Source organism: Melanerpes formicivorus, unplaced genomic scaffold (assembly GCF_026170545.1).
Source record: "Melanerpes formicivorus ecotype bairdi unplaced genomic scaffold, bMelFor1.0.p_v2 SCAF_65, whole genome shotgun sequence".
NCBI classification, from domain to species: Eukaryota; Metazoa; Chordata; class Aves; order Piciformes; family Picidae; genus Melanerpes; species Melanerpes formicivorus.
In genome coordinates, this window is record NW_027142417.1 from 269704 (window position 1) to 411612 (window position 141909).

General features: G+C 46.0%; 4 protein-coding genes across 9 annotated transcripts in view; 1 reads left to right on the forward strand and 3 right to left on the reverse strand.

Annotated features, from left to right (window-relative positions):
* Nucleotides 1-6588: 6588 nt before the first annotated feature.
* On the reverse strand, nucleotides 6589-19620 carry CYP7A1 (cytochrome P450 family 7 subfamily A member 1). Of its 2 annotated transcripts, XM_068162566.1 has the most exons (7): nucleotides 19479-19559; nucleotides 13237-13381; nucleotides 11894-12134; nucleotides 10646-11259; nucleotides 9256-9386; nucleotides 8189-8364; nucleotides 6589-7542 (listed from the first exon to the last, which is right to left on the reverse strand). In XM_068162566.1, the coding sequence occupies exons 2-7, from the start codon at nucleotides 13314-13316 to the stop codon at nucleotides 7243-7245; spliced, it is 1542 nt and encodes a 513-aa protein (XP_068018667.1). In that variant the 5' UTR covers nucleotides 13317-13381; nucleotides 19479-19559; the 3' UTR covers nucleotides 6589-7242. The 2 variants fall into 2 exon arrangements, with proteins under 2 accessions (XP_068018667.1, XP_068018669.1); XM_068162568.1 differs by lacking the exon at nucleotides 13237-13381 and having other exon boundaries at nucleotides 19479-19620.
* A 3233-nt stretch (nucleotides 19621-22853) lies between these two features.
* Nucleotides 22854-41097, forward strand: SDCBP (syndecan binding protein). The gene is made up of 9 exons (XM_068162443.1): nucleotides 22854-22961; nucleotides 28963-29032; nucleotides 32552-32630; nucleotides 34924-35033; nucleotides 35701-35859; nucleotides 38277-38452; nucleotides 38641-38812; nucleotides 39478-39569; nucleotides 40355-41097. The coding sequence occupies exons 2-9, from the start codon at nucleotides 28982-28984 to the stop codon at nucleotides 40407-40409; spliced, it is 894 nt and encodes a 297-aa protein (XP_068018544.1). The 5' UTR covers nucleotides 22854-22961; nucleotides 28963-28981; the 3' UTR covers nucleotides 40410-41097.
* Nucleotides 41098-41937: 840 nt separating this feature from the next.
* On the reverse strand, nucleotides 41938-73795 carry NSMAF (neutral sphingomyelinase activation associated factor). Of its 2 annotated transcripts, XM_068162444.1 has the most exons (31): nucleotides 73690-73794; nucleotides 66649-66738; nucleotides 66474-66552; nucleotides 66313-66380; nucleotides 66189-66225; nucleotides 65006-65056; nucleotides 62350-62421; nucleotides 61926-61973; nucleotides 61773-61825; nucleotides 61166-61295; nucleotides 60178-60249; nucleotides 59247-59355; nucleotides 57924-58100; nucleotides 57045-57124; nucleotides 55126-55216; nucleotides 54973-55036; nucleotides 54803-54854; nucleotides 53300-53420; nucleotides 52919-53050; nucleotides 51908-51950; nucleotides 51259-51422; nucleotides 49522-49630; nucleotides 48163-48221; nucleotides 47396-47463; nucleotides 46203-46270; nucleotides 45866-45989; nucleotides 44647-44730; nucleotides 43631-43781; nucleotides 43210-43312; nucleotides 42450-42559; nucleotides 41938-42305 (listed from the first exon to the last, which is right to left on the reverse strand). In XM_068162444.1, the coding sequence occupies exons 1-31, from the start codon at nucleotides 73740-73742 to the stop codon at nucleotides 42211-42213; spliced, it is 2757 nt and encodes a 918-aa protein (XP_068018545.1). In that variant the 5' UTR covers nucleotides 73743-73794; the 3' UTR covers nucleotides 41938-42210. The 2 variants fall into 2 exon arrangements, with proteins under 2 accessions (XP_068018545.1, XP_068018546.1); XM_068162445.1 differs by having other exon boundaries at nucleotides 66474-66738; nucleotides 73690-73795.
* Nucleotides 73796-113703: 39908 nt separating this feature from the next.
* The window catches only part of TOX (thymocyte selection associated high mobility group box), a 206518-nt gene continuing 178312 nt past the window's right edge, over nucleotides 113704-141909 (reverse strand). For all 4 annotated transcript variants that reach the window (XM_068162447.1, XM_068162450.1, XM_068162446.1 and 1 more), the window contains 4 exons: nucleotides 132333-132413; nucleotides 122178-122564; nucleotides 116189-116340; nucleotides 113704-115155 (listed from right to left, as the gene is read on the reverse strand). In XM_068162447.1, the coding sequence (XP_068018548.1) occupies nucleotides 115119-115155; nucleotides 116189-116340; nucleotides 122178-122564; nucleotides 132333-132413 (657 nt within the window). In that variant the 3' untranslated portion in view covers nucleotides 113704-115118. The remainder of the gene's footprint in view (nucleotides 115156-116188; nucleotides 116341-122177; nucleotides 122565-132332; nucleotides 132414-141909) is intronic.

Below are 141909 nucleotides of genomic sequence, written 5' to 3' on the forward strand. Positions count from 1 at the left end.
CAGAGAAGCATAACAGGCTGTGAAAATGTTGCATTCCCTTAGTCACTTCTCGCTGCCCAGCATGACTTTGACAATGCCTCAATTCTCAGAAGGGCTCTGTGGTGCTGGGGATAGCTCTGTGTCTGTGTGTGGTGGTTTTGGCAGGTTCCAGTTACACCATTTTCTGCATTTGTTTTCTTTTTTGGTAGTCCTCTGCACTAAGGTTCAAGGCCAACTGGTGGTGCAGATTGATGTACTGATCTTTAGTGATATCTGCAGTGGTAGAACACCTTAAATGCTGTTCAAGGCCAGTTTCCAAGGCTGAACATTATCACCTAATAACTTTGATCAGAGTGGCAGCAAATATTTGCATAAGTAGCTGCAGGTGGATTCAGATCTGCTGTGTTTCATTTACAGCAGTGACTGGTGACTCTGTCTGAGGTCTGCTCTGGAAATCTGAGGTTCATGGTTTCCACTAAATCTGTGTTCTTACTGGGCTCTCCTCCTCTTGTTCTGACTCCATCCTACCATACCCCCTCAGTGTGGCCCTGTCTGTCACTCCCTCCCTTAACCTTTTGCTCTCTCTTGTTTTTTGTCACCTAATGCAAGCTTACTTAAGTGGTGATGGTGCCATTAGGGTTCCCTTCTCGCTTCATAGCTTGCTGAACACCATTTTAAATCCCATTCTGCAGTACTGCTTTCAAGTGCAGTTCTGGCTTCCCAGCAGTTGAATTTATACCTGCTTCACTCAAGTGACACTGCTTCCTGATGTCTCTAGACAGGTCAAGCCTCCAAAGAAGTTCCTCATCCTCACCCTTGGTCACCCATCAGCAATCTCTGTCACAGCCAGGTGTTGGCTTCTGCACAACAAGATGTCAAGGTGTAGCCTGTCCTAGCCATTCTCCTCACAACACATCCAGCCAGGTGCTCCAGTGCTCTCCTGTCCTGCTGCACCCCATTTGTATCCATGCTGTGATCCCTTCTACCTTGCCACCTTCTCCTGCCTCCTTTAGAGCACCAAAGATACACTGCTTGTTTTTCACTTTCGAGGAGCTTCGTCACATAATCCTCACCTGCCTGTCACCAGCTATGAACCATCCACTTCTCATCTTTTACATCTGAGCAGATCAAGATGCTTTGGTCTCAGTGATAAGGTTGACATTAACCAAGCTGTTGATCTCTTCAGACCACTACCAGGCATTAGTGCTTCATTCTTTTCTTGCCCTCCTTTAGATGGATGGGTTTCACCTTGTCTTTTCCTCAGGTGGTGACACCACTGGGAGAAGCTTTGTTCTATGCTTGTCTTATTCTTATAGCAAAGTCCTGATCTGTGTGGAAATAGTTTTTACTAGTATTTGTTGGTTTCTAGTTCATTACTAGGTTTGCCATCATTTAGCTTCAGAACCCACACATGGGGTGAGGCAGAGCTGGTCCTCAGCCCTTGCCTGCACAAGGAGCTTCAGCAGTTAGCTTGGGTCTGCTGAGTTGCAACCAGATGTTTACCTTGCTACTAATAAGATTATTCCTTGTTCCAGGCTCTTGCACCTAGGAAATAAAATAGCCATGAAGTGAGTCAGTTCAGTGTGGGGAATATTTTGGGGGGTTTGGGGTTTGCTTTAGAAAGCCCTTCCTTGACTGTTTGCCTTTCCTGAGGCTTCCCCAGACAGAGCAATCGAGCTGAAATGTCACCTAAAGCAGAGAAGAAGTCTTTCCCTCAGCATAAGGAGCAGTTATCATTAAAGGAGGGAGCAGAGCTGAGGTTACTGTAGGTCAACAAGGCCCAGATCTCCTCTTGCCCACTGATGCAACTCTGGGCAACGTTCCTCGCCCTGTGCTTCAAACCAGCCATGCCGGTGCTGGTGAGCGATAAAGCTTTCGCAAGCACCAGATGTCCACATGCCTCCTGCAGGCCCTGCTTTGCCTTTGAGACACTGTGCCACACAGGCCAGGCATCCACGGGGGGCATGGGCTGGGGAGGGACAGGAGAGCTGGCACTGATCCCTGTGTAAACCAAGTGAAAGGTGAAACTGGTCACGGCACAGCTGGCACAGGCACATCACAGGGCTGGCAGGGACTGGGCCCTGTGCTCCCACCAGCAAGCACGTTCCATGAGGCATCCACCAGCAGCTGACACGGGGATGGAGACCTCACATGGTGCTCCAGAACCTGGCAGAAGACCAGTTGTTTTGAGAAGTGCTGAACACTTCTGAGAGCAAGTTCATCAGTCAGGAGCTTTTTACAGGTCCCAAGGAAGCTCTGTTTGTGCTTGCCATACTTCTGGACCATACCTAATGGTCCAGAAACCATACCTCTAACCTGATCTTTTCTAGTCTGTGGTCTTTATGGTTGTAGGCAAGGTGGAGGTTGGTCTCTTCTTCCTAGAAACAAGTGATGGGACAAGAGGAAATAGCCTCAAGGTGTATCAGGGGATGTCTAGGTTGGGTATTAGAAACTTCACTGAAAGGATTCTCAAAGACTGGCACAGGCTCCCCAGGGAGGTGGTTGAATCCTCATCCCTGGAGGTGTTTCCAAGACACAGAGATGTGGTGATGAGACATGGTTTAGCACCAGACTTGGTAGAGTCAGGTAATGGTTGGACTTGATGATCTTAAAAGTCTTTTCCAACCAAAATGATTCTGTGATGTTCTTAGCTTGCAGTCGGTGGATACTGAGAGACATCTAATCCCTTCCCAGTCAGCCACTCTACAAATGTTACTGAGAAATAATTCCAGGTCTCTTCACACTGAAGAGCTCTCAGAGCATTTTTCATTTGAAATGCCTGTGGCTCTTTAGCAAAGTGCTCTGATGTAACCTTTCTCTCCTTTCATGGCACGTGGACATGAGTCATAAAATCACAGAACCATTCAGGTTGGGAAAGACCTTTAAGATCCTTGAGTCCAGCTCTTAATGCAGCACTGCCAAGTCCCCCACTAAACCATGTCCCTCAGTGCCACAAGACTATTTGATTTGAAGTGTGTCCCAAAGAGTTGTCTGTCTTGGCAGAAAGCAAATTAAAGTCAACACCAGTTAGCAAGCTTGGTATTTACTCTGGGAGCAGTCCATTTAATAGTATGTAACCTTTTTATTGTTGAACTCTAAGGTTATTACAAGGCAATAACTGCTCTCACCACCAAACCTCCTGTATGCAGGCAGCCATAGAAGGACAGGCTGCAGGTGTAATTATGAGCAAGCCCCCTCTGTGATGTTTAGCTGTGTTGACCTTACTGAGATGTAAATCTGAGCAGATCTTGGCCTTATCTTCAGGCTGCTGCTATGTGACTGGAGCACTCTGGGCAGTTCCTAAGTGGTGGTACTTATTTACACTGCTGCAGCTTGCCATTTACACCAAGACTGTGAAGAGCATCTTTTGAAGCACCCTATTGACAACTAAACTCTAGTTATCACTAACATTTATTCCATGCTGTCAGGAAATTGGAGCTTGAGAAGGGTAGATTTAGACTGGAGATTAGGAAGAAATTACAGTGAGGGAGGGGAGGCACTGGAACAGCTTGCCCATGGAGGTTGTGGATGCCCCCTCCCTGGAGGCGTTCAAGGCCAGGTTGGATGAGGCCTTGAGCAGCCTGCTGCTACTTCATGCTCCTACCAGAGGAGTTGGTTTGGCCTCCTGGAGACAGATGACTCTGCCCTGGGTAGTTCTACCTGACCCTTAACTTCCAGAAAGAGTTTACCTGGGGTAGCTTCTCTGTGGATGAATCTCAGCTGGTGAACAGCAGCTATGGCCAGCACGGTTTCAGAAGGTAAAACCCTTTGGTTTGGGATAAGGTGTCTTGTTTTATTGGTAAGGTCATCATGTCACCTCCAAGAACTCCATGATGTGGTAGAGATTTCTTATAGCCTGAAAACTTTAAAGCATTTTTCACAGCTAAAATGCCTCCTTCTGCTGGGTTCTGAGTCACCTGCTCTCACTCACCTGCCTATGTCTTGCTGCTAATCTCATGATTGTTGCACAGCTAATCCAACCCAGAGGTCATCTGGATCCAAAAAGGCTTGAGCACTTGGTGTGCCTAATCCATAAGGTGCTTGTGTGTCCCTTAGGAGGTACCCCTTGCTCTTACTCACCCTTTACAGGACAACCACAAGGTTAGTGTCATCTCCTGAGGTGTGGCAGAGAACAGACTCAGTACCCTCCTCTACCTCAGGGACTTCAATCCCATGCTGAAAATGAATCTTTTCTCAGCTAGGAGAGCACTGTAGCTGTAAGGGCGTGGTCAGGCAGCCATGCAAATCATCCTGGTGGATCTGTTCCATTTAGGCTGGATGTTAGGAAGAAGTTCTTCATAGAAAGAGTGATTGGCTATTGGAATGGGCTGACCTGGGAGGTGGTGGAGTCACCATCACTGGAGGCATTTAGGAAGAGACTGGATGGGGTGCTTGGTGCCATGGTTTAGTTGGGTGATAGGTTGGACTTGATGATCTGCAAGGTTTCTTCCAGGCTGGTCTGGTCAATTCTAGTCTAGTCTATTCTCTAGCCCCTGGTCTAGTCTAGTCTATTCTCTAGCCCCTGGTCTAGTCTAGTCTATTCTCTAGCCCCTGGTCTAGTCTAGTCTATTCTCTAGCCCCTGGTCTAGTCTAGTCTATTCTCTAGCCCCTGGTCTAGTCTAGTCTATTCTCTAGCCCCTGGTCTAGTCTATTCTCTAGTCTATTCTTCAGAGAAAACAGGCTACAGATTCCCTGAGGGAAGGAGTGAGTGTCTGAGTAAACCTCATGGTTAGGGCTCTCACCTGCAGGTGAGGTCTAAGCCCCTTTTTGCCAATTCTAGGAAATATGTGCTGTGAAATACCCCCCATGTCAGAGGCTGCCTCCTTACCAGCAGCCTGGATCTACCCAGTATTTCCCTAATTGCTCTGAAGGTCTTTTCATCTTTACTCTTTTTTTTTGTTGTTGCTGGTCTCCTGCCTTAAGAAAGTGCTGCTGCTGGGAGAGGCAGCAGAGGATTGTCCTGCTGTAATCTGGCTGTGTCCATGACCCTGGCAAGGCTGATGGCTATTGATTGCTGAAGGATTTGATGACATTAGCTGAGGGTGGCAGCCACAGACTTTGTACTCTTTTTGTGCCCTCACTTGCAGCCATGTGATCCCAGTAACTGAGGTTTAACTGAGGATAGAAAAGCAGCAGCCACAGCAGCAAGCCAAAACTTCTGTATATAGCCTACTATAAAAAAAAAGGAGCTCTCTGTCCCAAACTCTTCATCTGAATGTCTTCTGTCACCAGGTGGAAGTGTGCTCAGGGGGTTAAACTGCATCTTTTCACCTGCATAACACTAGGTCAGCATTAAAAATGGGCTTTGCTCTGCAGAGTGCCCTGAAGATGTGCTGATGTACTCCTTGTCTTACAAGGACTCAGAACTGGGCAGAAAGAGCTGATCACCTCTGTGGTTTCATACCCTGAGTGTGAATCCATAGCTCATGGGGCTGGCCATCCATGCAGAATTGCTACCCCAGCCACAGAGGAGGCTGAGTGGTGAGGACCACACTCCCACAGGATTTTTTGCAGGAGCACCTGACCAGGACCCTGTAAATGGTTTGGCCACGGTGCTGTCTTCTGCTAGCACTCTGCCGCTACTGTGCCCTAGAACGGCCACATCTGGAATGTTGTGCCTGGTTCCGGGCTCCCTATTTCAAGAGAGACAGGAAAATACTGCAGAGAGTCCAGCAAGAGGCTACAAAGATCCTGAGGGGCCTGGAGCATCTCTGTGAGGAGGAGGTGTTCGAGAGGGGATTGGATGTGGTGCTTGGTGCCATGGTTTAGTCAGGAGGTCTGTGGTGACAGGTTGGACTTGATGATCTTTGAGGTCTCTTCCAATCTTGGTGATTCTGTGAAAGGCTGAGAGCCCTGGGGTTGTTTAGCCCAGAGAAGAGCAGCCTGAGAGGGGATCTGATCAATGCTCAGCAAGAGGGAACAGGTGGGTGTTAAGAAGATGGGACCAGACTCTTTTCAGTCATGTCCAGCGATAGGACAAGGGGTAGCAGTTCACTGAGCATTGTGATCCTGGGCAAGCTGCTGTGGTGACCCTACTGTTGGGGTTGCTTAGCCTGGAGAAGAGGAGGCTCAGGACAGACCTTACTGCTCTCCACAACTACCTGAAGGGAGGTTGTAGACAGGTGGGGGCTGGTCTCTTCTCCCAGGCAACCAGCACCAGAACAAGAGGACACAGTCTCAAGCTGCACCAGGGGAGGTTTAGACTGGATGTTAGGAATTCTTCACAGAGAGAGAGATTGCCCATTGGAATGGGCTGCCTGGGGAGGTGGTGGAGTCGCCATCATTGGAGGTGTTTAGGAGGAGACTTCATAGGGTGCTTGGTTGCATGGTTTAGTTGATTAGGTGGTGTTGGATGATAGGTTGGACTCAATGATCTTGAAGGTCTCTTCCAACCTGGTCTATTCTATTCTACTTTAGCAGAAGGGTTGTACTGGATGATCTCTAGAGGTCTCTTCCAACCCTCACCGAGCTGGGATTCTGTGGTGCTGTCTATTTATGTCTGCACTCAAGACATTGACCTTGGGTGATCAGATCTGTGATACTGTGAGGGCATTAAACCAGCAAGGAGCCTGGAGAGACATTTCTTTCAGGCAGTATCATTTATTTCAAACGATACAGCTCGAACTTTCTGAACAGCCATATTACAGCCAACGTCATACAGGTGCTGCAGCTTCACTAGAACGTGAACAGTTGTGGAGGTTTCCTTCAAGCTCTTTGTCCAGTTTTTCATAAAACCATAAAGGTATTTCCCCAGGAAACTCTCTCCTCCCCACTGCCCAATCTGCCCTTTACACAACAATCATTTTGTTCCACCTGAGGAGAGAACCAAACCCCCCCCCCAACATTTCCACCATAAAAGAAAATTAACAGTGCAGTTTCACTGGAGCTGAATTTCAACAATTGATTAGAATTAGCTCTGGGGAAATATTTGCTGACAGGGAAGGAGGAAAAAAAAAAAGAACCAAGAAGAGCTGCTGTACACACACAGTTCAGAAACTGAACTGGAATGGGTGGTAAAAGGGGAGATATTTTGCATCAACCACAGTGCATTAACCCCCTGCATACTGGTCCCATAATGGTACGCCTGGTGCATTTTCCCATTAGACTGATGATCTGACATCTTCACCTGCATCTTCCCCTGAGACTTGCAACATTTCACTTGCATATATACATAAAATATATATATATATATATAGAAAGGATGTGTTAGATAAGTGTCTTTATGTAGTCCATAGTTTGAAGTGTGTAATATAAACCAGCTGCTCACGGGCATCTCCGTCTGTACCTGAAATCGATGTCGTTGGCTGGCTGCAAAATGCCCAGTCCTGCACGAGACTGATCTAAAGAAGGACACTGCACGTTGGTGTCCACCAGCTCTAGCTCAAAATATGAAAAAACCACAGTCAGAAACTGTTTGATTTCATGGACAGCAAATAACCTGCCAGGGCACTTGGCTATGCCTGTCCCAAAGGGCATGTAGTAGTACTTGAGCTTGCGGCCGCCGTGGTAGAAGTCAGTCTTCTCTTCCCCCTTCTCGTTGAGAAAGCGATCGTATTTGAATGTCTGCAAGCAAAACCAAGAGTTACTTCATGTTGTCGTGGTTTTCTCGAGGTTTTGGAGGCATCAATGCCATTAGGACACCAAGTGCAGGCTGGGGAAGAAGAGCCTCTAGCTCTAAGTGCTGTACTGTAGCGCCAGCCCCCATAGTGCTGTTTTGGAGATTCAGTATTCAGTATTCCTAAGGTTGGAAGAGACCTCAAAGATGGTAAGCCCAGGGAAGCTCTGCTATGTGGGACATGATCGTTGTGATAGTTTTCTGACCTCTTAAAGGAAGGATTGTGAGCTGCATCCTTGCTCATACAGCAGAGCAGGAAGATTTCTTCTTCTGTGCTTTTGGGAAAACATTATCCTTATCCTCCCTCAGCCCCTCCATAGTGGTGGTCGTTCCTCACTGAGGAAGGCAGCAAGCAGGAGGCTGTCATGGGCTGGCAGCACGCATTTTAGTTACACTAAAACATGTTCTGCAGGTAATGCTTGCCCTGACTTTGTTCTTTTTATTGCCTATTGTTGCATTTCTAGGTGTAGGAACAGACTGTCTGGAGTACAACAGAAAACCAGCCATGGGAGGCACCCTGATCAATGCTCTGTTTCAAGGCATGTTAGCTCCTGCTGGAGCTCAAGAGTTTAATGCCCTTTGATAAACACTTACCAAGGGATCAGCATAGATTTCTGGATCAAAATGCAGGAGCTGAGGATAAAGAGCTACAAGATCATCCCTGCGGATGTTGTAAAACTCGTTTTCCAAGTGCAAGGTGAAATCTTCCTTGGCCACTCGGAAAGTCATGGATGCACTCGACAGCCTCATTGCCTCCTTGATGATGCTGTCTGTAGGGAGAGGAGAAGCCATGATTACCATGGAAATGGTATGTATGTCCTTGGGGGAGGCCATGCCTTTTGAACTATTTCAGACCCTGCATTTACTGGGAGAAACACTTAAAAATATCTTTCCAAATGCCTACCAAAGTATCTCTCATTTCCTTTTAGCATTGTTATCCCTTCTGCAGATAACACCCAGAGCATAATCGGCTTTCCCCTAGCAAAAAATACTTAGACTAGAGGCAACAGAATATTTGAGACACATTTTCACTCGGAGATAAAGAGCAAACCAGTCAAAACTGGAACTATAACAAGCAGCAGTGCAGTGGTCAGGGTTTTCTGACACTTCAGGAGGTGGTGCATAAGAACTAGTTCTCAGAAAACTTGTTTTGGTTCAGTATAAGCTGCTTTTTTGTTTTTAAATCAACAGTAGCTAAAGGGTGACACTTTCAAACCTCTCTGTGACTTGGACATTTGATCTAAAGTCACTGCTAAACAAAGTATTGCTCTGAATTAGCCATGGGTCTCCATCTGCGTTGTGTAGCTGCACTGAGATGTGATTACCCATGAGATAATGCTATTTGTGTCAGTTTTGATACTCAGCACCACCTGGGCCATTGGGAGGATGATTGTGTTGGTTACTGCTAAGAAACAGACAGGATTTTGTTCTGGTCTTTGGCAGCTGAATCATAGAATGGTTTGGGGTTAGAAGGGACCTTTCAAACTCAGCCAGTCCAACACCCCCATTGCAGTCAGCAGGGACATCTGCAAATAGAGCAGGTTGCTCAGAGCCCTGCCTCATTCCATAGTGATTCCACAGCAAGCATTAATATAGTAACAAATGGAAAGCTGTGGAAATTGTGGGGTGACTTCTGGTGCTTCTGCATGGAATAACCATACCTAGTACTGGCATATTATCCAGCTGCTTTCGGGTCAAGGAAATGTGTCTGCCCTCTGGGCTGATCCTCTCTCCAGCACTTTCCAAAACACTTTGTACTTCTTTGGTAGCAGCTCTCATTGCTTCTGGGTTCCTAAGACCAAAAGAGCAGAAGCAGAACAGCATTTTACACTTCAGAATGCTTTAAAAAGGCACTTCACCAGCAGCTTTCTTCCTGAGTAAGATTTAGCTTGTTGGCTGACAAATGCAACCTCCTAAAATGAAAATGCTGCAGCAAAATGGTGCAGTTACACTTTGTCATGTCTTGGCACAGGTATGAGAGCTTCAAAAAAAATGAAGAGAACCTCAAGGAGTTGCTTCTTGGGACAGAACTGAAGTGCATAACTCAGGTAAGAAGTAGTGCTGTCACTACCAAGCAATGGCAAGAACAAGAAACAAACCAATCGATTGTAGGTTAGGCAGTAGCCCCTGGAAGGAATCTGATGGACAGCATTATAGATCAGTTTTGTAATGTCACTTATTTTGGATGATGTCCTATTCTGTGGCAACATTCTGAGTCCACACAGTATCCTTCACTGTCCAGACTTTCTAACAGCTGTGGAATACATGAGCTATGGTGAAATGCTCCTAGATTAAAATAGAGGATGCAAGAGTGCCTTGATGAAGGCACAATCAGTCAGGGTGCTAAAAGACTCCAAGGCCAGAAGACCTAAAGCCAAAACATTCTTGGAGTGAAATGTAGTCAAGAACCTCAGATACCAGCACTGGCAGGTAGAAATGAGGATGCAAGCCACTGGCTAAGTAAAACCATCAGCAATTTGGATGCATACTGAAGAGTTAGTCAAGCTAAGGTAGATTACACTCCACAGAGGCCCCCTCTAAAATGGGCATTAAATATTATCTGAGCTGTGCACTCCTCTCATGAGTAACAAGCTCAGCAGCTGCAGTCTCCTCTGCAATCTCAGCAGAATCTATTGATGTACAAACTATTTCCTATTGAATATCTATGAAGCCCATAATGAAATTAAAGCTCATTTTGCCTGCTCTTGTGAGGTGGTCTAAAAATGCCTGATTATATTGGGAGCCTGCTACACAGTTCCTGTTCTGACTGCAACCAGCACTTTTAATGCCATATCATACAGATTTACTCCAAAGCCTTCTTGACAAAGTGTTTTTTCCCTAAAACCTCTAGAGGATTGCTCTGTGGCACCACTACTTGGTCTCAGACAAGCAAAGTGGGGTTCTGTGGGAGCCCACAAGAACGTGGCACTTCAGTTGCAATCGGTAAGCTTTTGGAGGTGTCAGGCAGGGAATTTGCCTGTGTTGTTGAGCTGCTTTCTGGAAGACAACAAACACTTTTCTTATCAGGAAACAAGAAGCATAGGGACTTACTTAAGAAGGTAGAACAAGCTCCAAAAGGTGGCAGGAATGGTGTTGGCTTGGGAGGCCCAGAGCACCGCCACGTGGGTCTTTGCTTTCTCCATGTCGTCGAAGGTTGACAGAGTGTCGTTGAGGAACATGCGGAGGGTGACAAGCTCAGAGAGGTTGTCCCTCTTCTGCAGGTTCTTGTGGAGGAGAGCTTCTCCCAGCTTCTCCCGTGCGCTGTGGGCACTCTTGAAGAGGTGGATAGGCAGCCCTGCCACCAGGGCTGGGAAGATCCTGTCAAATTCCTTGAAGTTCTCCATGGCGTTTAGGATGTGAGCTCTCTCAGCGTCCTGCTTTGGTGACAGAGTTTTGTCATTATTTGTATTTAACTCTTTACCAAAAAGTGTTAAAAAGCCAGACTCAAACATCACTTGGCAGCAGAATGTGTAAAGTCCTTCTGTCACCCAGGCCTTGGGCTGAGGTTTAGAGGTTCTTGACTGCAGCATGACGTACTGTAGGTTCTCCATCATCGCATCGATGAGGGCATCTAGGGCGTTACCTTGCAGGGTCCGAATGAAAGTCTGATGGAAATTTTCAGTGGTGTTTCCCTCTGCTGGGTCAATGCTGCCATGCCCAAAAGCCTGTCAAAAATTGATTACATACATGATAAACAGCTGTCATAACTTTGGTGAAGTCTAACAGGAGTTAGAGCCGAGGACTAACTTCATAGCTTGCTGGAGCTAGAAGCAGACTAAGGACTGTTAACAGCAAAAGTGATACTTTCTCAGGGAACAGGTAGGTAGGCAAATGGAAATAGAGTCAAACAGATGCTTACAAATCAATGGGCATGGTCACCTAGACCTTCATCCAGCTCCCACTGACATCAACAAGAGCTTTTTTGCTTACTTCTGGAGGAGTTTGACTGAGCTCCTACTGTGCTGCACCATTTTAAAAGGCATTAGGAGGAAATCATCCATAGCAGTGAGAACCTCCTGAAGAAGGGCTCAGCTTCAGCAAGCTGTAGTGTCATTTGGCAGATGGTGCTAATTGTAGTTCTGCTTCAGCAATCTACTACATGGCTAAATAATGTTGTTCTTGGACAGTCCTAATCAGTGCAGACTTCCCTTCCATTAAGGAAAAGACAAGACCCAGTAAAAGCAAAGGAATAGGAAACTGGTTCTGTTTCAAAGGCACAGTTCTGCTATAGGGACTAACATCTTTCCTGCCAGCAGACACTTTGCATGTTAGACATTAAAAGCATTTTAAAAGTGGTACCTTGGCAGAAGTAGCAAAATGGAACTTCTTCCAGTCCAGGTGTTTGCCCTGGCGTGTCAGAGCGTTGTATGAAAAGGGGTCAGTCAGGAAGTGAATGTATTTCCCTGCTACTCTGCAGGTGAAAATGTGCCCATGCTTCTTCTGCTTTTCTCTGAGGAACTCCAGGGGGTTGGCACCAAACTGCAAGGCACAGCCCAGGTATGGAAGGAATCCATTTTCAAGTGGTGGCTCACCTTGTCGCCTGCGAAACACAAACAGATGCTGGAAGTGTGCATGTGTATAAAGATCTCTTCTCCAGGATGCCAGGTAAGAAAGATACTGGTGCTGTTGTAATGTGAAAACATGCAATAAAAACCCCCCAAACCCAAACAAATAGATTGATAAAAGGTTTTCTACTTTCTACAGGTCTGGTATGTAAGAACAACCCCAGTAATTGAAGGGGGTTACAGGAGAGCTGGGGAGGCACTTCCTGCAAAGGCATGGAGTGACAGGACAAGGGGTAATGGCTTCAGACTGGAAGATGAATTTAGATTAGACATTAGGAAGATATTCTGCCCCATGAGGGTGATGTGACACTGGAACCCCTTGCCCAGAGATGTTGTGGAGGCTCCAAGCCTGGCACTGTTCAAATCCAGGTTGGATGAGGCTTTGAGCAACCTGGCCTAGAGGGAGATGTCCCTGCCTATAGCAGGCAGGATCTTTAAGGTCCCTTCCAACCTAAATCATTCCATGAATCTATCAATCTATTGGCCAATTGGATTCACAATTCAGTTTGAATACCAAGGGGATTTTAATAACCCTTTTAAGGTAAACCTAGAAAACAACAGCTGAAAACCACAACCTTACAGGAGGTCACTAAATGTCTTGCTCCTGCTGTAAATGTGCCAGCAGGATAGATGCTTTGTAAGCTATATGCATTTGACATAGCAAGGGACATAAATATTGTGTTAAACTGTGTTGCTAGAGATGCTAGACTGATAATATGGAAATGTTTGTAAGTAGGTATGGAACTATAATTAGACACAAGTAGGTATTAGCTGAGATTACAATGCAGGTAAACCTACAGCCCAGCACTTTAGGAAATCAGAACATGCATATTCAGAGTTTAATTCCCTCATTTGCACATAGATTTGTAACTGCAGCTGTGTCTAGGCACCACCTCACTGTTATTAAAGAGCCCAGAGACAAAAATTCTGCTCTAACATCACTCTCAGAGCCTTGCCCTTGCTGCCATGCATCTCCCATCAGACACTCTTCAGTTTGCACTCCTTCTACTTATGTAGACAGGATATTTGACATAAAGGCTAGGTACATGGAGATGCATTTTAAAATAGATTCCTTACCTTCTCCTCCTCCCTAGAAAAAGCCAAAATGCACAACAGAGTATGGCAACTGCTCCCCAGATCCAGGATGTTATGATCATTTCTGGTGGTGTCTCAAAACTTCCAAGTGGAGAGCTGGTAACTACCAGTATGGCAGCAGAGGTGACTGAGGATGATACAGAAGACAGGTGAGGATTTATATACTGTAGGTGCACCCCTGTGTCTAATTGCATTCAGTCAGTCTAGCAAGCTATTGATTAACCATTTCTGGAGACAGCCTCTGGTGTCTCTGCTCTGACATCTTTCTGCAGGGAGATCCACTGGATTGATGTAGCCAGTTGCAGGCATGGCCTTGAGCTCATGTCACAGATCAGTAGTGGTGCCAAAGTAATCAAAGAGCTGTAATAGTTGATAATTTGAAGGTCTGTCAGGTGTGTTTCAATCTATCCTCCAAATTTACCAATTGCAGTTTATAGTTCAAGTTTAGCAATAAATGAGGGGTACTGGAAGGTGCCCAGAGGTTTCAGACTGGCCAGACTGGTGGCTGCAGTTTGAGCTGCTGTCCTTCAGCTGCCAGCCTGCTCATCTCCTCCCTTCTCATTCTCATGGAGTGCCCTGGCTGTGGTGTGCAAGAGCAAATGGCTGGGTGAAGGGATGGCTGCACAGATGGACTCACTTCCTCTAGCAATGTTTTGGGGTCTCTATATTGCAGAGTGAGAGAGAAGAAAGCAGAACTAGACAACCATACTGCTTTAATTTGGTGTTTTCATTGTCCTTGATCACCTTTCATTCTCCCATTAAACCTTTCTCCCGTGATGTTGGTGACTAGTGAGAGTTCAGACTTTGGCTTGCTCCCAGCAGCTAGCATTGAGCCATTGGGGGGGCAGCTCAAGTAGCTTATTGCAGCGTCTCATTAGTCATTGAGGACCTCATGTGTTTCTAAAAGAGGCACTGATGGGTTTTAGTCACTTTTTCAAGCTCAGTTGTGTACCTTGCAGCTCTGTGATGAAACAGTAAAGAGTTGGACCTTTTGCTGTTCCAATTGCACAGAGCACTGAAGGCATTGAGCTGCAAACCTGGCAGATGATATTCATAGAACGGTTTGGGTTGACAGAGGCCTTGAAGATCACCTAGTTTCAAGTCCCCTGGCATTGGCAGGGACAGCCTCCACTAGACCAGATTGCTCAAGGCCTCATCCAGCCTGTCCTTGAAAATCTCCAGGGAAGGAGACCTCCATGACCTCCCTGGGCAACCTGTTCCAACATTGCCCTGGCTTCAAACCAAGGCCAGCAGCGAGGCACAGAGTAAACTCTGTGCACATGCCACTACATTTGAGGCCCTTTCAAAGTTGATCAAATAAAGAAACCAACTCTTCTCACAGCATTGAGATTGCCCTCAGTTAAGCTAAAAGCCAAGTTCTTTTGCATGTCAGCTCAAAATCCAGTCTCCCCCCCCCACACACACTTCCATTTAAGCACAGCTGTTTCTTTGATGTTTCTAGAAAAACTACTTTTTTCACTAGCTGAACCTAGCCTGTTGTAACAGAATTGCTTTACAAGAGCCAGGCTTTCCCATTTCCTGTTTGTTTCCAGTAGGGGAAATTTCAGTTCTGGGTGTCATCTTTGACTACATCCCATCACCACTTCCTCATCCTAAACAAGTACAACCATTTTATTCTGTTTGTGTCTGATCCTTATTGCCTCTGCAGGTCTCAGCCTTTTTATGTCCAAACAACACTGGAGAAGAAAGCTGGAAGCTTCTGTCAGTTTAGTGTCTAACACACAGGAATAATTAACCAGCAACAGGGACCCGTGGCTCCTCACACTACCATGTTTGGCAACAGGTAGAGCTCCCAGTCCCACTTGAATTTCTTTTTACATGCTTTAAGTATTTGTGCTGCAGTGTGATGATAATAGACAGCCTCTCACTGCCACAACAGGAGTGACATCTCATAGAATCTTAGAGTGGTTTGGGTTGGAAGGGGTCTCAGAGATCATCTAGTGCCATGGGCAGGGATACCTCCCACCAGCCCAGGTTGCTCAAGGCCTCATCCAACCTGGCCTTGAACACCTTCAGAGAGGAGGCATCCACAACCTATCTGGGCAGCCTGCTCCAGTGTCTCACCACCCTCACTGTAAAGAATTTCTTCCTAATCTCCAGTCTAAATCTGCCCTCTTCCAGCTTCAATCCATCCCCCCCCACATCCTACCTCTACAAGCCGTTGTAAAAAGTCCCTCCCCATCTGTAGAGCTGCCCAACAGCTTTGTCTTTGTGACCGCAGAATCCAGCCAGGGGGGTTGGACTAAATGAGCTTGAATGATCCTTTCCAACCCAAACTAGGCTATGAATCTTTTGCAGCCAGAAAACTGTTAACAAGTAATTGTGTGTCCCCACCTACTGGCAAACCTCTTTGAATGACACTTCTGTTCTCCAGCAGTTGTGGAACTGTGCTGGTCAGTGTTGGTTTCTTGTTTCTATACAACAACTATGGTCTTTATTCTACATGCCTATGTATTTTTCTTTGGATTTGCATATAAATATAGCTGTTATGAAAGCTATCATATATATATAGAGACTTTTAGTCATGCTATGGCCACCCTAGATCTAAGAAGAAATAAAGGCCATCAGGGACTCAGTAGTTGGAAACGGTCTGTAAGTTCCCCTTAATCATGATTGCAGTGGCTGTTGTGGCCACTTTGGGGTTGAAGTCTCCAGAAGTTTGTGGAAAATGAAGAATCTGGATGAACAATGTTAGCTGGAAAGGATTCACAGCCTGGGAATACCGGGATCTGCCTGGTGGTCAGGGAGAAGGCATCTTCACAGCTCTCCTTGGACAGTTTCTCTAGTGATTCAGGATGCTTTATCATTTTCCCCTTGGATCTGTAGATTAACACAAGGATCATTCTGTGGGAGATCCTTGCTAGGTTGTTGTTTAGGGATGGGAAATTTTGCCTAGAACAGTTGTACATCAATGTGTCTTTTACTGAAGCTCTGAGCTTCACTGGGCTGTGCACAATGCAAAGAACTAAACAAAGCATGAGGCACACAGCTCTGTGACTGAGCCACACTTCACTCTTCTAAGGGAAAATACACCTGTCCTGCTGGAATTACTTCAGTGCTCCATCTTCCCCATCTTTGTGTGCCACAGTATTTATTGGGGGGTGCAAGTGAAGAACTGAAAAGCTCTTCTGTATTGCAGCAGAAATCTGCCAGTCATGGCTTCAATCCTTTTCTGGGTCATATTCCCTCTCATGATGGTACTTCCATGCAGCCAAAGCTTTTTACTGTTGTGGCTAAAGGGGCTGTGGCAGTGAACAGTGTCTTCACTGTGCAGAAGGAAGGCAAAATAAAGCATGGTGTTGTCATGACCATCAGATGACAGCAAATTCAAAGTGTGAAGCTGCCCCACTGTCCATATGAGGTTAAAAAGAGATGAATCTGGGAGCTGCACAAATGAGCTGTCCAAAGCAGGGCCCCTAGATTTACACCTGAATCAGCCTTCTGGCCAGAGGACACTGAACTGCAGCTGAATGCAGATGGCTAGTCTGAAAAGAACTCTCTCTGTGTGCTGATGTTAACAAGTGACTCTGGTTTTTCCACTACCAGAATTGCTGTAATATTGCAATAATTTCATTGTAATTTGCAGGATTATTGTCACTTCATCCATTGATTTCTATATAATAGAGATCCCTTCCTGCTCTGGCAGGTGGGTTGGCCTAGATGAGCTTTTGGAGGTCCCTTTCAACCCCTAACATTCTTTGATTCTGTGGTTATTTGGGTGTTGGGGTTGGTTTTTTATAGTTTAAATAGGTAAACCCCAGAGATTCTCCTCTTACAGATTTGTAGATGGAAGGACTTCAACCACAAGTGGAAGTCATAAAAGCCAAAAGCAGAAAGAAAACAAAGAAATATATCCACAGAAGGAAGATGGTAACTCAGGAAGAAGGAAGTGATGGATGAAAGATGACAGGTAGATGTTGCAGAGAACAGGAGCTGAGGAAGATGAAGCCAAAGCATCAGGTAACAGCCAGAAGCACTGAAAGAGCTGGAAGGTTTACAAATGGGAGCAAATTACTGCTGTTCTTAACAAATGGATGAACATCAGTGCTTCAGTAGCCATATGGCTCAAGACTGATCTCATAACTTAAACAGTTTTGGTGTGGTCAGAAGTCAGTGGCAGACTTCCAAAAAACAGCCACTCCTGAGCTACAGAAAGCACTTGACTTGCTGAGTCAGTGCAGAGACAGCTCTCCAGAGGAGGGAGGGCGTTGGGCCAACACCAACACATGCCTTGGGATGGGATGAGCATGTGATTGCTCATGGCAATTCATGTTCCCACAGCAGACTCCCCCAGAATTTTCAGCTTGGTCTAAAGACTTCCAGTGGTGACAGATGTGAAAGGGAAATTATAACTTCAGCTGTGGTGTTTTGTGATCGAGGAACTGCCTGGCATGGAGGGCAAGGAGGCTTAACTGCACAGAACCCCAGCGTGGTAGGGGTGGAAGGCACCTCTGGAGGTCATCTATTACAAAGCCCTCTGCTAAAACAGGGTCACACACAGCAGGTTGCCCAGGATCACAATGTCCAGGTGGGTTTGGAATCTCTCCAGGGAAAGACTCCACAACTTCTGTGGGCAACCTCATCCAGTGCCCTGTCTTCCTCACAGCAAAGAAGTGTCTTCTCCTGTTCAAGATGGAACCTTCTGTGTTCCAGCAGGACAACATGTGCCCATTGGCTTATCAGCAAAGAAGTTTCTCCTCCTGTTCAAGATGGAACCTTCTGTGTTTCAGTAGGACATGTGCCCATTGGCTTATCAGCAAAGAAGTTTCTCCTCCAGTTCAAGATGGAACCTTGTGTGTTCCAGTGTGTGCCTGTAGGACAACATGTGCCCATTGGCTTATCACTGAGCACCACTGAAAAAATGGCTCCATCCTCTTGACCCCCACCCTTTAGATACTGACCAGCATAGAGAAGATTCCTGCTGCATTTTCACGTTCAGCTGACTGCAGTAAAGGCAGAACACAGAGCTATGCTCCACCAGGCTACTTCAGCTACATATTTTGAGGGCAGGGATCTGCCTGTAGTCCTCCAGTCTGGCTTCATGCTTTGTCTAGACCACAAAATATCACCTAAATCAGAGACTGTAACCTCAGCCTGAACCAGAGCACTTCTGATGTGAGTGTACAAAATGTTGACTTAGAGACACTGGGAGAAAGGCAATAACCCTGAGTCCCTGGGGATGCAGTTAAACAGCAAAAATAACTGGTGATGGGAAATTTACATCTTATTCCCACTATGCCTACGTAGTCTTTACAAAGAGTACAGCTCTGACAAGTACGTCAGAACCAGGACAGAGCTCTGCAGGCTGTTTAAGTCCTTGCCAGTGAAGTCTCACTTGTGGATCAGGCACAGGAAGAGAACAGTCACCCCCCCGCCTGCCCGTGTAGAGCTCAAATCCTCCCCTTCCCCAGCTCACTTTCCTGCCTCCTCTCACCTAGGACTGACTCAGGGTGGTGCATGGAGGATGTTGTTGCCTCTGCTTCATCTGTAGTAAAGGTTGGAAGGTGCCTAAATGAATGAGGAGGAGAGAGGAACATCTTACTGCTCATTCCCTCGGCTGGCAGAGTTTGTTGCTGTTCCCCCCTCTGCCTCAGAGCTCTCCTGGGGTGACAAACAAGCCCTCTTGCCAGGCTCTCCACACACACAGTTCCTCTATTTTCCTCATTTTCCAGTTGCCCCACAGAGGACCTAGAATCTCACTTTCAGAAGTGTTGGTCATCCACAACCATCAGTGAAGTCAGGTAGGTGGTGGCTTAACAAAGTGTCTTCTGTATTCTCACAAACAGGAGACACAAGCTTGTAGAGCTGAGAGCTCAGAATAACACATTATGAGCATATTCCATTTAAGTGCCCCAGTTCCCTGTTCTTTATCCTGGGAATTAGGGTAGAAAATAAACCAGCAATTGTTTGCACAGCACTGGGACACTAGAGTGTTACTTAGAAAAGATGGTGACAACATCAGTATTTCCATCTTTAGAGCAGAGTTTGAATAGCAGGACAGGAAATCAGGCATGAAACTGCCAAGTGAACAGTGGAAAATTGTGCAGTCGCTGAGCCCCAGCCACCCTGTGGGCTGAGGAGGGGACAGTGGAAGTAATAAATTAGGGTGCCCTTAAAAGTCAGGATCAAACCTACACAAAGAGGGAGTCAGAAACACAGTGACCCAGGTAGCTTTCATTCCAGCAGTTTCTAATGTTAAATACCTGACTGCAGCGAGGCTCCTGTGATGTGATTCCTTCTGTATCCCAGGGGCTGAGGCTGAGATCCTTGTTTCCATAAACAAACTCCCCAAATCCTTCTTTCTGTAAGAAAGCTCCCCCAATCCTTGTTTACCAAGTCTAATTGGGTCTGAGCACAGCTCAGTGCAGTGCAGCTCAGGTACTTAAGCTGGTTTGGTGTGGGTTTGGCCTAGAAACACTACGTCAGGACACTCATGGCACCTGGCTCAGAGCAGGACCCGTTCACGCCCCCACAAACACCTCAGGTACAGCAACACTTCAGTACAATTGCTCCCCACCCAGCACTGGCAGGGTGCCCTCCTGAAGAGTGTGTGCATGTTTTGAGTGACCATCAGTAACGTCTCATTGTTGAGTGGGTGAAGAGTTTCCTAGAGACCAAGAGCACCACCTCTTTCCAGCTTCAAAGGAGAAATGTGATTTTCTGGGAAACAACCAAGTATTATGTTGTTAAGATTTCTGCAGCAGCTGAGACTGATACTGATCAGTAGATGGTTTCTGTTATGCTCTGAAAGTTGGCAAAGGACCAGTGTGGGGGGGGGAAAAATCCCACAAACAGAACAATGGAAAATTACCACACTGTTGCCCATAGGTGTTCTAATTCCAACAAGCTACAGCTGATAACTTGGCCATTTGTTCCACCTCTCTCAAACAAGAGATGCTCTTTTTGCTAAGACCTCAGGAGCTAATCAAGAGCCATTTGTCTGGGTGATGCACCTCTGACTCCTTTGGTTTTTTGTTTGCTCTCCAGTCTAGGTGAAGTTCCTGGAAAGATACAGCCAGGCCTTTCTGCTGGCCTTCTCCCAACTCTGGAGCAGAGACCCTTGTCCCAGGCCCTCAGATCATGTCACAGAGTGGCTGAGGTGTGTGAGGTGTGAGCTCTTCCAAGCTTTGGTTTCCCAGGGAAGGAAACAAGACTAGAATGGGAGCTGGAATGGCCTTTGGTCTGTGTGATAGAAGGACCCTGAGACATGCCACCCTGCGCTGGTTGCACAGGTGAGACATGACCATTTCCCATGTTTTGTTCCTATATTTAAATGAACAATAATTCTGAGAAGGCTTCCCATTGCAACAAGGTTAATCTTTCCTTGTCCAAAAGCTGTTCTTAGGCAAGAAGAAAGAGCCTCAGATTGTTCTTTGAAATCTTTATTGAAATTGTGTTTCATGATATGTTTAGAGATGAGGATGCTAAGATTCATTTTTGTTACCAAGGTAGATCATAGATTCATGGAATGGTTTATGTTGGAAGGAACCTTAGAGATCATCTAGTTCCAACTCCCCTGCCATGGGCAGGGACACCTTTCACTAGCCCAGGTTGCTCAAGGCCTCTCCTGACCTGGTCTTGAACACCTCCAGGGAGGAGGCATCCATGATCTCTCTGGGCAACCTCTTCTAGTGTCTCATCACCCTCACTGTAAAGAATTCTTTCTAATATCTGCTCTAAATCTGCCTGCCTCAGTCTGTCCTCCAGAAGGACATGGGGCCAGAGCTACTGCCTGTAAGCTGGACTTTGTTGTTCTTAGATCACTTACTGGTGTGCCCAACCAGGAACAGACTCTATGGAGCCAAGTGTTTGGGCTAGGCCATTATCATAAAGGAAGTGAACATACTAAGTTCTAAACACTTCATTTGCACTTACATTAAAAATCACTTTTGGCTACACAGAAAGTTTAGCATTCAGAAGCTGCAATCAGCTGTTGTTGTTAAACCAGAGCTAGATTCCCTCCATCCCTCCTGGCCCAGAAGGCACCTAACCCAGGATTTTTGTGAACTCATACCTTAAGTCCAAATTTGCACATCCCACAGATTTAATGATGTGTAGTGTGACTCAGATGGTTCAGCTGATGGTTCAGGCGCTGGCACGCAGGAGTGTGTGACTGATTATGGATACAGAAACAGGAGCCTTGTGAGCAACCAGAGAGAAGCTGTTCCTGTGCTCAGCACTGCTGTGGCTGCTTCCCCGGTCCTGCATACTCCTGTGGTGCTCACCAGTGATGCTGGGACTGGGGAGGATGAAGAAAAGGTCTGGAAAATAAGCACTGCAACACAATCTCTGTTTAGCTTAACTGAGGTTATAATTGTACAGGCAGCTCAAATGATGCAACAGCCTGTAAATGCCAGGAGGAAGGGAATCGCCCTTCCCTCTCATTCCCATTTCTTCTCCCTCCTCCTCCTTTCCCCAGCTTCCAGCTACACTCTCCCTTCCCTTCCTCTGGGCTGGTGCTGGTGAGATCCTTTCCTTGCTGGTTTGGCTCACTAACCCAGCACAAAAACAGTCATGGCTGTTGGTGAATGTGATTTCTGCTGGAGCGGTTTGCAGCAGAGCCTGACAGCTCCTGGGACTGGCTGAGGACAAGGAGAAGGAGACTGGAGATGGAAGCAGGTCTCCTTCCTCATTGCTGGTAAACTGATCAAGTCCTTTACTGAGTGCTCTGGTTTCTTAGCTGAAGAGAAGCTTCAGGGCACTCAGCACATTCAATCACAGAATCAGAGGTTGGAAGCGTCCTTAGAGATCACCTCCTCCAACCCCCCTGCCATGGGCAGGGACACCTCTCAACTAGACTTGGTTGTCCAATGTGATGAAGGTTTGACAACCAGCAAAAAGGCAGCAAAGAATCTTGGTGAAGGAAGACTTGAAAGACTGAAAATTGATGCTAGCAAAGCTCAGGCTATATAAATATGGCAAATGGGGAATAATTATGGTAATTGAGTATGAAAGCCTCTTCCTCAGCTTGTTCTGGGATCTCCCTGTCCCTGGTATGCTTTATAGTCTGGTTTCTACTGTGTCCAGTTCTGGTCTCCTCAGTTTAAGGACATTGAGACACTTGAAGGTGTCCAGAGAAGGGCAAGGAGGCTGGGGAGGGCTTTGGAGCACAGCCCTGCGAGGAGAGGCTGAGGGAGCTGGGGTTGCTTAGCCTGGAGAAGAGGAGGCTCAGGGGAGACCTCATTGCTCTCTACAACTACCTGAAGGGAGGTTGTAGCCAGGTGGGGGTTGGTCTCTTCTCCCCGGCAACCACCAACAGAACAAGTGGACAGAGTCTCAAGCTGTGCCAGGGGAAGTTTAGGCTTGAGGTGGGGAGAAAGTTCTTCACTGTGAGAGTCGTTCGCCTTTGGCATGGTGGAAACGACAGCCGGGAACCGATGCCGGGAAACGGGCGACGCCGAGGCGGTACAGGGTACAGGAGGGCAGAGCCCTCGGATAAGGAAAGCAAGCGGCCAAAGGGGAGCGTCGCCGCCACCATTCGCTCTCCTGCCCCCTGGGTCCGGCAGCGGCAGCCCGGTCCCGCCCGCGGGGCGCGAGTCCGTCCCACCGTCGGCGCTGCCGGCGCATGCGCAGGGCCGGGCCAGCGCCAGCGCCTCGCCCGCTGCCCTCATAGCGGCGCTGCCGGGACTTCGGGGGTGCCGTTGCCGACTGTCCGCGCTGAGGGCCCCGACCAACGGCACACCGAGGTAAAGGAGCGGCCGGGCCCGGCTGGAGGGGCGTCTTGCCCCGCGGCCCTTTGTGTGTGCCTGGGCGGCCGGAGGGAAGGGCTGGGGGAGTGGAAGCGCGGCGGCGGCCGGGCATGGCGCAGCGCAGCGGGGAGGGGGCTCGGCGCGGGGCGCCGCCGCCGGTTGGCCGAGGGCGGTGTCGCGTTCCGGCGGGACGGTGCTTACCGGGGCCGCGGCGGCTGGCGGCCGACGGGACCGGGCTCTCGGCCTTGCCGAGGGGCTTCTCTCCGCCGCCAGGGAAAACAGGGAGCAGACACACGCCCGTTTCTGTTCCCGCATCTTCCCACGGCCGTGGGTGTGTGCGGGGCTGCTCCTGCCCTCTGGTTCAGGCCCCGGGGTGGTTGCGTAAGGAACTTCTCGGCTCGGACATGGTCTCCCCGGGCGGCTCGGACCTTGTCTCTCCTGGGGGCGAGCAGGGCATTGCAGCAGGGATGCGGTGGGTGCGACCTGCCGTTTGGGTTAGGGAAGTCCTGCCTCGGGTCTGAAATGGAGGCAGCAGATCCCGGAGCTAACTGCATAATGGGAGCGATTGCTCAGAGGCTAATGAGGTCGGTATCGGAAGGGAAATGCCGGCTTATGTCTTGCAAAACACTTGCTCAGTACCTGGTGTGTCGGCCTGGGCTCAAGGAGGGTTTGTCCTGCGTCTGCTATAGAGGTTGTTTTGGGAAGTTGGTAAGCCCCTAACAGCTGTAAGCGGAAGGCAGTGTTTTGGTCTGGGTGCTGGCTTGGTGTCCTGCCTTGGTGTCCTGCCCTCTTCTCCCCTCGGGTCACAGGCAGGAGCCGCTTCTCGGTGACGTCCTTGGTGTGGTTTGGTTTTTCCTCCCTCGCTCAGTGTTGGCCGTGGGTGCTTTCACCACAGGAAGGCTGCAGCTGGGGTTCAGCTGGCTCCATGTTTCCCAACCTGGAGAGTGTCTGGGGTTGTCCATCTCCCCCCAGCCAGAGCAGTTGGGCATCCCTGCCACCCGCAGGACTTCCTGCTGGCCGCCCCAGGCTGTCACGAGTGCTGACTCTCCACGGGTCACCGGCACTTCCCCTTGGCAAACAGGATCTGCTGACGGGCAGGGCTCAGCCAAGGGTGCCGAGAAATGGGGAGAGGTCTGTGCTGCCAGCTTCTGTGGCTTGCTGCCTGAGCTTCTGCCTCTCTCTCCTGCCCCACGCTCTGTACTTGGTTTTGCCTCGCTTTCATGAGCACTTGTGTTCCCCACAAGGTGTGGGGATGTGGAAACTGCAGAATCATAGCGTGGTGAGGCTTGGAAAGGACTTCTGAAGATCATCTAGAATCATAGAATTGTCAGGGTTGGAAGGGACCTCAAGGATCATCCAGTTCCAACCCCCCTGCCATGGCCAGGGACACCTCGCACTAGAGCAGGTTGCCCAGAGCCACATCCAGCCTGGCCTTAAAAACCTCCAGGGATGAGGCTTCCACCACCTCTCTGGGCAACCTGTGCCAGTGTCTCACCACCCTTATGGGGAAGAATTTCTTCCTAACATCCAGTCTGAATCTAGTCTAATCCTCCTGCTAGAGCAGGGTCACCTGATGATCTAGGAAAGTGGTTCTGGTGTCAGTGGGTTCAGAGAGAAAAGGAGCTTATAGTGACTCTCAGCTTTTGGTAGCCACTTTTCAGTGTGTAAAGCTGCTGCAGCTCCTGCTGAGACTCTTGTTTCTGCTAGAAGCAGCATTGCACAGAAGCAGCATTGTGGACAGGTTCTTCCTGCAGTTACTGGTGGTCCCTGACAGTGGCAGTTGTTATTAAAAGGTCATATTTTGAACTAGATGCAGTATCTTTTGCAGATCCTGCTCTAGCCAGTGAGGATTACTTGCTGCAGCTGCCTGTGCATAGACTGAAGATGGTGTATGCAAAGTGAGGGGCTCAGTGCTGTTAGAGTGGTGACAGTTATTCTGGCTGTTCAACTGGAAAACCTAAAGTGGTAACTGGTGAGATGATGGCAAAGGAGCTAACCAAGCAGCTCCTTGGGAGTGGTGACAAATACTTGGGTCATTGGCTTATGAGCCCTTGGTGGGGGTTTGTAAAGTGGCAGGATAAGCTGCTGGAGTGGCATCTTGTGTGATCTGAGAGCTAATGTCTGTTTAGCTTTGCTAATGCTCTTCTGAGGAAAGCATCATGCTCCTCTTTATGAACTGGAGACAGGCTGAGGTTGCCTGCCTCTGAGAAACCTCACCAGTAATCAAATGCAGAGGGGGACTGGTTTGTGGAGGTCAACTGAAGCTGGACAAGGTGTCAACAGGCTGGAGTTTGTGGTGTGGAGGTTGGTCACTTGGACATGGGATCCAGCAGCCCCTCTGCTGAGCAAGTGTCAGAGATGACTCTCTGCAAAGTGCTGCTCCTGTGCCTCTCATTGCCCTGAAACAGAAAAGTTGCCCAAGAGCATTCTGGCCTGGTTGAAAAACAGTGTGGCCAGCAGGACTAGGACAGCATCCCCCTGGGCTTGACACTGGTGAGGCTGCACCTTGAATGTGGGGTTTGGTTTTGGGCTACTCACTCCAGGAAGGGCATTGAGGCCCTGGTCTGTGTCCAGAGGAGGGTAGTGAAGGTGGTGAAGGGTCTGGAGAACAGTCTGGTGAGGAGCAGCTTAAGAAACCCTGGTGGTTTAGTCTGGAGAAAAGGAGGCTGAGGGAAGATCTTCTGGCTCTGAAAGGTGGCTGGAGCCCAGGTGAGAATTGGTTTCTTCTCCCAAGAAACAAGAAACAGCACAAAAAGAAGTAGCTTTAACTTGTACCAGGGGAGGTTAGGTTGGATACTAGGAAAAATTTCTCCCCCCAAAGGGTTGTCAAAGCCTGGAGCAGGCTGCCCAGGGCAGCAGTGGTCACTATCTCCAGAGGGGTTTCAAAGCCATGTAGATTTGGTGCTCAGGGACATGGTTTAGCAGTGAGCTGCCAGGGCTGAGTTAATGGTTGGACTCGATGGTCTGAAAGCTCCCTTTCAGCTGAAGTGATTCTGTGATCCTATGAAACAAGGTGACTCCTTTGGGAACACACCATCCTTGGCCTGCCCTCTTTTCCTGCCTGTGGGTGTGCTGGCTTTGAAGCTGTGCCAGTGCTGGGACCGGCAGCTGGATGTGCTGGGGCAGCTGTAACCTAGAGGCAGGCAGTGAGTCTGATGCTGTGACTTGTCTGGTGTCAGGAGCAGAGTGCAGCTTACCTGAGCGAGGGGTTTGCTGGTTTGCATCTGTCATTACCCATTTGGGATGAGCAAAAGCACTTGATTGTTTCAGGGCAGTGTGGATTTTTGAGTTGCTTTTAAATGTCTGTGTTGAGTTTGACTGATGGAGCGAGCTCAGAGGAGGCCACAAAGATGACCCAAGGGCTGGAGCACCTCTGCTGTGAGGACAGGCTGAGGGAGCTGGGGGTGTTCAGCTGGGAGAAGAGAAGGCTCCAGGGGGGACCTTAGAGCTGCCTTCCAGTACCTGAAGGGATCCTACAGGAAGGCTGGAGAGGGACTTTTCATCAGGGTGTCTAGCAATAGGAGAAGAGGGAATGGTTTGAAGCTGAGGGAGAGTAGATTTAGACTGCATCTTGGGAAGAAGTTCTTCAGTGTGAGGGTGGTGAGACTCTGGAGTAAGCTGCCCAGGGAGGTTGTGGCTGCCTCCTGCCTGGAGGTGGTCAAGGCCAACCTGGATGAGATACTGAGCAACCAAGTCTAGCTGAGAGGGTGGTTGGAGCAGAGGATCTCTGAGGTCTCTTCCACCCTACGCCATTCTCTGATTCTGTGAGTTTAGAAAGCTTCCAGGCTTCAGCTGTGTTTGGTTTAGATGAAGCAATTAGTCCCAAAATGCCAGTGGCAATTAATTACTGCAGCTGAAGTGGCCATGCATTCACGGTGTGGAGCTCTGTGACACTGAGGGCACGCTCTTCTGACGTTCTCCTTGTAGCCTGACATGATACTGGAGCTGTTGGGCACTCTGCTGAGCAAGTAGAAAAGCTGTGGATGAGCTGGGGGTGATGTGAAGAGACAGCTATTGTGCCCCTGCAGTATCACATTAGGCATCTGGGGGGGAGTGTGTGAAAAAATCAACCTAATATCTGCACCTAGAGGAGCAACAGCTCGAGGGTTTCTGCAGGGGTCACTTTCAGTCTGGAATTCTTGCTAAATTGCTACATAAATAAGGGCCTCTTGTTCTTTGGAGGGAAAAAAATGAATGCCCAAGCCAGAACCTTTTAATGGAGCTGCCTCATTAACTCTGCTCCCAGGGCCCTCTAGAGCCTGGAAAAGCACAGCTCGTTTTGTGGCTGCCTCTTTCTGTCCCTCTTCCCCCCCTGAATTAAACATTCCCAGATGTTGGTGTGCAGTGTTTTGTTATGGTTTTGGGAAGCTCAGCTGACCCCCGTGAGAAGGTGAGTGAAGGAGCTGTGGGTAAGGAGGCTCCCCAAGGCTCATGTGCCTGGCTGTGAGCAGAGCTGGCTGGCAGCACGCTGCCCAAGCAGTCACATGAAGTACATGCTTTTTTTTCCTTTGGTTTGGCTTGAGTTTTTTTTTGTTTCCCCCCCTTTGGTTTTCTTTCGTTGCATTACTTCCTGCTCAGTTGTCACAGGGCTTTCCCAGCATCACATGAGTGCCAGTATGAGGCTGCTGAGTATTTTGACACTGACCACTGCCCCAAGCTTGCTTGCTGCAATCACCGCGTTGGGAGTGGACTCTGGAAGCCACATCTCTTGCCAGCCTCTTGAGAGGCTTCTTACTGGGACATCAGACCTGCTGCAAGTGTTTAGAGTGGACTCTGGAAGCCACATCTCTTGCCAGCCTCTTGAGAGGCTTCTTACTGGGACATCAGACCTGCTGCAAGTGTTCAGAGTGGACTCTGGAAGCCACATCTCTTGCCAGCCTCTTGAGAGGCTTCTTACTGGAACATCAGACCTGCTGCAAGTGTTTAGAGTCTTTGGATGACACAGTAAAAGCATCCACAGTTGTATATGAGCCACTGGCCCAGTTGGGAGCAGGAGTAGGAGGGAAGTGGTTAGATTTTTTTTTCTCCTAATCCTCCTCATGATTGCATCCTGGCCTCCTGAAGGCTGTCTTTGCAGTGCTTCATATGAAATGGCAGCCTGGAGCAGTGTGGCCAGCAGGAGCAGGGAGGTCATTCTGCCCTGCACTCAGCACTGGTTAGGCCACACCTTGAGTCCTGTGTCCAGTTCTGGGCTCCTCCATTTAGGAAAGATGTTGAGATGCTGGAAGGTGTCCAGAGAAGGGCAGCAAAGCTCTGGGGAGGGGTTTGGAGCACAGCCCTGTGAGGAGAGGCTGAGAGAGCTGGGGTTGCTTAGCCTGGAGAAGAGGAGGCTCAGGGGAGACCTCATTGCTCTCTCCAACTCCCTGAAGGGAGGTTGTAGGCAGGTGGGGATTGGTCTCTTCTCCCGGGCAACCACCAACAGAACAAGCGGACAGAGTCTCAAGCTGGGCCAAGGAAGGTTTGGGTTGGATGTTAGGAAGAAGTTCTTCCCAGAAAGAGAGATTGGCCCTTGGAATGTGCTGCCCAGGGAGGTGGTGGAGGCACCATCCCTGGAGGTGTTTAGGAAGAGATTGGAGGGGTGCTTGGTGCCATGGTTTAGTTGATCAGATGGTGTTGGGTGATAGGTTGGACCCAATGATCTCAAAGGTCTCTTCCAACCTGGTTAATTCTATTCTATTGTAAATGTTTTTCTCTGGGCAGGTCTTCTCATCCCTGAGGCCTAAACTTTGACAACACTGAGTGTATTACCCAAAGCCTATTCTACAAAGGCTATTGCTGATAATGGATTAAGTGGATGGTCTTAATGGAATTTATCTGCAGTGCCAGGTGTCTGTGGTGCTAAGACTTTGCTGAGCAGTGGCTTGCAGGCCATGGGTCACTTACTGAACACTTGCTCTGCTTGCTTCTGGTTTTAAGTTGTAATGCTAAGTAAGCATCTCTGAGTTTACTTAGGAATTTGTTTGCTTTCTCCAGTAATAATTTTCTATCTTCCCTCTAGCCAGTGAAACTGCATCAAAATGTCTCTCTACCCTTCCCTGGAAGATCTGAAGGTGGACAAAGTGATTCAGGTATGCTGGGCTTTAAGAAGATGAGTTTTGAGGGTAGTGGAGGTGGTGATTTTTAATCTAGGGGAGGGGAAACTTCTGTTGCAGGTGGGAGTTGTTGTTATGCCCTCATGCTCTTAGAGAGGAAAGACAGTCTTTGGAGCTTGCCATGTTTAATGCTTGTTTTACCCCTTTGGGGTATATTTACATTCTATATTCATGTACAGTAATTTGTCTTTAATGTGTTGGTATGTTTGGGGGTTTGAGGTGTGGATGCTTGGCCTTAAGTAGGCAAATGTAGCCTGGCTCTGGTCATACTTCAATCTGATGTGATGAATGGGGATTGACTGAACTGATAAGCCTGCTGTGCCTCATGCCTGCTGTCCAAACCTGTGACAGAAAGCTCTCATGGATCAGCTGGGCACAGGAGGAAATAAGAGCACTGCCTCCTTTAATGTCATCTGGAGTCCCAGGCTTGTCCTCTGGCTAATTCATGGTAGTGACCAGCTCTCCCAGGACTTGCAAGATGATCATCTTTGTGTAAAGCCCTCTCTGTAGGAATTCATGTCTTTGGTAGTCAGGATGAAGGAATCAGTGAGACAAGATAACCAACCTGCATGAAGTCTGAGATGAATGTGCTGCCATGCATGCACTGTGAGGAATTCCCTTCCAGCCCTCTGCATTTTGCCTTGCGTTTTTCCTTCCTGAGATGAGTGGATTCCCCTCCAGGGCAGACAACAGCAGGGAGCTGTACTGTTAAGGTGGCTGCAGCTCCTGTCCTTATCCTTCTCACTGGGGATCAGCCTAATCAGTGTGGTTTGCTTGATTGCTACCTCTCCTGTGCAGTCCCAGAGTGCAGCACCTCAGCCTCAGCTGTGTTTGCATTTGCAGGGTGAGGCTCTTGGAAGCTGTGGACGCTGTGTTGGGATTGCTCCTTGTCCCCTCCCCACCCCATTCTCCTTATCTTACCAAAGTCTTTTATCTACAGTTAGGTAATGCTGAAATGGGGGAAAAAATACCTAGCCTGAAGTCAGGAATGTGCTGCTGCTTCAGCCTGTGAGCAACCAGCTGCTGGAGTTCATGTACTGCAGTTAAAAATATTGATGGATGAAGCAGGGAGGAGAGGGAAGCAGAGTCCCTCTGTGCTGAACCCTGTAGCTACTGAACCACAGCTACATCTTGTGTCATTTTGGAGCACAGACTCTTCTTGTGCACTGTGTTGCCCACACGTTCAGGAGGCTTCATGAACCTGGGCAGAAGTGCCTTGTCCATGCAGTGAGTTGTGGTGTTCCAGATAAGAGTGAGCTCTGTTGTGTTAGGCTGGCTTAATTCCCAAGGTCAGGTTTCCTGCAGTTGGTTCATGCAGGACAGATGCCTGCTCTCACAGAATCAAAGAATGGTTTGGGTTGGAAGGGACCTTAATGATCATCTAGTTCCAACCCCCCTGCCGTAGGCAGGAGCACCTCCTACTAGCCCAGCCTGCTAAAGGCCCTGTCCAGCCTGGCTTTGAACACTTGCAGGCTTGGAGCCTCCAGGGCAGCCTGTGCCTGAAAGATAGCTGTGCAGTGCCATACCTGCAGATGGCTGTCCATTCAGAGTTTAAACTGGGATTTCACAAAGTTCTCCTGCTTGATGAGCTAGGATGTCCAGCCAGACAGCCGGTGACAGCCATGTGGGGCTGAGAGAGAAGGGAGGGAGATCCAAGTGCCTTTGGTTACAGATCCCTGGGGGAGATGCTTGGGTGTTCTGTTGCCATCACTAGTGGGGAAGATCATCCTCCAGCGGTTTCATGCCAGCCTCTTGCTCCTACCAGCTGCAGGAGGAGCTAGGAGCTAGGCCTGAGTACAGTTGTGAGGGGAAGCAAACCCTGTGGTTGCTAGAGCAGCAAGATTTCAAGAGCAGGCCATTCCATTTTTCACTGATCCTTTTGGTAGCAGAGGCTCAATTGCTGCTTGCCTCTCCCCAGAAGTGCACTCTAGAAGTGCTGCCTTCTTCACCACCTCTGAGAGCAGCCTTGGAAAGGGGCAGAGTGCTGAAAGCCAAATCTGTGTCCTCAGCAAGCGAGGGAGACCACAGCGCCTGCGGCCTGCTACGCAGAGTACGCTAACCTGCTTTTTGTCCAGCATGGGAGTTGGAGGCTGTTCTATAAATACCTCTGATACTGAAAAATAATGAGTCATCCTTACTCTGAAACTGTTTTTTCTAAGACCAGCTTCCTGGAGAGTAGAGGACTCTGAAATCCTCTATTTTTGAGCATGGTTTCCTTACAACACACGAAGGAATGTGGCTGGCGTGTCGTGGCACCCTGGATGGTTTGTGTCCTGTTCAGCACGATGTTTCCCTATGCACTTACTAATTTCCTCCCTGCCTTTGACACTCAGTCCCAGGGATGGTTATTTCCATCATAACAGGCAGCATTTTTCACTGCTCAGGATTACACAAGGCCAAAAAAGTAGTAGCTGAGGTAATGAGAAGGAAGGGAAGTGGCTTATTTTTATGTGCTCTTACGAATTTCCTCCTGTACTCAGCAGTGGTGAGGCCACACCTGGAGTGCTGGTGCAGTTTTGGGCCCCTCAAGGAGGAGATTGAGGTGCTGGAGTGTGTCTAGAGAAGGGCAACTAAGCTGGTGAAGGGTGTAGAGCACAAGTCTCATGAGGAGCAGCTGAGGGAAATGGGGCTGTTCAGTCTGGGGAGAGCAGGCTGGAGCCATCAGTCTCTCAACTGACTGTTGGTCAGTCTCTTCTGCCTAGTAACAAGTGATAGGAGAAGAGGAAGTGGCCTCAAGTTGCCCCAGGAGAGGGTTAGATTGGATATTAGAAAAAGGCTGCTTCACTTGAAAGGGTTCTCAAAGGCTGGGATAGGTTGCTCAGGAGGAGATTGAGTCACCAGCCCTGGAGGTGTTTAAAAGATGTGGTGCTGAGGGACGTGGGTTAGCAGCAGACTTGGTTAGCTAATGGTTGGATTTGATCTTGAAGGCCTCTTCTAACCCCAGTGATTCTATGTTGTGAAGCAACAAGCATTGTAGAAATGAAGCAGTAGTGGCAGCTTGTGTAGAAGAATCATCTTTGAAGGTCCTTTGCTTTCAGAAGGCCAGTGGCACTGGATTGTGTGGAGCTTGCAGCCTGTGAGGGGCTGTGGTAGGACTCATAAATAACATCTGTAAATGCTGAAGATATTAAACTGCTGCTACCTAGCTGAGAACAGGAATGGTCAAACACTCTGCCAAAGGTCATACCTTTAAAACCTAGGTACAGACTTTGTCAGCCAGGCTTCATGTGTCTCTAACTTGATGACAAAAGCAGAGCAGGTTAGCAGTAAAGCCTTTCTGCATCCTGGCTGGGGCTGTGGCTCTGGGGAAGGTACAGCTTGTTCTGCCAGAGTAGTTTGGTGCTACTGTGTTGAGGTAATTGATGTCAGAGAAGCAGACTGACTTCAGAACTTGCATGCATGAGGAAAAAGAAAACATTTAGCCTCCTGCCTGCATCATAAAGATTCCAGAGATGATTTTCTTGTACAAGATGACCTGTGTGTCTTTGCTTTCAGGCTCAGACTGCCTTTTCTGCAAATCCAGCTAATCCAGCAATCCTGTCTGAAGCTTCTGCTCCTGTTCCTCAGGATGGAGGTAAGCTCATGAGCTGCAGAGTTGTGAAATCCTGAGGCTAACAGCAGAGCAGGCAGCAATAGCCACAGTGTGTAACCCTGTTTACAAAGGGTGAGCCCCTGCCTTCTTGGAAATGCCAACACCCACCTGGGAAGGTGCTAGGGGGGGCAAAGCCCAGGGTTTGCTCAGAAAAGGAAGTTGTGGCAAGCACTATCCCTTGGCTTTTTGAAGCCCTTCCCAAGTCAGCCTAAAATACCAAGACTTGCTGACCACTTGAACTCTCTTACCTCAAACACTTGAGTGTCTTTGTTTATCACCTGTGTATTTGCCTCAGAGGGCAGCATGACTCTGAGTGCCTTGCCATATGAGCTTGCTTAGGAACAGACAGACACAAATCTGTCCACAGAGAAGTGCCCAGAAAGGAGAAACTTAGTCTAATCTTGCTGTCAGCATAAAGCCTCCAGCAGGTTTTGAGACCAGAAGTCTGGTGGGGAATCAGACACAAGCCTCAATGGCTTGTACCCATTGCTTGTCCTCTTCTCCCATGCGCATGGGCCTCCATGAAGGTGCACAGGCATGTTTGAGGTCAGAGCTCTGGGTTTGCAAGTTCTGCTTGGCCTGAAAGGCCTAAAAAGCCCAAAGCCTCTAAGCAAGAGACCCTTTCTGGAGCACTTCACTGGCCTAACTTCACCAGGCCAGATGAGAGTTTGTTTCAGCAGTCCCTTCCTGGCAGTGTTCTCTCTGCTGTCCAGAGCTTGAATTTCTGCAGTTTTTGTGTCTGCTGGCCATGTGTCAGAATTCTTCCATCAGCTTGTGTGTGAATGCTCAGGAGTTGTGTGTGGCTGAAGAGGGATTGATCACTAAATATATCACAGGCCAAGGCAGGCCTGCACCATCTATAGGGTGTGCCAAACTCCCTGGCAGAGGCAGGAGAACATACACCACCAGGAGCTTTCAGATGTGGTCTGCTGTTTGGAGAGCTCTGTTCTGAATGAGAATGTAATGCAGCCAGCAAAGATGCATCCTGTGGTGTGGTCTTCAGTGGAGAACAAAAGGGGAACATGGACCAGCAGCAGCAGCCTTGTGCAGTACTATTTGTGTATAGTCCTAGGGGGCTTGAAAATGCAAAGACAGAAGAGCTACTCATGCAAAGCCTCCTGATCAATGTTGGTGAAGCTACAAGCTGATAGATCAGTGTGGAAATGAGAGCAGCCAGCTGCCATGTGAAGCAGCTTGCAAAGCTGGCCACCAAAAGCACCAGGAGCAAAAGGTCTCTCACTGATACTGGAGTTCATCTCTCAATGACCTTTGGTCCTTCCCTTTCCATTTGTGGTGAGCTGTGGCTGTGTAGCAGCTGGTGTCACACCTTGCCCCCACGGCTGGCTCTGCGAACCGGGGAGCCTGCTGGCTTCCAGAGCTGTGCCCTGCAGCACCTCGCTCTCTGAGCAGCCTTCTCTGTCCCCCCTGGCTTGGTGGGAAGAGTGGATGGACTCTGAAGAGTTCTCATACCTTCACAACTGCCACTTGTTAAATGGCTCCAGTTATCTCTCTGTGGAATGTCAAGAGCAGTATCAAGCCTGTTTCCAGAGTGATTCAATCCAGCCCTGACAAGTGTCATAACTCTCTTTCCTCCCACTCCCTGCTCCTCTGCAGTAGAGGAATCCTCTGCTGGCTATTTAAAGGCTCTGTGTGCTGTGTCTTGTTGAGCACTTCTGAAGCCACTTCCTTGTGCAGCTGTGGGGGAATGCCAGCTCCTTTCTTAGGAAGGCTCTTCAGCAGACTGCCCTGTGGGCCTCCTAGCCAGGAGGCTGCCTGCTGCAGGAACTCTGCCATGCCTGGGATCTGGAAAGCCCTTGGCATGGATGCCTCCTGCAAGTGCTGCCCTGCCCTAGTGGAAGGGCACTGTGTGTGTTCCCCAGCATAGCTGCCTTGGAGGGGGGAGGCAGAGTAGTTCCCCAGGAAGTGCCCAGAAGCTTTGGAGCACGAGCAGGTCTTCATGGACTGCAGCACAGTGTTCATTTGGGATCAGCACCCTGGCTCTGGTGTTTGTGCTGAAAAGGATGGATGGGGTAAGTGAAAGTGAAAGTTCTCTCTGAGCTCTGCAGAGCAGGAATGCTGCTGGTCTGGTTGTGTCTCTGAGCTGAGCTCGAGTCACAGTGCTGATGCCAGGGGCTGCTCTGGGGTAACTTCCACATGAAATGCACTGCAGTAGCAGAAGGGTTGTGGCAGTAACTGTCCCTGTCAGTGATTGCTCCTTCTGTTAACCCAGACATTGTATTGATGGAAGGCTTTCTGTTCTGTTTTTCTCCTGCAGGCTTGTACCCCAGATTGTATCCAGAGCTTACTCAGTACATGGGCCTGAGCCTCAGCGAGGAGGAGGTGCAGAGAAACATGCCAGTGGCAGCAGCTGCTCAGCCACAGGGTGTAGGTACCAGTCAAATGTTTGGGGAAGCAAAGATACACAGCCTAACTGTGGCTGGCAGTCTAGAGAGTAGGCTGTTGGCTAATTAATGATTTACAGTGGCAGTGTCTGCTGTAAGCTGGTCTTAAACTGAGCAATGAGGAGGCCGTGAAGGCGATCAGAGGGCTGGAGCACCTCTTCTGTGAGACAGTTGGGATTGTTCAGCCTGGAGAAGAGAAGGCTCTGGGGAGACCTTAGAGCAGCCATCCAGTGTTTGAAGGGGCCTTCAGGAGAGCTGGAAAGGGACTTTCTCAAAGGCATGGAGTAACAGCACAAAGAGCAATGGCTTCAGTGTGGAAGAAGCCATGTGAGGGGGTGAGGTGCTGCAACAGGTTGTCCAGAGATACGATGAAGGCTCCAACCTTGGGTGTGTTCACAGCCAGGTTGGATGGGGCCCTGAGCAGCCTGGTTCAGTAGGAAGTGTCCTTGCTTGTGGCAGGGGGTTGGAACTAGATGATCTTTAAGGTCCCTTCCAACCCAACCCGTTCCATGCCCGATTCCCAGTGGCGGGGCTGGGGCGGTTGGTGGTGGGGTGGCTTGGCTTTTGCTTGAGTGCCATGTCATATGAACTGACCTCTAGCCATTTCAAAAAGCTGAAACTAAGTTGTCTGGTTGTTTTGTTTTAATCAGCAACTGGTAACACGACCTTCTACTAATTACATGGTAGCTCCAGTGACCGGGCACGACGCTGGGCTGCGCAGGGCGGAGATCAAGCAGGGCATCCGCGAGACCATCCTCTGCAAGGACCAGGACGGCAAGATCGGCCTGCGCCTCAAGGCTGTGGACAACGTGAGTACCAAAGCCTGCTTTGGCCTGCAGGGGCACCACACACCTCAAAGAGCACCCAGTCCAGACCTCCACCCAGCACTCAAGGGTCAGCACTAAACCATGTCCCTGAGTACCAGGTCCACACGCTGCTTGTACAGCCCCAGGCCTGGTGACTCCACCGCCGCCCTGGGGAGACCGTTCCAACGTCTGAGAACCCTTCCTAATACCCAGCCTGAGCCTCCCCTGGTGCAGCTTGAAACCATTTCCTCTGGTCCTGTTGCTTGAGAACAAGGAAAACAACCATGTCCTAAAGCACCAGGTCCATGCACTGCTTGTACAGCCCCAGGGCTGGTGACTCCACCACCTCTCTGGGCAGACCGCTCCAATGTTTGAGAACCCTTCCTAATACCCAGCCTGAGCCTCCCCTGGTGCAGCTTGAAACTATTTCCTCTGGTCCTGTTGCTTGAGGGCAGGGAGAAGAGGCTGCCCTCTCCTCACTCCAGCCTTCCTTCAGGTTAACCCAGACCTTGCTGCTGGGTTAGATGAGCAGACCACACCAGACTACACCTTCAAGATCATTGTGTCCAGCCCATCATCCAACACCACCTAATCAACTAACCCATGCAACCAAGCACCCTATCAAGTCTCCTGAGCACCTAAAGTAGTAAATGGTCACAGCCTTTTCTTTGTAGTGCTTACTTATCCATCATCTGAATTTGAAACCCCTTTGTTAGAGCAGTAATTGGATTTCCAGCTGGCTGGACCAGGGTCTAAATTTACAGGAGCAGTTTACCTCCATGTGTTTTATAACACCTGAGAAATGTTTGGTGTTTTGGCTGTTTTTTTCCACTTCAGAGCATGAAATTATCCTTGCAGAGCTGCTGTGATGCTCATTAGCAGTTTAAGATGACTTGACTCTATCTTTGTGGCAACACTGGGCAGTAAAGTGCAGTGTGCAGAGACCTGGCTTAGAAGTAGCTCCTCTGTAGCTTGTTGCTGGTGTGAAAAGTAAGGGCAGTGAGAGTGTCCTCTTGCCTGGCTGTGAAGAGTAATCCCAGGGTTGGCTTTTTTGAGTTCCTGTTAAGGTGAACAGAGCTGCAAGAAGGTCCTTAACCTGCTCTGGAGCTTCCATTTCAGTAGCTTTTGATTCTCAGCAGGGAAAAGGATATTTTGGTTTGATTTGGTTTGGTTAGCTTAATCTGAACACTTAAAAAAGGAGGTTTCAGAGAGTCAAAAGTGCTTTTTGTAGTTCTCCAAACCCCATCATTTCCTGGGTTAGCTCTGAGTAGTATGATTGATTGATTGATTGATTGTTAGTGTGTTGTTTTGTTTTAAAACCCCACACTCCCCACAAAGTAGAATAGAATAAACCAGGTTGGAAGAGACCTTTAGATCACTGAGTTCAACCTATCATCCAGCACCATCTAATCAGCTAAACCATGGCACCAAGTGCCTCATCCAGGCTCTTCATAAACACCTCCAGTGATGGTGACTCCACCACCTCCCTGAGCAGCACATTCCCACGGCCAATCTCGCTTTCTGGGAAGAATTTTCTCCTCACCTCCAGCCTAAACCTCCCCTGGCACAGCTTGAGACTGTGTCCTCTTGTTCTGGTGCTGCTTGCCTGGCAGAAGAGACCAACCCCCACCTGGCTACAGCCTCCCTTCAGGGAGTTGCAGAGAGCAAGAAGGTCTCCCCTGAGCCTCCTCTTCTCCAGGCTAAGCAACCCCAGCTCCCTCAGCCTCTCCTCACAGGGCTGTGCTCCAGACCCTCCCCAGCTTTGTTGCCCCTCTCTGCACACCTCCCAGCAACTCAACATCTTTCCTAAGCTGAGTGGCCCAGAACTATAATCTGTGGAAAGTTTTTTCTTGATATACTTTGCTTTAATTTTTTTGAGTACTAGAAAAGGGGGTGTGGGGGGAGAGGGTTACACCTTGTTTTGTTGTGCTTTGTTTTGAAGCAGAGCTTTGTAATTGACTAAAAAGTTGGAAGCTCCTGGGGCTGTGAAAGGAGCAAGCTGCCAAAGAGTTCCCAGTGCTGCTGCTTCCTCCAGCTGCAGGCAGGCTGGTGTCTGGCAGAGGAGGGACTGGGTCCATGCACAAGGAGGCACACAGTCACCACTGGCTGTCTCGAGCCAGTTGCTCAGATCTCCTGTTGAAACAGGAGTTAGGCTTTAGTGTTCTGCTTCTGTCTCCTTTCTTTGTGGTCTGGAGATGGAGGCAGCACATTGCCAACTGTATGCCAGCATCCAGCACCTGTCAGGCTCCTGAAGACAGCTGACACTTCAGTCTGTTTCCAGAAGTGCCTCTTGGAGGGGGATAATGGCCATTTGGTTGGTGCTCCATGGAGAGTGGGAGTCTTTAACAGACTCTGCTCTGTCTTCAGCTTGAAGGTAGAACTTCCTCTCTTCACTCTTTTGCCTTTTCTCTTCCTTGCAGGGTATCTTTGTCCAGTTAGTCCAGGCTAACTCCCCAGCATCCCTCGCTGGCCTGAGGTTTGGGGACCAGGTTCTGCAGATCAATGGTGACAACTGTGCAGGCTGGAGCTCTGACAAAGCACACAAAGTTCTGAAGCAGGCTTCAGGAGAGAGGATTTCCATGATCATCCGGGACAGGTAAAGCCCCTGCAGGTAGGGATTCTGACTCAGGAGCAGGTCAGGGGGGGTTGGCTCTCCCCTGCTTGAGCAGGGCTGCTGGCACAACAAAACCTGTTGGGGGCAGGTGCTCCTGGGCTGTCCAGGCTGCTGAGTGGTTCTCCCTGGGGCTCAGCAGGCTGGGAAGGTGCATTGGCAATGTCTTGCAGGCCCTTTGAGCGGATCATCACCATGCACAAGGACAGCACCGGGCACGTGGGCTTCATATTCAAGAATGGGAAAATCACCTCCATAGTGAAGGACAGCTCAGCTGCCAGAAATGGCCTTCTGACAGAGCACAACATCTGTGAAATCAATGGGCAGAATGTCATTGGACTGAAGGTAAAAGTAGTGTTGTGGGGTGGGTGTGGGTAGCTGTGAGCTTTCTGTGCAGACAGGAGCAAGGGTTGTGGGGTGTGTGTAACGATCATAAAGTTACCTCCCGTGGTTTACTTTCTTGGCTGGAGAGACAGGGATGGTTTGAGGCTTCCTTGCAGTTCTCCAGCTGCAGACAGGGCAGCTGATTGTCTTCCTCTGCCTCTACCTGCCTGGGCTGACCATCAGTGTTTATCTTTAGTCTGACTTGGCTGGCAAAACAAAAAGAGAAAGTTTCCTCCTGCCAGCCTGTGTCCAATTCCAGGAGGAATTCAGTGTAGCACATCCCTTCTCTAGTCAGTTTGTGCAAGGTGCTGCATCTGTGTAGAATCCCAGCAGGGTGGAGATTGGAGATCATCCAGTCCAACCCCCCTTCTAAAGCAGGGCACCCACAGCAGCTTGCCCTGGAACAGTGGCCAGGTGGGTTTGGAATCTCCCCAGAGAAGGAGACTCCACCACCTCTCTGAGCAGCCTGCTCCAGGCCTCCAGCACCCTCACACCAAAGGAATTTCTCCTGTTGTGATGCAGCCTCCTGGGTTCCAGTGTGGTCAAGGGGCTGGAAAAGCTGTTGAGCTGCTGTGTTATGGGCAGCTGGAGGTCTGTTGCTCACATTGCTTCTGCCTTACTTACAGGACCCCCAGATTGCAGACATCTTGGCAACAGCTGGCAGTGTGGTGACCATTACCATCATGCCTTCCAGCATCTATGAGTACATAATCAAGAGGTGGGTACTGAACAGAGCAGCTTGGCTTTGGTCACCAAGCTGACAGTGACCCTTTCCTGTAGGTGACATGATGTCCCCATGGGCAGACCCCACGACAAGCTGGACATGAAGACAGGCCAGGGGTGTGGGGAGGCTGACATTTGCTTCAGGTGATATTTTAGTCAAAGCAGTGTGGTTTGAAGGTTGTGCCTGTAAGCTGTTCCTATGCTGGTGGTGCTCCCTGCTCTCCTCTTCTCCTGAAGAATCTTTTTCCAAACAGCCTTTGAGAGAGTTGAGTTTCTCCATGGAGAACCACCAGCACTGGGTCATCTTGCACTGCAAACAGCATTTTGGTTACAGCTAAGCCTGGAGACACAAACATGGTTCTTGGCAGGGTGGAGTTGTTTGCTGAGCCTTTGGCAGCAGTGGCTTTCTGCAGCTCACTCTCTCCTGTTCAAGATGGTTTTGAGGTTGCCAGAAATTAGTAATGCCTCAGGTAGCCCTGAGCCTGTGCTCCATGTGCTGTGCTCAGTCACAAACCACTTCTGAGTCTGACAGCACTTTGCCCTCCCAGCTGTGCCCCCACACTGCTTGTGCCCTGAGATGCTGGTAGCACAGCTCAGTGACTAATGGCTAAGCACATGGAGGGTCCTGGGCTCCCCTCTGTGTGGTTTGCTGCAGCAAGCACATCTGCTGCTGTTCCCCAGGGTGGGTGCCTATTATCAAAGGAGTGAGGCAAGGATCAGGAGCTGTAGTGGTCTCCTGGAGCTGGCTCCCCCAGCTGAATGATTTTTCCTTTCCTGTAGGATGGCAACCAGCATCATGAAAAGCCTGATGGATCACTCTGTTCCTGAAGTCTAAGCTTGCCTCCTGCCTCTGTGTACCTGTACATAACCATGATGATTCCACTCAGCTCGGGCTGCTCTACTCAGTGATTTCTTTCTTCTGCGCCTGAGCCTCGCTGGAGGCTGGGAGAAGATTATGCTGCATCAAGCACTTGCATCTCTACTGGCTGGGAATGTCACAGTTCAACATATCTCCTTGATCCACAAACTGTAAAACTTGTAGCCTTCTATGCTTGAGAAATGTGAAATTCCAGTTGTGTTACAACTGCTTTCCCTAGGCTTCTGTTTCAGTCACTCCTCTAAGCCATTGCAGCTGAAGGAACCAGGTATCACTGGCAGAGTTCCCTGCTGTTGCCTAGGACAATGCTGTGCTTTCTGTTTAAGACAGATGAGTCTTTTTACTGCTTTCTGTTTGCAAGAGTAGATTAGAGATACCCTTAGGAGTATGACCAGTACTAGTTAGTTAGTGGGGTTTTTGTTCTAGTTACTACTGTTTACAGCAGAGTGCCAGCTGAGCTGCAGCGAGCTGTGCCAGCTGAGCTGCGCAGCGCTGAGGCCTTGTTCAGCGAGTAGGACATACAAGTAGTGTCCAGCTACTCAGATCTTTTTATTACTTGTTATACAAACTGTACCTAATGCTTCTCTCTCGCCTTAATCATGTTCTTAAGGAGTCAGAACTAACCAAATAAAGGACTGACACTTTAGCTCCTGTGTGGGCTGCAGAGATGAGCCAAGACAGGCCGGGGTTGCTCAGCAATGGTTTCAAACAGCTTTCTCCATCAGCCTGCTGCCTGCAGTGCTGAAGAGTTCTAAAGGGTAGAGCCAGCACACTCTAGACAAGATCTGATTAACTCTTCATACTTTCAGCCTAGCTGCTCAGCAAGATCTTCTGCTCACAGAGGTGAGAAATGCACTGCACCACCTCAGGCTGATCAAATTCATCCTGGGAGCCATCCTAATGGAGTCTGTGGTTGCTGTGGCAAGCAGTAACTGGCAGTAAGTGGTGACCGGAGTGGTTTAGGATTCAGCCCTGTGGGCACAGGAGCTGTGGCCTGTAGCAGTCCTCTCAAGTTCCTTGGCAAGCTGGTTTGCTCAGCTAGGAAATCCCTGGAGCCCCAAACAAGATGGCAGTGAAGTGCTGAGCTCTGCAGCCAACCAGATTGAGCAGGAGCCAGTTCTGCACCTGCTCAAGGGTGAGAAGTCCCTGGTTATGCAAACTGCTTACCCAGGTACAGCTTGACCACCTGAACCTTCTGCTGCCCTGCCCTGCAAAAAACCAATCCAGAATGTTCTTCCTCTGTGCCTTTTCATCAGCCACCCTGGGAGCAGAGACGGCACAGAGTGCCCACAGCTGCTGCCTTGCTGCTCAAAGGAGTCTTTAGCTTTGTGTTTGTCTTCACTAGGGAGAAGGCTTGAGCCCCCAGGAGCCACAAACATTCTGTCCTGAGACAGCCTGCAGGGCTGGAGAATGCAAATGCTGCTTCTGTGGCAGCAGTGCAAGCAGCAAGCTGTGATGCATTCTATGCAAATCAAAGAGTGACTGCAAGCTCTTTAATTAGAGAAAAATAGCTCTTTAATTTCATTTCAGATCTCCTTGTGGAGAAGCATTCTCAGTAGGACAGTCCATGAAAAACCAATGCATACACCCTGGCAGTAAAGAGCCCTCCCTGGAGTTACCATACCAGGGAAAGCTGCACTTGAACAGAGCTTCCTGGCCTGGGTGAACTTCAGCAGCTAGCACTGCACAGAGTTCAGTTCCTTTAAAAGGTTTGGTTTAAAAGAAGGAGTTCAAGTAAAGGGCTGGAGGCAAAGGCACTTCAGTACTGCAGCTTCCAGAAGATGAGTTGCCTGTCTTCCCCTCCTGTGATAACACTGCTGCACTGCTCACTCATCCACATGGACACCACTGCTCCTGGGCAAGACAAAGCCAAGCAGTCAATGCCAAGGCAGACAGCAGAGGGACCCCAGAGTCCCAGAAGGCAAAGGTGGAAGGGAACTGACAGCCAGAGCCAGCTGGGAAGGGAAGGGAAAGGGGAAAGGACCTGGCAGCACATACCTGCATGGGCCTTGATCCTTTCAGTCACTTTGCCTAGCACAAGGTCCCACACCAGCAAGTCTCCTGAATGGCTTCCTGAGAGGATGATGTTGCCATCCCACTTCAAGCACCTGCAGGACACTCACAGTCACTTCACATCCTCTGTGTCCTCACACCTCTGCCTTTCCCAACAGCCTCACACCACTGACAATAAGCTGCTTGCACCCCCAGCCACCATTGCTGCCTTTCCTATTCCAACATCACACTTCTCCACTCTCACCTTCCTTTGCAGCACACCTTCACCCTCTCCCTGCTACAATCACTGATTATTTGTATGCTGCAAGAGCCCTTTCACATCAAGTCCAACCATCACCCCAACACTGCCAGGTCCCCCCTAAAACATGGCCCTCACCCTCACACCTACAGTGCTCACAACCCCTCCAGGGATGGGGACTCCAGCACTGCCCTGGGGAGCCTGGCCCACACCTTTGTGACCCTTTACCTACATAAATTCTTCCTAAGCCCAACCTCCCATCTCCCCTCTTGAAACTTCCTCTTCTCCTCTGCCTTGCTACTCTGGAGAACACACCAACCCACACCTCCCTCCAGCCTCATTTTGGTCACTTTTACAGAGCAACGTGGTCTCCCCTCACTGCCCTCCACACTTAACACTCCTAATTCCCTGAGCTCCTCCTCATGAGCCGTGTTCTCCATTCCCTTCAATACCTTTACTGCCCTTCCCCAGCACTTCACTGTCCTTGCAGCAAGATCTCACAATTACCTCTGTGGCTCATCAGTGCTTACAGAAGATATGAGCATCCCGGTCTGCACATCGATCACTTTAAAACAAGAGTCCTCTCCTGTGCTGAGTAGATGTCTGCTGTCTGGCCACAAGGAACATAAAAGGCAAAAGAAATGAGACAAAGGCACAGGCATAGCTCCAGTTCTACTTCCCAAAGCTCTCTGTGCTATCAGCATGTTGGATGTCACACAGCATGACCTACTTCCCTGTACATTAACTCTGTAAACAAGCTATGCTCACATCACGTCCACCTCACTGGCCTGTGGCCTTGGGTACACTTCCTTATAACAGAGACCCAAGCCAATGCAAATGATCCCCTTGAAGCAGTAACTTCAAGCACAAGGCTGTATGCCACCAGAGCTGGAGTGAGCCCCATATTAATAACTGAATTCCAACCTACCAGGGCTAAAAGCAGCATCGAACACAGTCCCGGAATGGCAGGGCACCTGGTGCAGCAGTGTTGCTGTAGCTACATCCCACACACTCATGGTGCCCTCTTTGGTTCCAGAAGCCAGCAAAGTATTTGCAGCATTCAAGTCCATTGTGTTCACCTAGGAAGTTCAACATCCCCATGTGAGACATCTTGAGACAGGCTTTAAACACACACACAGCAAGGCCATTAGCTCCCAGGTGACATTTCATTTCACAGCTAGCTCTGCAACACCCCTGATCAAGTCTAACTATTACAAGCCCTGCCTCTGGCCAAGAAAAGGTCCCTTTGGTATTTCAGACTGCTTGTGCTTTGCAGAAATGACCATCAACATCTCACTACTTTTACTACCACCTCAATGTAAGACTTTATCCCTTAAGGGCAGGACTCTTCTTTAAAGAGCTTCTGAGTCATCAGCTCTTGCCTGGGTACAGTTCTTCAATGGTAGCAGAACTTTTGCAGTAAGCAACCTGTTCAAAGCCTAACTGCTAAGAAGGTTTACAACACCTGTTGGGCTGTGCCCAGAGGTGTGCAGTTCCACAGAGCTCACACTCTGGTGATGTATTTACAGTGAAATTCATGAAGCTGGTTTCCAGTATGGCAAGCAGCTTACACTGTGTTGTAGTTGCTTGCCTTGGCCCAGATGCCAATAGTAGGAAGCTGTAACAATGAAAATACCTGAGCAACATTCTCTGCTTTCCAAGACAAAGCAGCTCACAGAACACCCCCACAGCCCCCTGCAACTGTAAGCACACAAGCTGAGCCAGCTAAATGAAGGCACCTCTGTTTCTGCTGGTGCCCCAGTCCCAGGAGGGGACCTTTCACCCAGGGATGCAGGGGGCAAACCTCACAAACACTGCCCCCAAATGAAACCAACTTCCCATTCCCAGCACACTTTCCCCTTCAACCCAATCCTTGTGCTTCACCACCACACCTTCCCAAGCAGCTGATCTTCCCATTCTGAGCTGCTCTGTCCACGTACTCACACTGACATCGTGCTCCAGCTCTGCCAGCAGCTCAAACTGGTGTTTCTTATTGCTCAAGGTCTCCCCAGGGGCACAGTGCCACACCTACAACACAGACACTTCAGTTAGCTCAAGGAAGGGTTGGTACAGCCTGGGATGAGTTCCTTCTGCACTGATGTCTCACATTACAGGGCAGGCTGCTTGTGTCAGCTGTGGGCCTTGTCTACGTGGCACAACACAGCAACGACAGCTGGCACCTGAACTCCTTCGCCCTAAGCAGAGGCACACGCTGAGCAGCACTCTGCTGGCTCCTGACAGCTCGCTGAAGCCTTCCTACCTATGGCTGTAGGACTGCACTGGATGGATGCTCACCACAAATCCAGGCACAGGCAGCTTTGGGGGATTCTTTCCTGTCTCTAACTTCCAAACTATCTTTCCACTCCACAGCAGCAGACATGCAACAGCAGGAGGCATGCTCTTCACATGATGAAGTTCCTGATCCACTTAGAAGACACAAGCTACAAAACCATTACACTGAAACATTTTAGAAGCCTATTTCCACTCTGCAAACAGAACCACCAGTCAAGGTCACAAACATCCCAGTTCCTCCAGCAAATAGTCTGCCTCCAAACCCCCACACTGACAGACATTTCAGTAAGCCAAACACTCTAAAGCAGGACCTCAGCTTTGAGATAATCCCACAATGGCTTAGGTCAGAAGGGACCTCAGAGGTGATCTACTCTAACCTCCCCACCATGGGCAGGGACACCTCCCACCAGCCCAGGTTGCTCAAGGCCTCATCCAACCTGGCCTTGAACCCCCCCAGGGAGGAGGCATCCACAGCCTCCTTGGGCAGCCTGTTCCACACTTCCCTCATACTGCAGAACATCTTCCTGAGATCCAGTCTAAGCCTACTCTCCCCCAGCTTCAAACCATTCCCTCTCAGCTTTAGCTAATTCTCATTTAGCTAAGATATTCTAGAACCAAGCACACTGTCAGCCAAGCCAAGTTCTTACTCTAGCACAAGAGGTGCAGCCAGCCAGGCTGGATGAGGCCTTGAGCAGCCTAGGCTGGTAGGAGGTGACCCTGCCCATGGCAGGGCGGGGTTGGGACTAGATGACCTTTAAGGTCTTTCCAACCCAAACCATTCCATGATCCACTCCAAAGCTTTTGACTGGCTGAGTATTACCAAGTGCCAGCCATGAAGAGTTGCTGAGGTGTAACAAAGCCACACACAAACCTTCACAGTGGAATCCCAAGAGGCAGAATAGAGGCGGCCGTCCCGCCAGCAGATCTTGCTGACCGCATCGTCGTGCCCCATCAAGGTGTCCTGCTGTCTTCCAAATGCAACTGAGTAAAAATATCTGTCAGGGAAAGGTTATAAAAGCATTATGCCTGCAGAGAACTTGAAAGGGGGTTTGCTACACACATGAGGAAGCTTTGCTCCTACAGTTTCTAACAGAAAGCTGCTGAATAAAAGAGGAGAAACGCAGACAGCGCTTCAACAGCCAATTGCTGTATCAGCAAGAAAGGCAATCCATGCCACTCAATTAAGTCACCAGGCAGTAAATACACACATATGATTGTCCCATGAAGAACTGATGACAGTGGTATCTCCAGGTAAGATTAGACAAGATGACAAAGCCTGTAAGAGAAAGAAGAAAGCCAACTAGTGCTCCATTTCTTAGCCCCAAAGGAAACAGCAGCACGTCGGCACGGGCTTGGAGAGCAAGCAGCCTTTCATTCGTCCCCATGCACAACACAGAGGTGATCTATGGACACCACTCAAGAAGAAACTGACAGGTCAGACACTGAACAGCAAATATAAACAGTACATATTAGATCTATCACAGAATGTCAGGGGTTGGAAGGGACCTCCAGAGATCATCGGGTCCAAGGCCCCTGCCAGAGCAGGGTCACCTAAGGCAGGCCACACAGGAGCATGGCCAGCTTGGCTTTGAAAGTCTCCACAGGAGGAGACTCCACAACCTCTCTGTCACCCTCACAGTGAAAAAGTTTCTCCTCATGTTGAGGTGGAACTTCCTGTGTTCTAGTTTATATCCATTATCCCTTGCCCTGTTACCAGGAGCCTGTCTGAGCAGCCCATTTGCCTTGTTTTGTCCCTCTGAGGTAAGAGTACAGAGAGGCTGATAGATCCTTGCCTCAAAGGACTCCAAACATGGCAACTAGGAAAGAATCTCTATGACCACAGTGGTCAGGCACAGAAAAGCAAATATCAAATCTCACTTCAGGTCCTGTTTCAGAAGCAGGGGAAAAACTTTGTCAGAGGTTGCTGAGGTCACTGCTCATTAAGGAAGGATGACTCCAGTTCACTCTGCATGGATTCCACTCCCTGTGCTTGATTTTCCTCTGCTGGATGACTCACAGAGTTCAAACTCTTGGGAGCAGTAAGGCAATATGGATGTGAGCAAGGGGTGGAACTTAAGCTTTGTGATTCCTAGCCTGGTATGAGCAGAGGAGTCTTCCTGGACATCCCTGAACTATCTATCTTTGTCTGCCACAAGCCCTTCCCTGGGTAGCGGAGCAATTCAGAACAAGCTAAAGTGCAACCCTTTAATGCTACCTTCCTGTGGCTCCATCTGCATGGAGGCCTAAGAGGGTCTCAATTCTCTTCACTAAATTATTCACACACAAGGCAATTGAGGAGGCCGGGGAAGAAAAGAGGCACTGATGCATGTTAAGAGCCATGTCTCTGAGCAGCTTGCAGAAGAGACCCACTGATCTTGTTGTCATTTTGACAGCAACTCACCATGTTGGAAAAGGACACACTTCTTTGGATTGTCTTTGACTCTTTGGAAAACATCTTCAGAGTGGAATCTGGGGGTAAAGGACAGAAGGGATGGAAGGTAAAAGGGCTGGCTCCTGTTTGAATATTCAGATAGCTCACTAGCAAAAGCAGGCAGAAGTTCATCACAGTCTTTGAGAAACTCTTTACAAAGCTTGTGACTGGAGCCTGGAACCAGCCTGTTCTGCACCAGCTGCAGAAGGATTCCCCCATGCCCACCCAACTCTAGGAGAACTCTGGTATCTAAAGGGAGAAATTACCACCTTCCCAAGCCTAGATAGAATATTGACATCCTTGAGTCCAAGAGATCTAAAACCTCACAAATCCATGTGCTTAAGCTAGCTAATTGCAAGAAATAACTATTGACCTGAATCTCTGCAACAGGCAACTTGCAAAGGTGACAACCCACAAGCCAAACAGAAGCAGGCTTCAGATGGGAACACTGAAACTCTCTCCAACAGTACAAAGGAATTGAGTGTGAAGAGAAAGCAAGAATCTTGCACTTGGCAGAAGCTTAGGGCCACTCCTCTCATGAGTGTAAATAAACAGGACTCAATGGGATCTCTCTGGAATCACTGAATGCTGATCTCCTTTTGCTCCCAGAGGATATTCATGGGATTCAATCTTCACTGCACTGGAGAGTTTCATGCTGTTTTGCTCACCAAACATTATTTAGTCTCAAGCCATGCATTTGCACTGCAGGTTCTAGGAAATGGCTCTGCAATACTTACCCTGGGATGTAGTGAAAACAGAAGACCCATTGGACGTGACTGCTATCCCAGTAACTGCCCTGTGAGACACAAGCAAGCTCAGAGGTGATTTCAGAGGCTTTGCAACTTAACCACCACCCTGCAAACTGACTACAGTTGAGATCTATTTGTTCTCTGTCAAAGCTAAGACATCCAAGGAGATTAAAAGCACTCCAGTGGTGTGTTGCATGCCTACAGACAAAAATGTGATGTGGAATGCCAGTGCAGGCTCCCCAAGTTGCTTTGCAAGAATGCCATCCTCATCAGAAAGGACAAGCCCATGTGAGAGGATGAACAGTTTCACATTCACTCTTCCTGGTGTGTGATTAGATACAAAGAGAGTCAGGAACCTGCCTAGAAGCAGCTACTGAACCCAAGTGCCAGGAATCAGAACCTGCAAGTCTTTTCTCCTCGAATTTGGCACTGGCAAAGTCATTATAGCCTAGAAATTCAGACAGAGAGCTTATCTCAGGGAGTTAGTTGTTAGGAAGCACTAAGCATCCTGCACAGCTACAACGCTGTTATGCAGACCTCCTTCTGCTTCTGTTTCCTGTTCCGGGGGGAAAAAAGGAAGACAAAATAGCAGCTGAAATGCAAGTGTGGTGTCAGGATCTCCCTGGCAAACTGCTAACAGAGGTCCTTTCTCACTCCAAGTGTTACCTTGTTTTCTGGGCAAGGGAATTTTCTTTTCCAGGTTGGCTTAGTCACCAAGAAAGTAGCTGCCCTCAAGGTAGTAAGAAGTCCTCCTTAAGTAAGAAGTCCAGCCATCAGGCAACAAAAATCTGCACTTTAAAATAGAGCTGCTGCTGTTCAGTTCACCTGGAATGCCCCAGCTGGCTCATGGCTCCCTAGGAACCCATCAGAACAGCAGTGTGGTACCTGGATTCACTGAAATCTGCAGCTGCAGGCCTGCTCATACAGCAGCAGCAGCTTCAAGTATGCAGTGGTTGAACTTAAGTGCTTTCACATTTCAAATCAAATGGGATGAAAGGGAAGTTAGGTCCTCTTGGACTTAGATAAATAAGTAATTGAAAGTCTTTATCTGGCTGCTGCTATCAGGGTTTTAGAGGAGGCTGATCAATATCTGCTTCAGGTACTAAAATGATATCTCTAGGCCTGCACAAGGAACAGAAAAAACCCCAAGCAAGCAGCTGACAAATGCTGGATTGCTAAACCGTCACAAACTCAAACTTATCTTGTGCAATCCAATCAATGAGCTGTCTCCCCAAGAGAGTTTACCTTAAACCCTAACCCACCATGGAGACTGACACACAGACCCCCCCAGCCCCCTCAATTCCAGGCAACAGCTTTGACTGTGAAAAGAGAAAGAGTAGTACCTACTCTTTGTGAATTTTATACTGCCCATCCAATTTCAGTTTGGCAATGTTGTTCCAAGCAAGGCTGATACTTTCTTCTGTCAGGTCTTCAAATGATTCTTCATTTGGAGAAACTGCAAGAAAATGCCACAATAAAGTTTCAGCACAAACAGAAAACAGGAAGACAGATTCCAAACAGCTCAGCAGCTGAAGTTATAAACAGATTATAGGAGTAGAGAAACCACACAAAGCTCCAGGAGTAAGAATCTGTCGCTAACAGAGTGACAGGATCACTTTTTCCCCACCTCTCTTCCTGAATGAATAGTCTTCCCCAGGCATACAACTGCAGTGCCCAAAGGCAGGGCCGCAGCACAGCCCAACCGCAGCGCCCCGAGGCAGGGCCGCAGCACAGCCCAACCGCAGTGCCCAACGGCAGGGCTGCAGCATACCCCAGCTGCAGTGCCCAAAGGCAGGGCCGCAGCACAGCCCAACCGCAGCGCCCAACGGCAGGGCCACAGCACAGCCCAACCGCAGTGCCCGAGGCAGGGCCGCAGCACAGCCCAACCGCAGTGCCCAACGGCAGGGCTGCAGCACAGCCCAACCGCAGTGCCCAACGGCAGGGCTGCAGCATACCCCAGCTGCAGTGCCCAAAGGCAGGGCCGCAGCACAGCCCAACCGCAGCGCCCAACGGCAGGGCCGCAGCACAGCCCAACCGCAGCGCCCAGAGGCAGGGCTGCAGCACAGCCCAACCGCAGCGCCCGAGGCAGGGCCGCAGCACAGCCCAACCGCAGTGCCCAGAGGCAGGGCCGCAGCACAGCCCAACCGCAGTGCCCAGAGGCAGGGCCGCAGCACAGCCCAACCGCAGTGCCCCAGGCAGGGCCGCAGCACAGCCCAACCGCAGCGCCCCGAGGCAGGGCTGCAGCACAGCCCAGCTGCAGTGCCCAGAGGCAGGGCCGCAGCACAGCCCAACCGCAGCGCCCGAGGCAGGGCTGCAGCACAGCCCAACCGCAGCGCCCAGAGGCAGGGCTGCAGCACACCCCAACTGCAGTGCCCGAGGCAGGGTTTTTATGCTGCAGACTTCACAGAGGAAGTTTCCAAAGTGAAAAGAAAAGCCCAAACCAACAACCCCCCCCAAAGCTTCCCTGCAGAGGTTTTGGCTTTCTATTGAGATGCCAAAAGCTTTCCAAGTGGAGAAGTAGCAGGGAAGCCATCCACTGCTACAATGCACCAAGTGCTTTTACTACTCTCTTGCACTCTGTCTGGCAAGTGACAGCTTCATTTCACTGTGCTGTTGCAAAAATTCAGGGCTAAAAAACCAAAAACCAAATAAATTAACCCCCCAAATGCATCAAACCTGAGACACTGAGATGTCAATTACTGTTTAAAGGGCTAACCCCCCCAGGAATTGTTATCTGTGAATGAATGACTTGGGCAGCACACCACCAGATCTATTTAGCACTGATGAATGCTAGCATCACTGTACACAACTTTCAAAGCCCCAGCTTCCAAAGTGAGGCTGAGCAGTCCCAGAGGAGACCACTGAGACAGAAGGCAGAAATGCCAGGACACCACCTCTGTTATCCCATTTGAAACTGGCCTTGTCAGTTCTTCTTTAACACTAGCTCATGTGTCTGTCTGCAGTTGGCTTATAAGGAAAGTGGCCAAGATAATCTCTGTACAATGAGATCCTGTGGGAGGAAGATGGAGAGGTTCTCAGCAGCACCAATCCACTCCACCCTCAGTTTACCTGCAAGCCATTTACCTGGAGCCTCAGCTATGGAGACACTGTGACTAGATGCTCGAGACAAGGTTTTGAGCTTTGGGATTATCCTTCGAGGGTGAGGAGTTGTAAACAGCTGCTTTGGTGTCTGTCCAAACTCCAAGATTTGTGTCAGCAGAGCCACTTTTTCATTGGGGTCCAGAATACTTCACACACACAAAAAAGGATATTTCATTAAGCCAAGCAGAAAAGTCCTTTGTATTTCCTCCCCTCCCCTCCCCTGAAAGGCTGCACATGCAGCTACTACAGCACCAGAGGCCATCAATTACAGAACTGATCTACCCTTACAGAACTGATTTACCACAGAGGTGATGAACAGGCAGATCACAGCTTCAGCATTTCATGCATGATGACATTATGGCCATCAGTTCAAAGAAAGGGGGCCAAAAAAACAGAGGAGAAAAGCAAAAGCCAATTCATGGAAGCCAGACTGAAGAAATGGTTAAGTAAGAATCTTTCAGTGCTGAAACTGAGAACCTGATGCTGGCTCTCTGCACATTCTGGGGTAGAAGAGGGAAGAGCTCCACCATTCCTCTACAGAGTATTTTTGCAGCCAGCAAAGAACTTGGGAGGGACACAGAGAAAGTCAGCTAACTGCTGGTACAAAACTGTTCTGATGCTTGTTAATTACCTGTTTAAATCCACTCCTCCTTCATAGGTTAATGGGTGAAACACTGGAAAAAACCACAACATGATTTGCACAGTGTAGAGATGCAAGGCTCATTTCCCTTGTCTGCAAGAGCTGCTATAAAAACGTTGCCTTTTTCACTCAGCTTGAGTTTATTGAAGCAGTTAAGCCATTTCAGCAGGCCACAGAGCTGGAGATCCTGTGCTCAAAGCCTGAATTTCTTACTTGGAAAAAAAACCAGTGTAGGATATCTAAGTGACTCAGAGGAAGCTCTAGAAGAAAGCAGACCTTTCATACAGGGAGGATGACTTCTTTTAGCTTCACTTTAGCTCCCCATACACACACCCAATAAAGGAAAGGACAAAGTAGTACAGATATTTGTTGACACAAACTCATTCATACACAGGTCTCTTCTGTCTCTCTTGTTCAGATTGCATGGGGTCAAAAGACCCTCCAAGGTCATCTTGTCCAACCCCCTGCAGTCAGCAGGGACACTTCCAACTAGATCAGGCTGCCCAGGAACACATCAAGTCTGACCTTCAGTGTCTCCAGCAACAGGATCCCAACCACATCCCTGGGCAACTTGTTCCAGTACTTCACCAGTCTCACTGCAAAGAGCTTCCTCCTAATGCCCAATCTAAATCTACCCTGTACCACTTTCAGACCACTGCCCCTTATCCTATCACAGCAGGCCCTTCTAAACAGTCCCTCCCCAGCCTTCATGTGAGTCCCCTTCAGATATTGAGAAGTGTCCCTGCTCTTCTCCAGGCTGAACAGCCCCCACTCTCCAGCCTGTCTTCACAGCAGAGGTGCTCCAGCCCCCCAGTCATGTTTGTAGCCTCCTCTGGACCCCCTCCAGCAGGTCTCTGTCTCTCTTGCACTGGGAGCCCCAGAGCTGGGCACAGCACTGCAGGTGAGAGTGCTCAAGCCTTACAACCATGCTGCTGTTTACCATTCCTGCCTCACTCAAAGCATCTCTTCTCTTTTAACTCTCTCTATAAAGAGCACACTCACCATTGTGAGCTGCAACTGCTTCACCTCCTTTCTGCTTGTAGCCAAAGATGATGTCAATCCATTCATGAAGATGCTCTGATACATACTGACTTTCTAAAGCCTCTTGGCTCTTCTGAAGAAAGTCATCAGGGCCTGGCATGAGAAAGGTTAATGAAAGGAGACATCCCATTCAGTAGTGGTCCCCATCTCTCTTCCTCCTTGAAAAAGCAGCCAAACAAAACCCCCAAACCAAGGTCAAGTTTACTCTAAGTATTAAACACAACTCTTAATTATGTCAAAGTTCTAAAGCAAACATTCAGAGGGCAGGATGGGAATTTCTTTCAGGGCTGGTGGTTCTTCTCTCAAATTAATTCACAGTACAAGCAGTTTGAGTGTAATTACCTGATGCCCAAGGGGGCAGCTCTACATCTTCAACCATCTTTCCACCCTGCCTTTTGCCCAAGTCCAGCTTCAAACTGTTCACTAGAAAACTAGAATCATTTTCATAAAATTCTGGAATCAGCTAGAAGAAAAGAAAAAAAAGGAAGGTTTGAGGCTAGCTTAGCTTTGATCACTCAGGTAGAATGCAATAAAAATGGAACATTAAAGTCCTTATGCTGGCACCTAAAACTGGGTAGCAATTTCTCCAGGCTTTCTTCTCTGTCAGCAAAGCAGCACTGGAAGATTCCTCCCATTACCTTTCCATCTACATTTAGGTTTCTTGACTACATATAAAGCAATTCCCCTTGGGCTAAATTCAGACTGGCACAGATGTGTACAACATGTAATGTGTGACACATGAACCCACAACACCCAAGGGGATCTTCAGAACTCTGACTGCATTGCTACCTTCTCATTTTTAAGACATCAGGTAAGAGTCAAGACCAAAATGTAGAATAAAACTAGAGAGATGACAAAGGTTTCAGGGCTTGGGTCAATTAAAGAGCAACACAGCTAACCATGAACTACAGACTTGGTGTTTTATAGAAGTATCCCTGTACTGAACTCTCTTCATAGTATCAGTCAGGGTTGGAAGGGACCACAAGGATCAGCTAGTTCCAAACCCCCTGCCAAGGGCAGGGACACCCCACACTAGATCAGGCTGGCCAGAGCCTTATCCAGCCTGGGCTTAAACACCTCCAGGGATGGGGCCTCAACCACCTCCCTGGACAACCCATTCCAGGGCTTCACCACTCTCATGGGGAAGAACCTCCTCCTCACCTCCAGCCTGAATCTCCCCACCTCCAGCTTCATTCCATTCCCCCTAGTCCTATCACTCCCTGATATCCTGAGCAGTCCTTCCCCACCCTTCTTGTAGGCCCCCTTCAGATACTGGAAGGCCACAATTAGGTCACCTCAGAGCCTTCTCTTCTCTTTCTTCTATCAAAGAAATATCATGTAACAGCACTCACTATCTGATATTGTTCTACAAGTTATGGTTCTGATACGGCTCAAGAAAATAAGAAGAGACTTCCACAGCTGAACCTCTTCAGATCCTTACAAGATTCCAGCAGATGATAACATAAAAGTTCACCTTGTCAGGCTAAACCCACTCTGGTCATTCCCACTGAGTCCAATACCATTCACAATGACACTTCTGTTAAACTGCAAGCCAGCAAGCAGACACAGACAAGCAGTCATGGAATCACAGAGAAGGAAGGAAGGAAGGAAGGAAGGAAGGAAGGAAGGAAGGAAGGAAGGATTTCTAAATGTTAAAGGATTCACAGAATTAATTTAACAGCCCTAAATACCCCACACAGCTAAAAACCACAAAGAGCAAAACAAGAAACCAACCAAGCACAGCCCACTCCCACCCCAAACACCTGAAAGCAGCAGGAGACATCCAAGAACAGAAAGCTTAGCCCAGCGACCCAGACGGACTGCAATCATTTTCCACTCATTTACCTCTTTGAAATCTGTTGCCCCATCCAAGCAGTTTCTCCAGGTTTCTGCAAGGCTAGATAACACATGTCAATCACACCTTTGCCCAAATCAATGCTTCTTTAAGGCTTTGCCCTCCCTTGAAGACATCTGACAACAAAACCCACCCAGTCATACATGAAATGCCAACAAACCTGTTGAACATTCTGTCAGCGTGGTCAAACTTTCCATTCTGCAGACAGAGCATGTACTCTGGAGCTGAGGAGAGGCAAGAGAAGGAATCAGCAGCTTGCTCCAGAGCTCTGGAGGTAGCTGGCTGCAGAGAGAGCAGCTCAAAGCTGCCTTACCAACTCTGACGAGATAAAACAGGACGTAACCCGGCGACGAGTAGTGGCTCCCGTACATGAACTTGGGCTCTGCCATCTCCTGGTACCGCTTCTGCAACACAGGAAGAAGAAAGAGAGCTCTGTTTCAATTCACCACTCCTGCCTGCCCTCAATATTGAGCACATACCCCCCAGCCTCCCCTTTTTTGTTTTTAAGACACAGAAGCACCCTCAGATCTTTCTCTAACCATAAAACAAACTCTAGGTTCCAACAGCGCTCCAGCCTTAACCGGATCACTACATCAGCAAGGAGAAAGAGTTGTTTGGAGCATCTTGGACTAGCAAGTTCTCAGCTTTTCCCCCCTCTCTCACTTTGAGATGTAACTGCAGTGACTCAGCTTCAAAGGAGAGCAAACAATCACTTCCTTTTTTGCCTCTGACATGAAGTTTGAGGAGAGCAGGGAAGAACACACTGACTTCATTCAACCTGGAAGCTCCTATGTGTAACCCCCCCAAACCTACTCTTAATAAGATGACTTTTTACTGCAGCAAGCATGAAGCAGCTCATGGGTTGAGGAAACAGAAGGGAAAAAACAACAGACTTATTGAAATGATTTAGAATAACAGAATAATAGAATTAATAAGGTTGGAAGAGGCCTCAAAGATCATCAAGTCCAACCTGTCACCCAACACCTCATGACTACAAAACCATGGCTCCAAGTGCCACATCCAATCCCCTCTTGAACACCTCCAGGGATGGGGACTCCACCACCTCCCTGGGAGCACATTCCAGTAGCCAATTCCTCTTTCTGGGAAGAACTTTCTCCTCACCTCCAGCCTAAACTTCCCCTGGCACAGCTTGAGACTGTGTCCTCTTGTTCTGGTGCTGGTTGCCTGGGAGAAGAGACCAACCCCCACCTGGCTACGACCTCCCTTCAGGTAGTTGTAGAGAGCAATAAGGTCTCCCCTGAGCCTCCTCTTCTCCAGGCTAAGCAACCCCAGCTCCCTCAGCCTCTCCTCACAGGGCTGTGCTCCATTTAAGCACAGAACATAACATCAATCATGTTCTTACCTTCCACAGCCTTAGGGGGTGTGGTGGGTTGAACTTTCCCCCAGCATTAACTTGAGCCAGATGATTTTGAAACAGTTAAATCTTTTTGGTCAATAAAATGCAGCCAAATCTGGATTTTTCCATTATTCCTCCCCCCACTCAGTGTTCCATTAAGAACTAACAAAGGTTCTAAACACAGTTATGTTCTGCAAGTGATTTTGGAATCATTAACTTGCCACAGGAGACAATGATTGCATGCAAAGGATGAAAAACCAAGAAACTGAGGACCTTCTAAGCCTGCACCTATGTGTTTGAGTGGTCATGAAATTGAAGCCTGCCCACTTTGAGGCATGGCAGAAGTCTGTGCACTAGATCTGTATGCAGATGTGGTGGGTTTAGGCTATGCCTTTAAAATTTAGTTACAGATTTCCCCTCTTTGAAGGGCTCCCCCTCAAATTCAGCCTTTCCCCTGAATGGAAGTACTGCAGATTTGGATTTCATTCATGAACATATTTTACTCCACACATTTAAGTGCATGCCTCTTCCAAGCTTTGTGTTTCTGTTCATTGCATCTCAGTGACTGCCAAGCAAATGCAGTTACAAGGGTCCAATGGATTTGGGGATTTCAGTTCAAAAGGGAGGTGAACCACTGAAAAGCACATACAGATGAGAGGAAACGGACTCCAATCACTTTGAATCAGCACTGACAGAGATCAGTACTGAGGAGATCACACTGCTGTGCTTTGCTTACAAGGAAATATGCTTCTCACAGCTTAGAGTTACTTTCAATATCCACACAATTCCCAAAGCTTTCCTTGGCAGAGCTGCTTTGATTACCAGTATGTCCAAGGCCCAAAAGGTGCAGCACATAGAGCACAAGCTATACATACCAAGAGCCTATCCAGCCTTTCCTTATTCAGGGCACCAATCGGCTTGCTGAGGTCCCGGAACGTCTCAGGCTTTGTCAGGTCTAAAATGAAACAAAACAGAGTCAGACTCTATGCTTTCAACAGGGGGTTGGGACTAGGTGATCTTTAAAGGTCCCTTCCAGCCCAACCCATCCTATGATTCCATAAACTACACAGTAAGAGAATAAACCTGGTTGGATGATCTTTGAGATCATCGAGTCCAACCTATCACCCAGCACCATCTAACCAACTAAACCATGGCACCAAGTGCCACATCCAATCCCCTCTTGAACACCTCCAGGGATGGGGACTCCACCACCTCCCTGGGCAGCACATTCCAATGGCCAATTTCTCCTTACCTCTAGCCTAAACCTCCCCTGGCACAGCTTGAGACTGTGTCCTCTTGTTCTGGTGCTGGTTGCCTGGGAGAAGAGACCAACCCCCACCTGGCTACAACCTCCCTTCAGGGAGTTTAGAGAGCAGTAAGGTCTCCCCTGAGCCTCCTCTTCTTCTCCAGGCTAAACAACCCCAGCTCCCTCAGCCTCTCCTCACAGGGCTGTACTCCAGACCCCTCCCCAGCTTTGTTGCTCTTCTCTGGACACCTTCCAGCAAGTCAACATCTTTCCTAAACTGAGGGGCCCAGAACTGGACACTCTGCATGTGGAGTGAAATACTGAACAGCAAGAAGGTATTTTGTCCACTAAACTCCAGAGAAGGGGTTAAATGCATGAGAACACAGCCAGGATCACTCATGCCAAGCTCACTTTGATGGCACATCAACTTTACGCAGTGCAAACCTTGTCCCCCTGTCCAAGACTTTCAGGTTGGACAGGATGCACCAAGATGGCTTTCAGTACACACCTAGCACTGAACTGGAGTAGTCTGCTATGATCCAGGGAAACACAGGATACTGGGAGAGATCATTGCAGCTTCTATCAGCCAGGTTGTTGAGATGGAGCAGGTACTGGTAGTTGGATATGTGTCCTCGTTGCCACTGCAGCATGTAGCTTTCAGCTGTGTGCTCTGTAATGTGGTTTTCTAAAACAGAAAGAAAACCTTCAGAGTGTTGAGGTTTGGAGTTCCACCCCCAAACTGTACTGGGACTAACATCATGCAAGCTACTACAACATAATTAGGGGCATAACTGTTTAAAGGAACAAGAAGGATCAAGTGGTAACTTCATGTTTCAGTAGCTACCACAGTTCGTCCATTTGTTTAACAAGCCTAATTCCATTGAGCAACAACCACAACAATCATGCAGGAGCACTCTTGCTTTCTTTGGTTTCAATGGATGGGAAAGAACCTGAGCACTTATGGAGCTACAGAAACATATCTGCAGACCATGAAGAGTTCTCCAGGCAGTCTTCTAAGATTTCAAGTGTCCAGAAGTAGCTCTGCTAGAGTCAGGGGAAAAATTCAGTACATTTTCCTACTGGACAAGTGAAAATGCCCACCAGCAATGACTGGCAGAAAGAAGTCTTATGTAAAGAGGATTCAGTTTCAGAACCACTGGATGAGAGGCTAGAGGAAAATAAAACTGGACCACCACTCAAAAGAAGGAATTCTGAACCTGGAGCTTCTGTCTGAAGCATGAGGCAGGGGCTCAGGAAATTCAGCACTGCACTACTCTCGATTCAATAGCTATAAGGTACAACAAAATGATCTGGGAGTATTGAGTTTGTTCTGCCCCCCCACCTTAATATGAAATTGGAGAGGTTTCTTTGCTATCTTAGGCTGTCCTAGATGACCTTTGGAGGTCCCTTCCAACCCAAACCATGCTGAGCCAGTTTATATTCTTTCATCAAAACACAGTTCAGCTGAGTGGAGTGTATTCACCCCTTGCTTTGAAGAGAAAAGGTTTTGGGGGGTTGCTTTGGTTTGTGATTTGGTTGGCTGGTTTGGGGGGCAGGGTTAAATTGTCAAAGTTGTGCAAATCAAAAGAATTAGTTTCACCTTAATAATGTTATCTCAGCCTTCACATCCAGCTCTCCAAACACAAACAGAATCCATGCAGCTTTGCAGCACTCATTCTGAACTTTGTGCTTATTTCTGGCAATTGCTTATTATTATTACACCTGTTTGTTCTTCTCATTCTTCCCACAAATAGCAAATAGAGCAAAACCCAGACACAGTTCCCCCCCTCCAAGGCAGTACAGGGTACATGAAGAAATAAATGCTGCAAACCTATGTATGTTGCAATAAGGTAATAGAGCTCATCTCGGTCTTGGTAGTTGTAGAACTTCAAGTAGATGTCAGAACACAGATCATTCTCTGTGCAAAACACTTCAAGTCCCTTAGAAGTTAAAGGGGGAGAGGAAATGAGAGCAATTAGTCACAAGCTGTAATATTCATGGGTTTTAACACAATATTCCAGTTAGTAATCCCTAAAACCTCAGACTCCAAACTAGGCAGCAGTTCTGCTCACAGTGTCTAACATTTTCATCTTTCCCATTTCCAATCATGAAAGCATTCAGTTCACACCCAGCTGAGCAAATAGCTCTGTAGTTTATAGCTGTCCACAGATTGGCTCTGTCTGGATTGATTAAGCACAGGTAATAAACTGCTTTGTCCCAAGTGAATGGAGTGAGGCAGAGTTAAATGTCTACTCAGTTGAAATGTGTTTTGAGACACAGATTTTGTCAAAGACTGACACTTCAGTGCAGACACTGAAAGCCTACAGCTGAGGCTCCACTGTGGCACCCTCACCACCCCTCAGCCACGAACTGCAGGACTCATCACTCCACATCAGTCTCAGTCTGAACCAGTGATCCAGCTCGCTCCATGAATCAATCCAGAGAGTAAATCCACCATGAGAGAGTAATTCATCCAATCCCAAGCTAGGTGTTTGAGACAAACAGAAAGAATTGCTCCCTGGAGGTGCTCCCTTCCTCCCCTCCCCTACACCAACTGCTTATGAAAGAAGTTTTTCATCCTCGGCAGAAATCGCTCTTCCTGTTTTCATCCTTTTTGACAGCAGAGGGAATGAAACCATTTAAATAACAGACAGGACTTTTGAGTGCTGCTGACTACACACTCCACTCACATGGCTTTTACCTAACAATACCCACACAGCTGGAGGTGTCAGGACAGTTAACAAATCCCCACTGGAGCTTACCAGCGGCATGAGCCCGTGTCGTCTCTTGTAGATGCGCCGCACGTTTTGCAGTGTTATTTGTACAACTGGCTTCTGGGAGGGGGAGGAGAAAGAAAAGATGGAGATCTTTTAGAAGCCACATGCTCTACTTAAACCTCTTCAGTCAGTCTCAAGTTTCTCTTGACTAGAGGTACAAGCAATATGAGAATATCCAACCACGTGATTCGAGCTAAGCCGTTAGGAGGAAGCTTGTCTTGGCTGTTGGGCCTTGCCTGAGTAGCAAACAAGTTTAAGAATAAGTAAGGACTAGAGTCTTGTCACCCCAGCCTGCTGCCAGCTCCAATAGTCATGCAAGAGAGGAGCAGAACACAAGAAACTCGACAGAAAATAAGCCCAGTGGGCTGCTGAGCAAACTGTTTGCCAATGGTGCCACCTGCTGAAGGGACACTGAATGGCATTTTGTCATCCTCAGCTGTGAAGCACAATTGCCTTGCCTGGGCATAGCTAAGCACAGTTAGTGGCCTGCTAAGATTATCACTGCTGTGTCTGTGACAGAGTTCCAAAGCAGCATTCTGTCTGTGACATGCACCCAGTTTCCTCTAGACACAGAGATGATCAGTTCAAAACTTAGCCAAGATCTTCTGACATAAACTGTCTATAAAGTTCCCACATCAGAGAGCAAGGTTAAGGCATTTAGCTTAAAGGTTGCAAAAAGCCATCTTTAAATATTAACAGAAAATAAGCAAAGGACATTCTGGGCTTTGTCAGTAGGAGGTCAACTTTAAGCAAGTGAGGACAGAGTAAAACCTCAGAAGCAGAGGTACACTGAATGCAGCAGAGCAGCACAGCCCAAAGGAAAACTAAGGAGCTTCTGGTTGTAACTGGAAAGAGACTCTCCTTGGAGATGTGCTCCAAGTGCATTTAAGAGGAGTAGTACAGAGAATGAGAAGTGTCCATGAGAGGGGCAGCGTGCTCACATCGTATGCAAGACCATCTAGGAGGCACTTACAGGATATCCATTAAGAGGCTGGAAGTACAAGTTAGCATCAGTAACACACACATGCCCTGGATTAGTCACCAGTGGTGTCACCATTTCTGCTTTACATTCCATATGCAGCGTTTCAGATATGCTTTGAAATCTACAAGTGAAGAAAGGGAGTAAGTTTACCTCCAGTACTTGCTTTGGTAAAGCTACTCTTAAATTCCTTAGAAAGGTTTTAGGTTATCTTACAACCTTGGGACATTAGAATGGGGACTTGCTAAGCCTATTTTAGACATGAAGAAAGCTCTTTGTTGAGACCACCACTTGAACAGGCACTCCAGAAAGGGAAGTTGCTACTTTCTGCACCAGTCTCAGAGCAGTAAGCCAGAGGACTTTACAGGGCTTTATTTGGCATATACTGATGCCCAGTTTCAGATACACTGACCAGTTTGGAGATGAAATCAAAGTAACACATTCACCTGCCCATTCTCCACTCTTCAGAGGGCTCAGAATGCAAAGATAGCTCTGAATTACAGAACTTTGGCTGCCCCAAATGAGAACCTGTAAGTACTGATGCAGTGGACTAAACCAACCAGCTGAAGACCACTTCCAGCAGAAAATGAGGAGAAGTTACCTGTTTTTATCAAATGAAGTTCTGGCCAAGCGTGACTGCAATATGGCAGTTATCTAATGTGGAAGGAAAACAAACAGTCAACACAGTCTAGGAGCCAAATGCAATTACATGTTTATGGTGAAACAGTGATACCAGAAATAATCAGAGACTTACCATGGCAGCTTGGTCTCCCATCTTATCCAGACAAGAAGCCCTGTAAAGCTAGAGAACAAGGAGGTTTAAGTGAAACAGCAGAGAGGTCTCCCACAGAGCTCAGAAGTGAGAAACCTGAGGAGCTTTGGCATTCTTGGTGAAGAAGCACTAAAAGAGCCACTATTATTTCTGTGGGAAGTTTGTTCACTGCCATGTTAGTACTTTGCATACTACCACCCTGCAGAATACAAGCTCCTGTGGGTAGCTTACACAACCTGTCAGAACTGTGCTCTGAGCTACATCCTGTGGGCAACTACTGCAGGTTAAAAATACATACTCCAAGAATTACTCCAAGAATTTTACCTTAAGAATAAATATTTGAGAGAGCTCACCAAAAAGATGCTGTGAAGAAGTGCGTGGTGGTAGCAAATAACCAACCACATACCTGATGCAGAGTCTGCACAACATCTCCTAGTTTCCCAGCAACATCCAGTTGGAATAGGTGTTCTGATTTGCCCTGAAAGCAAAACAACATTTACTGCAAAATGAATTTAAAATGAAGCTCAGTGAAAAATAAAACTCCAATTAAAATGCTCTGAAAGCTGGTCAAAGCTTGAAACATTCCAAAGGGAAATGGTGAACTTGATTTTGCTTTTATTTACAAATACGCTCCCAATCCCAAACCCAATCACAACCTGTTTTGACTACTCATTAAGAAACACTTAACACATCCCCCCCCCCCCCCATGTATGTGCCCTAATTTCCCCCTACAAAGTTTTCCCAGCTTTCTGAAGAGTCATTTCACAGTCTCTACTGCTGGGTTTGACTTTAATACATTAAAAGGATGTGCAGGGATCAACTGATGTTAACTGTTACTCATACTTAGCAAAGGTGGTGGGATCCTTTGATGACTCCTGCATGTGGTACCACCACATTTCTGCAGGGGTTTGTAATTTTCTGTGACAAGAAGAGTGATCAGTAAGACTATGTCAAGACACTGATCAGTGGCTACAGTTGATTACTCTAAAGCCAAAGGAAAGAAGAGATCACAGAATCATAAACCAGATTGAGTTGGAAGGGACCTTTAAAGATCATGCTGCCCAACTTCCCTGAAGCGAACAGGGACACCTTCAACTAAAGCAGGTAGCTCAAAACCTGACCTGGAGTACTTCCAGGGATGGGGCATGGACCACCTCTCTGGGCCACAGTCTCACCACCCTCACTGTAAGAAATTTCAGAGTCATAGAATCATAGAATCAATAAGGTTGGAAAAGACCTCCAAGATCATCAAGTTCAACCTGTCACCCAATACCTCATGAGTACTAAACCATGGCATCAAGTGCCACATCCAATCCTCTCTTGAACACCTCCAGGGATGGGGACTCCACCACCTCCCTGGGCAGCACATTCCAATGGCTAACAACTCTCTCTAGGAAGAACTTTCTCCTCACCTCCAGCCTAACCTTCCCCTGGCACCACTTGAGACTGTGTCCTCTTGTCTAAATCTCCCCTCTTCAGTTTCAAACCATCACCCCTTATCCTGTCACAAGAGGCCCTCCTAAGAAGTCTGTCCCCAGCTTTCTGATCACCCCCTTTATGTGCTGAAAGGCCACAGTAAGGTCTCCCCAGAGCCTTCTCTTGATGGAAATCTAGATGACCTCCATTGTATTGTATGTGATTTGAGCTGACAGAACAGCAATCTGAGAGGAGAGCATGCTTCAGGAAGCAAACGGAGCTAAAGACAGACAAGAGATTCAGTGGCAATTTAGATAAAAGCCTTGTAATGTTTCACCCAGAGCACCATTTCCCCCTCAACAGGGAGAGCACAGCTTTTAGAAGTCCTAGTGGATGGTCTACAAGGATTGCTTACAGCCAACAACATAAAAGCTTTTGTCTCTGTAGCTCTCCAGCCTTATGCAAAGACAATACCTCAGCATTTTGTAATTGATCTGAACCAATCAATGCAAGACATGGAAGCTAAAATGTACAACCAGATTCCAGCACTCAGTGACACACCTGGAACTGGAAATGATTCAAGCAGAAGACATTTAGCAGGAACAGAAAAATCTGAAGGCCAACTACATTTCCTGTTCTAATATGCAGACACACAGCTGTACTTTTGTGAGGTAAAGTGCAATGGCTAACTGACAGAAATGTTTGAGGTATGAAGGAGTCTTGACTCAGCAGGAAAATAAAGTGAAAAACCTACACAACCCTTTTGGTGCTTTTCTTTTTCACTCTGTTGGCAGTGTGAGAAGATATTGGTGTGATAGTTCATAAATCTTGCAGATGGAGGCAGAACAGAACAGAAAGACCAGAAAGCACATTTAGCACATGAAGAATGAATGGCATAAAGAAAATAAGCAAAGGAAATCAAGATCCTAGTTTGCAGAGAGATCTAAGCACAAAAGCAACCCACAGCAGTCATTGAGAGAGCAGAGACATCTCTTGACTCTTTGCTGCTCATTCCAGTACCACAAGTTTAGAGACTTCACACATGGAACACAAATTCTTGGGAGTTTTAGTTGAAAAAATATGTTGAAGAAATACAATTCTGCTTCACTTCTTGGGCAGATATGGGGGTTAAGGACTCTGGGTTTCAATTTTGGGTGTGTGCCTTAGCTCATCCCACATTCCAGATGAAAAACCCTTACCCTCCAGGCTCAGAATTATAGCAGAAAGCAATCCAAAGTAAGCTCTGATTTCTGCTGTGAGCAGCCTTGTCTGTCACTTCTTTGACCTGTGAAGCACTCAGCTGGGAAATATCAATTAGCAATCGCTCATCTCAAGTGTGAGCAGAAGTGAGGAGAAGCCATTTAGCCAGGCTGCAGTGTCCACTGAATACAAGCAGCCAGCTGACAGCTCTGACTGCTGTGCCCAGAGCTGCACAGCAAGGTAAATAGCAAGTGTCAGGTCTGCAGTGTGTCCTCCAAGAAATATCACAAACCCAGGCCTGAAGAGCTCAGACACAATATGCACAATTGTTTTTTAGTGTAATGTCCTGTTTCTCAAACTGCAATTGCTTCACCCTTCCAGAAATGAGAGCATCAATCCCTGCAAACCACCAGTTTGCTAAGAACAGTGACAAAACATCTACTTACTCTTACTGTTTTATAGGGTGCAATAATGTTTCTTTCTTTAATGAGAAAAGCCTGAAAGAGTAAGAGAGGTTACAGTTTCAATCCTTAAGTCATAATAAATCAGAAGGAGTGATAAAGACAAAGCCAAGAACACTCTTTAAGCAAGCACAACTCTGGGTTGCAATAACCTGCTCTAGCTACCCCAGATAAACTGCAGGAAAACAATGACCCTTTATTGCAGCTGACTGCAAAAGGGCCAAGTGCCCAACTGAGTTCAGAGGTTTACTTGTTTATGTTCTCATTAGTGGGGTTTTACTCTAATCATATGAGTTCCAACATTAAAGCCAAGATACACAGTCATTGGTCTACTCCATCTGGTGGAAGGATCCTCCCTCTCTTTTCTTCATACCCTCAGGGATCTGTTCTGACAGGAATTACCCCACAGGGGCAACTTGTAACATAAACTACTGTGTAAACCTTCACATGAACTCCTCTTCCACTGCCAAACATTTTGTTCCCAGTTTCAACTGCCATGAACATCAGAGTTCCTCTTGCACCCAACAGCCTGTTTTTGAACAGTTCTGTTTCTCTGATGCTATTCTTGCATCTAAGAGGATCTTCCCTCCCTAAAACCCACATAAAACTACTTTCCTTCTTCAGAATCTTAGGAACAGAATGGTTTGGGTTGGAAAGGACCTTAAAGATCATTTGGATGCAATTCCCCTGCCACAGGCAGAGATGGCTTTCACCTGAAACTTGAACCCTGTATTTCAGGACACTGAAAATTAGTTGGTGGACATAGAGCACAGTGCAATGTTTCCTCAAAGCTGAACTGCAAGGATCAAGATGGCTTTGGCATTACCACGAGAAGCTGCAGAATGTAGCACACAATCCAGCAAGATCAAAACAAAGACGACTGATAATCAGTTTCACTTCAGCCTATTCTCCTCTTTCATTCAATTCTAAAACTGCCCCAAGCTCCATTATAAAATGCACAGTGCAGAAAGTTCACTTTATCAAATTAATGACTTAATGAAGTCATTAACAGCTTGAAAATTCCAGCATCAGTTTCACATTAATGCTCAATTTTTGACACTAATTAGTTTTGCTTCTAGTTAACCTCCCACCCTCAAACCCCAGCTTTGACAGAGACACCATTAAGGTAAGCTTGCTCTTTTACACATCTGTCCCAGACAGGTCTTACCTGGTTACAGACAACAGAAATCCCTCCAGATGTGTCCCTAAAACAAGGTAAATAAGACAGTTGGAAGGTGTTTCAGCTTTAAAAGGACCTTAAGACATGCACAGAGTGACTCACACTCTCATACCGTGTGAAAGGGTTGCTTGCTTCATGATCTTCTGGGGCCTTAATACTAATGCAGTCTCTCAGTGGTATCTGCAGCAAGTTAAGAGAAATAAAAGCTCCTTAAAAAAGCTTATGAAAGATCATCTAAAGTTACCAAGGACTTGTTAAGTTTGCTCTGCTTACCTTGATAATGGGCTGGTTGTTGTCATCAGGTTCAAAAATGATTGACTTGGAACAGATTTTTAGGGAGCCTCTGAATTTTCTAGAAGGAACAGTAAAAAAAAACAAACAAAGAATTGGGGATGTGTCAGAGACTGGGACCACTCCAGTAAATGAATGTATGCAAGGGGGGTTGTACCTTTCATCTCTGCAACCTTTATTTACAATATGATTAGCTGTGTGCTGTTCAAAGTAATACTCTTCCAGGTTAAGAAGCAGCAGTGAAAACCTACAAATAAAGAACAGTAATTCAGTCAAGAAAGGAAACACTCTAACAGTATTCTTAATAAAACACATCAAATGGCTAGGAAATCTTCACTGAATTCTGTGCCAAGCCCAAGAATGAATTCATCTAAAAAGAACACTTTAACAGAACAAATTGAGGAGGGTAGATTTAGACAGATCAGGAGGTGTTTAAGCCCAGGCTGGATGAGGCTCTGGCCAGCCTGATCTAGTGAGGTGTCCCTGCCCATGGCAGGGGGGTTGGAACTAGCTGACCCTTGTGGTCCCTTCCAACCCTGACTGACACTATGATATACTTTACAGTGAGGGTGGTAAAACACTGGAACAGGCTGCCCAGGGAGGTTGTGAATGTCCCCTCCCTGAAAGTATTCAAGGCCAGGTTGGATGAGGCCTTGAGCAACCTGGACTAATGAAAGGTGTCCCTGCCCACGGCAGGGGAGTTGGAATTAGATGATCTTTAAGGTCCCTTCCAAGCTAAACCATTCTATGAATCTATGAAAAGTGACCTGGAGAATCTGTGCATACATGAAGACTGATTGATACTCCAACACACCTAAGGTGAGACACTTGATTCTGCTCCAGTCTCAGGTGGAATTATCCTGACACAGCCAGGCTTTCCCCCAGCAAACATTAGCTTAGCCCTCATCAGTGCCTGCACAGTTCCAAGAGCATCTGGACAATGCTCTCAGTCATTGCTCTCAGTTTCAGGTATTCCTGCAAGACTTGATGACCATTGTGAGTCCCTTCCAACTTGAGAGATTCTCTGACTCTGTGCCAGTCAAAACACCCAGTGACACAATGGGAACCCAAGGAACCAAAAATGTGGGGTGGAGGAGATTAGATCTTTCTAAAGCAAAGCCAGACTGCATTGGTCTGAAGTGTTAATTGAGAACACAGACAGGGTTTTCATGAGGGCTGAGGCTCAGGCCAGACAGCCCCTGAGGAAGCATCACCACCTTCCCCAACCAGGCACTTCCTCTGTACCAGTGCCTGTTCAACCCACAGGAAGCCTGTTCATGGACTGATTCAACAGACAGCAAACCTCAAGAGCACAAAAATAAATAATAATTAAAACCCCTGAAGCCTTCTGAAGTACTTCATTGCAGGATCACAGTAATGCCAGTGCTGGTATGAGGTAAAAACAAAGAGGCCAGATTAGAGAGCACAGTTTTATGTCATATCTAACAACTTAACTTAAACCCTGATGCAAGTCACTAAAACTCACCAACCTTCCTAACAAGGTGAACACACTTCAGCAGTGGAGAGTGCCAGTGGGCACTGGCACAAGAAGGTGAACACATTTCAGGTGTGAAGAGTGCCAGTGGGCACTGGCACAAGAAGGTGAACACATTTCAGCTGTGAAGAGTGCCAGTGGGCACTGGCACAAGAAGGAGAACACACTTCAGGTGTGGAGAGTGCCAGTGGGCACTGGCACAAGAAGGTGAACACACTTCAGCTGTGAAGAGTGCCAGTGGGCACTAGCACAAGAAGGTGAACACATTTCAGCTGTGGAGAGTGCCAGTGGGTACAGGCACAGCAGTGGGAGCAGAAACATCTTCTATCACTTCCAAGTAGCAGTGCTCACAAACAAGCTGCTGTGCTGATCCAGAGAAGCACTTGGTATTTACACACAGCTTTGAGCTTTCTTTCCTTCCTTTGGACTGTTTGTGATCTGCTTTTAGAGAAATGCCCCTGACAATGATACCAAACAAAAAGTGTCCCCGGGGCAGTATTCAAATAGCCATAAATCTGCTGAGAGTTCATAAAATGAACTGAAGACACTGAATAACTGCTCATTAAAGAAGCACATTTCAGAGCAGAAAGCAAGCCTGTTATTGGAAAACCCATCTTGTTGAGGTAAGATCTGTGTTGTGTCTGTTGCATTAACCAGAAGATAACAATAAAGGTTTACTATATAACTATATAGTTATATACTCAAATCCATACACTCAAAACTGTGTGTCCAGGACATTTTGCTGTAAGTCTCTGCTGCTGTTTCAAAATGGCATTAGCTTGACCTCTCCTCTCCTGAGCACAGGTATTTTATGATGCTATTAAGAAACAGCTGCTGTTAAAACCTTAGGACACATGCAGGTTTGAACAGCAGATGCTTATCAAGCTCCTTAAGAAAATCCAACACAAATCTCAACAAGTCCCTTCAGCCTCCACCCCAGCTGCTGTTACTGTTTGATTCTTGAACACCTCCAGTTTCCAGTGGGGTTTTAAGGGCTTTGCCTTCACATATCCTCTCCAGAAGACACAACTTCAGCTGTCATCTGTTTCTCACAGAATGCTCTGCAAGCTGACTGCCACTTAAAACAGCTCATGGGTGGAACAAAACATTTCAGACCTGCATCTCCACTACTGGCAAACAAATCTAGACCAGTTCAAGTTGCAGTTAATTGCAAACTTTGGAGATTATGAAGCATCATCTCTGGACTTCCTCAACTTGGACATGATGACCTTGAAGGTCTCTCCCAACCTGGTTTATTCTCTTCTATTCAATCTCAGTCCTTACAGCTTCAGTATTGACATTTGGCTGTGTTTTATTACAACCCTATGGATCGTTAGAAGAAAAGCTGAGTCTCATCAGATGTTACTAGAGCCGAGTTAGAACTTTTATCTTCACAGAACAGGCTTCTGCCACAGAAATAAGAAGAGCCACTGACAGTTATGGGACCAACAGGGTCCTTCTGGAGAACCATCGCTGCTCAGGATGACACTTCAGGCTTGCCAAGAGGTTTAACAAGTATTTACAGACAGCAGGGAAACAGACAGGAGATGCTGAGAAAGAGGCAGTTTCACTTTGCAGGATGAAGGGAAAAGACAGCACCACTGCCACCAGGGCAAAGCTTTGAGCTTTAGGGTGGGTGGAAGGACACAAACTGTTACAGATCAGATTTAGTGCAGGAACCTTGCCAAGAAAAACAGAACTTAATGTACAGGAGTGGAAAGACGTGGTAACCACAGGTAGGGCTGGAAGAGAACAAAGCCCTGAGGAACTCTGGCTGATCTTTTCTAAAGAGAAAGCTGAAAATGTCTCTGTTTATTTTTTGCCTTTCTCCAAAAGCTGCCATTTAATTGCCACTCAGGAATGACCTGAGGTGTATGAGTCAAGGACGCACCCCAGGTGCACAGGGAAGACTAGGCAGCAGGAAAACACTTGCAAAACTTCACCAGGGATGATGTCACTCCCCAGACACAGGATTTGGGAACCCAATTGGCACCCAGACATTCCTGGCAGGGTTCAGAGGGTGCACCAAAGTAGCAAACCACGCTTGACAAATTACAGCCTAGGGTTTCTAAGTCCTGCCAGAGATGCTGTAAAAGATCCTCAAAACAAAACAGATTGGGTTGTACCAGGCTTAGTCTGCTGGAGAATTTTACCTTGACTTTACTTGACATGCATCTTCTTCTGTACTACACTCAGAAAAGATTTCAGATGGGACCAAACAATGCAGGGGTGAAAAACCCAACCCCCAAGCAATCCACAACTTATATACCAACACCACCTTATCAACTGAAGCACAGGACTTGTTCATTTCAGACACATGAATGAATGTGCAGGGATCAGTGTCCTGGCAAAATCCCATTTATGCCACCCACAGCAGAAGGAGTCCCACTGATTTTGCTTTAAATTGTTAATCTGTGATTGAATTTTTAATCAGAGAAAACACACAGACAAAATCTACTGGGATGTGAAGGTTTCAAGTGGCTGATCTGGCACCCCCTTGCACAACCACTTGACAGGACACAGGAAGCACAGCCCTGACAGCAGAAGGACGTTGCCAGGGATGAAAACCCAGGCCAGGCCAAAACAGCAGCAGCCAGCAATGTAAAACCCATTCTAAAATTAAACCTCCTCCTAACAAGAGCAAAGTGTCTGCAGGCCAACTGTGAGACTCATTGCTGATGTTGGAGTAAAAGCCTTTGTTAGGTGTAGATTGGCCCAATAGAGCATGGTAAGGCTACAGCTTTCAAAACAAAACACCCAAATGACAAAGCCACCACCACAGACAAGATCTGTGTGCTGCCAGTAGGCCACTTCACATGAGTGAGGTTCCTAGCAGAAGAGATGAACCTCTCAAACAGGAAGGTGAGTGGCATGCAAGACAAACCAGCAGAACTATCTTTTAGAGAGCCCTTCCACTAAAACTTGCCTGTGTTTGGGCACACCACCAACAGCACCAAGAACACAGCTACAAAACCATTCCTGAATGCTGAACATTTCAGGGATCAAATACACTAGGTAAGGATGCACCCAACACTCATTAAAGAGGGATACAATTTCTCAGCTTTCTTTACTTCAAGCACGTGGGGATGAACACTGATGAAACAGAGACAAAATGCAGATGAATTTGAAGAGGAAGTTCCTGCCAGTGAACCCTTCTCTGTAAGGATGTGGATTTGTGTAATCAAGTGCAAAGTAGAGCCTGTTCCTTGCTTTCAGTGTGTGCACACAGGACACTTCAGCATATTCCTGTTTTCTTCTAGAAAACTGCATACAGTCAAAGCAGCTTATGTACCCAGATATTAAAGCAGCCCAACTAATTAGTTCAGAGGAAATACGTTTTTCAGATCACCTGCACCAAATCTTCCTTCCCCTCAAAGCAACTGCATAAGGAGATTAACTTTTTCCCTACTGAGTTTCACAGTACTTTGAACCAGAACTTTTACAGATCCCATTTTTGTAGCAAGCAACTAACAAATAACAGCAACAACAGACAAAAAAAGAAACAAACCACAGACATTTACAGGTTGGACTCGATGATCCTCGAGGTCTCTTCCAACCTTAGTGATACTGTGACTCGAAAATCAGATGAAAGGCAGCTGCCACGAAGTTTCAAGTTCTGGTCATCTCAGTAGGAAATAGCTACACCAAGAGTATTTAAATCAAGAGAAACTGAAGCAGGAGCTGGTGTCTCTAAGAATGACCCAGGCAGGAGAAAAGAAAAGCTTTCAGGGGCTGTTCCTTTAATTAAGTCATAAAGGGGCACCATCCCTGGAGGTGTTTAAGCCCAGGCTGGATGAGGCTCTGGCCAGCCTGATTTAGTGTGGGGTGTCCCTGCCAACCAGGGGGGTTGGAACTAGATGATCCTTGTGGTCCTTTCCAACTCTGACTGATACTATACTATGATACTAAGGGCTTGGGTCTGGCTGCTATTTTAAGGCAGGGCTGTAAGGAAAAGAGGAGGCAAAATTTGATACCTCTCATTTGCTATTTCCAAGCCCAAAATCTTTGCACTCACTTAAGTGATTTTAAGATTCCCTAATTCAGGAAAGCAGAGGAAGAGAGAAGAGGAGAGACACGACCTACAAGTTTATTTTACACAACTTGTTAGGCAAGAGGAAGAAACAGAAATGAGTCTGCAGACATGTAGACAGAAAAGCTGCCAGTGGAAATGAGAGTAAGATCAGGTGTCATCAACTGCTCAAATGGCAAACTCAAATAATAAGACCTCAAAATGCTTCCCAATATGAGCAAAGAAAGGCATTTCTCATTAGAGACTTTCAACAGCTGCAGATCAGTAATGCTGACAGATATGTTGGGCTGTTAAGAAGAGAGTTAGCTCCCACTTAGGTTCTTTGGGACAAGTGTGATGAGCTTTGGCCTTTTTCTCAGCCTCTCAAGAAGAGATTCTTTACACTAAATCCTTAACAGAGCTAATGCAGTCGTTCTAGCTTTGCCTAGACTACAGATATTTTACTTCAAAAGTAAAAATCCTTCTCTTCTCTGCACAGGAAGTTTGTCCGTTCTCCCTGCAGCCACTCACGCACAGCTGAAACCACAAGCAGCCCCCGAAAGCAACAAGTAGAAGGTATAAACGATGACAAAGCACTTCAAAAAGCGCAGCAGCTTTACAGGCTGAACAGCTGTGAATCAGAATGCATATAAAGCGAGCCAAGCGCTCGTCATGTGGCTTGCTGACCAACAATAAACAGCTCTGCGTAAACAGCAGCATCAGGAATTCGCGCAGGACTCGCACTGGGCCAGTTTGCCGTCCAGCCCCCCTGGCTCCACGCTTCCACAGTGGAAGGAAACTGGGCAGCTCTGCTCCTCCCAAACACTCGTGTCCTTCCATGGCATCACCCTTGCTGTGCTAGTCTCTTACTATATAGAGACAGTATTAAGATTGCAAAGGCTTCTGAAACGTTGTGATAAGACTGATGCAAACAAACGGCAGAGAAGACAGCGGGACCTAGCTGAGGAAGTAAATACAAGATACACTCAGGCAGATGTGATAAGCCCGTCTCGTATGCTCAGCTAGCCACAGGAACACAGAACAGGGACTTGCAGTCAGAGAGCAGGAACTGGCTTAATTGAGTTTTAACACTTTAAAGAGGCAGCAGAGAGTCTGTAATTTAAGGGCTGACAACACGCCGATTACAATGCTCAGGAAGAAAAAAAAATGATGAATAAACTCCACCTAGAGCGAAGCAGAGCTGCAACTCCACGCCACCAACACAGCCGAGAATAAACAAACCAGCCCACAGCTCCGCAGACACGATTTCCACGCAGCTTACACAGGACCGGCGGCGTGCACAGCTCCCTGGGTTTGCTGCACAGCCCTTTCAGTCACAACTCCCGGGAGCCGGCAACCGCCGATTAAAACAGTGAGGAGGAGGCCGAAGCCCAGCGCTGCAGCCCTCCCCTGCGCGGCGCTCCCGGCCTGCCCGGAGCTCTGCGCTACTGCCCCCGAGCTCCACCGGGCCCCGCGCCTGCCCGCCCCGCGCCTGCCCGCCCCGCAGCCCCGCGCCGGTCCCTCCGCACCGGCGCAGGGCACACACCGCGGAGAAGAAGGGGGAGCAGGCCGAGGCACCGCGGCACGCCGCCAGCCGGTGCTGCCCGGCAGAGCGCTGCCCGGCAGAGCGCTGCCCGGCCCAGCCGCGGAGGCCGAGCGGGGGTGGCGGGGGCCGGCGGCGCAGAGCTGCTCACCTCTCCCTGGAGTACAGCTCCCGCTCCAGCCGCCGCTTGCGGATGAAAGCCATGGAGCCGCCCGGCCTAGATGCTGCTGCCGCCGCCACAGCAGGCCGGGCCCGGGCAGGCCGCGCCGCAGGGAGGCGGGGAGAGCGCGCTGGCCCGGGGCCGCAGGCACTCAGCCGGTCTGGCGGGCCCGGCCGCCGTGCCCGCCCCGTTTATGCGGCCGGAGAGGCGGAGGAAGGAGACTGGAGCAGCTGGAGGGAAGCGGCCTGCCGGCAGCCAGGACTCTGCGCCCTCGCCTGGGCTGCGGCGGCTCTGCGGCCCTTCGGCGGCCCCGGGGCGAGGGAAGCTGGCCCGCAGCCGCAGGGCTGCCTCAAGGTGTCCCCGGAGCTTCATGCCTGGGCTGCAAATCATCTTCCTGTGCGCGCTGTGTTACATAGCGCCTCTATTCACTTGCGTTAAATACAAGTTGTCTGTCTGATGCCACTGCAGTGGGATCCCTCCTGCCCACAACGTGTGCGACAGACCACGCAGGAGGTGAAGCTCTGACAGGTGTTCGAAACCTAATAAAACTTCTGTGGAAGGAAGAGGCAGATCGAAATCCCTTAACTTGCACTAAAAAGCAAACAAACGCACCTACCTTAGGTTACGTGTTTGCTTTGTACCTGAGCAGTTTATAAGGTATTTACTGACACCATCTCAGGAAAAAAAAAAAAGACTGCTATTTATTTACATGCTTGTAAGCCAAATAAAACCCTGATTCACAGAGGGATGTAATTTTCCACATAGTAACAATAAGAATTGCAGGCACGTAGACCTCAAGAAATCCTCACATCTCTGCAGTGAGGTTGAATCAGGTGTACATGGGTTACTGTTACTCATTTTCCATGTATGGACCCATAAACATGGGTATGAGAAGTATTTAATGCACTGGTTAAAAAAAGTTTGCTTTGCTACTTGTCTTTTGGGGAGTAGTTTTTTTAATATACCCTGTTGCACCTTACAGATCGCTGCTGGAAATACTGAGGAGAACTGAAACTAAAGGGATCCTTATGGGTTCTCGCTGCGCACGCTTTCCAGAATGCTAACTGGCTGATGGTTTCATGAAAGCTCTATTTCCTTTGCTTTTTGTTTCAACGAAACTGTCCTGAGACAGTGTCTAAGTTCTACCAAACACCTCTCCTATGAGGACAGACTGAAGGAGTTGGGGCTGTTCAGTCTGGAGAAGAAAAGGCTCCGAGGTGACCTAATTGTGGCCTTCCAGTATCTGAAGGGGGCTACAGGAAGGCTGGGGAGGGACTGCTCAGGATCTCAGGTAGTGATAGGACTAGGGGGAATGGAATGAAGCTGGAGGTGGGGAGATTGAGGCTGGATGTGAGGAGGAGGTTCTTCCCCATGAGAGTGGTGAAGCCCTGGAATGGGTTGTCCAGGGAGGTGGTTGAGGCCCCATCACTGGAGGTGTTTAAGCCCAGGCTGGATGAGGCTGTTTACAGGTTGGACTCGATGATCCTCGAGGTCTCTTCCAACCTTAGTGATACTGTGACTCGAAAATCAGATGAAAGGCAGCTGCCACGAAGTTTCAAGTTATGGTCATCTCAGTAGGAAATAGCTACACCAAGACTATTTAAATCAAGAGAAACTGAAGCAGGAGTTGGTGTCTCTAAGAATGACCCAGGCAGGAGAAAAGCAAAGCTTTCAGGGGCTATTCCTTTAATTAAGTCATAAAGGGGCACCATCCCTGGAGGTGTTTAAGCCCAGGCTGGATGAGGCTCTGGCCAGGCTGATCTAGTGTGGGGTGTCCCTGCCCATGGCACGGGGGTTGGAACTAGATGATCCTTGTGGTCCCTTCCAACCCTGACTGATACTATGATACTACGATCTGTGATACTTACTCTTTCTCTACTGAATGGGTGAAATCACCTGCAAACAAAAGAAGAGCATTAGACTGGGATGTGAGCCTTTGTTCCTGACATTTCTGATGCCAACCTCTTCATCGTGGAATTTCTTCTAGACTATTCCTTGGGATCAAAATTAATCAGGGTAGTTTTGGACCTGCTCCCCTCAGATAGACACGTTTTATCCTTTGCTAGTCTCCTTGAATCTATGTAATCTCTTAGCAACTCAAGAGATTATTTTGTTCATGTATTATGAAGTAAAATTCTTTAGGGCCCTGTTAACTTTGAATATGTGCAATTTAAATAGTTTTTAAACTCATCCCTTCTCTAGATTCTGTGGTAAAATAAATTGAAGTATCTGGGCATTTCTAATGCATTTCCAGAACCTTTTCTTGTTGCCCTTTATACTCATTTTTCCCTGTCACTCATTTTGTACTGTAAGCTTTGTGATTTTATTCCTTTATTCATATTCTTTTATGTTACTCTGCAGTTAGGTCCCCTTATTATGACTTTTCATTTTTCAAATCCTTGAAGAGCTCTTAGTGTGATGTTAACACAGTCTACTTAAGCTTCCCCTGCTTCCTTTTGTTCACATCAAGATAGCTTGCTATTGTATGTTTAATTAAAAATGAGTCTGTTGTTCTCTGTAGAAAATATAGGTTAGCTTTAAATGACTAAGCTCAGGCCTAGGCCATACCAAAGGGAGGTTAATTAACTCATATAGAATGGCATGCTATTACGATGAGCCTTCTTTTAGTCCCTAGACTAGCTTGATTAAAGCTAGCTTAACTAATTCTACCCAACCATGCAGTCTGTAGTTGGCAATGTGGATGTGCTTTTCCTTCCTCATTTTCTTGAAGTAGGGAAGCATGTTTTTGTAACCTGTGTCATAATCACTTTCACCCAGTTTACCTTCTGCCTTTAAAATCAAACTTAGTAGTTCCTCCTTATTCCTCATGGAAGTCAGGCTGGTAATGTTTCTGTCCTGTGAAGCAGACTACTGCCAGAATATTACAAGCATATCCTGGACCTTTTATGTCCTGTGATTCTACAGTCAAGTAAGCAGAATCCACTCTTGTCTCATGGGCAAGTTGTTTTAAATACCTTATTAGCTCCTCAGAAAAACCCCAGACACACCAACTTCCTCCCTTTGCATACAGCTACATTGAATTGTGGAAAATAGACCCAAATCAGGACATATTTTCACTTCCTCCTTTTTATTTTCATCAAGAACCACATCTTTTATTCTTTCCTGTGCTCAACCAATTCAGCTGTTTTCCTGATGTTGAAAAACACACAAGAAATGTATAAAGGCCCTTCCTTCTTCATGCCCATCTAGAAGACTTGACACATTTTGTGTGATGTGCAATACACACATCATCCTGTGGAGATATTTCTGAGTGCAAGACCAGATTTTTCTCTTACCTGGAAAATGCTGTATCCTCTCTCACCAGTCAATAGAGTCAGTTTCATTTCAGAGCATCAGGAGAAGTGACAAATGAATACAAACAACTCTTTTGTTCACAGCCATTGTTTACTACAGCATTTCTTCAGCAAATAATTGTACTCGAGGCCCTGAGGATAGATTCTTCTCACTTAAATTTAGCCAAATATGTAAGTTAAGCCTCTAGTATGAGATAGTCATCCTCCTCACTTAAATTTAGCCAAATATGCAAGTTAAGGCTCTAGTCTGAGACAGTTTTCCATGATTCTACTGGAGAGAGGTCTGTTATTCACCATTCTTATCTCAGACCTCATACCAAAGGAGAAGGAATTGCTTCCTATTGAGCAACCTGTTCTAGCTGAAGATATCCCTGCTCTTTGCAGGGGGTTGGACTAGATCACAGTATGATCTTTAAGGTCCCTTTCAACCCAAACCATTCTGTGAATCTATGATGAGACATGCCTGGGCAGACAGTCCACCAGGCAACTGTCCAGGGAAAGTTCCCTGGACATAAAGCATCTTGCTCTTATAGCTGCTTTGTAAGCTGTGCCTTTAATTGTGGTGAAAACATGGCCACTATTGGCTGACTGGTTAGAAGGAGAGGGGGAAAACAGTCTTCTGCATTTTAAGAAGACTGCTTTTAATTCAGGAGCAGAGGTGAAATTCTAGGTGACAGTATCACAGTATCGCTAAGGTTGGAAGAGACCTCAAGGATCATCGAGTCCAACTTGAGCAAGAAGGGGTTTGGGAAGAAGGAAACAGAAGATTAAAAACCAAAACCAAACCAAAGGATATGGTCTGTCATCACTACATGGATCACCACATCTGTGTCCACAAGTGGGATGCATTCTTCTAGCCAGCTGTACCTGTGAGCTGGTTGGTTTTGTCTCTGGTTGTTTTCCTGTAAGGATTTGTTGCCTCTTTTTGTAAGAAACCAGTAAATTCATGGGGGAAAGGAGCATCTTTTGGTTGTATGTGTATAATACCCGGCAGGGTATTGTGTTCTGTGGCACTGGATTAGTTCTGACAACATTAGTTGTTGATGACAATGACAACTGGACCATAAGAAAGTGAATGAAACCAGAAAACTCCCCAAAGTCTGAATTAAATTAGGAGACCACCAGCAGATGCCATTAGCAGAAAGAAATGTTATGATAGGCAAGGTAAAATTCTGCCTGTAGATTACTGACACCTCTTTTCTCCACAACTTTCTTCCAGACAGAAGCAAATAGTTTGTAAGTTATGAACTGTTATTACTTAGTAAGAAAGTGAAAAACAAAGCAGGAGGAAGTATAATGAAAAGACAGGAAATTGCCACACATTTAAAACATCTAAATGTCCAAATACTGAATGCACAGCTCCCAGTGAAGACATGAAACCACTTTATAAGCTAGAGGCTATGTGCTGAGCTTTCATTTCTCACAGGATAGATCCAACTGCAAACCACAGGCTCAAGTGAAACAGCAGCACCACAAGGGTTTGTTCTTCTATGTGTTTCATCAGAAGCTGTAACCACAAGTGCTGCTTACACACCACGTAGGAATTTGTCTGTTGAGGCAGAGATGTGGTGAACCATCAAGACTTTGACTTTTACAAAATGACCAATGATATTATTTCTGCTTTGGGTTCAGCTAGCATGGCTTGTAGTGATACTCCACTCTGCTCTCCACCACAGCCAGCCCTGGCAGTGTTCTTGAAGCTTGCTTCTCACTCACCAAGGCATGACATAGGATTTTCAAAATGTATTTAGCATCCTGTCCATGGATGCTCAGCTCTGTCAGGCTCTCCCTTTGCTCTCAGGTGTGTTTTGTGGTGTGTGCATTGCTTTTCTGCCAGCTGCAGGGCTTACAATTACCTGATGGCTGATCCTCATCTCTGTCTGCTGGTGGGAAATCAGGACAACAGAGCTGGGAGAAAACACTCTCAATGCACCTCCAGGAATGATGCGCCTGGGTTTGCCTCCACCCTAAGAAAACAGAAAATTAATGTGTATTTATCTCCTACATCACTGAGTGCCTGAACTCAATTTACATGTATTTTAGATAAGATCTGGAAAAACAGTTGGTAGGAATGAGAAGTTTATGCAGTGTTTGATGAGATCATAAATGGATGTACTAAATCCTAAATGTTTCCCCTCATCTCTCCATTTCATGGAATCATAGAATTGTTAGGGTTGGAAGGGACCTCAAGGATCATCCAGTTCCAACCCCCCTGCCACATGCAGAGACACCTCACATTACAGCAGGTTGCTCAGAACCACATCCAGCCTGGACTTCAAAATCTCCAGGGATGAGGCTTCTACCACCTCCCTGGGCAACCTGTGCCAGTGTCTCACCACCCTCATGGGGAAGGACTTCTTCCTAACATCCAATCTGAATCTACCCATTTCTATTTTTGTTCCATTCCCCCTAGTCCTATCACTCCCTGACACCCTAAAAAGGCAAAGAGACATTCAGGGGATGTCATAGAATCCACTTAGGATTTCAATCCACTTAGGATGCTTGTTTCTGACAGAGTTATCATCTGCATTTCAGAAAACAGAATAAGGATTTATGCACTGACAAACCCAGGCTATGATGTCCTTCACTAAAAAAACACAACCCTTCATCAAAGCCTTTAGATACAACCACAAGACAAAAGTTGTTCCGAGTTTTCACCTAGGTGAGACCTCTTATTGAATTCTTCAGGTTTCATCCAGAGGGGGGAGTGAAGTTTTTCAAACCTTGGCCACTGAGAAGTCAGAAGCAGCCTTGGTTTATCAAAGTATGCCAAAAAAAATGTTGAGGCTAACTTTGGGATTCTTATTAGAAATGGCCTAGAAGGAAACCATCAAAGGCCTGTGAAGCTCTTTCCCTGTAGTTATGATAAGAGGTCAGTTTTCCTTAGATGAACAAAACAAAACAGTCTGGAAAAAATACCCCAAAGCAGAAATGCTGTTTCACATTTTTGGTCACTTGATGGCACTAAACTAACACTGGATACATATTCATCACCACCAGCATAACAACATTTCTGTGCCAGGGTTGTTATTTTCCCTTTTTAAGGCTTGGCCTGATTAAAATGTTTTGTTTGGTTGAGGGCAGATTTCAGACATAAAAGAGATTAAAAAGAAACAAACACGAGACCAAGAAACAGTTGTGAAATGCTGGCTGGCTGTGTTCTCTCTGTTGTTAAAGTTGATGATATGCTACAAACACCATGAGGTGATGGCATCCATAGCATTTCTGAGCAGAACAAAAGTCAGGTTTCCAACACAGCATGCCAAAGGCCAAAGCAAACCTCCCAGTGTTAAAGCAGAGTGAAAAAATACCTGCAAAGTTTGAGACAGTGGCATTGCCACCAAAATGTCTGGCCATGAGGTGGCCACCTGCATGTGGCAGAGATCACGGACAGCCTGCCCTTTCTCATGTCTCAGTATCTACAAGGAAATGTCCCAATACTCCAAGACTAAATATGGGGTTCATTGTGTGAATGCAGGGAGAGCTTTGCTTGGATGGTCTCAGCCATGTGATAGGAAGCTCTTGGTGTGATAGATGGCTGAAGAAAGGATGGCAGCCTGCTGTGTCTCCCAGTAAAGACACCTCCTCATGGACTGTCCAGCCAAATGTCTGTCTTACCTTTCTTTGTACTTAGAAATCTGGGAACTGAGAAATCCTTGGTTAAATGGGGACTTTGGGGGGACTTTTCAGGATGTGTTTAGAGTAGTAAGGGAGCATTTCTATTTGATTGCCAGAAGGTTTGAGCTTTCAAACTATTTCCCCCTCCTACAAAGGAGGAAGAGGAAACCTTTTGCTAATTTTCACAGATCAGCAACTGAAAATGCTTCTGTTGGATCAAAGAATGTGTTGTATTGTGATAATGCCTTTTCTCTGGATGTCTCTAACTTCTTTTTTCAGCACAAAGTTGCTTAGATTTCAAAACCTCCAAAAGTTGTGAAAGATTTGGTTTTGACAGCCTCCAAAGGCAACCTTGCATTTTGGAGACCCAAAGCAGGGTATTCCAGCGAGGGGAAAAGGCAGGGAGGGGATTTTCTTTTTCAAACAGGGACTACATTCAAGCCTTTCCCTTGAATAGGTTTTAATGAATCAATAACCACAAGTCAAAATTCCCAGGCAGCTCTAGAAATGATGGTGCAGCTTGCAGCTGCTCTCCCCCTGTCTCTCTCCTGAGAGAGCTGTAGTGACTGATGGTGACGTGCTCACACCCAGGGGCTTTCATAGGGCTGAGAGTGGGAAATCCCATGACATCACATGTGCCTGTCCTAGTTTCAGGGGAAGGAAATGTGGTCACTGTATCTTACATTCAGAGAACTGTTTTGGATGGAAAAGACCTTTAAGATCATTGTGTCCAACCATTCTCTACCAAGCCTGGCACTAAACTCTGTCCATCTCTGCATCTCTTAAGACCTGCCAGGGATGGGGATTCAACCACCATCCTGGGCATCCTGTTCCAGTCTTTGAGAACACTTTCAGGGAAGAAATTTCTTCAAATAGCCAACCAAAACCTCCCCTGGTGCAACCTGAGGCAGTTTCCTCTTGTCCTATCACTTGTTACTAGGGAGAAGAGACCAACTGCAACCTTGCTACAACCTCCTTTCAGGGAGTTGTAGAGGCCTCCTTTTCTTCAGGCTAAACAACCCCAGTTCCCTCAGCCACACTTAATCATCAAACCCATCACCAGGTTCATTGTCCTTCTCTGGACTTGCTCTAGGACCTCAAAGTCCCAAAGCAAAGGCTTTTCTTTTGTCAGTTTTCACATTTGGAGCCCTTTTCAATGTGTTTGATTTTCTCTTTTATCACCTATTGCATTTCCATCTACTTGTAGTATAACAGACTTGGATGGAACTCATCTTGAGGGAAAAAAAGAACTTCATGACTTTACCACTTCTGGAGCACAGGAGCTTCCATCTGCAGGGGTTTTGATGTTGTCATTGCCTAGCTGCTGCAGAGAGCAGGTCGTAATGGACTTTGCTTTCTCATATCCTCATTCTAATTATGTACTCAGATTTATTCAGCTCATATGTTTAGCCTAACTAAGTCTTCACTGCAAACAATTTTAGTTATGGGTCTTTCTAGTTGGAAAATGTGCCCATGAGAGTTTGATAAGACAACTAAAAGGAAAAAACTCTTGGTCTCAGTGGATATCTTCAGACTGATTCCCAAGGGACAGCATTAGCAAGGCTCACATTTGCAGCTAATCCATAAAGCAGAACTGGCCCCAACAGTGGCTCCAGCAGGAAAAAAAGGGACCTTGCATAATGCTTGGTTGCCTGTTAGTTGCAAACATTAAATACAATTGAATACAAGGATTTAATTAATCATTAAATTCAAGGGTGGCGAAGGGATCAGCAGGGAAAGCAACCCATGGGTGTCAGCCGTTAGGGAATGGGCAGATATGGGAGTTTAGTGTGGCCTCAGGCTGCTCTTGAGAGATGTAGACATTGAAATTGATGGGAAAAAAAAATCATGTTGCTGCCACCTTCTAATTCTAAACAGCCCTGTGCCTAAGTGTAAAAGAGGGAAGGAAATAGTTCCATGCTCTTCTGCCTTGCAGAGACTGACGAGACTCTGTCCGTATGATTTTGCTTATTCTCTACTCTCAACATTTCCACCAGCTTCAGCAGAGGTGTAAATTGGGGAAGTCCAGGCTTTAATATATTTTTATGCCTGCAACCTTCCCTTCACAGAGCCTACTCATTTTCACACATCCACAGACTACATTTGTACTCATAATAAAAGAAAAACCATTGAGTTACAGACTTCAAACAAATTATCAGTACCGAAGGCTGAATTCAATACAAAGAGGGGAAAAAAAGTTGTGAAGCCAGAAAACTAAGCTAATGCTGCCTGGCATGAGTGGGGCTCTGCTGATTTACCCAACCTGAGGACCTGACCTGTTAAAAGGTAAAAATAAAACTACAACTCCCCACTAAATTTCTACTTTGAAGTATAAACCAGGCACTTTACCCTTGAGTCTGTGCAGTCTTTGCTTACAAGCCACTGGAATTTAGATATATTACTTTTGGCCACTGGAAAATGCTCATGTTGTTCCCTGAAAGAAACAGAAACATTTGAATCCAACAGAAAAATTAATAGGAAAAAAAATAATAACAAAAAAAAATGATTTAAAGAAGGCTCTGGAGTTCACACAAAGTGCATTCTTTCATCCCAGATTAACAGCTGTGTGCATGAAGATCTGCTCAAGAAGTCAACTTAATTTAGCTGTCTTCCCTCAGCAATTAATTATGGTTAACAGTAGCAAAGACTTTCTTTCTCCCTTTTGCTAGCTGTTCAGTTTCCTTTTAATCTCTTCATTCCAGTCCTGAATAACGTGGGAGATTTTGGAAAGACTTAGTGTTTAACAAAGGAGCACAATTACAGTGGCGTGTGTTCATGGCGCAGGACCTCGCTGGAACCATCCTCTCTGCCTACTAAGGGACCTTTCAAACTCTTGAGAGGCTGTGGGGTCCCAGCAGAGACCACAGCTGAGGGCAGACAGGCACACAGGCTCTCTAAAGAATGTAGCCCTAGAAATCATAGCATCTCAGAATTGCTAGGCTTGGAAGGGACCTCAAGGATCATCCACTTCCAACCCTCTGCCATGGGCAGGGACACCTTACACTAGATCAGGATTCTCAGAGCCACATCCAGCCTGGCCTTCAAAACCTTCAGGAATGAGGCTTCTACCACCTCTCTGGGAAACCTGTTCCAGTGTCTCACCACCCTCATGGGGAAGAATTTCTTCCTAACATCCAATCTGAATCTACCCATTTCTATTTTTGATTTATTCCTCTGCCAGGCCAGAGTATGTGAGGCTACAAACAGCCTCATAACCCAGAGCTGACCAAAGGAGGAGATTTCCTATTATCATGGGCTAAGCATGACAAAATGAGAGTTCTGACTTTACAGCCAGCAGTGAAAATCAGGGATAGTTAAATCAAAGTTAGTGCTCTCAGGTGGAAAACTGAACCCCCAAATCCTGCACTTTTCCACCACTGGAAGCCATGGAGGTGTTTGCCACACACCTGCCCAGTTACATCACAAAAGTCATGGAGGAAACCCATACTTACTGCTTGATTGCTCAGTAGCCTGCTGGCATGATTTTGTCCTGGGGCATTTGGCCTTCATTTATTGACTACAAAAAGCTGCAAGCACAGGAGTTTATATATAGAGGTTTAGCTAAAATAACACCACCCCCTCCCCTCCCCCAAAATATCTTTCTTGATACTGTACAAGGCAATAAATGTTAACTTGAATTTCCATTTGCTGTATGGTCTTCAGGTGATTTGATGTAATTCAAAGCAGGCATTCAGCAAGCCTAATAGTTTTACCATACCACAGATGTGTGCATTCCCTTGAAATATATTTTTAGTTTGCTTCTCAAGCCTTGAATCTTCTGCTGGCATTAGAAGCCCAATTACAGGAGCAAAGCAAATTCCAAATTCAGTCTTCAAGCCTACATTATCAAAACCCTTTCCACTGGAAAAATATTCATGTCAGGCTTGAAAGACCTTAATCATATTTCTCTACTTCATCCCCCAATTCAGTATGGGAGGATATGATGTAGAAGAGCTAGAAGCTACTCAGGAAAAAGCTCTTCCCTGTGTTGTCTGAGTCATTTCAGAGAAGTGTGATTTGATTCTGAGCTTAGGCTCATGGGTTTGTGGTTTTAACATGATTATGCACATGCATGACTAGCACCCATACTCCACTGCACATGCTGCAGATTTGGAGCCAGTGGTTCCAAACACATCTCAGTTTGTTTTATGGCTGTGTCTGAAGCAGCAGTGATAGCTCTGCAAGAGGCTTTAGGGAGAAGAGGTTTGTTGTTGGGTTTCTTTTTATTTTTCCCCCCTTTGCTGCTTTGATTTCTTATAATAACAGAAATATTAGTGTGAAACCTTTGAGCTCAGGTGGGGAAACTTTCCAAACCAAATGACTAGGCATTCATAGGCTTATGAAGTTTAGATACCAACAAAATAGATGTCTGGAACCTTAGATGAGCAGCCTCACTTCACTTTGCACAGCCATTTGCTTGGGCTGCTGCCCGGCAGTTGAAGCATGATCTTTTCCCTTCCCATCTACTTCATGTAGGTCTGACAAATTAAACAGGGAGGTGCTAATTCTACAGCATGGACTTAGTCCTAAGTGCATTTCTGCATCTACTTCTGGTGCCTCTAGCACAAGAAGGACATCAAATTGCTGGTGTGGGTCCAGAGGAGGGCCATGAAGATGATGAGAGGGATGGAGGACCTCCCCTATGGGGACAGAGATGGGGCTGTTCAGCCTGGAGAAAACAAGGCTCTAGGAAGACTCCGTAGTGTCCTAGTAACTGAAGGAGGCTTGCAACACAGCAGGAAAGGGACTTTCTGCAAGGAGTTGTAGTGATAGGAGGAGAGGAAATGGATTGAAGCTTGAGGAGGGCAGATTTAGACTGGAAATTAGGAGGAAATTCCTTACATTGAGGGTGGTGAGACACTGGAACAGGCTGCCCAGAGAGGTCATGGATGCCCCCTCCCTGGAGGTGTTCAGGGTCAGGTTGGATGAGGCTTTGAGCAACCTGTGCTGGTGGGAGGTGTCCGTGCCCATGGCAGAGGGGTTGGAACTAGATGATCTTTAAGGTCTCTTCCAACTCAACCCATTCTATGAATCTAAGTGTGGCCAAACAGTCTCTAGATGACAGAGACAAACATTTTATTCTGGTTTAACCATTAACAACATCTCCTGTTAGGACCTGAGCACAGAAAAAGAAGAGTCCCTCCACTCTTCTTCACTGTTTGCATGTCTGGGTAATGAGAAAGCTCTTGACCTGGGAGGGGCATGAGCTGTGAATCCTCTGGAATGCTGCTGCTAGCTGTCAGCACTGACTCGGGGATGCTTACGGGAAGTAGAAGGAAACAAGGCACTGGGTCTAATCTTTTAGCCATGAGGTCACAATTCCTAGTGCAGAGCAGGCAAAACAATAAATACTTAATGTGAGCCCAGAAAGTTAAATGGTGTATGGAACCTCTTGCTAAATAAAAAGTAAAACACCCTACTGCAGACATGCTGCTTCTTGCCAAGCTCTTGCTGGTGTTCCAAGGAAAATTAATAACTGACCTGTGATAAAACTCTGTTTTCTTATTACTTTCTCGAGGCTTTCATCAAAAATAGATATCTTGAGTGTGTTGGATATTGCTGCTGCTTTTGATGATTCGCTGCAACAATCCCACAATGTGGTTGTGTTAATCTCCACAATGTGGTTGTGTTAACACCTTCCTGCAGCTAAACCAAGTTTCACCTTCAGACACAGGGGGAGTGCATTTTTAGACAGGGATAATCCAGGACTGAGCAGCAGTGGATTTTGGAAAAGCGAGTGAAATAGAAGCCAAGCTGGGCTGCCTCGGTTGGCAGGCTGAAGCTGAGGCAGCTTAACAAGAAATGAGCCTTTAAAGATGCTGTGGGTTGATACCTCACTTGTGTGTTACTTTTTTGACATTTCCAGGGGCTTTATGAGGACTAGGAAGCACTGTTTTGTGGCTGCAGGACAACAGAGATTTGCCTTAGGAGCAAAAGAACTCCATCTAAATAGATTCTGGCCTGTCAGCTGCTCTGACACTGCTGATCATTATGGAAATGGCTGCAGATTCCCTTTTCTTCAAGAGCACCTAGAAGTTAAGGTTGGATGTTTGGTCATGGATTCCAGAGCTACAGGTGCTACAGTGGTATGACTTGTGTAAGTCTGACAGATGGCTATGTAGACAAATAAACACAGGAATGCTCCCAGAAACTAAACAAGAGCCTCAAAAGTTGATGGCATCAGTATGCAGGAGGGGTATTGGGAAAAAATCCCTTCACAGAAAGGGTTATCAAGCATTGGAACAGGCTGCCCAGGGAGGTGGTGGACTTACCATCTCTGGAGGCATTTAAAAGAAGTGTGAATGTGGGTAAGTGGTGGTAGCTTAGCAGTAGTGGCAGGGTTGTGAGCTTTAGGTGAATGGTTGGACTTGATGATCTCAGAGGTCTCTTCCAACCTCAACAGTTTAGAATCAACACATTAAAATCACAAGATTCTAACTCAATGTAGGTGAATCTCTCCTCAGGCAGCAGGCTGGGTAAGGGATTGATTGGATGGGGCTTGGCTAACGGAGCTGCTTGGTAAGACCAATTTCTGAAGGGCACAAGGGAGGTTCAATCTGAGCTATGGCTATCTACAGCCATTGCAAATGAAGTGGGAAATCTGTCCAGTTGCTGGCACCAGAACCAGAGGACACAGAACAAGAGCACCAGAACACGAGGACACAGTCTCAGGCTGTGCCAGGGGAGTGCACTAGGTGTGCTGCTGGAGTTGTTTGATGCTTTCAAATCATTTCTGCAAGTATCCACAGTTCATTCTAAGTGCTATCCTTTAAACAGTTGACAGACAGGTCTCAAGGAGCTCTATAAAATCTTTGCAGTTCCAGAGTGGTTGAATAAATGCTGCTGTCATGGTTTCACTGCTCAGGAAAGCAACATACTGAGGTATTGCATAACTTGCCAACAATGGAAGTCTTTGTTTGAACCAGGAATATACACCATGTCTATTGACTTCCAGCTAATTTTTAACCTTCTCTCCAGTGGTTTAAATAAAGTCTCTTTCAGAACAACAGATGGCTGTAGATGTGTATCTGTCAAAGGTTAGGGCTGGGCCAGCAACTAGACAAATGACAGATGCCCTCTGTTAACCTTCTCCCTTCCCAAACAGAAGAGAAAGGGAAGAAGGGAGAGAGGCTGATGGGTTGGGAAAGAAACCAAACCAGCTGGAGTGGAAATAAGAACGATAAAATTAAACAGAGACAAACAGACACAAACCAGTATGGAAGGCAACCCCTGATGACAAGGATGGCACCACTGATGCTGGGGGTAGGCACTGGGCAAGTCCCAGACTGGACTCATCAGCAGATGGGAACTAGATTCTGGAACTGGATTCAGAAGTGCATGGGTCAGGATCAAAAGCAGAAGGGAAAGAGTCCTCTTCAGATATTGGCTTCTGAAGGAAAGAGATTGACACTAGTGGTCCCTGAGCTTTCTCCTGTAGATGCCCTCCGTGGGCTGCAAACACTTAGAAAGAGTTTCACAACCAGACACTGCAACTTTGTGATAGGATAGGAAGGATAGGACAGGACAGGACAGGACAGGATAGGATAGGATAGGATAGGATAGGATAGGATAGGATAGGATAGGATAGGATAGGATAGGATAGGATAGGATAGGATAGAAATAGAACGGGGCAGGCTAGGCTAGGCTAGGCTAGAATAGAATAAGAATAGAATAGGATATAATATAATAGGATAGGATAGAATAGAATAGAACAGGATAGAAATAGAATATAGGAAATAGGATATGATAGGATAGGATAGGATAGGATAGGATAGGATAGGATAGGATAGGATAGGATAGGATAGGATAGGATAGGATAGGATAGACCAGACCAGACCAGGTTGGAAAAGACCTTTGAGATCATCAAGTCCAACCTATCACCCAGCACCATCTAATCAACTAAACCATGGCACCAAGCACCCCATCCAGTCTCTTCCTAAACACCTCCAGTGCTGGTGACTCCACCACCTCCCTGGGCAGCCCATTCCAGTGGCCAATTATCTTCAGCTGGTGAGGAGATGGGGGTATGCTAGAGTGAAATACCCCATTCCATCTATCTTTCTGCCTACAGAGGTGTTCCTTGCCTGATTGGAAAAGTTTATAAGGGGACACAAAAGGACAAGGAACCCAAAGCACACCTGGCCAGTCGTGAAATGCTGATTTCCTACAACACATTTCTTCCTGACTTCTGGAAGTAATCCGTTTATACCAAGAAGCAGGAGGATTCATTATACTTAATTATCTTAGCGTAATTATAAATGCTAATGGTCACATAATTATCTAGATCTTTTTAAAACCCAATCACTCAACTCACTATTTCCCTCAAAAGGTCTCTTGGGGCTGTAAATCCCAGATTTTGCATGCAATAATATTTCCTTGAATTTGCTCTTCATTTAAGTGCCGTTAATTACACCCCATAACCTCTTCCCAGATTTTGGAGCAGAGACAGATTGGGTGCTTGTCATGGGTTTATATTAATATCACTACATTCCAATGCCCCTTTTAGAAGATAAAACCATAAAAGAATACCTAAAAAAACCCCAAACCCTAATGGATCACAGGAAATAACAAGCACTGTGAGTGCTCAGCCACCACCTCAAATCGTGGTGCAGAATATGCATCAAAAAACATAGGTCAGGGCTGTAATCAAAGTCCACAGTCAAAGTACCAAAGAGATGAAGCCAGACCTTAGGAATGCATGATAATCACATCCTTCAAAAGGCACCACAGCAAAGTCCTGCAGAGGCTGAAACTGTCAGACAGAATTTCACCGAATCAACCGGCTTGGAAGAGACCTCCAAGACAGAATCATACAATCTATACGGTTGGAAAAGACCTCAGAGATCATCAAGTCCAATCTGTCACCCAACACCTCATGACTACTAAACCATGGCACCAAGTGCCACGTCCAGTCCCCTCTTGAACACCTCCAGGGATGGTGACTCCACCACCTCCCTGGGCAGCACATTCCAGTGGCTAACAACTCTCTCTGTGAAGAGCTTTCTCCTCACCTCCAGCCTAAACCTCCCCTGGCACAGCTTGAGAGTGTGTCCTCTTTTTCTGGTGCTGGTTGCCTGAGAGAAGAGACCAACCCCTTCCTGGCTACAACCTCCCTTCAGGTAGTTGTAGACAGCAAGAAGGTCTCCCCTGAGCCTCCTCTTCTCTAGGCTAAACAATCCCAGCTCCCTCAGCCTCTCCTCACAGGGCTTGTGCTCAAGCAAGTCCATCTGATCACCCAACCCTAACTAATCAATTAGACTAATCAATTAGATAGTGTTGGGTGATAGGTTGGACTCTATGATCTCAAAGGTCTCTTCCAACCTGGTCCATTCCATTCCATTCCATTCCATTCCATTCCATTCCATTCCATTCCATTCCATTCCATTCCATTCCATTCCATTCCATTCCATTCCCCTTCAGGAATCCCTCCAAATTCTCCTCATTGAAAGGTCATCAATAAACTGATCCTAGTCCCAATCATTCATGATGTTGCCTATTTGTTACTGCATTGCACGACTGTGAATGTGCAGTTTGAGGGAGTGAGAAATAGGGAACTAAGTCATTTCCAAGAGTCTGTAAAAAAAAAGTTGTAGTAAATAATTGATGTGAGCTATTAATTGCTAATGTCCCTGAACATTGTATGAAATAGCCCAGAAGCCACATTTCCCAAGTGAAAAAGGAGAAGTCTAACTTACTCAAGCTCGCTTAGAGGATTAAATTTGTCCCTCTGTTTATTGGGAGAATGGAGAGTTGCTAGTAATTAATATTAATTGCAGCTGAGATTCTTTGAAACAACCACAAGTTAATGAATAATATGCTCCTGTCTAAAGCTTAGCAGTGCAAGAATTGTAAATTCATAGATTCATGGAATGTGCAGGGACACCTCTCACCAGCCCAGGCTGCTCAAGGGCTCATCCAACCTGGCCTTGGAACACCTCTGGAAGGGGGCAGCCACAACCTCCCTGGGCAACCTGGTCCTGTGTCTCATCACCCTCCCTGTATCATAGTATCAGTCAGGGTTGGAAGGGACCACAAGGATCAGCTAGTTCCAACCCCCCTGCCATGGGCAGGGACACCTCACACTAGATCAGCCTGGCCAGAGCCCCATCCAGCCTGGGCTTAAACACCTTCAGGGACGGGGCCTCGACCACCTCCCTGGACAGCCCATTCCAGGGCTTCACCACTCTCATGGGGAAGAACTTCCTCCTCACAACTCTGTGAAGAGTTTCCTCCTAATCTCCAGGCTAAATCTGCCCTCCTCAAGCTTCAGTCCATTCCCTCTTGTCCTAGCACTACAATTCCTTGAAAAATATCCCTTAACAGCTTGTTGACTCCCTGCAGGTACTGGAAGGCTGCTCTAAGGTCTTCCCAGAGGCTGCTTTTCTCCTGGCTAAACAGACCCAACTGTCTCAGCCTGTCCCCAGAGGGGAGGTTCTCCAGCTCTCTGATGATCTTTGTCGCCTCCTCTGGACCTGCTCCAGCAGTTTCATGTCCCTCTTACGCTGGGGGCACAAGAACAGGATGCAGTGCTCCACATGGGGAGTTGTGTCAGTCCAATAGTGCTGTAAAAGAGGGGAAGCATTTCTATTTGCATGTGTGCAGGGCACCGAGCACAGACTATGTCAATGCCAAATAGGTACTCTCCAGTTGTAAGTGGGGACTATGGTAGAGAACAGCTGCAGAAAGAACAAGGTATTTTCAACTCAGCAATTTGGTCAGCCCCCACCCAGGAGGTTTAAAAGAGCTGGCAAAGGAACTCAATGAACGTTAGTGCTGAAATTCAGTCAGGTCTCAGAGCCCTGAAGAAATTCCATTAGACATCTTGAAAAGTTAGCATTGTATTTTAAGAGGTAAGAGGAAAAGTCTAGGCAATTGCAGACCTATCAGCCCCTTCCTGTTCAAATGATAAACAGCTGACAGAGGATGAGCAAACCTAACTGCTGATACCGTTCTGTGCTGCAGTGCCTTTTAAGTGCTAATATGGCACTAATCTAGTTAAGGGTAATTCACATGCACAGATGGAGAGCAGATCCTGTCTGACCAACCTGATAGGCTTTGTTTCAGTAATGTTGGGTGATAAACATAATGAGGCTCTTAGGAGTTTTTGACAGGATTCAGCAGAACCCTCAGAGTGAAAGCTGGGAAAAGTAGAGTGGCACATCTGACCGACTGAGAACTTACTAACCAGTCCTGGCCCACGTGGAGAACCTGTTGGCTGAGGGAACTGGGGTTGGTTAAGTCTGGAGAATGGGAGGCTGAAGGGAAAACCTCATCGCTCTCTACGACTCCCTGAAATGAGACTGGAATGAGGTGAGGGTTCGATCTCTTCTCCCTAGCATCAGGTTATAGAATGAGAGGAAATGGCCTGAAATTGTGCAAGGGAAGGTTTGAGTTGGATAGTAGGGAAAATGCTTTTCCTGCAAGAGTGGTCAGGCATTGAAACAGGCTGCTGAGGGAGGTGGTGGAGTCCCCATCCCTGGAGGTGTTCAAGAAATGTGTGGACATGGCATTTTAGGACACAGTTGAATGGCCATGCTGGTTGCAGGTGGATGATCTTAGAGGTCTTTTGCATCCAAAACAATTCTATGGTTCTATGCTGGGCAGAGCTGCTCCTTACTGGGAGCAGATCTGAAACCTTTTCACACCTCTGCCATTGCTGAGTGGGTTTGCAGGTGACAGAGAGACTGCAGGACATGCAAATGATGAAGAGGAAAGGGGTGAGCTGCTCCATGTAAGCAAGTTTTCTGTTTCAGACACCACTCAAATTAGTTCTCTTTGTTCAAAGGGCATCACCAAGCTGTGGAGAAACAGCTCAGCTCAGGACAAGTGCTTATTGTGTGGCAGGGAGCTGTGGGGCTGATGTGGTCCTTGGACTGTGCACAGAATGATCTTCAGAGCTGAAAAATTTTACTCCCTCTTCATTTGGCAGGAATCTGCCTGTTACTGCAATCCTGTGGTACTGTTTTCTCCACAGCCTGGGGAAAATGTTTACAATTTGGAGAGGATTCAGGGAACAGTCATGACAGATACAAAAGGACAAGTAAACATACCTTGGTGGGAGAGAGGGAAAGCAAGAGCTCTTTTAGCTCTAGAAGAAGCAGAGATGAGGATGCCTTTGGTCACATCCTACAAGGGGAAAATAGGTCAGGAGAGAGGGATCTTGGGTCTGGATGTAATGCATTAAAAGATCCAGCATCAAGAAGTCGAGGACCTGTACACTCTGTGGCAGTCAGACACTTTAATTGTTTAGCAGAAGCTGTGGTAGAGTCATCTGGAAATAGCCTAGCTAAGGTCACACATTCTTTAAAGTGCTTTTCATTATGGGTAGGAACCAACGCAGTGAAGTCCTATGGCTGATATCTGAATGCTGATCTGAGTCGAATCCTAAGCACAATGCTCTTCCTTCCAGTCCAGCATAATTACTTCACTGTCTGGCAGGAGATGAAAACCTACCATTTTATAGTAGCTTCTGAGCTCTCCAACGCCATCTGCTCATGGCTCAGCGCTTTGAACTGTGCCTGCACCTGCACTGGAGTGTAGATCAGACAGGACTGTACCATAGAGGCAGGGAAGCAGGTGAGGTGCTCACCATGGTGTCTTCTCTACACACAACCTTTGATTCTAGTTAAACAGGAGTGCATGACCTGAATTATAGAATCATAGAATCATTAAGGTTAGAAAAGACCTCTAAGATCATCAAGTCTGTAGCAGAAATTATGCTCACTTGCTATATCAGCATGTAGGTTTTGTTCTGTTCAGGAGGTTAAAGCAAAACCTAAGATACGGACAACATTTGTTAATACCTCTTGAGAAGATGCCACAGCCTTGGAGTGAATGTCCATGACATGTCCTCAAATATACAGAAGGTATTGAAATCCCAAACCCGAATCATTGCATGGAAAAGAAATCAGGCCTGCCCTTTCCCCACTGCTGCTTCACTGGGCAGATCAAATTTTACTTCAAGAGGTTTTCTGAAGCTCCCCAATTTCCCTAAGCTCCTACACTCCTCCTCTTGATGGGCAAAACATGGGTGCCCAGACCATGTTTCACCTCCTAATCGTGTTGCTTTCTCCTGTTGCTATCAGACTGCCACACCATAGTACAAATAGGTAACAAAGTCTGGTTTGTGTGTTTCTGCACCATGGGATTACCTCACTGTAAGCAATTTCCTCACCCTAACCTTCCTAGAGATACATGAATGTCCTTCATGAAGCCCAGGGATTAGAGAATGGCCACCTTCATCAGCCCACCCTTTGTAGACCACCATCTACAGCCTGGCATGGGGTTTGAAGTCCTGTGGTGTCCCATGCTTCACAAAAACACCATTTTCTACATTAATTCTTTGCCCTTGCTGCAGCACCAACCCACAAGCTGGGGCCAGCACTGTCCCTTGGTAGCAATGCCATTAGTGCACTTGGTGATGTCCCCCACTCCTCAGCCAAGGAGTTAATTATTCATTGAAAACTGCAAATCTCTTTATTTGGATCAGGCTTGGATTAAGTTGTCCAAGCAGACTCACAGGGCTGGCTGTTACCCTTTGCAGGGGATGGTGATTAGATCTGTACATGGGTTGGGGGTCTAATCACTGTCTTCTGCAGCCATAATAAATATTACAACCTTCTTTGCTTTATGTTTTTCTAGCTGTGCAATCTGTCAACCAGTTTATCTTCTTCACTAATTAGGCTGGGGGCTTTGGGGGAATTATACCATAACTCCTAAATCTCCTTCCTGATTAGCTCCATGTTTACCATCATCATTGGATTTGATAGTTTTTGCTATTATTTGAATACAGCAGAATACAATTATGAATACCCTTGCTGGGGGCATTGGTGCCTTGACTGTGCAACAATGGTGTCAGCTGCTACCCTGCTGCTGTGCTTTGCCAGTGCTGAAAGTGGCTTTAAACGTCAGTGGACCTGGTTCTCTCTGCTTCCAGTTAGTGCTGAAGAGTAGCTGTGAGTGGGACCTGCTTTCTCACTTGTATTGTGGTTTGGAATAGTGTAAAGCAGCAGATTTGTGTGGGAGATGTGGGGATTCATCCCCTGTTGAAGCACAAGTGAGGGGGAGTGAAAAGCCAGGGATTTTCAGAGGGAGTGGAGATGCTGCCCGCTGGACTGCACAGCCCCTGAAGTAACTGAGATCATAGTATCATAGTATCAGTCAGGGTTGGAAGGGACCACAAGGAGCATCTAGTTCCAAACCCCCCTGCCATGGGCAGGGACACCCCACACTAGATCAGGCTGGACAGAGCCTCATCCAGCCTGGTCTTAAACACCTCCAGGGACAGAGCCTCAACCACCTCCCTGGACAACCCATTCCAGGGCTTCACCACTCTCATGGTGAAGAACCTCCTTCTCACCTCCAGCCTGAATCTCCCCACCTCCAGCTTCATTCCATTCCCCCTAGTCCTATCACTACCTGATATCCTGAGCAGTCCCTCCCCAGCCTTCCTGTAGCCCCCTTCAGATACTGGAAGGCCACAATTAGGTCACCTCAGAGCCTTCTCTTCTGCAGACTGAACAGCCCCAACTCCTTCAGTCTGTCCTCATAGGAGAGGTGCTCCAGCCCTCTGATCATCCTCGTGGCCCTTCTCTGGACACGTTCCAGCACCTCCACATCCCTCTTGTAATAGGGGCTCCAGAACTGGAGGCAGTACTCCAGGTGGGGTCTCACCAGAGCTGAGTAGAGTAGAGATCTATCACTGCCATGACCATCAGTTAATGGCCACTGGATTTTGCCCTTTGATAGGAAGCAGAAGAAAAATTGTCTTTCCCAAAGAAAGAGGATGAATATTTTTCATAGAATCATAGAATGGGTTGGGTTGGAAGGGACCTTAATGATGATCTAGTTCCAACCCCACCACCATAGGTGGATGCCCACTCCCTGGAAGCATTTAGGGGCAGGCTGGACAGGGCCTTGAGCAACCTGGTTGAGTGGAAGGTGTCCCTGCCCGTGCCAGGGGATAGGAATAGATGGTCTCTAAGGTCCCTTTCAAACCAAACCATTCTATGATTCTGTGAAAAGCCTTTCCCCTCTTTCTTTGGGAACCAAGAACTCTAAGCAAGGGACCACACAAACGTGGACCTCAAAACTTGCTCACTCTGTGAGCAATTGTAGAAGGCAGAAAAAGCACTCTGGAAAATGATTTCTAAGTTTGAATTCTGAGGTTATGAAAGAAAGGGGGAGGCTGCACATGAAAAAAAACCAAAACCAACCCCAAAACCTCCTTGGAAGCAAATGTTTTTTATTTTGCTGATAATAGCTGAGGGCAGTGTTTAGATGAGGTAAGAAAAGGGTGCTGTGGAAAATGGGCATCAGAAAAATGCCTCTTAACTTAGGAGTTCGTGTCCAAAGAGTCAACAACTCTCAAATCAAATAACTGCACCTTTATATATATCTATCCATCTTGGGTTTTGCCTTCCAATTTTGAAAAGCAAACAAACAAAAATACCTCCCCCCCCAAAAAAAAAAAACCAAACCAAACTACCCCAAAAAAGGAAACTCCACCAAATCTACATATGAAAATAAATAAATGCATTCAAAGGAAGCTAAGATTACATTTCCTACAGACAGAGGGACAGTTTCCCCCTTGGCTGGAGGGGACAGTTACAATCTCTGCTGTGTTCTCTTCGCTGCTTAAATGGATAAATGCTGGGTTGTGTTTTGCCTGCTCCACAGCTCAGGGAAAACATACCTCAACTAGGCCAAGCAGCCAAGGAAAAGCTGCTATTGAAAGCTTCAGTTTTGTATTTCCTGAGGTTTTCAAACATTTTATTTTATTTTGTTTTTACATTGGGACTGTGGAAACACAGCAACATCTTGCTGTGGCTGCTTGGGTTTAACACAGATGTGAAACGCCACAGAACCAAAGGAGTTGTGGCAAAGCCCTGTGAGGGATGCTGGTTTAGTTTGAAGACAAAGGACACGTGAAGAACCTGTCATACAATCCTGGTTTGGGGATCTTAGCTTAACTGTGAGCTTAGAAGTAGCACTGGGGCCAGAGCCAGCAGGTGAGTGAAGGGTTTGCTTTACCCTGAAGGATGCTCATCTGGGATATTTCCAGCAGCGAGAAGTTGTGGTTGGTGGGAGCAAGGTGTGGGAGATGAGGAGCCATGGGGCTGTATGGTAGAGCCACTGTCAGTGTGTGCAGGGCACTGTCCTGTTGTTCTCAGAGGAGAGAGAAGAGAGGAAAATGAAGGTAATGGTGAGGGGTCTAGAGCACAAGTCTTGTGAGGAGCAGCTGAGAGTACTGGGGTTGTTCAGCCCTGGATAAAATGAGGCTGACCACTCTCTACAACTCTCTGAGAGGAGGTTGGAGCCAGGTGGGGATCAGTCTCTTCTCCCAGGTAGCAAGTGATGAGACAAGAGGAAATGGCCTCAAGTTGCAGGAAGAGAGGTTCAGGTTAGACATTAGGAAAAAAAATATGTCCCCAGAAGGGTTGTCAGGGCCTGGACCGGGCTGCCCAGAGGTGGAGTCCCCATCCCTGGAGGGATTTAGAAGTTGTGCAGGTGTGGTTCTGAGGGACATGGTTTAGTGGTGACCTGGCAGTGCTGGGTTAATGCTTGGACTTGATAATCCTGAAACTCTCTTCTAACCAAAATGATTCTACGACTGTATAATATCTCACCAAGGAGCTGTTGAATACAGTGGAAACTTCAGCAGATTTTAGGCAATTTCTTCCTCAGGTCCAAAATCTAATGGATTTACAGCAGCTTGAGTCAAAGTAGCTTAGAAGTTGGTCAAGAAGGTGAATGGGGCGGGAGGGAAAGAGGAGAAAGAAGTTCCCTAGACCAACCTGTGTGTACCCTGCCCAGCTTGCTGCCTGCCTTGACCACAGCCAGGGAGTGACAACAAAAAAAATACATAAATAAAGGGAAAACTAAAAAAAATGAGAGAGATTGAACCACCTAATTCTCAGTGTCTGTGATGATGAGGCTTTGGATAAACAAAGTTTTTGGAACTTAAGCTTCTTAGAGTATTAGGGAGAAGAAATCCTCAGATGTCACTGTAATGTGTTGTTCCTTGAAGACAATATGCCATGGAAGTGCAGGGATGGCCACTCCTGACTAGCACACTGAGGCAGCCATATGGGGGGGAATAAACAGCTTGGTAAACTCCTTGGCATGTGACCAGTGGTGAGTGAAAAAATCCACAGAGCAAGGCAAAGCAGCCTTTTATGCCACAAGATTATTTTCAGCTTGAGCTTTCAAGTAGCTATCAGAGATTACCTCTCATCTTTCCCAGCATGAATTCCATGTCTGCATTGTTAGGAAATACAGAGCGATATGGAAAGCAGGGAGGAAGAAAGGAGGAATTAAAGTACCTAAATCAGCTGAGTCATGGCTGAAATACAAAAAAACACCAGAAAAAGGATTTCTGAAGGGCTGAGATTGAAGCAGTAATGAAAAAAAATCCCTGGTCTGTAGCTCTGGGGTTGCTCACTACAGTGTTTTTGATGGGAATTATGACAGGGTTCCTAGGGACTCTCTTGCTTCAATTAATTAAACTCACACTGAGAGGACTACTTCAGCCCTGCAATGAGTATTTCTTCTTCTTTTTTTTTTTCCCCTCCATGGGAAAGTAGGAAAAGCAATTGGAAAAGAATTTGGTGAGCTGAGGTTTTTTTTCCCCCTCCATTTTCTGATGTTGAAGGTTTTGAGTGAGCTCAAACCACAGACCTGAGCCTGGGAGCAGAGCAAGAAGCAAGAGGTGACACGCATGGAGGGGAGGGCAATGCAGGGGAAACATGAACAAAATCTCTCCAATATCCTCACTTCTCATCCCAATTTGTTCTCCTTTTTTACTTCTTTTCTGCATTCCTACTGCTTTTTTTTTTTTTTTTGCCTCTCACCCTTAATTGACTTCTGTTTCTGATCTGCAATATGCTTTTCCAAGAGAAACAGCAAATTGTTTTGGTTTGTTTTGCTTATTTAGTTTATTTTTAAGCGAGGCAAAAGGGTAAGTCTTCCTCTCCAGGGAGAAATGAATCAGACTAGCTCCTGTGAGCACCAGGCAGAGTGCTAACTAACTCCTTGGAGCCGTATGGTCTTTCAAAACAGTCTGCTGTTCTCCGAGGTGTCGCTGGTTTGACTGCTCCAGGAGCCAGCTCTCCCCCGGATTTTGCCCCTTTCCCTTTTGTCAGAAGCAAAGCAGGTGATTTGAGGCTATCTTCCTTTTTGAAACAAGTCACTCAGTGCTGCAACATCCTTCCCTCTCTTGCAGCTTGGCCATACGGCAGTGCATGTGGTAAGTATGAAAACACCACTGGGTGATAAGAAACATACAATTAAGCCCACGAGTGATAATGAACAGATGCTTCTCTCCCACAAATGCTTTCTCGTCTCAAATGAAGTCTGGCTGCAAGATTTTATCAATTCTAGGAGTTTACTCAACTTTAGAGAGAAAAAAATGTGACTTACCTTGATAACATCCCAGCTGGTTATCTCTTGCCCCAGGGCTGCTACCTTTGTGGGTAAGTTCTTGTTGTTTCTGTTAAACTGATTTTTCTCATCTGGGCAGACCTGAAAACAAAACAGGCATGTGGCTGCTTGTGGGTTTGCAACAAACAAAGCCAGTGCACACAGGCTATCTGATGGAGGATCTTTCTCTACACTCTTACTAACTGCTGAGAGATTTCCTCCCGTGGCAGTAAGCAAAGATAGAACCAAGCAGTTTGCATCAGTAACCCGACAAGAAGATGCTGGCAAAATGAGTTTGTCCCCGTTTGGTTCAGGGACAGCCAGGGTAGGATGGTTTCCAGCAAAGATCCACCATGAATATGGTGAAACTTCATTTCCCCTCCTGGTATCACCACACTAGTGTTTATTATTGTACCACAGGAGTGCCTGGGTAGAGATGGGGACCTTCTACTCTGGGACCTGTGCAGAAGCCTACAGCTACCTGCTCTCCAGCTCTGCCATTGCTCTGCTTTAGAGCCATCAGCCAAACACTGACTTCTCTGTGTACCTGTCTCCTCCTGCCTTGTTACCTGTCCTGATGTTCTGGGCAGGAACCTCTCTAGGTGAAGGATACATTTTAGTGTCTGGTGAGTGCCAATCTTGGCTGGGGAATCTCAGCACTCCTGTGATATGAATAATAAGTCCAATAACACAGGCAAAGCCTGACCATCTGGCTGCTATTATGGTAATGGCTTGCTCTGTGACAGGAGGTCACTCTGTGCAGCTGCTTCTCTGCCTCATTCTCTGTTGGAAAAGACTACTCTTCAGCTTTGGGCTACTTAAGTCTCTGTGGCTTGAAGGCGGATAGAAAAGGTCTGTGGTAGTGCCACCTGCTCTAGGTACAGGGGCTTGAAAAGAAACCCTCCGTCAGGAGAACATCCCTCAGAGTTGTGCTGTGATGCTCAGCTGTGAAAAACAACTAAGCCACCGTTTTCACCCCAAAAGTGAGCACCTATCTCTGCTCCCAGGCAATCACCTTCTCAGAACCCTCCATCCATGCCTGTCCAGATAGGATGCTCCATCCCCAAAGAGCATGAACTCACCTGCTTTTATTCAAACATCTGTGGGTAATGACAGGATTATGACTTGTGAACATAACTCCTCAGCTCCAGCTCCTGTGAGGTGGGCCAGCACAGCAGGGCATTGGAGTGTCCATCACTCCGTTTGCTGGCTGCAGAGTGGCTGAGTTCCTGGTTGGCATGCAGCAGGCTCTCCAGAGCTCTGGGACCGAGGGGCCACTGGGGCTGTGACTCACACAATGAACCAGAAGCATAGGTTAGAAATGATTCATCAGCTGCATCATTTATGTTGGTCAGAGGTTTCAAACGTGGCCTTTTTCATATTCCAAGATGAAGTGTGGCTTTGGGATTTGCAGGCTGTCTGTGGGCATGGAAGCAGGCTGCTCAGGGGTGAAAGTCATGCAGGGATGATGCTGCAGGCTTGGTGCCATCTTGCCCATCCTCAAGGAGAGCTAAGGGGTTTCTGTCAGGAAATTGGCTGAAGAGAGAGAGGCCAGGAGTGGGCTACCACTTAAGCCACAGGGTGCAGGGGGTGAGCTAAGTTATTTAGCAGTGCTGATGCACCCTTTAGATCCCAAAGATGTGCTGAAGGGGAACACAGTTATTTACCTATGGGGCTTTTACCACTGCTCAGGCCAAACTTGCTTATATCCAGAAGTTTTCCCAGGCTATAATCTTTTTAATCCTCAAGGAGACCTTACTGCAGGAGCATCCTCAGGATAAAGGTGGCTTCCCTGCATGACCCAAAGCAGGTGGGACATCCATGTGCCGTACTGCAAACTGGATGCTTGATTCCTTTGGGGAGCACTTCCTTTGTGTGAGGCAAATTCAATCTCTGGCTTATCTGAGGACAAGGAAGGAGAGCCTGTTTTGAGGACAAAGGGGAATTTCAACCCTGTCTTGAAACATAGCTTCGTTCATTTAAAGTGTTTGCTTCTGTGCTGCTACCTATTTAAGCTATTTTCTCTATAAAAAGCCCACAGGATGGAATGAAGGCATTCCTGCAGCACCATTCTCTGCTTGGCATTCCTGCAGCACCATTCTCTGCTTGGCTTCACTCAGATGTTTCTACAGTCAAAACTGCTTTTCTGCTTTTTGTTTCAGTTGTACTCAAAACAGTGTCCAAAGTCCTCTTAGTCCCAACCAGGTCTTTCTGGAGGAACACCTCCTTGGGCTTTTTGACTTGCTTGGGTCTCTACAGAGCAAATCTTCTGATTCATTTTGGGCCAGGCATGAAAATCTTGGGACAGATTTCTCCTCCCACATGAGATCTAATGAACCAGTTGGAAAGTCACCAATGCAGGCAAATCAATTACAACCAATTATTCATATGATGAATTCAGTTTTCCCCCTCCTGTTTGCAAATATGCACCAGAAGCCTGATGTTTAGAGAGATGAATTAGGCTGTGTCTTGATATGCAGCTTGTTCATGAATGGTTCATTGTAATTCAAGTCATAGCTCTTTTGAGGGCGTGCAGGTCATGCTTTGGGTCCATTTTCCCTGACTGGATGCACATTATTCTTTTAGAATCTGGTACAAATATTCATTACAACAAAAATCACAGTCAGGATTATCTGCTGCAGTGATGAGAGGTCCTTTTCTTAGAGCTTGGGGGGAAGGTTTGCTTCCCTACCCACCCCCCCCCCCCAGCAATGTCCTGAAAACATTCCATGTGATTGGAGTACAATTCCATACAATGCCAGCTGTGGAGATGGTTCCTACTCCATCTCAGACATGGCATAAAACGGCCAGCTTTTCAGGTGTGATTTAAATAGTTAGCAATGGGTGATGGCCCAGCTTCAGTCAGCTTCAGAGAGGGGAGTGGAGATAAGAGCAGCAAAATCCTGCAGGAGATGGATAACTGAATAGGTAGGTTGGTACCTTAGCCTGCCCACCTGCTGCTGTGCTGGCACATGGATGCAGCATTGCTGGGTGTGGAAATGCCCCCCAAAGGCAATTATTAGGTTCCTTACCACCCTGCCAGAGGTATCTCCCATAGAACAGATGCTTCCTGTGTCCCTGAGGCTGGTCTCTGGGAGGGCAGGGAGCAGCTCCAAGGTGTTTTGCTGGAGCAGATGCACTGAGGAAGGGACAAGCCCTGACCTAAAAGGAAACAAAGTGCAACTTTTAGCTGCTGTCAGATAGAAAGCTGAAGGTGTCACCAGTTCCAAAAACAGTTCACTAACTTCTCACCTGGGCACAGGGATCTATTTCTTACAGTCTAGCAAGGAGCATCCAACAGGACACTTACCCACTTCATATTGAAGATCCAGCCCTCAGTAGCCACAGATGCAAACACCTCTGCCCCAGCTGTAATCTTTAGTTGTAAGTGATGTGCTGATGTCTGTTTGAATTATTTTGGGAGGCAGAAAACCCCCCAATACGACAAAACTTCCATTTGCCATTTTCTTTCCCATTTTGTTTCTCCTGGTGCAGGAGGTGCAGCATGAAAAATAGGCCTTGGATCAGCAGCTTGTGACCCATGGATTAGGTTGCTTTTGTTTCATAGCACAGGGGACTTGTGGCTGTCTTGGCCTGGCTTAGGTTTTCCCAGTGCTGTTTGTTGAAATGTTCTATTTTCCACCATTGCCTGCAGACACTGACATGGATTAGCCTTGGCAGCCCCATGCAGGGGGCTTGCACACCCTGATGCTCACTAATTACAACCTCCTGAACATCCTAACAGCTATAATAACACAGTGATGTATAGATGAAGTCACAGTCTGTCAATGCATTGCCCCTGTGGTGTAGACCCTGCAAGCAATATACCCATGACTGGAAACCTGCTTCTTGCATGGAGAGTTTTGTTCTTTGGAGTGGTTTCTATGTCCATGTGCTGAATGTGCAGCAGAATGAAATACTGCACAAACTTCATCTTGAAGACACTTGGGGGTGTTATTTTCCTTTCTCTCCCCCTTTCTTTCCTTGCTTTTGACACCTTTGCCTTCTTTCTTCCCCGAGATGCTTGCCAATATATATGATTTTTCTTCTGGCAAAGCAACTGAAGTACCCAAACCATATAAGGTTTATTTATCTGAAATCTCTCTTCTAACAGCTGATACATTCAGCTTGCTAAATACCTGCCAGGGTCTAAATGTCAGTTCAACCAACTAACTTCTTGTGTGTGAATTGCTGAGTTACTGGTGATGAGGTGCAGTACAGGAGGAGACAGTAAATGTAGTCTTAAGTGAAACTCCTCAAGTTCAGGAAGTGCAGCTGGAGGACCTTTGGTCCCCTGCACTCCTTCAACCTGCTGATCAACTCCTGACAGGCAGAATGACTTTCTGGTGTGCTGCAGACAGGTTTTTAGGCTCTTCAAGTGCTGTGGAGAAGCAGGCAAATGAGAGAAGAGTATTTTCCTATGTAATGTGGATTTTGGAGGTGCTGACCCTTCTCTGACTGCACAGAGAATGGAGTTACTAACAATGTCCTTCCATTGAGTGCCAAAGTTAGGACCTACATCTCTGTACAACCCATGGTCTGGGTGCTGGGCACTCCTGAGCACTTGGAGAGCTCTGCTGAAATGAGAGAAAATGGCAGGTGATGTCTGTTCTGGATCAGCTGTGATGAGCACATTAATGAAGAGATGCTGGCATTTCCCATGTCCTGCTCCACTTGGTTACAAACAAGCTCTCTGAATGATAAAGAAAGACCACACAGGATTGGAACTACTCATGTGTGCCCTCCTACCATCCCCTCAGCATGTGCATAGCAGAGCCACTTTAATTTCACTGCTAGGGGGAATTCCCTACCTCCAGGAGTGGGAGTGGATTTGCCTGTAACAACAATTAGGGCTTCCAGTAGTGAAGCCTCTCCAGTTTTCACACTCTGAATGTGTTCTCCAAAGGAATGGCATCAAGACCAATAAAAAGGAAAGAAAGAGGAAGATCAAGGATCTGCATCATTGTGTTTGGCAGAACAAACATATGCAGGGATTGAAACAATCATGGGAAACTGCAAACACATCAAGGCTGTATGGAAAGAATGCATAAATCAGATTTATGAAGTAAATTTAATGCACTCTTTTGGGGGACATAAATCCTTTTAGAGGAGTCATCAGCCACATCCTGGTAGGAATCTTATTTGATAGCAGGAGTGATGATGATTAAAGTATTAGGCACGAGTGAAAACTTCTCCACTTCTGCAAAAATTATTGTTAAATCCAAGCCTTGAGGCAAAAATGTTAAAAATAGACTTTTTTTTGTTACTTTTGTTGTTGTTGTTGCTTTTCTGGTATGAAACCATTTGCATGAATGCAGCTACTAGGTTCTTATCTAAACCATCTGGTGGAGGACAAGCATTAAAATATACAGTCATGTACTGAAGCCCCCCAGGGAATTCCTTTGAGAGCTATATGCTGAAAAATAATAATAGTAATAAAGAATAATGTGGAAAACTGTATCTTTTCCTTCATTTACCTCAGGTCTTGCCCTCAGGGTCCGAGCTTGAACCAGCAGGCTTCACTTCGGTAGCCAACGCCCTCCTGCTTGTCACTGCATGGGAGTTGTGCGCCCAATATTGCAAACTCAACTCGTTTCATAGATTCATAGAATGCTTTAGATTGGAATGGACCTTAAAGGTCATCCAGTTCCAACCCCCTGCCATAGGCAGGGACACTTCCCACTAGACTAGCTTGCTCAAAGCCTCATCCCACCTGGCCTTGCATACCTCCAAGAAGGGGACATCCGTGACCTCCTAGGGCAACCTCCAGGGCCTCCCCACCCTCATTGGAAAGAATTTCTTCCTAATCTCCAGTCTCAATCTGCCCTCCTCAAGTTTCAATCCATTCCCTCTCATCCTATCACTCCAAGCCCTTGTAAAAAGTCCCTCCACTGCTTTTATGTAGCCCCCTTCAGGTACTGGGAGGCTGCTCTGAGGTCTCCCAGGAGCCTTCTTTGGCTATCAGTGGGTTTGGGTTTATGAATCCCCTGCATCCATTCCAGTCCATCAATGTTTTCTTTGTATGTTTGCAAAGGCTCCTACCTCTGGGTTCAGGTTCCACCACCCATGTACTGCAGAAGCAAGACCTCCTAGTGTGACTGCTTCCAACCTCTTTGCAGAGGGCAGCTTCTGCTGGGGCCTCAGATGCAGGACAATCCCATTCAGCTGTCAGGATTCTCTCCTTGTAGGTGCTACAAGCCTCCCCTCCATGCAGAGAGATGTATGTGTGTGGTGCTGTGGTAAAGCTGATAAAGTCCAATAGGTAAAGAGCTTTGCTGGGTTCCAGGGAGAAGAGAAATAAAGATGTTTGAGGGGTATGAACAGCAGAGTCAAGATCCCAGTCTCATAAAAGCTTTGAAATTTAGTCCAAAATTGCAGCAATGTGAGGCTCAGACATCTCTCATTGCTTTCATCTTTGTGACATTAGCTCACAGTTAAGTTTGAAAACAGCACTCAGCTATATGACTTAAAAGACAATCCCAAAGACAAATAAAACCTGAAGACCTCCTGCTATCCACAATTTGTACAACCTCACCTGAGTTAAAGCTGTCCTCGGGGATCTGAGCACTGCCTCACAGTTGTGGAACTTCAGTTTCAACTAAAGCAGAAGACTGGGGTTAAAAACTCTCAGATCTCAGCTACTCCTCCTCTAAATTACTCTGTGTCTCTGGGCACATCCCTTACCCTCTTTCATATTCATCTCCTTAACAAAACCCTGTAGCACCTGCTTCTGTGCCAGAGGAGTGGAGGGGCTCAGCTCATTATTTCCAAACTCTGAGCAGAAGTAGCTATCAAAACATGAAGGCTTACTCTACTAATTAGAGCATCAGACAGCCTTTTTTATTCAGCTGATGAGATGTTTTTTGAATGAACTTTGGAACTTCATGTTGCTATAGAAGCTGTGCCACACAGACAGCAGGAAACAACCCTCTTGCATCTTCTGTGTTTAGCAATCCAGCTGTGCTGAGAGCATAAACATGGATCCAGGTGTTTCATTGTGAAGAAAGCCAGGATTACAAAAGGGACCTGCAGGCTTTGTGTCTGCAGGAGTCTTACATCACAGAATCACAAGGTGATGGGGATTGGAAGGGACCTCTGGAGATCATCCAGTCCAACACCCCAGATAAGGCAGGGCACCCACAGCAGCTTGCCCAGGATCACAATGTCCAGCTGGGTTTGGAATCTCTCCAGAGCACCTCCCTGGGCAGCCTGCTCCCAGGCTCCAGCACCTTCAGAGAAGTTTTTGCTCATGTTCAGATGGAACCTCCCGTGTTCCAGTTTGTGCCCACTGTTCTTCATCCTATCACTGAGCACCACTGAAGAGAGTCTGTCCCCATCCTCTTGACCCCCATCCTTTAGACATTTATCAGCATTGAGAAGATTGTCATGGATGCTGCCCTAGCCTCCCAGCCCCAGCTCATACTGGAAAGACTTTGGACTGTTTTGCTTCCAGTGAGACTTAGCTCTTTGGGTTCACGAAGATCAGCAGATATGCTGTGCATAGAGTTGGGAAGTGTTTAGCTCTATGTGTGAGAAGCCTCAATATTCTCTAGAGGTTTTCTCTCTCCTTTTTTTTTGTTTCTTTCCCTTCCCTTCCCATCAATTCCCTTCCCCTATACTGGAGCCATGCAGATTGTAAGGCAAACCTTCTTATAAAGCTAGTTTAGAGCAGCCTCTGAAAAATGTGTGATTCTTTGAGCCCTCAGAGACTTCTGTATTACCCAATGTGTGCCCAACCTTCTGTGAAGCAGTGGTGCATGGAAATAATCTCCTCAGATGTTCTTACCTTAGTTTCACAAAGGCATCCATGCTGCATCCATCCTTGATCTCGCATCTTTTCTTTTGCTTCTTGGTTTTGGTTTTTTGCCCCCCAAGTGGCTGTGCATCCACCACAGTGCTTGGTGAATTCAGAGTTAAAAGGAGAAGCCCTTTTTTTCCCAATTTTGAAATTTTCTGACCTAAACTTCCAGCCTCTGGACATGGCTGTGGGTCCTCTGGTCCTGCCTGCTGTGCGCGGTGGGTCCCCACCGCCCGCATCCTGGCTGCTCAGCTGGCTGCCGGTCTAAGGGCTGCTGGATTGCAATTGTCCTCTGCAAACAAAATTCACATCTGTTCTGACAACTTATTTCAGCCTGATGCAACTTGAAAAGGTCGAGATTAATCCCAGAAAATCAGACTTCTATTGGAAAGGCCAAATCAACTTTAATTGTAACACATAGCTATTTGGATTGGCGTTTAGCTGCAGCCGTTTATCCTGCTTTCCAGGGGTATTATTTGTTTCTGAGCTCGCTGCTGAAATGGTTGAAGTAAAGTAACAAAAATAACAGCTGACATCTTTCCTTTTGCAGGTTTCCCCTGACCCCAGGTATTTTGTCTGCCTGGCTTTTATGATTTTTGTTTATTAGAGGTCCGGGGGGGGAAGTGAAATCACAGAGGAACCTGTTGGCTCATTTTACAGAGATTAGTGGTGTCTGCTGGACTTTCACACCCCCTCCTTGCTTGCTGGTTTTATCCATCAGAGCCTGGGGGCACGAACCACTCGCTCTGGAGTTCTGCCTCCTGCCAACCTTCGATGGCAAGAGCTAAAGGGTTTACACCCCTTTGCATTAGGGCAGTCGCAGGCTGTGGTTTTCTGTGTGGAGGTGACTCAGAGCAGCACCCTCCCCTCGGCAAGGCACGGGGGACAGGTTGGTGTAGCACCTCTCTATCCGCCCAGCTGTTATCAGCTCAGCCATCGAGCCATCAACTGACATTTGAGCTCTCAGATCCCCTGAAAAGTGACAGGACGAGAGAGACTCATTTGGCAGCACTTTGCTCGTGCTGTTTGGCCTGGAGAAAGATACTCAGAGTGGTAAGATTGTTTAGCAACAGCTGGCAAGCACCCGGGTGTGAGCCTGATTTTCAGACATGACAGGCACTTACAGGAATGTTGCCAGATACAGCTGTTTAAAAGCCTTAATAAACAGCAAGTCAATACTAATCTTTGCCAAATTAATCTTTTCCTTGACAGCCCATCAGAGCAATTATGCTCCGACTCGTTGTAAACACACAATTGTCAGCGGGTAAGGAGCTTCTCCGCAGCGCACTGTGGAGCTCTGCACACAGCTTGTTTGCCAAATAGGAAGCTTTGCTTTTCTTTCTTTCCCTTTCTTTTTTAAAATTCTCCCCCCCAACCACCACCTTTTCCCTCTTCTGTTTTGTTTGCTGGCCAATTAGATGTTTGCCAGCTTGGTATTAGCCTGAACAAAATTTCTTTATGAAGTGTCTATCGCAGCAAGCCCTTAATAGAATGTGAAATGATGACTGTGGCAGGATCCATGCAGATGCACATTTGCTAGTGGGTTCCTCTAATTAGGCAGTAACTGTGACAGGCTCTGAAATGTTACAAGTCATTGTTCTCACTTGTCCTCTTGTCGCTGGAATAAGAACTACATTTGAGTGGTGATTTAATGTGCTGCTGGGTAATAATAAAATACATGACTCTGCAAAGGAGAGCAAACGCTGCCTCTGAGACCTGACACGCAGCACTTTGTGTTCTCTGAGGTGCTCAGCACCTCCTGCAGCACTCTACCCACTAAATAATATTTTATTTAAATGCAGATGGGCTTGAAGACACCAGATAAATAATTAACAGGGCAGTGGCTGTATATCTGCCTATCTTGAGAGCGTCTATCTTTGGATCTGTCTCTATATCTATACATAGATCTGCAGCTCTAGGTCTCTTTCATCTCTAGCTCTATCCATATTTCTATATCTATACCTGCATATCTCTACCTATAATCACAGAATTGTCTGGCTTGGAAGTGACCTCAAGGATCATCCAGTTCCAGCCCCGCTGCCATGGGCAGGGACACCTCACACTAGAACAGGTTGCTCACAGCCACATCCAGTGTGGCCTTTAAAACCTCCAGGGATGAGGCTTCTACCACCTCCCTGAGCAAACTGTTCCAGTGTCTCACCACCCTCATGGGGAAGAATTTGTTCCTAACATCTTGTCTGAATCTACCCATTTATAATTTTGCTGCATCCCCCCCAGTCCTATCACTACCTGACACCCTATACCTATATCATCTGTATCCTTTATCTATTAATCTGTAGCTTTACCTAGATCTAGAGCCTATATCTAATCTATAATCTCTTGTCATCTCTCTCTATACCATCTGTATTTATTTTTCTATCTACCTATCAATGTGAGTTCTAGGGAGTAACTCCTTTGTTGGTTACATACAGCTCTTTGTCTACTTCTCACAGTGAGTGTGAAATAAGGATTTTTTACCTACTCCATTTCCCCAGAGCACAGCAGGAGATCTCCGTGGATCTGCCATGCTTACAGCACAAGAAATAGGCAGGTAGAGTCTTGGAGGGAGTATTCCAGATTGAGATGAAGTCTCAGGGGGTTGAACAAGGTGGTAAGAACATGTTTTACCTTCCAGTAATGAGCTTTTCATTGTTGGGTTTCCTATTTACAGAGGAGCCTCACAGGGAATATTTGGCAGAGACACCACTGGAATGAGGAACTGGTGTTTAGTGGGAGGGAGAAGTGGGCAGGAACACTTTACCTTTCTTTGTGCGTGGCTGGGGCCCTGCAGGAATGCATTACTTAACGTGGGGGTGGAAGTCTTACTGCAGGTCCCTGTGAAGAGCTTCCTTGAGTCAGAGGCAGCAGCTGGATGGGATTTCTGCTCCAACTTCTGGGAGTTTGGTGATGGAGAGACTGGGACCAGAACAAGGCACCCTGAGAGCAGCAGGAAATTTGGAGAGCCTTTCCTTCTCAAAACCTCTGCTTACCGTGGTGGAAGCAAGAGGGATTTACACCTTGCAGGGCACAGATGTTTCTACTCTTGCATCTTGCCTACCACTAAAAAATAATAATTAAAAACTATTAATTTCAATCAATGGAAGAGAGAATTTCCTTTGCTTTCTCTCACTTTGACAGATGTCTTTATCACACTCACTTGCTGTTGCTGTGCTGCTTCAGTGTGTGGTTTGCTTTGTCCCTGTGTGCTTCCTCATTAGCATCGTTATGACAGATGGTGAATCACCACCAGTGGCTTGGGTATATCACAGAGTGCTCCAAGACCATCAAGTCCAACCGATCCCCCAACCCTAACTAATCAAGTAGACCATGGCACTAAGTGCCTCACCCAGCCTTAAACTCCTCCAGGGATGTTGACCCCACCACCTACCTGGGCAGCCCATTCCAGTGGGCAATCTCTCTTTCTGTGAAGAACTTCTTTCTAAGATCAATATGTGGCACTGTGGTGCCTAAGTCTCCTAAGGATGGGGCACATCTTCATGAACTCTGGTGCAGTTTCATCTGCTTAGAAAAGGCTCCAAACCTTCTAGGCTCCATCTATTGACAATTTGTACCTGTCAATAAATGGAAACAAATAGCAGATCGTCCTTGGAGGGCAACCATTGCTTTTACCCAAAGCCAGATAAGAAAAGCTGACCTTTGTGCACTGAAATTGGATCTTTCCTTTGGAACAGAGTGGCTTCAGCAAAACCCTGGCCAAAGCTGCTGCTCTTCCATCAGGGCTGTCCCATCCAAATGGAGCCCAGGCACAGAACCACACTCAGTGCACTGGATGTGGCTCTGAGCAACCTGCTGTAGTGTGAGGTGTCCCTGCCCATGGCAGGGGGGATGGAACTGGATGATCCTTGATGATCCAACCCTAACAATTCTATGATTCTACGATTTTATGATGCTGCCTGACAAACCCACCACAGGTTTCCTCTTCTTAAAGACTGATAGAGACACCAGAGGTTCATACAGAATAAGTATTTTATTCATGATGTATTTTTTTTATTATTATTATTATTATTTACATTAAAGTTTTCTTGTATTTTGAACTCTGCTTGGATACTGAAATTAACAACTTTATGTGACTGCACACCTGCCCCAAAACCGAAATGAAGATAACACAGCTCTTTTCTGTGAAAGGAAAACTGCCTGTCAAAACCAAAGCTGATTTCTCTCATCCCCAGTAATTATCTTCTCACTTTAGAATTAATATGAGTGGAAAATGCAGTTTACTATAATATAATAAATAGAAGACATTGGGTAATTAGTAGTGCTGGTACATTTCTAAAGTACTAAACAAACAATAAACTGTGAATTTAATCACGAGTTCTCATCCAGTTTCAAGACAGGAAAATTAGAGCTCTCAGCTACAGTCATTTGAGTAATCACATCTGATCTGCATTATTTATTAGTTATTACATGCCAAGTGATTCTGCTTGTACACTGCCTGAAACCCTTCCAGAGCAAGCATGCCTTTGTTTCTCTTCTGGTTTATAAAATAAAAATCAATGGCATTGCATAATGTGCATTTTTATCTGGGCTGCTTGCTTTGTTTCCCACAGAAAACACAAATCAGTGGCAGTTCTCTATTAACTGGGCAGGCAGCTGGGGTGAAATCCTCCAGAAATAGATTTCTCAGAGCTGTCCCTGCCCCTGTTCCAAGCTATTGACAAAATGCCCTTTTTGTTTTTTCAGAGGATTTGTTTTCTCTTTTAATCCCTTTCCCTGTGGCTCTTGAACTTACCTTGCAATTCAGGATGTGTGTTCAGAATACACTCCCTGAAATTCTAGGACCTTGTGCACACGCCATAAAATGGCTGAAGCACATTTGGTGATAAAGTCTGTGGGCAATATGTTAATTCCACTGATAATATTTCAATTCCAGTGATAATATTTCAATTCCACTGATAATATTTCAATTCCACTAATAAGATTTTAATTCCCCTGGTAAAATTTTATTTAATTCCCCTGGTAAAATTTAAATTCCCTTGGTGAAATATTTAATTCCCCTGGTGAAATATTTCATTCCCCTGGTCAGATTTTGACCTCTGTTGATAATATTTGAATTCCACTGGCAAAATTTGTAATCCCACCGGTAAAATTTTTAATTCCACTGATAATATTTTGAGGTCTGTTGGTAAAATTTTCATTCCACTGGTAAAATTTGTAATTCCAGCGGGAAAACTTTTAATTCCCCTGGTAAAATTTTAATTCCTCTGGTAAAACTTTTTATTTCACTGGCAAAATGTAAATTCCTCTGGTAAAATATTTCATTCCACACTTAAAATTTTGAACTCTGTTGATTATATTTTAATTCCACTGGAAAAGTTCTTAATTCCACTGGTAAAATTTGTAATTCCAGTGGTAAAACTTTTAATTCCCCAGGTCAAATTTTAATTCCTCTGGGTAAAATGTCTTATGTCACTGGCAAAATGTAAATTGCTCTGGTAAAATATTGAATTCCACAGGTAAACTTTTGAACTCCGTTAATTACATTTGAATTTCTCTGGTACAATTTTTAGTTCCACTGATAAAACTTTTAATTCCCCTGGTAAAATTTCCATTCCTCTGGTAAAACTTTTTATTTCCCTGGCAAAATTTAAATACCTCTGGTAAAATATTGAATTCCACAGGTAAAATGTTGAACTCTTGTTGACTGTATTTTAATTCCACTGGAAACATTCTTAATTCCACTGGTAAAATTTGTAATTCCAGCAGGAAAACTTTTAATTTCCCAGGTAAAATATTAATTCCTCTGGTAAAATGTTTTATTTCACTGGGCAAATTTAAGTTCCTCTGGTAAAATATTGAATTCCACAGGTAAAATGTTGAATTCTGTTGATTATATTTTAATTCCTCTGGTAAAATTTTTTGTTCCACTGGTAAAATTTTGAATCCTGTTGGTAATATTTCAATTCCACTGGTAATATTTTGAATTCTGTTGGTAAAGTTTTACTTCCACTGGCAAAATGTGTAATTCCACTGGTAGAATTTTAATTCCTCTGGTAAAATTTTTAATTCCTCTGGCAAAAGTTTAAATTCCACTAGTAAGATTTTGAATTCTGTTGGTAATATTTTAATTCCACTAGTAATATTTTGAATTCTGTTGGTAAAGTTTTGATTCCACTGGTAAAATCTGTAATTCCGCTGGTAAAGCTTTTAAGTCCCCTGGTAAAATTTAAATTCCTCTGGTAAAAGTTTAATTCCTCTGGCAAAATTTTTTATTCCACTGGTAAAATTTTTTATTCCACTAGCAAAATTCGTAACTCCACTGGCAAAACACTTAATTCCCTTGGTAATATTTAAATTCCTCTGGTAAAAATGTAAATTCCTCTGGTAAAATTTTGAATTCCACTAGCAAAATTTTGAATTCTGTTGGTAATATTTTAATTCCACTGGTAAAATTGTGAATTCCACTGGTACAAATTTTCATTCCACTGGTACAAATTTTCATTCCACTGGTAAAATTTTAATTCCACTGGCAAAATTTTTAATTCCACTTGACTAATTAACCCAAACCCTTGAAGCTTCAAGAAACAGCACTCTGCACTTTTATCCAGCTTGTCTTGCTGGTTCAAGTCTTAGTAGCAACTTCCTGCTACAATGCTTTAAAAAGGGAATTACTTAAAATACCTTCCCCCCCCTCCACCCCCTCTCTCATTTAACCACACCAAAAAAAATAATAATACAGAAATAAGTATTGGTTACCTTCATTTTCTGCCAGTCAAGCAGGTTTGGTGTTACATAAGTCACTGTAAAAACTAAATAAAGTATTCACATCAAGTTGTGAACAATTTGTGCCAGCAAAAGTTAAAGCATCAAAACAAACCTCTTTAAAATGCTAACAAATTGTACTTACAAACACCTATATTTATTATTTCATAAATAGGCGCAACAGGTTCCATTAAAAAATAAAATAAAACAAAAAGAAAGCAAACAAGAGAAAGGAAACCAAACCAAACCAAAAACCAGACCCCTCCCCCCCCAAAAATGAAGAAGATTAAATACAGACACAGTATAAAGAAACAATAATACATAGCCGTATGTCAAGGTTATAATTTAGCTGTCTCCAATCTGTTTCTGCATCTAATAAAATACCAGGTAAGCATTTGGCAGTTTTGTACATAGAGAGACTGAAAGGACAATTTACTAACCAGTACACATAAAGTGATTTCTCTTTAAAAAAACAAAGCTTTTTCTTCTTCTTTTTCTTTTTTTTAGGCAGTACAAAATTAATGTGTTTGCTCTTTATCAACATTTGGGGGTTATTTATTCCCCCCCCTCCCCCCTTTCCCCCCTTCCCCTTACTTTGCTGTGTTCATTTCAGGAGACGAAGCCAAATAGTTTTAATTAATATCATCTGGGAATAGTTTGCTTTTTATTTCTCCCAACGCTTCCCCTTAACCCCCCACCCCCCCTACCTCCAAATACTTTGAAAATATAGAACTATTAGTCAGCTGCTTAAAAGTGAAGTAAAAATATGCCTGTTTGCCAATTTAACCCTTCCTGGGAAATCAATCAACTGGGATGAGCCAGTTTCAATTACAAGTAGCTACAAAAACAACAACCAAAAAGAACCAACCCCAAAACGAAACGGAAACAACCAAGGCAAAAAGAAAACCAAACCACCCCCCCCAAAAAAAAACATTCACATTTTATACTCTAGGAGAGTGTAACATAGATGCTATTTACAAACTTGCTATGACTGCTACATCAAGCCATTTAAAAAGTCTTTAGTAGTTTCATATAAACACCCATTATGAAAAAACCAATGGAAAAAAATCCAGGACCTTTTGTTTGTTTGTTTTTTTTCTCTCCGAGACATCTACAGTTGCTAAGGCAGTTACTAGCGCAGCACTTCACAGCAAAATAAGAACCCAACATAAAAAAGAAAGAATCTGAATGGTCCAAGTTTCCTCCTTCAGGGCAGAAGAAAAGTAATGTCCGTTACGGGATCTCAAGGGGTGGTGGTGGGGAGGGGGGTGGGGGAGGAAGGAGAAAGAAAGAGAATAAAGCCCAATAATAATAATAATAAAAATGGGGGTGGAGGAAAGGGAAAGAAAAGAAGCAAGACTATTTTGTTGTTGTTTTGTTGGTTGTTTTTTTTTTTTCCAGAGTGGGTGACCCACAAGCTCAAATAGTCCTAAGTGCTTAGCAACTCGTATTTCCTAGTAAAATGCAGAACTGCCTCGACTGCATCAAGCAATCCATGATGAAAAGACTTCCCTGCATTCCTCGGTGGAAAGGAGAGGTGTTTCAGGTTTTCAGGTAAGGTAGAGTGCTTTGTCCCTCTGCATGCCCCTGTTCAAAGAGGAAAAAGGAAGAAAAAAAAGAACAAATGTTGAGGTTTCTTTACATTTATGGCTAATTCTTTGGTGCTGTTCTTCCCCCCAAAAATCCTCACGAACCAACTGCATGTCAATGTGCTGCCCAGGGAGGTGGTGGAGTCACTGTCCCTGGAGGTGTTCAAATAGGGATTGGACGTGGCACTTGAAGCCATGGTTTAGCAGTCATGAGGTGTTGGGTGACAGGTTGGACTTGATGATCTCTGAGGTCTTTTCCAACCTTATTCTATGATTCCATGATTAATTCCAAGTTTACCACTGAGGTACCACATCACCACGGTAATAACAAGAAAATTCCCAGGACCATAGTGGTGTGCAGCAACCTGGAGCACCTACACTTTGTCTTAGAGAGCTTCCATTCCTTGGGAAATCACAAGTCAAATCACAGGGAGAAGGTGTAGGAAATCAAGTTTAAGACTTCTAGCTCCTACTCGAGAGGCAAACGGCATGAACTATTTCCTCCAAATGCTCTGTTGCTGAGGAGAGTTTGCTGCCTGGGCAAACAGCTACTTTGGGTCTTAAAAGCTCCCATTAGAGAGATGCAGGGGTGGGGCATGGGCTACAAGCTACGTGGAAGGGAATGGCACAAATATTACATAGCTGTAACCACAACAAAAACACCATACCTGGGGGAGCTCCAGGGCCCTACCACAAGCTTAGTAGCCCCTTCAAACCCTCAACTCCTCTGCAGCATGTTCTTTTGGAGCCAGGTTCCTGTACCAGGAGCTGACAGGAAACATTTAAGGCTCTGAATAGGAGGTATCTTTTGAGTTTTAAATGATAGACCTTGTGTCCTGGTGAACAACGTCTAGCAAGTGCATGTATTGAGAACTTGCTCTCCCATATCTGCTGAACAAATACAGGGCCACCACAGATGCACTTCTGAAATACTGCAGGGAGACTGGCAACCAAACTGCTCCCAAATTCTCCATCAGACACTTGTGTCATGAATGTTGCTCAACACAAGGTGGCATTCACTGGCTGCTTACCCATTACTGCAGTAATCATTATTCCAGTCCACAGTCTGTGCTGGAGGATTTCTGCACCCTGAACGAACATACTCCATTGCTTGGGTAACAACTTGTGCAGCTGTTGATGTTGGATTGATGATATTCTGATAATCAGGCTGAAGAGTAAATCCCTAGAGGAGACAGCAAATGCATTACAATGTATGGAAAGCAAGCAACAGGTTGGGGGCATTGAAATCAAACAAATGATGTGCTGGGAAATGGTGAAACACTTCTCTCTCTCTGTCTCTCTTTTTTTCCCCCCAGGTGTGTGTTGGGTTATCAAACTTGCAATATGAAAAACTATTTCAGTGCTTTCTAAGTTTGAAAGCCTTTCTTTGCTCTGAGAAATGAAACAGTGCCAAATCCTTGCAGGCTATTACACAGTCACAGGATGGAACTGGAAGGGACAGAGAAGAAACAATTCAAAACCAAGAGAACAACTCAATCAGCACTGGGGCAAAAAGGTCTGTTTGCTCCTTTGGGCTTCCATTTAGGTTAAATAGAAGGACACACACAAGTTGTTAATTCCCAGAATATGCAACAGAATCTTTCTGAAGGATGCAGGCAGCAGGTGGCTGACTGTTTTATTAGACTACACCTATTCACATATTGTTCTCAACCCCCTTTTTCTTCATTCAGTCACAAAGGGACCATCTGCTGCTTCTTTTATTTGTACTTTTCTCTCTCAACTAAACAGAAATTCAACCAAAGCTTTTTAACAGTTGTGGGACTAATGCAGTGAAAGTAGCACAGAATAACTTGCTTTTTGAAACCAAGGAGACGAGGGGGAAGGAAAAAAAAAGTGGAAGATACAAAGAGCCATCTAACCTGCTCCCTGAAATAGCTGCTGGATGAAAAGTCACAATAATTTTTAGCTCTTTTGAGATAAGAGGATGTTTCAAATGTTGTGTTTCAAAACCAGGAGAACAATTGAAATGTCAGGGCTAGTGTATCTGGTTCCCCCTGTGCAAATGCACAATATGTTCCTGTAAAGCTGGAACTACAGTGGGGAAAAGTATGGGAATGCTGTAGGAAAGCAATCGATGGCTGCTGTAAAACCCAGAGCAAGCTCCTGCCAGGGGCAAGGGTGTATAATTCCCTCCCAAATTAACTGGCTGTGTAGCTGCTCAGTCAGAAACTGAACTTGAATCAAGATGTTTAGTTTGCAAACCTGCTCCTACTGGCCAAAGTCCACATACAGAATAGGTAGAACTAAGAGCTCAGCACTCTTAGTTTTAAATTCCAGTGCCTTATGATCACTTTCTTTACACACAGACCTCCTCAGGACAGGGGTGTTGTGGAGAGCTGTTTTTCTCTGCAGGTTTAAGAAGCCAGCCATGCTACCATTAATCAAGAGAGGTTTTGCACGGCCCCTTCCATCAGCAGAGCTTCCTTCAAATACAACATGCCATTTGCTTCTTCACATCCCCTTCTTGGTGCATTGTACTCTGGCTCTTGTCCTGCTGGCGCCTCTCACGTTCACCCTCACCTCCCTCTGCTCTCCTGAGCGCGCTTGATAAGGCCGCGTTTGGAAACCTACACTCAACATGAAGGGCTGATGGTGATGTTTAAGATGTAAACAATAACTCAGCTTTTTCAGCAGCAGCAAAACCTGTGGCAATACAGATCTGGGCAGTGGACGGAGGCTGGCAGCAAATATTTGTGTATTATTTATGCGAGCCCTTAACAAACAATGATGGAATCAAAGGCGCTGCGAAAAAATGAGTGCTCCGAGGTCTAATTAAACAATGCTGAATGTTTTTGCATCGTAATGCTCAAGAGAAAAATCACCAACTGTTTTGCAACCTGCCTGGAATTTTAAATTTCATTTTCTTGTTCCAGATTGAAATAAAAATAGGGAACTTGATAAAGATTAATTCGATGTCAGGAGGGACATTTGCTCTTTAATTAGATTTCTGTAGCCCTAGCAGTTTCGTTGTGCCACTGTAGCAAGTCCTAAAAAAGCCTGCAGCAGCACTGAACAGTGATCCTCATCTCCACACTTTACTGGGAACTAATTTCATTTCCTGCCTGTCTGGAGAGGTATTTTCAACAGGCATCAATGTTTTTGTCTTCACAACTGATTTATTCATCAATCTCAATGTGATATTTTAAACCTTTAAATTACATCCAAATCCTAAAGCATCTGTTTATTACACAAGGAAATTGAAAATCTGTCTGTGTGATATCATACAAAGATTTTTCCTTAAGGTTATAAAGGAAGTTGACAGATATTAATGATTTTTTTTTTTCTCTCTCTCTTGACCTCATTCTAAGACAAAGCTTAACATAAAAGAGAGAGGGAGAAATCTGGACAAATACAGCAGGTCCCTGAGTTTACTGCACACAATATACCAGTATATATACCAACATTTTTGGCAGGCTATGCAATCATTTTGCTGCACACATTTCTTTTCTAAAGGGAAAGAAACACCTAAAAGCAGACTGAAAAGAGTTATTATCAAAAGATAAAGTAAAACAAAATGTGGCATGCATTCATTTTCTGCTTCTGCTGTGGATGTCAGGAAGAAGCTCTTCCCCATGAGGGTGGTGAGACACTGGCAGAGGTTGCCCAGGGACCCTAGAACTCACATTGATAGGTAGATAGAAAAATAAATACAGATGGTATAGAGAGAGATGATAAGAGATTATAGATTAGATATAGGCTCTAGATCTAGGTAAAGCTATAGATGAATAGATCTAGGATACAGATGCTACAGGTATAGGATGTCAGGTAGTGATAGGACTGGGGGAGATGCAGCAAAATTATAAATGGGTAGATTCAGACAGGACGTTAGGAACAAATTCTTCCCCATGAGGGTGGTGAGACACTGGAACAGTTTGCTCAGGGAGGTGGTAGAAGCCTCATCCCTGGAGGGTTTGAAGGCCAGGCTGGATGTGGCTCTGAGCAACCTGTTCTAGTGTGAGGTGTCCCTGCCCATGGTAGGGGGTTTGGAACTCAGATGATCCTTGAGGTCCCTTCTACCCCTGACATTCTGTAGCTTTTGGGGACTCCTAGAGGAGACCACCTTTCTCCATCTGGCAGTCCCTCTTGGTCTGGCAGCTGCACATGTGCAGCAAGGACTGCTGGAAGAAGAAGAGGACATGCTGTTCTCCAAGGAGCTGATGAAGATCACTTCTTGGCAGAACATTCCCCCCAGGTCAGCACTTCTTATCAGTCCCTCCTCAAAGTTAGGCACAGGTTTGTGGATTTTATGCACAGTGATTTTAGAGAACTGTGTTCCTGCCTGCCAGGACTGAAATTTGGATCTTGATGTGACTTTTCTTGGAGCTGGCAGTCCTTCAGACAAACTACAAAATGGTCTTTGATAATAAGCTATCCTCTGTCTCCTGGAGAAAATGAATGATCAAATTTAGAGCCACAGTGCTAAAGCAGGGGATCAGTAGGGAGCAGGGATTCCCTAATAGCACTGAGCATCACACTAGGGAGCCACAAATTATTTCAAAGCTGAAAGCTGCCTGCTTGCTGTCCCAAACCTTGTTTTCCATGTGTGGTAAATGAACATTTAACTGCATTGAGTCCCTGCCCATTGCTTTGTCTCTCACTGCTCTGAGCCTTCAGGTTCAACCAGGATTACCTCAGACTAAAGATCTCCTGACAGACCCTGCCGGCTCACTGCTCTAAGGCTTCTTTTAACTAATTCTAGCTGCCCAGGCTTGGGGCAATAGCTGAGTTTGTTTGAGACTTGACCATGAGCTCTTCCAGAACACTCAAGCCAGGACAATGAGTTTCTAACCAACAGGAGAACTTTCAGGAGCACACAACAGTAAAAGACTCCACACTTGTGTGGTCACAGGTCTCCTGAGTCCGTTTATTCTGATTGTGAAAAACAAACTAGACTGAGAAAAAGTTGTAAACACTTTGCAAAGTTTCCTCCCTGTCTGATTACTCCAAATACCTCTTGAGACTAAGATCAAAGTCTCTGAAAAAGGTCAGATCATCTGAGCTCACTTTGGTTTACCTGCTGAACAACTACATTTATCAGGCCAGGGTGCTTTCAACTCTTTGTTTGTTGGCATGCCTTGGAAAAGTTAAATTGTTCTCCCAGCTAGAGGCTATGTTTTGTTTTCAGCCATTTCCATCTCTAAAGACCAGTCTTGAGATGAAATGTTTCTGGCTTGGAAAAGCAAATGCAAATGCCTTGTTAACAATGGTGATTTCATAGAGATATTCAAAACATGCAGCAAGTTCATGACTATGGATTATCAACCAGAACTGACAAGTCTGCTGGGTACAAATTGTGTGGATTCTTGCAACTCTATCAGAAGGGAAAAAATAAATCATTCTAATGCCTCTTTGCAATGCAAGATCTTAGTGCTGATACTCAGATCTCATCCAGTACAAAAGGAGATTTTTCTCTCGTGAAATCAGCAGAGTTTCTCTTCCCTAACCCTCCCAAAGACACAATGCTATTGCTGTCCTGCATTTGTGCAGCACTCCTAGAACTGTACTGAGAATCAACCAAGTCAAACTAACCAACAGTTTTAAACCAAAAGAGGGAGATTTAGACAATAGAGAACAAAGCATTGTTTTACTCTGAGGGTGGTGAAACACTGGCTGAGGTTGCCCAGACAGGTGGTAAAAGCCCCATCCCTGGAACCATCCCAGGTCAGGTTGTGTGGGGCTCTGAGCAACCTGACCTCATTGAAGACATCCCTGCTGACTGCAGGGCAATTGGCCTAGATGACCTTTGAAGGTCCCTTCCAATGCAAACCATTCTGCAATGCTTTGATTCTCTGAAAAGACTGACAATGAAAACCCAAAAGCCTCCCTATGGGGATACTGGGGACAGACACTTATTTCCAGTTAAAAACCCAGGGCTGTCTAGCCAAAGGAAGTTATGACTGCAGCATAAACTAACATGCTCATGTTCACTTCAGCACGTCTAACACAACCTGTGCTTCTTCATGTTCCCTCCAACTGTTCCATGTCACAGTCAGCACAAGGATAGCAGCACATTTTCTTCAGACATGCCTGCTTTTTGTTTGGAAGAATGTGCTTCCCCAAGATGGAACATTTCACTTATTCCAGATAGATCTCTGGACACCTCTGTTTGAAGGGTGCCTCCTGAATTTGGCAGGGGAGACAGGGATGGGCTTCTGAAGAATGTTATGATCATCATGGTTAGCACAAACAGTTCTACTGAAGTTCCCCATCACCTGGATAAACTCATTCATTTACTCTTGCTGTTGAAAGACTAAGCCCTCAGACCATACTACTACAGTTTTGGAACTCTACAGAATCAAAGCTAACCCACAGCTCTAAACCTTCCTCACAGCATCACAGTATGTTAGAGGTTGGAAGGGACCTGCAGAAACCATCCAGTCCAACCCCCCTGTCAAAGCAGGATCACCCAGGCTAGTCCCCACAGGAATGCACCCAGGTGGGTTTTGAATGTGTCCAGAGAAGGAGACTCAACAACCTCTCTGGGCAGCTTGCCCCAGTGCTCCATTACCCTCACTGTACAGCAATTTCTCCTCATGTTGAGGGGAAATGTTCAAGCTTTTACCTCTTGTTTCATGTCTTATTGTGCACCACTGAAAAGAGCTTGGCCCCCTCCACTTGACACCCACCCCTCAGATATAGACATTGATCAGATCCCCTCTCAGTTTTCACTTCTCCAGACTAAACAGCCCCAGGGCTCTCAGTCTCTCTTCATAGAGAGATGCTCAAGTCCCCTAATCATCCTTGTGGTTCTCTTTTGATCTCTTTCCAGCAGGTCTCTGTCTCTCTTGACCTGGGGAGCCCCAAACTGGACACAGTATTCCAGCTGTGGTCTCACCAGGGCAGAGCAGTGGGGGAGAAGAACCTCCCTAGACCTGTTTAACAAACTCTTCTTGATGCACCCCAGGATACCATTGCTCACTATGCTGATTTCTGGATGACTTCTTCCCCCACTTCCCCCCAAAATATTATTCCCCAGACCACTGAGAAGCTCAAACTTACTTGCTGCATCGTAGGTGAATGTAAAGCAGACTGGACCTGCATGGGTAGCTGGTTTCCAAGGGACTGCTGCATTGAGATGGGTTGGTGCTGCTGGATGTTGAGATGCTGGTGCAGAGGGGGGCTGATCTGAAGAGGAGGTGGTGGGGACACAGCCATGTTTGCTATGGAAACAGTCACTGGCATTTGGTTGTTGGGCTTGGGTGCTATGTTCCTGGGGATATTGGCATGCATGGCAGTGATGTGAGGATTCATTCCTGGTTGTTGGTGGTAGTGGGAACCGAGGTACAGTGCAGAGTGAGCCTGGGTGGGGCCATGGAACACTGACTGCTTTGAATTCATCATCTGAGGTTGTGGGGAGGCTTTCACATCCACAGGTTCACTGTAGCTCTGTTGAGAAAAACAAAAACCAGGCAATAATTAGAAGCTACAAAATGCTGCTGTTCCACCCCCTGAGGTCTAAGACTCCTATCATGGGGAAACACAAATCTGGCCCTTCAAATTGTCCTTAACATGGAGCTCAGAAAAAGAATTAATCCTTTTTACCTTACACTTTTCAGCACTGTATGGAAAAAAAGAAAAGCACTTAGCTCTTCTGTCTCCTGGTCTAGCCTGACATTTTGCTCTTTCCAAACTTGGAACTGGCATCACTGACCTAATAACCTACACAACAAAGACAACCAAGCCTGTCACATTTATTCACATAAGCAGCCACTTCTGTTGTCCTTGGATTTGATGGTCTAGTTGAAAAGAGACTCAGAAGGGTGAGCTCCAGCACGAGTCTGCAATGATCTTTGACGTTGTCTCATTTTCCCATCTGCAAACCAGGAAGAAGAGTTTCAGTGTCCTTTACCACACACATTGATAACTGCTAACAGGGCTTTATCAGCTAACAGGATGGGGAGGCTAAACCCCATCCACAGCTGTTCTGCTGCACTGAATGAATAGACCAGTTTTGGGCCCATACCTTTCTTTTTTGAGGCATTCTGTGCTGGGCTGCTATCCACACCTGTGCCAAACACGTTTCACAAGCCACACATTCAGAAGAATAAGAACATTCTGAATATTTTCAATTTTAGTTAACTTCCTTTATTAATCCCACTCAGAAAGGTCTGAAAATTCACTTTGAAACTGATGCCTAGGTAAATCAAACACCATCTTCCCAAAGCTGGAAGAATATTGCACAGGACATGAGAAAATGCACAGGCTTTCAAAAATGCTGAGGCCTGCCTTGATTTCTTAGAGCTGCTAGCAACAAAAAACTTCTATTAAGGAATGTTCATTTGAATAATATTCTTTATTCTGACATCTATAACTTTTTTCAGCTGCTTTAAACTCATTTTCAGTTGGTTTCCATACCCTTGTTTTCTTCCACCTTCTGAGTATTCTTTGTCCTAACATTTACAACTTGTTTCAGCTACTTCAAACTCAGTTCCAGTTGGTTTCCATGCCCTTGTTGTCTTCCACCTTCTGAGTACTCTTTGTCCTAACATTTACAACTTGTTTCAGCTACTTCAAACTCAGTTCCAGTTGGTTTCCATGCCCTTGTTTTCTTCCACCTTCTGAGTACTCTTTGTCCTAACATTTACAACTTGTTTCAGCTGCTTTAAACTCAGTTTCAGTTGGTTTCCATTATTATGGCTTCCATATCCCACACCCTTATTTTCTTCCACCTTCTGAGCTGCTAACTCTGTGTGCTCAACTAAATGGTGAAAATAATTTAGGAATTAGCTCCCCTGAGCTGCTAGGTGGGAATCCTAATTTGCAGCTAAGTCATCCTGGGATTCACAGCCAGTGAAAGGTGAAACATGCTGGAACAAAAAAAATATGGCAGAAATGTCCCTCTGGAGAAAGCAGTCACTTTGTCACAACAAGGGCTGAAAGATGCATATATGCCCTTATTCTGTGACCTCCATGTCACGTTTGCTCAGTTTACAAGTCACAGTAAGTTTCCTGTTCCTCTCAGCACTCCAGGGTCAGTGAAGTCTCTTTCTATTCTTTGTGAAGGATGAGCCATCACCAACCACCCCCTCATGCTGGCTTCATTGTGTCTGAGGAGAAAGATGAGAAAGGTAACTTCATTCTCCCTAAACTCAGCTGCAGTTCCAGTGGCAAATCCCCCTTTTTTCTTCAGTAGACTGAGGACAGTTAGGTGAATAAGATCAAATGGATGCCAATCTCTGTCTGTATGGATCTGCCTGGCTCTGCTTTCCCATGGGTGCACACGTGTGCAGCAGGTAGTGCACACATCTGCAGGGTTGAAGTACAGGCATAACCCCCCCAGAGAGTAAATGGCAAAACCTGAAACAAGTGCCAGACCTGCCAGCTTTTTTGCTATTATTTTTAAAGGTCTGAACACGTGACAACAGGAGAAATACTTTCCCCCTCTCTCTTCAGCTGTATTTTTAGGACACTTGTGAGTGTGGGAACAAAGATTGGCAGGTTAGCCTACATTTCAGAGATGCAGAAAGTTTGCTAAACAGCAGCATGGTCAGAACACTCCTCTTTAGTGAAGGGGCTCTTTACACATTTCAGGAGCTGTGTACTGTGTTCTTCTTGAGAAACCTGAAGTTCTCCTCATCCCCTTATGAGAACAGCTCACTTGCCATGATGTAGCTGGTCCAAGCTGGGATAATTGCTCCTGAAGTGTTGAAGGGCTAATGGGTTTAAGAGTTTCTCCTGGTGAGGAGGTAGCAAAAAGCCTTTGCAGCACTATTTGACATACTGATAGATACTTATATTTCATCTGTGACTACAAAGATGCTGCCATACACCTCTGTAACAAAGGTACAGCGAAGCACTTTAATTACTGGGTAATTCTGAGTTCACGTGTAAGTGGATGGTGCAAGGCCCACACTGATAAAATTACAGAGAGATGAGCTAGTATCATTCAATACTTCAAATACCAGGTTATTTTAAGAGGAATAGTACAGCCTTGGGCCAGAGATGAATAACACTTGCTCTCCCTCTGAGAAGGGCATCTGCAAAGTGATCAAAAGGGACGGTTCCAGTTGTCTCAAGCTATCGCTGAACCTTCTGTATCTTTCACTACCTCCTGAGCTGGTGAAAAATCACAAATCTTCACTTTCAGACCAAGTATTTTGCCATTGGTTTAAATCATTTGCCATTACTTTGAATCATTTGCCATTGCTTTAAATCATAAGTGATCTAAGGCCAAATGGTCCAATGCCAGTGTAAAACGCAGCAATATCATCAGGTCCTGGGAATCTTGATGAATGAACTCATTAAAAGCCATTCTCCAGCATGCTGCACTTTCAGCTTTTCCTGCAGCTGGGTCAGAAGCACAGATTTTGCAAGTGCTGCTGAAACCAATGGGTGATGTCAGATATCTTGGCCTTGTTATGTTGCTTTAGTGTGAAATATCCCAAATGCTGCATAGGTCACGCTATGATTTCAGGCACAATTATTGATTTCACAGATTTGAATGAGCACTGCACATGTCCAGTACAGCACCAGACAGTCTTGTAAAAGGACTTTTACTATGAGAGGAACTAGGAGCTAAGAAAGAAGGGATTTGATTAGCCAGTATAGGCTTCCAATGCACAGTCATGTTCCCTAACCTGGCGGATTGGAATTCACTCAATTTTCCCTTGCCTTATTCGAGGAGAAGAGCATACAGATAATTGAACAAAACCCCTTCTGAGTTAATTAATCTGCCCAAACCAACATAAGCAATTTAAATCTCTAAGTCTTTGAATGAAGCTATAGGACACAATTCACCCACAGTTACACACAGTGGAAACCAAAGCTATCAATCAGTCCATACACGCTGGCCACTAAACACTGAAGGTTACTATCTCCTACCCACTACAAGGTCTTCCACTGGACATGCAGTGAGAAAATCTTGGATCACTCCTCTCAGAAGTGTAGACCCACCACTAGAGGGTGAAAGAATATCACATTTAGTTCAGGGTGGGAAGTGGTATTACACACCTACATTAGCCAATACACACTTGGACCTCAAGTGTAGGAATGCCTCCTATGAAATTAAATGGAATTTGGATCAGAGCCCAACGCTGCTGCTTCAGTGTTAATGTCTGGATGTTCATTTCATTTCTTATGAAATCCAGGTAGGACCTGGGCAGCAGAGGCTGGGAGTCATTGCCAGGCTGTGAGCACTGCTTTTGGCCTGCATTTCTTCAGAAGCATACCTAGAAACTCCAAGAGCCTTGTTGCCAGCAAGCAGACCATACAGATACACCTATGAATATCCTGCATGCATGCTTGGTATCCAGCTTCATCTACTGTGGCACATGATACCATAATATAAGGAAACCAAATAAATATTTTGCAAGCATTTCATTCTGGTAAGCAGCACTTAGCTAATATTGCTGTCTGGAATGTAAAACAAAAAAGTCAGTGCTGTCTCAAAGAAACCATGGACCTTCTAACTACAGGGAAAACAAAAAGCTATCCTTTTCTTATCCCTTTCTATTTCTTATTCTACTGATTTCACAAAATAAGTTAAAGATCAAAGCTTTTCAGTTGGAGCAATGTAGTTTCAGTCATTACAGACCAGCCAGTCTCAAAATATTTTGTAAACATCAACAATTAAGATCTCCTTCCCAATCAAACATTCAGTGAATACATTGAGCATACTCAGACCATTCAGTAAATGTTCTTGGTCCTGCTGGATGACTCAGTGTCCCTTTAAATGCATGCTGAGAAACCTCCTCAGGAGCTAGGAGATGAGCCTCATGGCTACTACAGCCAGCAGAAACTTTCTGTCAATGCAAACAGCTTTAGTTGTGGGTAAACAAACACAACCTACTCCAGCCACAGATTTTCTTTTTCACACAGGCAAACGGGTTATAATGCAGCTTGCTTCTAAATGAGAAACAGGTACTTCTCTTTAAGCCAGGAGCAGAGCCTTGGCAGCCCCCCTGCACAGCCAAGGAACATGTCTTATGTGAGCACTGCAAAGCCTGGAAAAGAGTTCTAATTCAGCTCAGGTTTCACGTGAATATATGTCAGAATCTGACAGAGTTGCCTCACCAGCCCTTTGGGTGCTGGGGCCCTGTGCACGCCTGGACACTGCTGTCCATCCTTGAGCCACGCTGAGGGATTCAGCCATTCTCGGACTCTCTGACCAGAATGAAGGTTACATTGAGGTAACAGCAGTGATTGTGTCAGCTGGTACCAGGAAGGTCCAGGCTGTGGTCAAGCTTAAGCAGGCCTGACTCAGCTTTAAATGAGTTCTCTTCAGTAGTGACATTAAAGAGGCAGAGAGAAGGAAATTGGCTGAATATTTATGCTGCTCCTACAAAGCTTACCTAAGCTTAAGTTTGCATCTGCTGTCTTTGCTGTCTCTTTGGTGGAAGGAACATCTTGAATTGTTTATTCCTTCTCTCAGCTTTTCTGTGTTCACATAATCCTTTCTGGTTTTAACGTTTTTGACATTTTAGGTCACTTCCAACCCCAAGCCTGTCCTTGAGAAGAGTCTCTTCTTCTGCCTACGTGGGCTTGGCCATTTTATTAATAGTCCTGTGAAGCTGTTTATGAGAGAATAACTTCTCTCCAGCAGCATTTTCTCTTTCCTGCCTAGCTCTTCAACTCCTTTGGAGATTCCTTTGACTTAACTCTCTCCACTCTGGCAGAGAACTCATATGAATATCTGCAGCACAGCTGCCTTCCTACCTAAGTCACAGGAGGCTCTCAGCAAATGACGTCTCATATTTTGTTAATTCCAGTCACCTATTGCAATAACAACATCTGGGACTCTGGAGAGTTCAGAAAGCTTTTTGACACATTCTTGATGTTTCAGAACAAAGGAGTAAGCCATGGGTTGTCATCTATAATTAGCTGAGGTGGCTCAGAAGAACGTCTTCAAATCTAAATATACATTTTGTCATCATCTATAGGGGATTGTCATGGATTCATTCAGGGTCTGTAAGTGAAAATGGATGTTTTATGAATGTAACCTGGGTACATGTGATAGAGGATATGCAACTTTAATTTGATACAAGTGTTTTAATTCCCCAAATGGAAGCACTGGGCTAATAGTGAAATCTAGTTTTATTAGCTCACTTCAAACACAAACACTGTTCCTCTCCAAATCAAAATCTGGCTTCACTCAAGCTCAAGACATTTCTGTCATTTTTGGCAGTAACTATGTGAGAGCATCTCTTGGTTTTTGCACTGCTGAATGTAAAGCTTGATTTAGCCTCAAATTGAATTCATGGCATTAACTTAAATATAGTTTGCTCTACATTTTCAGCTGCAGTAGACAGTTGGTTTCCTTGCTAGAATAGATGATGGCCTGATTGGTGTTATCATCAGCTCAAACTATTGTTTTATAAATACATGTGTTTATTCACTGACTCATAGAATGGTTTGGGCTGGAAGGGATCTCCAAAGGTCATTTAATCCAAACCCCCAGCAGTCAGCAGGGACATGCTCCACTACATCAGGTTGCTCAGAGCCTTGTCCAGCCTGACCTTGAATGTCCCCAGGGATAGGGCCTCAACTACCTCCCTGGACAACCTGTTGCAGTGTTCCAGCACCCTCATGGTGCAGAACTTGTTCTCATCCCTGGATCCCTGGAAAATTTCTGACTATCTCACAATAATTTCAGAAAGAACATAAGACATGAGCTATCACAAAATCAAGCAGCTGAAACTTTTCCATGTCTATTCACTGCAGTCTTAAAAGACTTAAATTCCTTTAGCTGTTCAACTGTATTACAAGACAGGGAGTGTAACAGATATTTTGGGTGCCTGAAAACTCTCTGGTTACAAATTGCTCTGCTAATGGCACTAAGGCAATGTCAGCCTTACTAGCTATGACCTTTAGGTTTTATATGAACCATAATTGCAAGGTGATGGGCTGGGAAGGCTACATCTGCCATATACTTCAAGAAGCAATTTTACATGTCCAAAGGATTTGCACTGCCCACAGAACAGCAAAATGTCCAATGCACTTGCAGCAATGTCAAATGAGGACACCACTGACAGCACAACATCAGAGCTCTGAAATATGCTCGAGCAGTTGGAATTTGAATAATATTCTCCTTGCTGAGAGGTTTTTGCTTCAGCCATAGCTGCTAAAATATGTCTGCGTGAAACTTGGAGTTGTGTCACTACATGGAGAGAATTAAAGATTCATTGAGCCAGGGAGAACAAAATAGGGAAGAGAAGTTCTTTGAACTATTCATACAGCTCAACTTGTTATTTCTATGGCTAACACATATAGGTATAGCTTATATCCACATATGCATATTAAACACAGAATATGAGGCAAATGGCATCCTGGCATGCATGAAGAATAGTGTGGCCAGCAGGAGCAGGGAAGGCATTGTGCCCCTGTGCTCAGCACTGGTTAAGCCACACCTTGAGTCCTGTGTCCAGTTCTGGGCCCCTCAGTTTAAGAAGGACATTGAGACTCTTGAACATGTCCAGAGAAGGGCAACAAGGCTGGGGAGAGGACTCGAGCACAGCCCTGTGAGGAGAGGCTGAGGGAGCTGGGGTTGCTTAGCCTGGAGAAGAGGAGGCTCAGGGGAGACCTCATTGCTGTCTACAACTACCTGAAAGAAGGTCATAGCCAGGTGGGGGTTGGTCTCTTTTCCCAGGCAGGCAGCACCAGAACAAGAGGACACAGTCTCAAGCTGTGCCAGGGTAGTTTAGGCTAGAGGTGAGGAGAAAGTTCTTCACTGAGAGAGTTGTTAGCCATTGGAATGTGCTGCCCAGGGAGGTGGTGGAGTCCCCATCCCTGGAGGTGTTCAAGAGGGGATTGGATGTGGCACTTGGTGCCATGGTCTAATAATCATGAGGTGCTGGGTGACAGGTTGGACTTGATGATTTTTGAGGTCTTTTCCAACCTTGTTGATTCTATGATTCTAATATCTAGCTACATAAATACACATAGATGCACTTTTATCCATCTGTGGGGGAGATTGGATGACCTCTAAAGGTCCCTTCCAACCCATTCTATGATATGTAATCTATGAAAATAACGTTTACCCATATATATATCTATATATATGTTTTAAGTATACACATATATTTGAAAGATGTAGCAAAACTCTGATGTCAGCCAGAAAAAAAGCTGGTTAAGCTAGAAAAGAAAAAAAAGTGCTTGTTTTGTGGAAAAAATAAAAGTAAAATTGCAATTCACAGCATTTTATGTAATGCTGTACAAATTACTAGATACCAGAGACTGCATTTCTGGACCTGAATAGTAGTAAAAGTTGCAACTAAGGGCAAATATAAAGACACTTGTTTACAATGCAAAAGCTTAGTCAGTACTATAAGCAATATGGCAATCTGCATAGCAGAGGAGATAATGCTTTGTAATGGCTTTTTGACTTTACATATCAATTGCTACACATATGAGCAAACTCAACAACAGTCCCCATCAATTTCAATAGTGATATGTGAAAAAATAAAATTAAAGAGGAGACATTGCAGGAAATAAACTGCTAGATGAAATGGGAATGAATGCATAACTGACATGTTTACACAAACATATGTCTACCTTATTTACTAGGTACAGGCATCACTAAAGCATTTAAAATTGGACTAGGGAGAGACTGGCAATCCTGTTACTGAAGGCTTTGGTGACACTTCCACTGTTTACAGCCATGAGTTTGTCAAATAACAGTCTGACAGTATACATCCTGGGTGTCTGAGTGACTTCTCTGTGTGTGTGTGACAAACTTCAACCAGAACTGCTCCAGTTTCAATCCATCGCCCCTCGTCCTGCCCTTCTAAACAGTTCCTCCCCAGCCTTCCTGTAGGTCCCCTTCAGATACAGAAATGCAGCTATAAGGCCTCCCTGGAGCCTTCTCTTGTCCAGGCTGAGCAGCCTCAATTCTTTCAGCTTGTCTTTATACCAAAACACTGCTGGGATGAGCAGCACAGGAAATCCTGTAAAGAAGCAAGGTTAAACGAGACGCAGCAAAGACAACCCAGGAGCTCCCAGGGCGAACACCTGATGCTAAGCATATGAGATGAGACTCGCACAGAGCGTGGTGTAAAGTGTAAAGCAGACCATGTGAGCAGCTCATCAATATTGCATGGCAGCATTTTTGACCAAAGGAAAAAAAAAAGGTATGTTACTTTTGGCATCTATTAACTTTGGAGAACCAGCCCTTGAAATCTTAATAACATTCTCCCAAAGCAGCTTTTATGGAAGATAATTTAACACACGGACATAAAAGACCAGATGGACTCCGGTCTTAATAATGTATTTTAGATAGATAGATATATTTCTTCATGCTTACATGCTTGTCCAAAGCACTGCAACTCCTCTGGTGCCACATAAATATTTAATAATGATAATTTCAAATATACTGATCTAATATTACATCTGGGGGTTTCCCAGCCTTATTCCAAAGTGGACTTGCTGTAGTTACATGCCAGCTCTGTTGGATTCATTGAGTGTGTTCGTGAGTGAGCAATTAGTACTCAGCTTCATTAAGTTTACATTCTGATACTTTCCACACTGGAGGAAACCATTACAGTATGGGCAGAATTTAAATAGTTGCTTCAAAGTTAAGAAAATGCTTCAGTGCTTTTCTGACTAACAAGAAAGTTAAATATTTGCACAAATGGATTCAGGCACTGAGCTGATAAACAATCTTTTCATTTTTGTTCCTGAAAGCAAACCTCAGAAAATGACTTCAAATCCTCCAGGGATGAGGCTTCCACCACCCTCCCTGGGCAACCTGGTCCAGTGCCTCAACATCCTCATAGTGAAGAATTCCTTCCTAACGTCTGATCTAAAGCTCCTCTCCTCTAGCTTGGATCCATTCCCTCCCAGTCCTATCATTTCCTGACATCCCAAAATCTCTTATGACTGTATATCAGACTGTACTGTAGGCTGCTCAAAGTCCCATCCAACCTGGCCTTGAGTATTTCCAGCAGTGGATCATCTACCACCTCCCTGAGCAACCTGTTCCAGTATCTCCTTCCTCTCTTGGGCTGTGATGACACTCCCGGTCTGGAGCAGTGCTGTCTCTATGACCAGCAGTGAAAGGAAATCTTTTCATGGAGAGATGACTTTTTGTTGAGCATTTGCACCTTAAACCTAAGTTTAAGGGGATAACAAACAAGGCTATTTGCACTAAATACTATGGAACTGAAAATGCTTTGCAATATGTCACTCTATATGTGTATATGGATATACATTATGTGTTACCTTGGATACAAGGCTTGCTCTGTAGGCAGCTAACTGCTTCAGATATTCCTTCTTGGCAGCTTCAGTTTTCTTTTTGTACACCTAAAAACAAAGAGTGTTACATTGGTAAATTAATCTGGCTTTGTTTTTACATATCACCAGTGCACCTTATGCATCTTCATAAAGTCCTTCTAGGTAAACAGCCTTTCCTCCTCGTGTTGCTTAAAGAGCTGAAACAATAAACATCAACTATCTTAAAGAAAATACAGTTTCAACTTTGAAACACCCTTTAACCACCCAGCAGGACTCAGGGAACAGCATCCCTCCCAGCATCTCAGGTTTAATTTTCAACTGAAGCACAGGGTGTGCTTTCAAATGGGACCTTTAGGGATGAGGAGTGGCAGGTGTGGGCCTCTCTACTGGCTTCCACTTGTGAGATGAGTTAAAACCCTCTGGGGAAGAAGAGAATATGCAAAAAGACATTCCAGCTAAATGAAGGAGGAGATGATGGCCCCACACAGATCAGCCAAGAGGTTGTCTTCCCTGGATAAACTGTTGGGGGCAGCCACAGAAGTCTCAGGGAGCTGCTAAAGATAATAAATGTTAGTCATTATTCCAGTCTTGATCCCATATCAGTCTAATTAACTTCTCAGGAGCATGGAGCTATTTCTGTACATTTCTCTCAACTCACCAAATTATTTTAAATGCAGCATGTGCACAATCTCCTAATAAAGAGCTCAGAGAATCACTTCAGTTTCGCCCAGATTTCAAGATCAAAGATTATCTGCAGGGTTAAGCAGGACCCCATAGCACTACAGTAATGTGATGCTAGAAGAGCACACAGAGATATTGGGGGTTGAAAGTTCTCAGGAGGAAAACCAGTTTCTGACCCTAGCTAATGCTTTGCCATCAGCCATGGCAGTGACAGATTCAGGAGTAAGTCAGCATTTCTCTTTGCAAATATTGTCATGAATTTCTCACTCTTCAAGTTTTGGGGTTGTTTCTTGTTGCTTTGATTGATTGATTGCTTTCTTTTCTGAAAAGGTAGATTTAGGAGCCCTACAAGCTTCTTGCCTTGATGTGACCATGCAGGATTGAGTCTTAGTCTTTCTGGTTGCAGGGGAAGCTTAAAAGAAATCCAAGTGGACGTTTTAAAAGTAAGGGAGACAAAGGGAAAGAAGATTTACTTTTTTATTGCTGTTATATGTCACCATTTTTAAGTCATATGCCAGAGGTTAATTCATCTGTCCAATGGCATTTGGGATTCACAACATAAAATGGAACTGCAGCTTTGAGCCTCTGCTGTGCACTTCTCCAGCCGGGTGCACAACCTGGGCACCTGCAGAAAGCCTCCCTAAAGAGACAGAAAACTATCCATCTTTCCCCTCCTACTCCACACGGCCTACTTAACTGACTGACTCAAAGGCCAAAGATGGACAAAGCTATTTGTTACAAATTTGGGATGTTTTCCTGAGTTCCATAGCTGAAAAACACACAGGCACATCTCCTCCCCAGAAGGATAAACTTGAGCAAGCTCCAAAGTGATCTCTTTTGATCTCCCAGTGCTCTCAAACCAGCAGAACCTGGAACGAAGAGGGCCTGGCAGCACACACAGAGGACAATACAGTGGCAGTGTCAGGCTGGAAGGATCCAGCACAACACCATTTTTATAAAGAATGTGCCCATGACACGTTTTTTTGTTTCACTGAGCCTTTGCTTTCAGAGACAGAACAAACCTCAGATACAAGCTGGCAAAACTCAGAGGCTGCCTAAAAGGATTAAAGATTTTGCTTCCCAGGGAAGCAAAAGATCATAATGGAAACAGAGAAGTCTTAGGTTTCTAAAATTGTAAATATAAAGACAGAGAGAGGGGAGGGAGGAAAGAGATTGGTTTTAGCTGTGCAACTGTATCTGTACACCCTTGTAATTTCTCCAGATTAAGATAAATATATAGTGTTGGCTGATCTCCTACTGCTTTGCAAAAAAAAAATACCCCCAACAAAACAACAAACTGGTAGCAATTTGCTTTTTAAGTCATAATCTCTTGTGATTATTAGGGAAACACACTGTTTGTTTTGAAAATGAATTAAAAAAGGAAAAGGAAATAAACTAGTCAACAATCTGTTCCCAGCTGCTGAAAGGAATTTCAGCTTGACCTGCGGAACAAAGACGAAAGTCGCACCGCGTGGCGCGTCGCGATGCCTCTGCCTCCTTCCCACAGCCGGCCTGAAAACCGGGGCTGAACAAAGAAATTTACACAGAGTAATGATCTTCCAAAGATCACATATCTGCTGCTTCCACCTTGGGTTTGGTTTTGCATTACACAAATAGAGAAAGTGCGCGCTCCTGCCGTGCTCCTCCAGTCAGGGCATATTGAAAGAGCCCTCTGGGACCTGACTTTTCCCTCAGACGGTCGTATTTTACAAGGTTAACTCAACAATAGGAAGCTCACAACAGTTCTGCAAATCTCCATCTGAAACATCACTGCTTCACAGGAACTTCATCATGCAAACATTTAATTATTTCCTACCTCAATGTCTACCAAGTTCATTTTATGCTTTGTCTCAGAATCGTTGAATCAACCAGGTTGGAAAAGACCTCAGGGATCACCAAGTCCAATCTATTACCTAATACCCAACACCTCCTGACAACTAAACCGTGGCTCCAAGTGCCACATCCAATGCTGCCATTCTGTGGTTCTGAGAAATTCTGGTTAGTCCTGGCTGATACTGAAAGTCAGGGTAAGTTCTGCCCTTCTTGGGAGTTGCTAATTTTCATGAGTAGGAAGAAGGTCTGGCTGTCAATATTTATCTCTGAAGGCAAGTGACTGTGGCAGGGGGTAGCAGTTCCCTGGCTTTGTGCTGGACTGGACTTGCACTGGGGGCTCATGAAGGCAGGGCAAGTGAGGAGCGCCCTCAGTACTTCTATCAGCACCTCTAACAGGTCTGAGCAGGTCAGATGCCCCTCCCTGCATCCTTACAGTGCTTTTGGGGAGGAAAAAAGGCCTGTGCCATCATCCAAGCAAGCTCCAGAAAATGGCTGAAGCTCTTTTGAGTTTCATGCTTAAGACAGTGCCAAAAGATGAGAGACATAATTCCCATTAATGCATTTTTCCTGTAACCAGAAGCAGGTTTTTGTTCCCTTGCTTAACTGTGGTGGATAGGGGCAACATTTAATTTTATTTTTAAGGTCTCAGAAATCTTGTAGAAGGTCATTTTCCCCTCCTCTGTCGAGCAAGCCACAATTATTAAATAAGTCACTTGACAGGAACATATAGTTATGGAATTAAGTCATTTCTTGCTTGCTTTAATTCAATTAACATGATAATTGAATGTCAACTGACTGTCATTCAGTCCATAAAGGCCCATTCTGATTCAGCAGCAGATTTGTTTCCGTGCACAACATTTTATTTTCCTATATTGTCCCAGTTGTGGAAATTGAATGTTGGCAGAAATAACATAATTTGTCTGTGCAGGGTGGGTCAGCTTAATTTATGCCTATTCTCTCCAGCTTGCTGTAGACTAAACCAGCAAGATTACATTCATTTGTCTACAAATGGAAGCTGCCTGCATTGTTTTCCTACTGTGCTCCATGAATGCAAATTTACACAGGATAATACTCAGGTTCTTGTTTTGTTATTTAATTGCCTTTCCAAAATACACCCAGTGTGGTAGCTTCAAGCTCCCTTATGCTGCTCAGGAAAGCATGAAGCAGTGCAGGAGAGACTTTCCAAAAGGAGTAAGTATGAAACTCTACCTTGTGCACATAAATATGTCAGATAGCATTTGAATTAGGCCACCGGGGAAAAGGAATGCCCTGGGCTCTCCCATTGTTAAGACAAGGGCCTGGGAGCAGCCCCCAGGCCATTGCAATGACACCCTTTAGCTCCTGTGCCCTGGGCTGACCACACTTGTGGACTACCAGGGTTGTAGCAGCCTACACTGAGGGCTGCTCAGTCTCTCTCTTACTTGGAGACTGGATGGGGCACTTGGTGCCATGGTTTAGTTGATTGGATGGTGTGGGATGATAGGTTGAACTTGGTGATCTCAGAGGTCTTTTCCAACCTGGTCTGGTCTGGTCTATTCTATTCTATTCTACTCTACTCTACTCTATTCTTATCCTAATCCCATCCTATCCTATCCTATCCTATCCTATCCTATCCTATCCTATCCTATCCTATCCTATCCTATCCTATCCTATCCTATCCTATCCTATCGAGTTATATATCCTTAAACTGACTGCCCAAAAGTTTCCTTTGGAGATAGAAGGGTCTGGGGCTGTGTGGTTGGCCACAAGCACTCAGAAATACCAGATTTACTAAATTAAACCCGCAGTAGAACATCTACACTTCTGTTTTATGATGCCAACTTCAGGCCATACTTTGGTTTATATATTTCAACTGCTGCTTAGGTCTTGTCCTCCTGGATCATAAATTCCTTGTGGCAGGCTTAGTGACTCCTGTGCTCTTCTACATACTGAATAACATGACACTCATCACTGATATATCTAACTGAAATATACCTGCAATGCCTGGAGCCAAGTTTGTGTTCTGGTTAGTCATCTTTTCCCACTGAACTTTCTCTCAACTTGCTTGTGGAAAATAATCAACGCATCCCAACACGCTACACAGTAGGACTCCTTCCCTGTCCCAAGTGGCTTGCACCCATGTTCCCTTGGGGGAACAGACCTCCTTTCCACTAATCATCCTCACAAGAGCAAAAGAGACCTCCCAACCTCCTCAAACTTATCTTCACTTTTCAGTATCAGGTGCAAATGGAAGAAGGCAGCACTGGCTACAGCCCCCTTTGATACTGGAGACTTGAGGAGAATGAGCTAACTGACTGATGCTCTCAGGAGGAAAAGAGACTTTCAGAATGTGTGCCTCAGGTAGTCTGAAAAAGCTTTGTGTCCCCTAGCTGACAAAGTACATTCTGAAGAACCATGCTGCTCCCCTGGATTTGCCTAAACAGCTGCTAGAGGGCTGACAAAGAAAGGGAAGTTTCCAGTTTATCTTGGGGATGTCTCTTTAGAGCTGACCCTTGCAAGCAAATTACGTTTGTCTTCTAAAATGATGTAGAAGTGCCCACATTTGCTCTGATGGGAAGTGTTCCAAACCTTCCCCAAACCAGTCTATGCAACATTAGCAAACCAGAGAGCAGCATGACCCATTCTGTCCTTTTTGGTCTCCACAGTGTTACGACCCAGGGGAGTGTCATTTTCACAGGCTACGGTTACAGGAATGGCATCTGATAGAATACAGTGGGCTGCAATCCAGAGTTAAATTCCACATTCAGACTGTCCTTCCTGGCTCTACATACCTAAGCTCATAGAGAAAATGTGCCTTTTTCTTTCTTTCTTTTTTTTGGGTTCTTTTTTTTTTCCAAGAGGGAGACATATCTCTAGTTTTAATCTTCTGGTTTTGCAGCAAAGGCACCTTAGAGCTGCACACACTCCTCTAAAATGTGAAGAGAGATATTCCCACAGCAGCCAGAAAAAAACCCCCCACCATCCTCAGAATTGCTTAATGGATACTGAAATATGTTCCCATTTGGTTTTTAATCTAGGTACATAGAGCAACAGAGAGAGGCCCAGGGCTAGCTGTATGGCTCAGCAGTCTCTTTGACTGTAGAGCATGAAAAAGACACTGATGACATATTAGAGGCTTAGGGGAAAGAAATCCGTCTTTCTGGCACGCAGGGGAGAGAGCACAGGCCAAATTCAGCTCTAGCACAAGCAGTGAGACTGGATGGAGATCACTGGGAATTGCAGCCATTTGAGCCAGGCCTAAATTTGACCTCACAGGCTTGATGCTTGCAGCTTACAGGAGCAGGACTGCACATCAGATCTGAAACCTGTTAGATGAAAGTTGGGTGCAAAGCAGATGACATCAAACATATGGTTTCTGTGGGGATTACTTGCACTTGCTGGTATTATTTTGCTTAAAAATAAAGCTATGAGCTTGAATGGAAGGCAATAATTGGGCCTAAATCCAGTTTTACATGCAAGTGCTTTAAGCTGTTCCTCCTATGCATATGGATAAAGGGTGAGAAAGAAGAACGAGTAGAAAATTAACTCTAGGGACCTGCTGTAGCAATTACAGAGGAAGCCACAACAATGATGCAAGGGCTGGAACACCTCTGCTGTGTGGACAGGCTGAGTGAGTTGAGCCTGGAGAAAATAAAGCTCTGGGGAGACCTTCCTGTGGCCTTTTAGTGCCTAAGGGGGGCAGTAAGAGAAAAGGAGACAAACTTTTTGGCAGGGGCTGTTGTGACACTACAAGAGGAGGTGATGGTTTGAAACTAGCTGGACATCAGCACAGCCTTGCACCCTGGGAGGGAGAAGGAGATAGGTTAGGTGCCTCCCAAGGCCAGGCAGAGCCAAGGTCTCTTGAAATGCTGATCTTGGGTCCATTTTGGTCTGACTTGACTGGCTTGATGGCCGCACCCACAGAGTGGCTGTCAATGGCTCCATGTCCCAGTGGAGGCCAGTGACAAGTGGAGTCCCTCAGGGATCAGTCCTGGGACCTGTCTTATTCAACATCTTTGTGGGGGACATGGACAGTGGCACTGAGTGCACCCTCAGCAAGTTTGCTGATGACACCAAGCTGTGTGGTGCAGCAGACACGCTGGAGGGAAGGGAGGCCATCCAGAGGGACCTTGATAGGCTGGAGAGGTGGGCACAAGCCAACCTCATGAGGTTCAATAAGAGCAAGTGCAGGGTCCTGCATCTGGGTCAAGGCAATTCCAGGCACAAATCCAGGCTGGGCAGTGACGGGCTGGAAAGTAGCCCTGAGGAGAGAGACTTGGGGGTGCTGGTGGACAAAAAGCTCAACATGAGCTCTCAGTGTGCACTTGCAGCCCGCAAAGCCAATCAGATCCTGGGCTGCATCAGGAGAAGTGTGGCCAGCAGGTCGTGGGAGGTGATCCTCCCCCTCTACTCAGCCCTGGTGAGACCCCACCTGGAGTACTGCCTCCAGTTCTGGAGCCCCTATTACAAGAGGGATGTGGAGGTGCTGGAACGTGTCCAGAGAAGGGCCACGAGGATGATCGGAGGGCTGGAGCACCTCTCCTGTGAGGACAGACTGAAGGAGTTGGGGCTGTTCAGTCTGCAGGAGAGAAGGCTCTGAGGTGACCTCATTGTGGCCTTCCAGTATCTGAAGGGGGCCTACAAGAAGGCTGGGGAGGGACTTCTCAGGCTATCAGGTAGTGATAGGACTAGGGGGAATGGAATGAAGCTGAAGGTGGGGAGATTTGGACTGGACATGAGGAGGAAGTTCTTCACCATGAGAGTGGTGAAGCCCTGGAATGGGTTGTCCAGGAAGGTGGTTGGGGCCCTGTCCCTGGAGGTGTTTAAGAGTAGGCTGGATGAGGCTCTGTCCAGCCTGATCTAGTGTGGGGTGTCCCTGCCCATGGCAGGGGGGTTAGAACTAGATGATCCTCATGGTCCCTTCCAACCCTGAATGAAACTATGAAACTATGAGACTTATGGTATCTCACATCACAAGAGAAGCTTTGGAGACATGAAGTGTCCATCACTACTTGTAAACCCCCTCCTGATCTACCTGATTCATCTTGGCACTGAAGAATCTGCTGCTATATCTAAAAGTTCCCCATGATCAAAAGAGAAACTTATAAACTATGCTTTGCTATTTCTCACACCCAGATCGCTCTGGGTTATATTTAGTGACCAAAAGAGAAAGCTTTGGAAGCCTGTGAGTTGTAACAAAATTGTAAGAGCATCACAAACATTGACACTAATGCAGGAGGACTTCAACATACTTGAGTAATAGTAGCATAGCCCATCAGATGTTAAAGAATAAGCTGCAGCTTTTATCTAGTGGGTCTTTGAGCACCAACGAGGAGCAAATGACTCGATTTTGTGAGCTCTGAGGATTTGTCAGCTGCCTCATAAGTATAATTCTGGCTCTTCATATTCCTGCTGCTTCTAATTTAGCAGGACAGGCTCATAATTGAAGCAAATTAACTATTTACACTTGCCACTTCTACCAGGGGAAGAGGACACATCAGCAGGAAAGAATGAGTGGGAAATTAAATTCTTCCCACTTGTGTCAGATCTGCCCTTATATAAACACATTAACAGTAATTTCATGAGGCGTCAAACACAGGAATAAATACTGAGGGATAAAATAATGAGGTGTTGCTATTGAGCTGAACTGTTGCAGCTAATATTACTGGGTATGAATTATGCAGCCTGAAAGAAGGCATATGTTACAAGCACTCAAGCAGTTGCTTCCCCAGCTTCTCCTGATCATTGCATTTGGGGTTCTCCAGGTGAATCCAACCTCCTTCATGCAATCTAACATTTAAGTAAGCACGCATGCACACCTATATGTACATCCACGAACTAAGCTCTTGATAGGAGGCCAGATTAATTCTTGCTGGATTTCAGCTAGGTCACTGAAGCTACACCAGAGATTAATTCTGTTGAATGCTGAACAGGCATTCAAGCCAATCCTTACAATAATAGCTCATTTATTACGGTCTTTGGCTGAAGTTTTACACTTAGACTAACGTAAACAGGAACATTTTGTTTGTAATTTGCCACATCTATTACAGCTTTACCAGGACTCCAATTAGAAACTTAAGGTTCATTTAGTACACACACACATCTGGTACTGATTTAAAATGACTCTCCTTTTTCATCTAAGGACAGAAAATGACCTAAGTAGCCTTTTTACCCAGTTTGAACCAGCGTTCTGTCTGAAAGCCAGAGACTCAACCATTTAGCACGCTGAACTCTCTTTCCTGGGGGCTATTTTCCTCCCCTTTGCAGTAAAAATGTGTGCAAAGGGCAAAGGTGTACATAAATAAGCTATAAAAACGGGATGCACAGAGTGTAGTACTGGCTATAGAGAAACCAGGGCTTGTGATCATAAGAGAGGAACTAGAAAAGCCACTGAAAATCTCCCTGCGCTGAGGCTTCAGCACCGAGGGGAATGTACCTCCACATGCTGTTGCTACAGCTGCTTTTCATTCACAGGTTTGGTAATCTGAACAGTTTCAGAAAACGTTTTAAACTGTTAGAAGTTGAGAGAAAATGCCCAGCCCCTGCTCCTGATCCTGGGACTCCATTCGGAATTTGAGAAGAAACCTTGACTGAGTCCACCACCAGTGCTGAAGATCTTCTCACTGCTAAACTGCCCTGTGCAGAAAGTTTGGGACATATACAACACAGGCACACTCTGAAATTAATGGGAAAAATTGTAGCATATGACCCAAAAATGCAAATGTCTTTGTATGGTAAAATGAGAGGGGAAGTACGCTGGGATCTGCTTTAAGAAATGGCAACACTCTCACAGCAGGAGCGTCAAAGGGTGATCTCTTTCAAGTCTAATTCCCCCCTGACTTAAGACACCCACCATCACCTAGCCCATGCTAACATTTCCTTTTCTTGTCATTCAAATCCTACTCTTTCAAACAATATTTTCCTACTTCCCTGACAGTTTGAAAAGCATACGTGGCTCTTGCACAAATCCTTTCAAGCTGCAGTCTGATATGTCAGGTTATCAACGTTTTGTTGCAAAGGCTTGGACATACATATACTGCCCTCAGGTCTTTACTGTACTGAGTTTCAATAC

What these genes read in the sequence shown, in the direction of transcription:
- CYP7A1 (XM_068162566.1), bottom strand. Translation starts at nt 13,316, where the DNA reads ATGATCATAACATCCTGGATCTGGGGAGCAGTTGCCATACTCTGTTGT. An exon ending in ATTTTGCTACTTCTGCCAAG is followed by an intron (nt 11,260 to 11,893) that starts GTACCACTTTTA and finishes AATTTTTGACAG; the next exon opens with GCTTTTGGGCATGGCAGCAT. An exon ending in GGATAATATGCCAGTACTAG is followed by an intron (nt 8,365 to 9,255) that starts GTATGGTTATTC and finishes CTCTCCCTACAG; the next exon opens with ACAGCATCATCAAGGAGGCA.
- SDCBP (XM_068162443.1), top strand. Translation starts at nt 28,982, where the DNA reads ATGTCTCTCTACCCTTCCCTGGAAGATCTGAAGGTGGACAAAGTGATT. An exon ending in TCCTGTTCCTCAGGATGGAG is followed by an intron (nt 32,631 to 34,923) that starts GTAAGCTCATGA and finishes TTTCTCCTGCAG; the next exon opens with GCTTGTACCCCAGATTGTAT. An exon ending in TATGAGTACATAATCAAGAG is followed by an intron (nt 39,570 to 40,354) that starts GTGGGTACTGAA and finishes CCTTTCCTGTAG; the next exon opens with GATGGCAACCAGCATCATGA.
- NSMAF (XM_068162445.1), bottom strand. Translation starts at nt 73,742, where the DNA reads ATGGCTTTCATCCGCAAGCGGCGGCTGGAGCGGGAGCTGTACTCCAGG. An exon ending in TGTTTTCACTACATCCCAGG is followed by an intron (nt 47,464 to 48,162) that starts GTAAGTATTGCA and finishes CTTTACCCCCAG; the next exon opens with ATTCCACTCTGAAGATGTTT. An exon ending in GTGTGTCCTTTTCCAACATG is followed by an intron (nt 46,271 to 47,395) that starts GTGAGTTGCTGT and finishes TTTCTCTTACAG; the next exon opens with GCTTTGTCATCTTGTCTAAT.